The following is a 136715-nucleotide window of genomic DNA, read 5'->3' as shown; positions in this document are numbered from 1 at the left end:
TCCTCTGGATGTTTGTTTTCCTCCTGACCGCGGTGGCCCAGCGGGACACAGGAAGTGTCTGTTGCGGTGGTTACGGAATGGGTGTCGGTCCCAGAATGCCGAGCCTTGGCCAGACTTCCTGCGGGGGGGCGAGCGGGCGGCACAGGAAGTGAGGGCGTGTAGAGGCTTGTGGGCTCTGGCACCAGCATCCCTTCGCTCTTCAAACCACAGTAAACAAGACTGGGAGAGAGAGAGACTGGGAGAGAGAGAGACAGGGAGAGAGAGAGACAGGGAGATTGGGAGAGAGAGAGACTGGGATGAGAGAGACAGGGAGAGAGAGAGAGACAGGGAGAGAGAGAGACAGGGAGAGAGAGAGAGACAGGGAGAGAGAGAGACTGGGAGAGAGAGAGAAAGAGAGACTGGGTGAGAGAGAGACTGGGTGAGAGAGAGACTGGGAGAGACAGAGACAGAGGTGCACTTCCCACTGCACTGTGTCAAATATTCTGGGATTAGAGAAACATTCTTCCCCAAATTAACAAAACTAATCCCAGAATTCCCACACCTGCCAGAATCACAACAGGTCCCAATCCTACTGGAAGAGGGAGGAGATGAACTGGCAGCCCAGTATGTGGTCTCCTGTCCCAGCCTGAGGAACAGACAGTGAGCCCGTCTCTCAATAATAATAATACAGTGCGTGATCTCCTGTCCCAGCCTGAGGAACAGACTGTGAGCCTGTCTCTCAATAATAATAATACAGTGTGTGATCTCCTGTCCCAGCCTGAGTAACAGACAGTGAGCCTGCCTCTCAATAATAATAATACAGTGTGTGATCTCCTGTCCCAGCCTGAGGAACAGACAGTGAGCCTGTCTCTCAATAATAATAATACAGTGTGTGATCTCCTGTCCCAGCCTGAGGAACAGACAGTGAGCCTGTCTCTCAATAATAATAATACAGTGTGTGATCTCCTGTCCCAGCCTGAGGAACAGACAGTGAGCCTGTCTCTCAATAATAATAATACAGTGTGTGATCTCCTGTCCCAGCCTGAGGAACAGTGAGCCTGTCTCTCAATAATAATAATTCAGTGTGTGATCTCCTGTCCCAGCCTGAGGAACAGACAGTGAGCCTGTCTCTCAATAATAATAATACAGTGTGTGATCTCCTGTCCCAGCCTGAGGAACAGACAGTGAGCCTGTCTCTCAATAATAATAATACAGTGTGTGATCTCCTGTCCCAGCCTGAGGAACAGACAGTGAGCTTCTCTCAATAATAATAATACAGTGTGTGATCTCCTGTCACTGCCTGAGGAACAGTGAGCCTGTCTCTCAATAATAATAATACAGTGTGTGATCTCCTGTCCCAGCCTGAGGAACAGTGAGCCTGTCTCTCAGTAATGCTCCATATGTTCATGTGTAAATGTCTGTAGATGTGTTTATGGGAATTGTATTGGTTTTGCTGTGGGGACCCTGACTGACTCACTGGTCAGCCCAGTGGGGTGAGCTGTCAGGGCGCCTCACGGTTCCTCTCTGCCTCAGGAGGACGGGGGCCAGGGATTCCAGGAGTTTCTGTCAGTAGCGTCGAGACTGCAGACCCTGCCCTTCGCCCTCTGCAGTGAGCCAGAGGTCTGGCAGCTCTACAACATCACAGGAGACACCGTGTCCATCTTCAGACAGGTAACCGCAGGGACACACCTGTCTCACCTGTCACACCCCGTCACACAACTGTCTCACACCTGTTACACCCCAGTCACACCCGTCACACACCTGTCTCTCACCTGCAGTCAGTCTAGTAACATCCCAGAGCCCAATAACCCTTCATCATCATCATCATCATCACTCCTGAACAGACCCTCAGTCTGTAACAACACGTCTGCACCTCTGTGTCCTGTGTCAGGGGGACAGTGGGGTTACAGACAGAGACTGGACACTGGAGCTGGAGAGAGGATAGAGTCACCCAGAGCCCCACACTGACACCCTTCATCATCATCATCACTCCTGAACAGACCCTCAGTCTGTAACAACACGTCTGCACCTCTGTGTCCTGTGTCAGGGGGACAGTGGGGTTACAGACAGAGACTGGACACTGGCGCTGGAGAGAGGATAGAGTCACCCAGAGCCCCACACTGACACCCTTCATCATCATCATCACTTCTGAACAGACACTCAGTCTGTAACAACAGGTCTGCACCTCTGTGTCCTGCAGTGTACAAACACAGTAAACAGAGTGTTTCCCCGCAGACAGACAGTCATCAGGAGAACCTGCAGCTCCAGGAAAGAATGAAGATCGACTCTGATGGTCTGACCAGGTTCATCCGCACCAACGAGCTCTACTACCTCACTGAGTACAATGACATGGTACAGCAGAGCACACCTGTCTGTCTGTCTCTGGTACAGCAGAGTACACCTGTCTGTCTGTCTGTCTGTCTGTCTGTCTGTCTGTCTGTCTCTGGTACAGCAGAACACACCCGTCTGTCTGTCTCTGGTACAGCAGAGCACACCTGTCTGTCTGTCTGTCTGTCTGTCTCTGGTACAGCAGAGCACACCTGTCTGTCTGGCTGTTTCTGGTACAGCAGAACACACCCGTCTGTCTGTCTCTGGTACAGCAGAGCACACCTGTCTGTCTGTCTGTCTGTCTGTCTGTCTGTCTATGGTACAGCAGAGCACACCTGTCTGTCTGTCTGTCTGGCTGTTTCTGGTACAGCAGAGCACACCTGTCTGTCTGTCTGTCTGTCTGTCTGTCTCTGGTACAGCAGAGCACACCTGTCTGTCTCTGGTACAGCAGAGCACACCTGTCTGTCTGGCTGTTTCTGGTACAGCAGAGCACACCTGTCTGTCTCTGGTACAGCAGAGTACACCTGTCTGTCTGTTTGTCTGTCTGTCTCTGGTACAGCAGAACACACCTGTCTGTCTCTCTGTCTGTCTGCCTGTCAGTCTCTCTCTCTCTCTGCCTGCCTGTCTGTGTCTCTCTCTCTCTCTGCCTGAGCTCCAGGTCTCACACCAGCGGACTGACTCTGGCCTGTCCTGCAGACAGCAGTGGGCCTGTTCAGCTCCCCGGTCAGAGCTCACCTGCTGCTCCTGGCGGACAAGCGCAGTGCCGGGTTTGCCCAGCTGAGGGAGCTCCTGAGGGCGCTGGCACCGCAGTACAGAGGACAGGTCAGCCCTTCCTGCCGGACCGCGCCGCCCTGGCGCTGTGCTGCGCTCAGCGTGTCTGCCCAGCTCACTGGGTTTGAGCCGAGCTGGACAGCATCAATCCCGACTGGCCCGGCCAGCAGCTGGCCCACGATCTAGATGTACACTGGCTCCCAGCAGCACTGTGTGTGCTGTGCTGCAGTGTGTTATAGTGTAGTTGTACTATACTGTACTGCAGTGTGTTATAGTGTAGCTGTACTGTACTGTACTGCATTGTGTTATAGTGTAGCTGTACTGTACTGCAGTGTTTTATAGTGTAGCTGTACTGTACTGTGCTGCAGTGTGTTATAGTGTAGCTGTAGCTGTACTGTACGGCAGTGTGTTATAGTGTAGCTGTGCTGTACTGCAGTGTGTTATAGTGTAGCTGTGCTGTACTGCAGTGTGCTATAGTGTAGCTGTACTGTACTGTACTGCAGTGTGTTATAGTGTAGCTGTGGTGTACTGCAGTGTGTTGTAGTGTAGTTGTACTATACTGTACTGCAGTGTTATAGTGTAGCTGTACTGTACTGCAGTGTGTTATAGTGTAGCTGTACTGTACTGTGCTGCAGTGTGCTATAGTGTAGCTGTACTGTACTGTACTGCAGTGTGTTATAGTGTAGCTGTGGTGTACTGCAGTGTGTTATAGTGTAGTTGTACTATACTGTACTGCAGTGTTATAGTGTAGCTGTACTGTACTGCAGTGTGTTACAGTGTAGCTGTACTGTACTGCAGTGTATTATAGTGTAGCTGTAGCTGTACTGTACTGCAGTGTGTTATTGTTGCTGCGCTGTGCTGCAGTGTGTTATAGTGTAGCTGTACTGTACTGCAGTGTGTTATAGTGTAGCTGTAGCTGTACTGTACTGCAGTGTGTTATTGTTGCTGCGCTGTGCTGCAGTGTGTTATAGTGTAGCTGTACTGTACTGTACTGCAGGGTGTTATTGTTGCTGTGTTGTACTGGACTGTAATTATCTTGGTGTTGCTGTGCTGTGTTGCAGTTACTCTTCGTGCTGATAGATGGAGCTGTCAGTTCCAACAGGCGCTCACTGGAGTACTTTGGGCTGAAGTCACATGACCTCCCTGCAGTGGGCCTGTATGACACCCAGACAGACAGGAAGTGGCTCATGCAGGCACAGGAAGTCACCACTGAGCACGTGCAGGAGTTCTGTTACTCGTACCTGAGAGGGGATCTGCAGGTCAGCCACCTGTCAGCACGTCACATGATCTCAATTAGGATGACACCAATTAAACTTCTTTTCATTCTTGTTAGAGACACTGAATGTAATTAACTCTCCTGCTGTCTGAATTCTTCAAGTCCTTTCTCCCTCTCCTGCTCTCAGTCTCTTCTCCTCTCTCTGTCTCTTCTCCTCTCTCTGTACTCCTCAGACAGCTCAGTGTTGCTCAGTAATGATCCTCTCTCCCTCTGTTTGCCTGCTACACTCCCTGACCTCTCTCCGTCTCTCCTCCTTCCTCTAACAGCTGGTCTGTTAGACCTCTTCTCCCCCTCCGGTCACTGTCGGTCCCACATCAGTCACCCACACCTGGCTCTCAATCTCTCATGCTCATGTCAAGTGTCCTTTGATGCTTCTGATTTCCAATTTTGTGAAACCTTGAGAGCTAATTAATATTCATTTGACCTCTTTATCTCTGTGCATGTTTTTATCTTTACAATAATCTGTATGATTTTTCTACAGGAGCAGAATGATCCTCCAACATCCGCGGCAACCCACAGCAAATCTGAGCTGTAGTTTTGTAAAGGGGACAGAGAGCATATTCTGATCCGTTATCTATAGTCTGGGCTGTGAACTATATTCTGAGCTGTTATCTGTAATCTGAGCTGTACATTGTAGTCTGGACTGTAAACTGTAATCTGATCTGTAAACTGTTGTTTGGGCTGTAATCTGTAATCTGTAGTCTAAACTGTACACCATAGTCTGAGCTGTAACCTGCAGTCTAAACTCTACACTTTGGTCTGGGCTGTAATCTGTAGTCTGAGCTGTAACCTGCAGTCTAAACTCTACACTTTGGTCTGGGCTGTAATCTGTAGTCTGTGTGTTCAAGGTTGTAGCCTGTAGACTGAGATGTAGTCCATGCTGTGATCTGGAATCCGAGATGTAGCCTACAGGCTATTGACCGCACAACGCAGAATGGACTTCTGCCCCATTGAGAAGGTCTGATATGACAACATGAGGTAATAAATCTCACACCTGGTGAAGATGGAAAAGCTGTAAATTAATTTCGGTGAAGAGCAACTGTCTGTGTGTGGAGTGGTGACAGGCAGAGTGCAGTGTGTGAGCAGTATGCGTGTACAGTGTGTGTGTATGCAGTGTGTGTATGCAGTGTGTGTATGCAGTGTGTGTGTGCAGTGTGTGTGTATGCAGTGTGTGTGTATGCAGTGTGTGTGTGCAGTGTGTGCGTGTACAGTGTGTGTATGCAGTGTGTATGCAGTGTGTATGCAGTGTGTGTGCAGTGTGTGTGCAGTGTGTGTGCAGTGTGTGCGTGTACAGTGTGTGTATGCAGTGTGCGTGCAGTGTGTGCGTGTACAGTGTGCGTGTGTGCAGTGTGTGTGTGGGTGTGTGCGTCCAGTGTGTGTGTTGCAGATGTGCAGCATCTGTGCAGTTCTGCATGACGTGTGTGTGTAAGAGATGTGCAGTGTGTGTGGGTGTGTGCGTGCAGTCTGCGTGTGCGGTGTGTATGTATTCAATGAGTGTGTGTGTGCAGTGTGCGTGTGCAGTATGCGTGCGAAGTGTGTGTGCAGTATGCATGTGCAGTGTGTGTGTGCAGTATGTGTGTGCAGTAGGTGTGTGTGTTTGTTGCGGATATGCAGTGTGTACCGGGTGTGTGTGCAGTGTGTGCAGTACGTGTGTGTGTGCAGTGTGTGCAGTAGGTGTGTGTGTAAGAGATGTACAGAGTGTGTGTGTGTGTGTGAGACGCTCAGGCATGCCGGTGCTCCGTGCGGTTTGCTGTCTCAGCTGGGACAGTGTCCTCAAGGCAGTGGCTGGCGTGTCCTCGCGTGCCGCTGGCGCCCTGACAGCGAGCCGACGCAGCGCTGTGGTGATTACAGAGGGGAAACCACAGGGCCGGGAGAGGAGCAGACCAGGGAGCGCGAGTAAGAGTACAACAGGATCCCTCACACTGGGACACACAACACAACATGAACTGGAACACTAAACACACAACACACGCTAGCTGAATATTTGACCAAGATAAGAAACAGCAAAAAGAAACAGACTCTGACGAAGTACAGGCTCAGTGACCACAGCCTGGCCAAAGATACTGGACACAGGCAGACCTGGCTGTCCAGAGAGGACAGGCTCAGTGACCACAGCCTGGCCAAAGACACTGGACACAGGCAGACCTGGCTGTCCAGAGAGGACAGGCTCAGTGACCACAGCCTTGCCAGAGACACTGGACACAGGCAGACCTGGCTGTCCAGAGAGGACAGGCTCAGTGACCACAGCCTGGACAGAGACACTGGACACAGACAGACCTGGCTGTCCAGAGAGGACAGGCTCAGTGACCACAGCCTGGCCAGAGACACTGGACACAGGCAGACCTGTCTGCCCAGAGAGGACAGGCTGTGCTCCCACTGCCAGCGGGGAGAAATAGAGACAGAGGTGCACTTCCTACTGCACTGTGACAGATACTCTGGGATTAGAGAAACATTCTTCCCTAAATATACAAATCTAATCCCAGAATTCCCACAGTGCCAGCAGCCACGTCACCCTGCAACTCACCACTGGCAGCCCACTGGAGCTCAGCAGGTGTGAGCCTGGTCAGTACCTGGATGGGAGACTCCTGGGAAAAACTAAGGTTGCTGCTGGAAGAGGTGTGAGTGGGGCCAGCAGGGGGCGCTCACCCTGCGGTCCGTGTGGGTCCTAATGCCCCAGTATAGTGACGGGGACACTATACTGTAAAAACGAGCTCCGCCTTTCAGATGAGACGTAAAACCGAGGTCCTGACACTCTGTGGTCATTAAAAATGCCAGGGTGTTTCACCCCTCGAGTAGGGGTGTAATTTCCCATGCCTCCTAATAATCCCCCTCTATGAATTGGCTACATCACTTTGTTCTCCTCCCCCTCCGATGGCAGGCGGAGCGATGTGCCGGTTGGAGTATTTCTCGGTCCCATTTAACGGCAACGTCAGCTCAAAGATTTGGTTCAAACCACCAAATGGAGACTGGCGTGCCGACAAGCAGACCCTGCTGAAGCGGGATTAACGCTAGGATGAGAGAGAGAATCCCATAATTCCCACAACTGCCAGAATCAGAACAGCTCCCAGTCCTACTGGGAGAGGGAGGAGGGAGCTCAGTTGAATTGGCTGCCCAGTATGCGATCTCCTGTCCCAGCCTGAGGAACAGTGAGCCTGTCTCTTCTCCGGTCAGTGTGACTCTGCTGTGATCTCTCAGTGCTCTTTGCCTTTTCACAGCTGATGATTGTAACAAAAGTTATGAAAATGAAGTCTGCTGCCAGAAAAACAAAAACAAATGCATTGAAAGCTTTACTGCCAATAGTGTTTAAGTCTGTACATAAACTATACTGCACCAGAGGAAAACCATGTGTGTTTCTTGGAAAGGAAGAACTTGCTGTGTGATAGTAATATTAATGAACACTGAATTCTTTCTGTGAGTCAACAGAAGTTTACACCATGAGCAATAGACTGCAGGCCTCTGGTTTGGACCCAGTAGAGTGAAGACAGTGTGTGAGGGACGAAGAGATCTGCACACTGACCCTGAAGGGACTGCCCCTCACAGACAGCTCAGCCAAGACCCGAGAGAGTGGTGTCTACCCACACCCCTCCAGACCCAGACCCAGACCAGGACAGAGCACCAGAGAGAACAGAGAGAGAGGGAGCAGACAGAGACAGACACACACAGACACAGGCAGAGAGACAGGCAGACAGATAGGTTCCCTATGAGAGAAAGACAGACAGATAAACCAGTGCGTGGCCGGTCACTCAGCATTAGAAGGAAAGTCCAGGACTGTGATGAATCTCTAGGAGCCTGAGAAAACACGCAGGTTTCCCAGCACAGCTCTGTCGCTGGCCCTGTGCTCCTGAGAGACACGCAGCTCTGTCGCTGGCCCTGTGCTCCTGAGAGACACGCAGCTCTGTCGCTGGCCCTGTGCTCCTGAGAGACACGCAGCTCTGTCGCTGGCCCTGTGCTCCTGAGAGACACGCAGCTCTGTCGCTGGCCCTGTGCTCCTGAGAGACACGCAGCTCTGTCGCTGGCCCTGTGCTCCTGAGAGACACGCAGCTCTGTCGCTGGCCCTGTGCTCCTGAGAGACACACAGCTCTCGCTGCCAGTGCCCCAGCGAAAGGCACTGAGGTCAGTGGTTGCTGGAAATCCCTCCAAAATGTCAAGTCATTGCTAATTGGTGTAATTAGTGGGGCTCGTTAGCCAGCAGGAAACACGGGCGGATGGAAGACAATCTCTGTCTGAGCTGAAATACACTGGCGTGAAAAAAAGCTGGACATAAACACAACAAGTGACATTTATAGAAATAGGACACACAGCACTGACAGGCAGGGAGAGGGCAGAGGCAGTATTCCTGCCTGTGACGATTGTGCCTGAAGCAACTGCATACCTGTCCCTGCAGTGTGCTGTGTAGGACCTGTCTCTGCAGTGTGTTGGTATGTGTCGGTAATGTACCTACTGTATCTGCGTGTGACTGTGTGAGTGTGTGGCTCTGCAGTGCCTCTGTATGTGTGTGTGTGTGCGTGAGTGTGTAATGCATATCTGGGGTTGGGATCAGGCGTGTGTGCTGTGCTGACAGGCCAAGTGTCTGCTGTTGTTCCTGGCGCCGCTCCCAGCAAGAGAGATGAACAGACTGAGCGAGAGGGAGAGGGAGAGGAGAGAGGGAGGGAGAGAGAGGCAGAGGGAGAGGGGGAGAGAGGAAGGAAGAGAGAGAGGGGGAGGAGGGGAGCACTGAGGTGGGAGACAGAGGGGGAGCAGAAACTCTATGGAATGTACTGTGATACACAGATAATACAACACAGACTCCCTGTGTCCTGACATAACCCCAAAAACACACCCACGCACTCTAACACACACTCACACACTCTAACACACACTCACACACTCTAACACACACTCACACACTCTCACACACTCTAACACACACTCACACACTCTAACACACACTCACACACTCTCACACACTCACACACTCTAACACACACTCACACACACTCACACACTCTCAAATACTCTGACACACACTAACACACACTCACACACTCTAACACACTCTCATATGCTCTAACACACACTCACACACTCTAACACACACTCACACACTCTCAAATACTCTGACACACACTAACACACACTCACACACTCTAACACACTCTCATATGCTCTAACACATTCTCATATACTCTAACACACACTAACACACACTCACACATTCTAACACACATTCTAACACACTCTCAAATACTCTGACACACTCTCACACAATCCATCACACTGTGATACACAGATAATACTCCCTGTAACCTGACATAAACCCAGAAACACACCCACGCACTCTAACACACACACACTAACACACTCTCATATACTCTAACACACACTAACACAGACTCACACACTCACACACTCTAACACACTCTCAAATACTCTGACACACTCTCACACAATCCACCACACTGTGGTACACAGATAATACAACACAGGCTCCCTGTGTCCTGACATAACCCCAGAAACACACCCACACACACTAACACACACTCACACATGGTCACACAATCTAACACACTAATACACTGAAACACACACACTCATACAATCTAACACACACTGGTACTATACAGACACAGTGCGCAGACACACATACTACACAGACACACACACTGTACACACACACACACATACTGCACAGACACACACACTGCACAGACACACACACTGTACACACACACACACTGTACACACACACACACTGTACACACACTGTACACACACAAACTGTACACACACACACGCTGTACAGACGCTCACTCTACCCTGACTCCATCATCACAGGTAATGCTGGTGTCACCTGCCCACTGCGCTGCTGGTGTGGGTGTGTGTGATAGGGGTAGCGAGGAGCAGGATGGGTGTGGAGTGGGGCTGGGGTTTTTCCATTACTCCTCTCTCTACACTGACTCCTCTCTCTACACTGACTCCTATCTCTACACTGACTCCTCTCTACACTGACTCCTCTCTCTACACTGACTCCTATCTCTACACGGACTCCTCTCTCTACACGGACTCCTATCTCTACACGGACTCCTATCTCTACACGGACTCCTCTCTACACTGACTCCTCTCTCTACACTGACTCCTCTCTACACTGACTCCTCTCTCTACATTGACTCCTCTCTACACTGACTCCTCTCTCTATACTGACTCCTCTCTACACTGACTCCTCTCTCTACACTGACTCCTATCTCTACACTGACTCCTCTCTACACTGACTCCACTCTCTACACTGACTCCTCTCTACACTGACTCCTCTCTCTACACTGACTCCTATCTCTACACTGACTCCTCTCTACACTGACTCCACTCTCTACACTGACTCCTCTCTACACTGACTCCTCTCTCTACACTGACTCCTCTCTACACTGACTCCTCTCTACACTGACTCCTCTCTCTACATTGACTCCTCTCTACACTGACTCCTCTCTCTATACTGACTCCTCTCTACACTGACTCCTCTCTACACTGACTCCTATCTCTACACTGACTCCTCTCTACACTGACTCCTCTCTCTACACTGACTCCTCTCTACACTGACTCCTCTCTCTACACTGACTCCTCTCTACACTGACTCCTCTCTCTACACTGACTCCTCTCTCTACACTGACTCCTCTCTACACGGACTCCTCTCTCTACACGGACTCCTCTCTACACTGACTCCTATCTCTACACTGACTCCTATCTCTACACTGACTCCTCTCTACACTGACTCCTCTCTCTACACTGACTCCTCTCTACACTGACTCCACTCTCTACACTGACTCCTCTCTACACTGACTCCTATCTCTACACTGACTCCTCTCTACACTGACTCCTATCTCTACACTGACTCCAATATCTCAGTGTTTCAGTGTCTCCGAGTGTCTCAGTGTCTCTCAGTGTCTCTCATTCTGCTCCAGATACACAGGTGTAGATTATCCTCAGCAGATGGAATGTCTTCAGGCTTTCATCTTCCAAATTTGGAATTCCGGTCGGGAATCATGCCCAGTCTGTCAGCACAATCCAGACTATCTTGTAGACTCATAAGAAAAAAGACCAAACAAAATCTCCAGAGAGGACTGAGATACAACACATAGAGCCCCTGTCAGGGACTGCACAACGAGGGCAGTGGTTGTACTGAACTGCCCCTATCTACCCTGTACTTCCCCAATTTACCCTGCACTGCCCCTATCTACTCTGTACTGCCCTCAGTTACCCTGTACTGCCCCGATCTACCCTGTACTGGAGTGAATCAGACTTATTCACACCAGTATAAAACCTGGAGTGGATCACCCTGCTGCAGTTCAGTCTGTTTTCTGTTCTTGAGACATAGGGACAGAGATTAGCAATGTTTGGGTCAGTGTTTTTCCAGATCCACATACTGGAAAAACATGGACACAGCCAGAAAAAGCAGTGGAGATAAGGGGAGGCAGGGATGAAGCCTTACTAGAAAAGCAGGGCAGAGAGCTGTGGAGAGAGTGGAAAAGCACTGGGGTGGAGGAAGGTGGTGTGAGTGAGGTCAGCACCTCTCTGTTTACTTCAGTCTGTCCTGCGGGATCCTGACAGAGGAGGGAGAGAGACAGCCTGAGGAACAGACAGTGAGCCTGTCTCTCAATAATAATAATACAGTGTGTGATCTCCTGTCCCAGCCTGAGGAACAGACAGTGAGCCTGTCTCTCAATAATAATAATACAGTGTGTGATCTCCTGTCCCAGCCTGAGGAACAGACAGTGAGCCTGTCTCTCAATAATAATAATACAGTGTGTGATCTCCTGTCCCAGCCTGAGGAACAGACAGTGAGCCCGTCTCTCAATAATAATAATACAGTGTGTGATCTCCTGTCCCAGCCTGAGGAACAGACAGTGAGCCCGTCTCTCAATAATAATAATACAGTGTGTGATCTCCTGTCCCAGCCTGAGGAACAGACAGTGAGCCCGTCTCTCAATAATAATAATACAGTGTGTGATCTCCTGTCCCAGCCTGAGGAACAGACAGTGAGCCCGTCTCTCAATAATAATACAGTGTGTGACCTCCTGTCCCAGCCTGAGGAACAGACAGTGAGCCCGTCTCTCAATAATAATAATACAGTGTGTGATCTCCTGTCCCAGCCTGAGGAACAGACAGTGAGCCTGTCTCTCAATAATAATACAGTGTGTGACCTCCTGTCCCAGCCTGAGGAACAGACAGTGAGCCTGTCTCTCAATAATAATAATACAGTGTGTGATCTCCTGTCCCAGCCTGAGGAACAGACAGTGAGCCTGTCTCTCAATAATAATAATACAGTGTGTGATCTCCTGTCCCAGCCTGAGGAACAGACAGTGAGCCTGTCTCTCAATAATAATAATACAGTGTGTGATCTCCTGTCCCAGCCTGAGGAACAGTGAGCCTGTCTCTCAATAATAATAATACAGTGTGTGATCTCCTGTCCCAGCTTGAGGAACAGACAGTGAGCCTGTCTCTCAATAATAATAATACAGTGTGTGATCTCCTGTCCCAGCCTGAGGAACAGACAGTGAGCCTGTCTCTCAATAATAATAATACAGTGTGTGATCTCCTGTCCCAGCCTGAGGAACAGACAGTGAGCCCGTCTCTCAATAATAATAATACAGTGTGTGATCTCCTGTCCCAGCCTGAGGAACAGACAGTGAGCCCGTCTCTCAATAATAATAATACAGTGTGTGATCTCCTGTCCCAGCCTGAGGAACAGACAGTGAGCCCGTCTCTCAATAATAATAATACAGTGTGTGATCTCCTGTCCCAGCCTGAGGAACAGAGAGTGAGCCCGTCTCTCAATAATAATAATACAGTGTGTGATCTCCTGTCCCAGCCTGAGGAACAGACAGTGAGCCTGTCTCTCAATAATAATAATACAGTGTGTGATCACCTGTCCCAGCCTGAGGAACAGACAGTGAGCCTGTCTCTCAATAATAATAATACAGTGTGTGATCTCCTGTCCCAGCCTGAGGAACAGACAGTGAGCCTGTCTCTCAATAATAATAAAACAGTGTGTGATCTCCTGTCCCAGCCTGAGGAACAGTAAGCCTGTCTCTCATGTAACTGTATTACATAAGCCTGTTGTATGTAACTGTCCCGAGATGTGTTTGTATTGTCAACATCTGTAGATGTTGTGTTAATTGTATCTGCTTTGGCAACACTGATATCATTGGTCATGCCAATAAAGCATGAACTGCCAGAGAGAGAGACAAAGAGATAGAGAGGAGAGAAAGAAAGAGAAACAGTCAGAAGATGGTGAGAGAGATATAGAGAACGGAGAAACAGAGAAGATGGAGAGAGAGAGAGAGGGGAGAAGGGGAGATCTAGCTCAGCGATCAGTGCTTTAACACTCTCAGCCTCTGCCTTACTCTCCTCTTCCTGTTTGTGTTCCGGGCAGAAACTTAATATCAAAACCTCCATTAGGCTATTAACCGCGAACAGTGACTAAGCAGCTGTGAATCTGACCACGCAGTCTGCGGTACTGCAGCACTGCCCTCTGCATCACACTCTCATCTGTCTGTCGACATCTAGACATGCCCACATGCTTATCTACATCTCTGCATGCCACACACACAATAAGGGAACTTTATCTACAGTACATCAGTATCCACAGACACACAGCTGTGTCTCTGCACGTTCCTACACACAGTAACACAGCCACCTTGCATGAGAGACTCTACCCTAGTTCTCTTAACTGTTTGTAATACAGCACAGCTCTGTCTGTCAGGAACAGCACAGTGTCTGTGAGGGACTGGGTCTGTAAAACAGCACAGTGTCTGTGAGGGGCTGGGTCTGTAAAACAGCACAGTGTCTGTGAGGGGCTGGGTCTGTAAAACAGCACAGTGTCTGTGAGGGACTGGGTCTGTACTACGGCACAGTGTCTGTGAGGGGCTGGGTCTGTAATACAGCACAGTGTCTGTGAGGGGCTGGGTCTGTAAAACAGCACAGTGTCTGTGGGGGACTGGGTCTGTACTACGGCACAGTGTCTGTGAGGGGCTGGGTCTGTAATACAGCACAGTGTCTGTGAGGGGCTGGGTCTGTAAAACAGCACAGTGTCTGTGAGGGGCTGAGTCTGTAATACAGCACAGTGTCTGTGAGGGACTGGGTCTGTAAAACAGCACAGTGTCTGTGAGGGACTGGGTCTGTACTACGGCACAGTGTCTGTGAGGGGCTGGGTCTGTAATATAGCACAGTGTCTGTGAGGGGCTGAGTCTGTAATACAGCACAGTGTCTGTGAGGGGCTGGGTCTGTAATACAGCACAGTGTCTGTGAGGGGCTGAGTCAGTAATACAGCACAGTGTCTGTGAGGGACTGGGTCTGTAATACAGCACAGTGTCTGTGAGGGGCTGAGTCTGTAATATAGCACAGTGTCTGTGAGGGGCTGAGTCTGTAATACAGCACAGTGTCTGTGAGGGACTGGGTCTGTAATACAGCACAGTGTCTGTGAGGGACTGGGTCTGTAATACAGCACAGTGTCTGTGAGGGACTGGGTCTGTAATACAGCACAGTGTCTGTGAGGGGCTGAGTCTGTAATACAGCACAGTGTCTGTGAGGGACTGGGTCTGTAATACAGCACAGTGTCTGTGAGGGACTGGGTCTGTAATACAGCACAGTGTCTGTGAGGGACTGGGTCTGTAATACAGCACAGTGTCTGTGAGGGACTGGGTCTGTAATACAGCACAATGTCTGTGAGGGGCTGGGTCTGTAATACAGCACAGTGTCTGTGAGGGGCTGAGTCAGTAATACAGCACAGTGTCTGTGAGGGACTGGGTCTGTAATACAGCACAGTGTCTGTGAGGGGCTGGGTCTGTACTACAGCACAGTGTCTGTGAGGGACTGGGTCTGTACTACGGCACAGTGTCTGTGAGGGACTGGGTCTGTAATACAGCACAGTGTCTGTGAGGGACTGGGTCTGTAATACAGCACAGTGTCTGTGAGGGGCTGAGTCTGTAATACAGCACAGCTCTATAAGATTAATTTCATGCTGTGAAAACTGCACCTGTGAAAAGACGTCACACCCAAAGCACAACTTCTGCTCTGGTAGTGCAGTGTGTTTATACAGTCTGTATGCAGTTTGTGTGCAGTGTGTGTGTGCAGTGTGTTTATACAGTCTGTATGCAGTTTGTGTGCAGTGTGTGTGTGCAGTGTGTTTATACAGTCTGTATGCAGTTTGTGTGTAGTGTGTGTGTGCAGTGTGTTTATACAGTCTGTATGCAGTTTGTGTGCAGTGTGTGCGCAGTGTATTTATACAGTCTGTATGCAGTTTGTGTGTAGTGTGTGTGCGCAGTGTGTTTATACAGTCAGTATGCAGTTTGTGTGTAGTGTGTGTGCGCAGTGTGTTTATACAGTCTGTATGCAGTTTGTGTGTAGTGTGTGCGCAGTGTGTTTATACAGTCTGTATGCAGTGTGTGTGAGGTGTGTGTGTCTGTGCTCAGTGTGTGTGAGAGGTGTGTGTGTCTGTGCTCAGTGTGTGTGAGAGGTGTGTGTCTGTGCACAGTGTGTGTGTGAGAGGTGTGTGTGTCTGTGCTCAGTGTGTGTGAGAGGTGTGTGTGTCTGTGCACAGTGTGTGTGTGAGAGGTGTGTGTGTCTGTGCTCAGTGTGTGTGAGAGGTGTGTGTGTCTGTGCACAGTGTGTGTGAGAGGTGTGTGTGTCTGTGCTCAGTGTGTGTGAGAGGTGTGTGTGTGAGAGGTGTGTGTGTCTGTGCTCAGTGCATGTGAGAGGTGTGTGTGTCTGTGCTCAGTGTGTGAGAGGTGTGTGTGTCTGTGCACAGTGCGTGTGAGAGGTGTGTGTGTCTGTGCTCAGTGTGTGTGAGAGGTGTGTGTGTCTGTGCTCAGTGTGTGTGAGAGGTGTGTGTGTCTGTGCACAGTGCGTGTGAGAGGTGTGTGTGTCTGTGCTCAGTGTGTGTGAGAGGTGTGTGTGTCTGTGCACAGTGCGTGTCTGTCAGTTTGCGTGCGAAGCACTGGAGAAAGTGAGCTCACATTCTTGCCTGTTGAGGAGGTGGGCTGGAGGGTGAGTATAAGAGCCCAGGACACAGACAGCACACTCCCCACAGCCTGAGAGAGGAGAGAGCACAGAGACTCTGCGCCTGAGCACAGTGAGTACAGCACAGGACACACAGCGGCGTGCACAGGTGAGCAGTGTGCTGTATATGTACACCAACTATACAGAGTATTTTATATAGAACAGGTGTACAGTGTGTATGGTATATACTGTATACTCCAAGTGTACAGTGTAGTTTATATACTCCAGATGAAACTTTGTGTTTTCTTTCTTCTCTTTTCAACATGGAAAAATCCTACTGTATTACTTGTAGTTTATATACTCCAGGTGTGCAGTGTGTACAGTATACAGTATATACTCCAGGTGTACAGTGTACTGGACTCCACAGGGACTAGAAGAGTCTAGAGCCTGTGACTGGGCTGTGTCAGTGTGCTGGACTCCACAGGGACTAGAAGAGTCTAGAGCCTGTGACTGGGCTGTGTCAGTGTGCTGGACTCCACAGGGACTAGAAGAGTCTAGAGCCTGTGACTGGGCTGTGTCAGTGTACTGGACTCCACAGGGACTAGAAGAGTCTAGAGCCTGTGACTGGGCTGTGTCAGTGTGCTGGACTCCACAGGGACTAGAAGAGTCTAGAGCCCTGTGACTGGGCTGTGTCAGTGTGCTGGACTCCACAGGGACTAGAAGAGTCTAAAGCCTGTGACTGGGCTGTGTCAGTGTGCTGGACTCCACAGGGACTAGAAGAGTCTAGAGCCCTGTGACTGGGCTGTGTCAGTGTGCTGGACTCCACAGGGACTAGAAGAGTCTAGAGCCTGTGACTGGGCTGTGTCAGTGTGCTGGACTCCACAGGGACTAGAAGAGTCTAGAGCCTGTGACTGGGCTGTGTCAGTGTGCTGGACTCCACAGGGACTAGAGGAGTCTAGAGCCTGTGACTGGGCTGTGTCAGTGTGCTGGACTCTACAGGGACTAGAGGAGTCTAGAGCCTGTGACTGGGCTGTGTCAGTGTCCCGGACTCCACAGGGACTAGAAGAGTCTAGAGCCCTGTGACTGGGCTGTGTCAGTGTCCTGGACTCCACAGGGACTAGAAGAGTCTAGAGCCTGTGACTGGGCTGTGTCAGTGTACTGGACTCCACAGGGACTAGAAGAGTCTAGAGCCTGTGACTGGGCTGTGTCAGTGTGCTGGACTCCACAGGGACTAGAAGAGTCTAGAGCCTGTGACTGGGCTGTGTCAGTGTGCTGGACTCCACAGGGACTAGAAGAGTCTAGAGCCCTGTGACTGGGCTGTGTCAGTGTACTGGACTCCACAGGGACTAGAAGAGTCTAGAGCCTGTGACTGGGCTGTGTCAGTGTGCTGGACTCCACAGGGACTAGAAGAGTCTAGAGCCTGTGACTGGGCTGTGTCAGTGTGCTGGACTCCACAGGGACTAGAAGAGTCTAGAGCCCAGTGTACTCCAGAAGAGTTTTATAAACTGTTGCTCACACAAGCGTGATCCTGCTGCATGCCACCATATGGCCATGTGCTGCACATCTGGACAGATGTTATTGTACAGGCCGACCAGCTGCACACCCACGGGTGAGGAAGTCCACAGGCTCGTTAAAATACCTCTCTCATTAGCTGGAGAACACAGGCAAGTTTATTAGAAGACAGAGCACAGTTCCTAATCATGGTAATTAGCTGGAATTGGAAACTCTGCACCCTCTCTCTTTGTCTCTCTCACTGTGTCTCATGTCCTACGTGTGATGATTCTCTATGATCTCCTCTACATTCATATAAATAATCAATAAGCTTTATTGTTATGACCAATGAATCACAGTGCTACCAAGGCATTAAATATTAGCAAAAACATTTACAACAAAAACACAGTATTATTAGAGTCCCATCACACACTGTAATAATAATAATAATAATAATAATAATAATAATAATAATAATAATAATAATAATAATAATAATATTGTTGAGAGACGGGCTCACTGTTCCTCAGGCTGGGACAGGAGATCACACACTGTATTATTATTACTGAGAGACAGGCTCACTGTCTGTTCCTCAGGCTGGGACAGGAGATCACACACTGCATTATTATTATTGAGAGACGGGCTCACTGTCTGTTCCTCAGGCTGTGACAGGAGATCACACACTGTATTATTATTATTGAGAGACAGGCTCACTGTCTGTTCCTCAGGCTGGGACAGGAGATCACACACTGTATTATTATTATTGAGAGACAGGCTCACTGTCTGTTCCTCAGGCTGGGACAGGAGATCACACACTGTATTATTATTATTGAGAGACGGGCTCACTCTCTGTTCCTCAGGCTGGGACAGGAGATCACACACTGTATTATTATTATTGAGAGACAGGCTCACTGTCTGTTCCTCAGGCTGGGACAGGAGATCACACACTGTATTATTATTATTGAGAGACAGGCTCACTGTTCCTCAGGCAGTGACAGGAGATCACACACTGTATTATTATTATTGAGAGACAGGCTCACTGTTCCTCAGGCTGGGACAGGAGATCACACACTGTATTATTATTATTGAGAGACAGGCTCACTGTTCCTCAGGCTGGGACAGGAGATCACACACTGTATTATTATTGAGAGACGGGCTCACTGTCTGTTCCTCAGGCTGGGACAGGAGATCACACACTGTATTATTATTATTGAGAGACAGGCTCACTGTCTGTTCCTCAGGCTGGGACAGGAGGTCACACACTGTATTATTATTATTGAGAGACAGGCTCACTGGTCCTCAGGCAGTGACAGGAGAAGACATTATGGGCAGTAGCATCATTGATTTCCCAGTAGAATTATGACAGGTGTGAGAATTCTGAGACTCGGGTTATTGATCAGGTGATATTAGTTGATCATAGTTCAGGTGGGGAGCTGGGTCAGCATGCATAGGCTGCAAAGGAACAAGTAATAGGTTTATTCCCTGCTGAAAAAAAGAAGAAAGAAAACACAACGTTTCGGCCTTGGAGCCTTCTTGAGGTGTGAGCACCTGAAGAAGGCCTCCCACACCTGAAGAAGGCTTCCCACACCTGAAGAAGGCTCCACAGCCGAAACGTTGTGTTTTCTTTCTTCTCTTTTCAGCATGGAATAAACTTATTACTGTTTAGTTGATCATAGTCAGGTTATAACACACAGGAACTGGAGTTGTTGAGTTAGTTTATCTACAGGCTGTGCACATGATTTCATTAAAGCTTCCCAAGATAAAAATAAGTGCTGGTTTATAGGAGAAATATTTCCCCTCCTTGAGCTCCACTTCATGAGCTTAACAAGATCTGATTTCTGTGAAATCGACTCTAGACTAAACAAACTGAAACAAAGGCCAGCTTGTTACTAAGTCATGGGGAAAGAGAGCAGGGAGAGAGTCAATGTACCTTCAGTAAACCACAATAAAGCCAAAAACAATAGCATGAAATTAACTCTCCTTTCCTCAGTGCAGTTTTAATGTACTGGAGTGTCCAGTCAGTGTGTCTGTATTAACCCCTCTCTCTCAGTGCAGTGTTCATGTACTGGAGTGTCCAGTCAGTGTGTCTGTATTAACCCCTCTCTCTCAGTGCAGTGTTCATGTACTGGAGTGTCCAGTCAGTGTGTCTGTATGAACCCCTCTCTCTCTCAGTGCAGTGTTAATGTACTGGAGTGTCCAGTCAGTGTGTGTATTAACCCCTCTCTCTCTCAGTGCTGTGTTAATGTACTGGAGTGTCCAGTCAGTGTGTGTATTAACCCCTCTCTCTTCCTGTTCACAGGCCCACCGTGAATCCACAGAAAGGCAGTCAGGAAGGATGAATGCACTTTTGCAGTTGGCAGTGTTGAGTCTGTTGGCCACACTCTGTGTGTCCTATGGTGAGTTTGCTCTAATGTACTGTCTCCCTGCACCTGTCTGTGGACACGCACTCATACACACACCCCAGAGCTGCCCCGTGTGGCAGCAGCCGGACAGCAGAGAGACACTCTGACTTCAGGAGGTGTTTCTGGGAGTAAACATACTGAGGGGCTGCTCTCTGTTTCAGATTCCTACGAGAGTAACGAATCCCTGGAAGGTAAGAAGATCCCTTCTCCTCCGAGTCTTCACAGTGTGTGGAGCCCAGTGTGTCTCTCTCTTCTACCTCATAACCCCCTATCTGTCACTGTACCTGTCTCTCTCTCCTACCTCCTTAACTCCTCTCTCACTCACTGTACCTGTCTCTCTCCTACCTCATAACCCCCCTCTCTGTCACTGTACCTGTCTCTCTCTCCTACCTCATCACTCCTCTCTCTCACTGTACCTGTCTCTCTCTCCTACCTCATAACCCCCCTCTCTGTCACTGTACCTGTCTCTCTCTCCCACCTCATACCCCCCCTCTCTCTCACTGTACCTGTCTCTCTCTCGTACCTCAACCCCACTCTCTCTCACTGTACCTGTCTCTCTCTCCTACCTCCTTAACTCCTCTCTCTGTACCTCTCTCTCTCCTACCTCCTTAACTCCTCTCTCTGTACCTGTACCCCTGTCTTTCTGTTCCACTGGCACAGAAAGAAATACAGCTCTCTCAGTGTGCTCACTCTGACTCTGTACTAGATGTCAAAACAAACATGATGAACGTTTCCTCTCTGTGTCTTTAAAGACATCTTCATCGGTTCACGTCGAGCCAATTCCTACATGAGACCTGTGCAACCAGGCAGCTACTACCCCAGGAGGTAAAATTATTCCCAGTGCAGTGTAGTGTGCAGTAGTATCCAGTAGTGTACAGTAGGAGTGTGTGTATTAACCCCTCTCTCTCTAAGTGCAGTGTCAGTGTACAGTAGTGTGCAGGAGGAGTGTGTGTATTAACCCCTCTCTCTCAGTGCAGTGTCAGTGTACAGTAGTGTGCAGGAGGAGTGTGTGTATTAACCCCTCTCTCTCAGTGCAGTGTCAGTGTACAGTAGTGTGCAGGAGGAGTGTGTGTATTAACCCCTCTCTCTCTCTCAGTGCAGTGTCAGTGTACAGTAGTGTGCAGGAGGAGTGTGTGTATTAACCCCTCTCTGTCTCAGTGCAGTGTCAGTGTTCAGTAGTGTGCAGGAGGAGTGTGTGTATTAACCCCTCTCTCTCTCAGTGCAGTGTCAGTGTACAGTAGTGTGCAGGAGGAGTGTGTGTATTAACCCCCCTCTCTCTCTCAGTGCAGTGTCAGTGTACAGTAGTGTGCAGGAGGAGTGTGTGTATTAACCCCTCTGTCTCTCAGTGCAGTGTCAGTGTACAGTAGTGTGCAGGAGGAGTGTGTGTATTAACCCCTCTCTCTCTCAGTGCAGTGTCAGTAAACAGTAGTGTGCAGGAGGAGTGTGTGTATTAACCCCTCTCTCTCTCAGTGCAGTGTCAGTGTACAGTAGTGTGCAGGAGGAGTGTGTGTATTAACCCCTCTCTCTCTGTCTCAGGATTCTGAAGTCCCCTGTGGAGATACGCACAGAGATCTGTGAGGACTCTTTGCAGTGCAAGCGCTACGCTATGTACCACGGATACCAGCAGGCCTACGAGCGATACTTTGGGGGTCCGGCCCAGAGTGGGAGGCGTGGCCGGGGAGCTCAGCCCCGATAAGGCAGCGGCCCGCTGGCCGTGAGCAGCCCCTGCTCGGCACAGTGTAGTGCCCATATCACCCCTGTACCCATATAACCCTCACCTACTCACATGTATCGGCAGCGCAGGCTCACTGCGGGAAGGCTGCAGGTCCCCGGGCCCGGTGCCAGCGTCCCCAGCGGACCGGGCAGGACCAGGCTGGAGCGGGCTGGAGCGGGCTGGAGCGGGCCGCACTGCGATCCGGCTCCCGGGACCGGTTCTGACGTCCCCGCCGCCACAGCCCCCAGACAGAACCACCAGCAGCCGCGGATCCGGTCTGGCCTGCTCTGGACCTGCTGGTCGCTGGCCTCTGGCTCTGGGCCGCAGCCGGAGACCACACGCCTGTAGAAACATGCTTGAAACACGCGTGCTCTCCGTGTACACAACCTGCAGTCAATAAAGGCAAATAGAGCTGTGTCCGTCTGTGTCCGTCTGTCTCACTCAAACGCCTCCCCCAGTGCCGACTGAAGCGGTCTGACCTGCAGGGGGCGCACTAGGGCAGCTGTGGACAATAAGCAACGCGCTGCAGGAGAGGCTGGGCCGGGGCACGTTCGTCAGTAGAGCTCCTGGCTGTGTCACCCCCTCTCCCACACGACACACAGGCATCAACGTCTCACCTTATTGTGCGGAGGTGATGATCGCCCACCTTAATAGACACAAACATTCCTTCCTCCTAAACTCTGAGCTGCCCTGGTGCTCCTTCTACCAAGGCAGGTCTGTCAACACTTACAGAGACTCCCCTGAGTTTTATATTGCTTTTATTTTATTTTTTATTAGGCATTTTTAGTTTTTTAACAGTTTTTAACCAATTTTTTAATGCAGGTCAGGCTTGATGTGTTTTTTTCCCCTGTCTTGGTCCTGCTCTGTATAAAATAATCCTAGTCAGATGTACAGGAAATGTACCAATTAATATCTTAACCCAATGTTACCACAAACTCCTCCTGCACACTGACACTGCACTGAGAGAGAGAGAGGGGTTAATACACACACTCCTCCTGCACACTACTGTACACTGACACTGCACTGAGAGAGAGAGAGGGGTTAATACACACACTCCTCCTGCACACTACTGTACACTGACACTGCACTGAGAGAGAGAGGGGTTAATACACACACTCCTCCTGCACACTACTGTACACTGACACTGCACTGAGAGAGAGAGAGGGGTTAATACACACACTCCTCCTGCACACTACTGTACACTGACACTGCACTGAGAGAGAGGGGGGTTAATACACACACTCCTCCTGAACACTACTGTACACTGACACTGCACTGAGAGAGACAGGGGTTAATACACACACTCCTCCTGCACACTACTGTACACTGACACTGCACTGAGAGAGAGAGGGGTTAATACACACACTCCTCCTGAACACTACTGAACACTGACACTGCACTGAGAGAGAGAGGGGTTAATACACACACTCCTCCTGCACACTACTGTACACTGACACTGCACTGAGAGAGAGAGGGGGGTTAATACACACACTCCTCCTGCACACTACTGTACACTGACACTGCACTGAGAGAGAGAGGGGGGTTAATACACACACTCCTCCTGCACACTGACACTGCACTGAGAGAGAGGGGTTAATACACACACTCCTCCTGCACACTACTGTACACTGACACTGCACTGAGAGAGAGAGGGGTTAATACACACACTCCTCCTGCACACTACTGTACACTGACACTGCACTGAGAGAGAGAGGGGTTAATACACACACTCCTCCTGCACACTACTGTACACTGACACTGCACTGAGAGAGAGGGGGGTTAATACACACACTCCTCCTGCACACTACTGTACACTGACACTGCACTGAGAGAGAGGGGTTAATACACACACTCCTCCTGCACACTACTGTACACTGACACTGCACTGAGAGAGAGGGGTTAATACACACACTCCTCCTGCACACTACTGTACACTGACACTGCACTGAGAGAGAGAGGGGTTAATACACACACTCCTCCTGCACACTACTGTACACTGAGAGAGAGGGGTTAATACACACACTCCTCCTGCACACTACTGTACACTGACACTGCACTGAGAGAGAGAGAGGGGTTAATACACACACTCCTCCTGCACACTACTGTACACTGACACTGCACTGAGAGAGAGAGAGGGGTTAATACACACACTCCTCCTGCACACTACTGTACACTGACACTGCACTGAGAGAGAGGGGTTAATACACACACTCCTCCTGCACACTACTGTACACTGACACTGCACTGAGAGAGAAGGGGGTTAATACACACACTCCTCCTGCACACTACTGTACACTGACACTGCACTAAGAGAGAAGGGGGTTAATACACACACTCCTCCTGCACACTACTGTACACTGACACTGCACTGAGAGAGAGGGGTTAATACACACACTCCTCCTGCACACTACTGTACACTGACACTGCACTGAGAGAGAAGGGGGTTAATACACACACTTTTGTACACCGACATTGACATAAGCACCTGTTTATGTTTTTCACAGGTTAATAAGGTTCCCTGTAGCAGTGAATTATACAGTAGTGCGGATCAGAAATGTCAGGGTGTGATTTACTTTTCTAAACAGTACGGCTCTGCAGCACAGCTGGTGTCACTCAGAGAAGCTCCGTTCCTCGAGACCCACAGACACGCTGCTGAGGGCGACACGCTGGCCCGGGGAGGAGGGGGGCCGCCGCGCGCGGTCAGCGGGTTCACGAGCCGCAGACGAGTGCGCATCGCCCGCGCAGCCGGGGCACACCGCCATCTGGCGGCCGCGCCCGGAACGACAGCTGCCTTGTCCGCGGTGAGGAGGAGGGAGAGGGCGTGTCCGGGCTGTGTCCAGGGGTGTCGCAGCTGCCGGCCAATCCGCAGGCAGCGTGTCCCCCAAGGCGGGCTGGGAACAGAGCTATAAACAGGGTGGCAGGAAGAGACAACCACACTGTTCACCTCACTGAAACAGCAAGACAAGATGAAGACCCTGACCGTCCTCGTGCTGTGTGCCCTGACAGCTGTGTGTCTGTCCACTGGGGGTGAGTCTGTCTGTCTGTCTGTGTGTCTGTCCACTGGAGGTGAGTCTATCTGTATGTCTGTCTGTCTATCTGTCTGTGTGTCTGTCCACTGGAGGTGAGTCTATCTGTCTGTCTGTGTGTCTGTCTGTGTGTCTGTGTGTCTGTCCACTGGAGGTGAGTCTATCTGTCTGTCTGTGTGTCTGTCCACTGGGGGTGAGTCTATCTGTCTGTCTGTCTGTCTGTGTGTCTGTCCACTGGAGGTGAGTCTGTCTGTCTGTCTGTCTGTCTGTCTGTGTGTCTGTCCACTGGGGGTGAGTCTGTCTGTCTGTCTGTCTGTCTGTCTGTGTGTCTGTCCACTGGAGGTGAGTCTATCTGTCTGTCTGTGTGTCTGTCCACTGGGGGTGAGTCTGTCTGTCTGTCTGTCTGTGTGTCTGTCCACTGGGGGTGAGTCTGTCTGTCTGTCTGTGTGTCTGTCCACTGGATGTGAGTCTGTCTGTCTGTCTGTCTGTCTGTCCACTGGAGGTGAGTCTATCTGTCTGTCTGTCTATCTGTCCATGTGTCTGTCTGTCTGTGTCTAAATGTCTTTGTGTCTGTCCACTGGAGGTGAGTCTGTCTGTCTGTCTGTGTGTCTGTCCACTGGAGGTGAGTCTATCTGTCCATGTGTCTGTCTGTCTGTGTCTATATGTCTTTGTGTCTGTCCACTGGAGGTGAGTCTGTCTGTGTGTCTGTCCACTGGAGGTGTGTTTGTCTGTCTGTGTGTCTATCTGTCTGTGTGTCTATCCACTGGAGGTGAGTCTGTGTGTTTGTGTTTATATGTCTGTGTGTCAGTCCAGTGGAGGTGAGTCTGTCTGTGTTTCTGTGTATCTGTCGGTGTGCCTGCCTGTCTGTCTGTGAGTCTGTCCGCTGGAGGTGAGTCTGTCCACCTGTCTGTGTACCTGTCTGTGTGCTTGTTCATCTTATGTCCGTCGAGACTTTTACTGGATAAACTGCACACACACATGTACAGACTCTTGAGGCTGAACTTTCTGATCCTATCTTTAAATTCCAGACTCCGATGTCTCTGTCAGCGCCCCGGATTCTCATAGCACAGAAGGTGAGAATCCTCCTACATGCTGGGGTCCTCCTGCCTCTCCCGCCCACTGGGCTCAGCAGACATGGGAGGAGTCAGGGTGTGTCAGAGAGGGAAGGAGAGGGAGGAGTCAGGGTGTGTCAGAAGGGAGAGAGGGAGGAGTCAGGGTGTGTCAGAAGGGAGAGAGGGAGGAGTCGGGGTGTTTCAAAGGGGGAAGGGGAGGAGTCAGGGTGTGTCAGAGAGGGAGGGAGAGGGAGGAGTCAGGGTGTGTCAGTGGGAGGAGGGGAGGAGCCAGGGTGTGTCAGTGGGAGGAGGGGAGGAGCCAGGGTGTGTCAGTGGGAGCCCTGATTATATTTTAGAGGGAACAGCGCAGTGAGGCAGGTTCTGTGTGACCTGGCATGTTCTTGCCGTGTTGCAGAAGTGTTTGTGAAGAGAGACCTGGCCTCCTCCTTCGTCAAGAGACTGAAGAGGAACATCGGGGCTGCAGGGGGTGCCGCAGGGGGCGCTGGCGGCGCCGGACTGTCGCTGCAGCAGCTGGAGAGGTGAGGGGCCGTGTGCTCGCCTGAGGGGGGCAGGGGGAGGGGACAGGCCCGGGTGGGCCGAGTGTGCATCATCTACTCGTCTCCCTCTCTCTCCAGCCTGCGGGAGGTGTGTGAAGTCAACCTGGCCTGTGAGCACATGGCCGAGACCGCCGGAATCGTCGCCGCCTACACCCAGTACTACGGACCAATCCCCTACTAGACCACGCCCCCAAGAGGACGTAGCCCCGCCCAGTCCTGGTGAAGCCACGCCCATCAGTGAGAATTAACCCTTTCAAGACTGGAGCGGGGCCACACGTGAAGAACATCTGCCTATGAACCGACAAACTGTATCTGAACAAACGCGAAAGTCCTCCTGTTAAAGAGAAGAATTTATACATAAGTGCCTCTTCTTCCAGGAAAGTTTTTTTCTGGATGTATAGTATTTCTACAGTATGTTTATGTTAGTCCAGTTGGTATAAGCTGAAGCAGTTAGGAATGGGATCCGGAGTATAAGATTCCGACTCGGGTCTGCCGACTGCGTGTTGACGTCTCGTGTGACCTGCCGTGTCACGTGACCGGGCCGCGCCGCGCCGCCTGAACATCCTGCTGTGCGCCGCCGGGCTCCAAGCAAGCCGAAATAAACACTTCCAGAGCACCTCTCTCTCCCTGTGTCTGTCAGCCGTGCGTGTGTGTGTGTGTCAGGAGGTGTGTGTATCTGGGTCTATGTGTGTGTCAGGAGGTGTGCGTATCTGGGTCTATGTGTGTGTCAGGAGGTGTGTATGATTGTCAGGGTGAGTGTATGTGTGTGTCAGGAGGTGTATGTTTGTGGGTCTGTGTGTGTCAGGAGGTGTGTATCTGGGCGTGTGTGTGTCAGGAGGTGTGTATCTGGGTCTGTGTGTGTCAGGAGGTGTGTGTGTATCTGGGTCTGTGTGTGTGTCAGGAGGTGTGTATGATTGTCAGGGTGAGTGTATGTGTGTGTCAGGAGGTGTGCGTATCTGGGCGTGTGTGTGTCAGGAGGTGTGTGTATGTGGGTCTGTGTGTGTCAGGAGGTGTGTGTATCTGGGTCTGTGTGTGTCAGGAGGTGTGTGTATGTGGGTCTGTGTGTGTCAGGAGATGTGTGTATCTGGGTCTGTGTGTGTCAGGAGGTGTGTATCTGGGTCTATGTGTGTGTCAGGAGGTGTGTATCTGGGTCTGTGTGTGTCAGGAGGTGTGTATCTGGGTCTATGTGTGTGTCAGGAGGTGTGTATCTGGGTCTGTGTGTGTCAGGAGGTGTGTATGTGGGTCTGTGTGTGTCAGGAGGTGTGTGTATATATCTGGGTGTATGTGTGTGTATATGTGTGTCAGGCTGTGTGTGTGTGTGTCAGGCTGTGTGTTTATATATCTGGGTGTATGTGTGTGTATATGTGTGTCAGGCTGTGTGTGTATATATATATATCTGGGTGTATATGTGTGTCAGGGTAAGTGTGTGTGTGTATATATCTGGGTGTATATGTGTGTCAGGGTAGGTGTGTGTGTATATCTGGGTGTATATGTGTGTCAGGGTAGGTGTGTGTGTGTATATCTGGGTGTATATGTGTGTCAGGGTAGGTGTGTGTGTGTATATCTGGGTGTATATGTGTGTCAGGGTAGGTGTGTGTGTGTATATCTGGGTGTATGTGTGTGTATATGTGTGTCAGGGTAAGTTGTGTGTGTGTATATATATCTGGGTGTACATGTGTGTCAGGCTGTGTGTGTATAGATCTGGGTGTATGTGTGTGTACATGTGTGTCAGGGTAAGTTGTGTGTGAGTATATATCTGGGTAAATACATTCATAAAGCAGGTTTAACTAATTCAGGATTTCTCAAATCATCCCGGTAGACTTCACCTTACAGCTGCGTTCAGGTGAACTCAGGCTTCAGTTATCCGGTTACAGTCCAGTTAGAGGGTTCAGGCGACAGCAACAGTCTGCATGCGGGACCAGGAGCTACAGCTCCTGAAGGAAGCGCTGGGATAGAGTGGAGCTACGGCACCCTGGAGCTCTGCAGGAGCCAGAGAAGACGCCTGGCAAGGAATCGCAGATCAATCCAACCCGGAGGTGACAGGTGTCCAGATAAACGCAGGCAGGTGCTGGCAGGAGGATGGCACTGACGTGGGGCTCTGCCTGAGGCTGGAGGGCTTCACACTTGTACACTATTGTCTGGATGTGTTTCCGCTCGCTGGGCTGTTGGGGGGGGGCCGCAGGGCTCCTGTACAGTGCGGCGCCCTCCTCGGAGTGGAAGTGTGTCCTGATTTGAGCAACAGGAGAGTAAGACTGGAGCCGGAGGAATCATCACCATCATCAACTCAATAAAGGCTGTTTTCCGGTACCGGGATATTTCCTTTTCCCAACATTGTTGTGAATTAAGTAGCACAGGTGGGAGTCCCCCCCACCCGGATGCAGAAAGTCTTAAGCCAGGTAGAAATGTCTATATGTTGTAGGCTCTAATTTTATTTTCAGATGGTGTGAATTGATTTCCTATTAAAAATCAGCCTAGTTGTGCCCTGTGGAGTATTTAATGAGGTTGTCTGCACAGTCCAGAGAGTGTATTACATCAGGAAATTGCTGTAAGAAATGTTTAGATCACAGTGCAGAGCTACAGAGAACAGAACTACATTCGCAGTGGACAGAATTAGATATGAGAACATTACCAGCTAGTTCATGAAACCCCCGCTTGATGATTTGCACTAATGTACAGCCAGGAAACCTTCTGAACCGTTTCAGTGCAAACACCACTTTCCTCACTGCAGGGCACACTGTGATATACTGAAGCGCTGTGCTCAGCCCGACCAGCAGTTTGAGTTTCTGCTCACACTGAGCTGCAACAAGCAGTATTAACAGTGTGCGGGTTTAAGAGATCGTGAATGTAAGGTTTACTCTGCTGAAACGGTGAAAGGCCATCTCTAAATCTCAGCGGCAGTAATGCCCTGCAGACTGAGTAATCTGGCTTCGTGAGATCTCCCTCTGTGATGTGTGTACAGCCCACAGCCATGCATACAATACAACCCCTGTCTTCACCCCAGTCCCAATCAAATCCCAGTCAGTCGTCAATACGCTGGATTCTGAACACAGCTCTGTTTATTGCAGAGACAGCTGCAATACATAAAAACTCAGAAAAGGGGTAGAAAAGAGTCAAGGGTCTGGGGTGTGTTTATACCCACGCACACGATTATGATGGAGAATAGGGAGAGCCATCGGTTAGCATGCAATACTGATATAACAGCACAGAGCAGAGCAATGCAAGGTTGTGAGTTTGTGCCTCACCTGGAGCAGTTCTTTTGGGGTGGTGCTCTGTGGCTAAGGATCTGTGCCTGTGACCGGAAGGTTGCCGGTTCAAATCCCGCAACCGGCAGAGGAATCCTGCTCCGTTGGCCCCTGAGCAAGGCCCTTAACCCCCACTGCTCCAGGGGTGCTGTATAAATGGCTGACCCTGCGCTCTGACCCCCAGCTTCTCTCCCTGTCTGTGTGTCTCATGGAGAGCAGGCTGAGCTTTGTGAAAAGACAAATTCCTAATGCAAGAAATTATATATGGCCAATAAGGTGATCTTAATCTTAATCAAGAAAGCTGAAATTGAAAACGAGGGAGGCCCCTGTCACATGATGAGGGTACACGGCCTCAGGAAGCGCGGACGTGACGTATTTTCCGGCGATGGCGGGCGAAGATGGCGGCCGGTAGCGCTAAGGGCTCATTTGAATCCAGGCAGTAAACACAGCGCGCGAGTGTTTGATAAGGGACCCGGGGCTCAAAACCCGCTCCCGGTGATTACCGGATCTTGGCTTCACGGAACGGCCGGTGCTCTGGAAGAAGCAAGGTCTGCCTCTGGATCCGTGTTCGCGTCTGGGTCAGTGTCTCCGGTCTCTAGACCGTGCGTGTGCTTCTCCGTCCTCGGCTCTCAGTCCGGTTTATCCATCTTTTTCACAAGTGCAGGGCAGTGCTTCTCTGCATGTGTGCGCCAGTGCAGAGACGTTAAGGAAACGCCAAACGTTGAAACAGCAGCAGCAGCAGTTAAAACGTTGCAACAGCAGCAGCAACAACACACGGCAACACACGGCACAGGCAGTGTGAGGCAGTGGTAGGGGCAGAGTTCAGGAGTCTGGCAGCCTGTGGGAAGAAACTGTCTCCGGACCCGGGGATTCGTGCCTCTCTGCTCCTATAACTCTCACCAGAGGGAAGGCTGGTGTCCTTAGCATTACTCCCCGCCTTCCTGAGACCGCGAGGTGTAAACATGTCCACAGCAGTGGGGAGCTGTACCCCAGTGATGGACTGGGCTGGCCTGATCACCCCTGCTGCCAGACCACACTGATCCCGCACGAGAGCGCCTGTAGCGTGAAGCAAGGACACTGGAAGACAGGCAGGTCGTCTTGTGTCCACACACGGGCTTGAGGGGCTTTCCTGCAGCAGGTTTGGGGGTCTGTGATGGTCTGGGAGTGTCTGTGTCTGTTGGAGCGTCTCCAGGTCCTCAAGAGCTGACTGCCCTTCTCTGTGTTTCAGGGTGAGAGGGAGACAGCGCCACCATGGGGCGAAGATCGACGTCCTCCACCAAGAGTGGGAAATTCATGAACCCCACTGACCAGGCTCGTGAGTACAGCTCCTGTCCACTGTAATAACATTATACTGTCCACTGACCAGGCCCTTGAGTACAGCTGTGTCCACTGTAATAACATTATACTGTCCGCTGACCAGGCCCTTGAGTACAGCTGTGTCCACTGTAATAACGTTATACTGTCCACTGACCAGGCCCTTGAGTACAGCTGTGTCCACTGTAATAATGTTATACTGTCCACTGACCAGGCCCTTGAGTACAGCTGTGTCCACTGTAATAATGTTATACTGTCCACTGACCAGGCCCTTGAGTACAGCTGTGTCCACTGTAATAACGTTATACTGTCCACTGACCAGGCCCTTGAGTACAGCTGTGTCCACTGTAATAACGTTATACTGTCCACTGACCAGGCTCGTGAGTACAGCTGTGTCCACTGTAATAACGTTATACTGTCCACTGACCAGGCCCGTGAGTACAGCTGTGTCCACTGTAATAACGTTATACTGTCCACTGACCAGGCCCGTGAGTACAGCTGTGTCCACTGTAATAGCGTTATGCTGGCATTACACTGGTATCAATGGGGCTGGGATGCGAACTGGACACTCTGGCTTATCTGACACTGTCCCTTCCTGTCCTCTGCAGGGAAGGAGGCCCGGAAGAGGGAGCTGAAAAAGGTGAGACTGTCTGGAGTGTCTGCCATTCTCTCCTGTCTGTCTCTCTCTCTCCTTGCCTCTGTGAACCCCTCTCCTCTCCTCTCTCCAGAACAAGAAGCAGAGGATGATGGTCCGAGCAGCAGTGCTGAAAATGAAGGACCCCAGACAGATCATCAGAGACATGGAGAAACTGGATGAGATGGGTAATGATGTGTTAATTAACTAGTCCTAGTTAATCACTAACTGCCTGACAGTCTCTTGTGTCACACACTGTATTATTATTATTATTATTATTTATTACTGAGAGACAGGCTCGCTATCTGTTCCTCAGGCTGGGACAGATCACACACTGTATTATTATTATTGAGAGACAGGCTCACTGTCTGTTCCTCAGGCTGCGACATGAGATCACACACTGTATTATTATTGAGAGACAGGCTCACTGTCTGTTCCTCAGGCTGGGACAGGAGATCACACACTGTATTATTATTATTGAGAGACAGGCTCACTGTCTTTTCCTCAGGCTGGGACAGGAGATCACACACACAATTATTATTGAGAGACAGGCTCACTGTCTGTTCCTCAGGCTGTGACAGGAGATCACACACTGTATTATTATTATTGAGAGACAGACTCACTGTCTGTTCCTCAGGCTGGGACAGAAGATCACACACTGTATTATTATTATTGAGAGGCGGGCTCACTGTCTGTTCCTCAGGCTGGGACAGGAGATCACACACTGTATTATTATTATTGAGAGACAGGCTCACTGTCTGTTCCTCAGGCTGGGACAGGAGATCACAGACTGAATAGGAGTAGAAGTTTTGGTCGCTGTTTCTTAGGTGTCGCCAATACTTTAATATTCTTTTCTGTGTTTATCAATAGTGGGTACTGGCCTTATTCGGCCCTGTACCTGTTGTTAGGGGACCCCACACTTCACTGCAGTATAGGGCAATGGGCTGGGTTACCCTTTGAAATACTGGAGCCAGATTCTTGTTGTTGGGTTAATATTGAAGAGCCTTCTTATCGTGTAGAATGGCCTGAGTGCCTTCACTCTCTCTGCCTGACCTGATCTTTCTGTGTGAGAGAGAGACCCGGTCTCTGTTTCCGTGTGTGACCCGGTCCGTCTCTCTCAGAGTTTAACCCGGTCCAGGTGCCGCTGCTGAACGAGAAGGTTCTGCGGGACAAGAGGAAGAAGCTGCGCGAGACCTTTGAGCGGATCGTGCGCCTGTACGAGAAGGAGAACCCGGACACGTACCGCGAGCTGCGCCGCCTGGAGCACGAGTACGAGACCAAGCGGGGCCAGCTGTCTCTCTACTTCGACTCTGTCAAGGTCTGTGTGTCTCGGAGCAGGGCCAGCTGTCTGTACTGGACTGTGTGTGTCTCGGAGCGGGGCCAGCTGTCTGTACTGGACTGTGTGTGTCTCGGAGCGGGGCCAGCTGTCTGTACTGGACTGTGTGTGTCTCGGAGCGGGGCCAGCTGTCTGTACTGGACTGTGTGTGTCTCGGAGCGGGGCCAGCTGTCTGTACTGGACTGTGTGTGTCTCGGAGCAGGGCCAGCTGTCTGTACTGGACTGTGTGTGTCTCTCTCGGAGCGGGGCCAGCTGTCTGTACTGGCCTGTGTGTGTCTCGGAGCGGGGCCAGCTGTCTGTACTGGACTGTGTGTCTCGGAGCAGGGCCAGCTGTCTGTACTGGACTGTGTGTGTCTCGGAGCAGGGCCAGCTGCCTGTGCTGGACTGTGTGTGTCTCGGAGCGGGGCCAGCTGTCTGTACTGGCCTGTGTGTGTCTCGGAGCGGGGCCAGCTGTCTGTACTGGACTGTGTGTCTCGGAGCAGGGCCAGCTGTCTGTACTGGACTGTGTGTGTCTCGGAGCAGGGCCAGCTGTCTGTACTGGACTGTGTGTGTCTCTCTCGGAGCGGGGTCAGCTGTCTGTACTGGCCTGTGTGTGTCTCGGAGCAGGGCCAGCTGTCTGTACTGGACTGTGTGTGTCTCGGAGCAGGGCCAGCTGTCTGTACTGGACTGTGTGTGTCTCGGAGCAGGGCCAGCTGTCTGTACTGGACTGTGTGTGTCTCGGAGCAGGGCCAGCTGTCTGTACTGGACTGTGTGTGTCTCGGAGCAGGGCCAGCTGTCTGTACTGGACTGTGTGTGTCTCTCGGAGCAGGGCCAGCTGTCTGTACTGGACTGTGTGTGTCTCGGAGCGGGGCCAGCTGTCTGTACTGGACTGTGTGTGTCTCGGAGCGGGGCCAGCTGTCTGTACTGGACTGTGTGTGTCTCGGAGCGGGGCCAGCTGTCTGTACTGGACTGTGTGTCTCGGAGCGGGGCCAGCTGTCTGTACTGGACTGTGTGTGTCTCGGAGCGGGGCCAGCTGTCTGTACTGGACTGTGTGTCTCGGAGCAGGGCCAGCTGTCTGTACTGGACTGTGTGTGTCTCGGAGCAGGGCCAGCTGCCTGTGCTGGACTGTGTCCATTACTGACACTGGACAACAGGAGACACGACCACGTTCCTCACGCTCACGTCCCCTGCTGCTCCTGTCTCTGTCCCAGAATGCCGAGCTGGTGGAGGTGGACAGTATTCCTCTGCCGGACATGCCTCATGCCCCCTCCAGCATCCTGATCCAGGACATCCCGCTGCCGGGAGCCCAGCCGCCCTCCATCCTGAAGAAGACCTCGGCGTACGGGTCAGTGTGGCCGCGGGCGCGTGGGCTTGCCGCGGGGAGGCGTGCGTGCGCGTTAACCTGTCTCCTCGTCTCCTAGGAAGGGCTTTGTGTCGCTGTCGACCCCCACGTCCATACAGGGCGTCCCGCGCCTGCCTCCCGGACGCAAGCCCCCCGGCCCGCCCCCCGGGCAGCCCCCGCCCCACCTGGTGCAGCTGTACTCGCGGAGGGGAGGGGTCCTGCCCCCGGCCGCCTACAGGAGGGAGGAGGACAGCACAGCCTACGACCCCGAGACAGGTACTGTGCTACTTGCTTTGGCAACACTGATTGTACCCATCGCTCAGGCTAATAAAGCACCTTGAATTGAATTGAATTACTGTGTATTAACCCCTCTCTCTCTCTCAGTGCAGTGTCAGTGTACAGTAGTGTGCAGGAGGAGTGTGTGTATTAACCCCTCTCTCTCTCAGTGCAGTGTCAGTGTACAGTAGTGTGCAGGAGGAGTGTGTGTATTAACCCCTCTCTCTCAGTGCAGTGTCAGTGTACAGTAGTGTACAGGAGGAGTGTGTGTATTAACCCCTCTCTCTGTCAGTGCAGTGTCAGTGTACAGTAGTGTGCAGGAGGAGTGTGTGTATTAACCCCTCTCTCTCTCAGTGCAGTGTCAGTGTACAGTAGTGTGCAGGAGGAGTGTGTGTATTAACCCCTCTCTCTCTCAGTGTACAGTAGTGTGCAGGAGGAGTGTGTGTATTAACCCCTCTCTCTCAGTGCAGTGTCAGTGTACAGTAGTGTGCAGGAGGAGTGTGTGTATTAACCCCTCTCTCTCTCAGTGCAGTGTCAGTGTACAGTAGTGTGCAGGAGGAGTGTGTGTATTAACCCCTCTCTCTCTCAGTGCAGTGTCAGTGTACAGTAGTGTGCAGGAGGAGTGTGTGTATTAACCCCTCTCTCTCTCTCTGACAGTTACAGATCTGGGGGAGCTCCACTCGGAAGGTGGAGGCGCCCTGGACGTTGGTGGTCTCGGGGGCCGGGGAGGGGACAGCCAGAGCGACTCGGACGATGACGGAGACGAGGAGGAGGACAGCGAGGAGGATGAGGAGGGGGAGGAGAGGGACGAGGACATGGAGGAAGAGCACGTGATGGAGTCGCGCCCCGAGGACGAGAGGGAGCGCGAGAGGCAGAGGGAGGAGGAGCGCGAGAGACAGGGCCATGTGGAGAGACAGACAGGTGCGACCGGCTCTGCTCTGGGGGTACAGTGAGTCCCCACACCCCGTCTGTGAGCTCTGAGGGTACAGAGAGTCCTGACGCTCTGGGGGTGCAGTGTCCTGACGCCCTGTCTGTGTGCTCTGGGGGTGCAGTGTCCTGACGCCCTGTCTGTGTGCTCTGGGGGTACAGTGTCCTGACGCCCTGTCTGTGTGCTCTGGGGGTACAGTGTCCTGACGCCCTGTCTGTGTGCTCTGGGGGTGCAGTGTCCTGATGCCCCGTCTGTGAGCTCTGGGGGTACAGCGAGTCCCCACGCCCTGTCTGTGTGCTCTGGGGGTACAGTGAGTCCTGACGCCCTGTCTGTGTGCTCTGGGGGTACAGTGTCCTGACGCCCTGTCTGTGTGCTCTGGGGGTACAGTGTCCTGACGCCCTGTCTGTGTGCTCTGGGGGTACAGTGTCCTGACGCTCTGGGGGTACAGTGAGTCCTGACGCCCTGTCTGTGTGCTCTGGGGGTACAGTGAGTCCTGACGCCCTGTCTGTGTGCTCTCAGGGCGCAGTGTGCGGTTTGCAGATGAGAAGCCGCGCCGGGAGAGGGCGAGGAGGGTTGTGAAGAAGACGAAGGCCATCACTCCCTTGCAGGCCATGATGCTCAGGATGGCAGGTAAGAGCTGCGGCCCCTCCCTGTGCAGCGCCCCCCGCCGGTCCCCAGCGCCGGGACCCTCCGTCACGAGCCGCTGTCCCCTCTCTCTGTCTGCAGGCCAGTCGGTGCCGGAGGAGGAGGAGGAGGAGGAGGAAGAGGAGGAGCCCGAGTACTCGGACGATTCGGATGACTCGGAGCGCGAGGAGAGGGCGCTGTCCGAGGCGCAGGCCCTGCCCCCGCTGGCCCCGCAGCGCCCGCCTCCCCTGGCTGCTCCAATCATCTCGCAGCAGCCCCAGCAGGCCCTCCCACACATGCAGGCTCCGCCAATGACGGGGCCCCCTCCGCTGGGCCCGCCCCCGGCCCCGCCCATGCGCCCCCCGGGCCCTCCCACCGGACCCCCCCCGGGCCCGCCTCCAGGTGAGCGGCGGGGAGCTCGGCCGCTGCCAGCTCGCGGGGCATCCTTCGTCACTGACACCCCTCTCTCTGTCTCCAGGGGCGCCGCCCTTCCTGCGCCCCCCAGGCATGCCCGGCATCAGAGGGCCCATGCCCCGGCTACTGCCCCCGGGGCCGCCCCCAGGCCGCCCGCCCGGCCCGCCGCCCGGACCCCCTCCAGGCCTGCCGCCCGGCCCCCCGCCTCGGGGCCCCCCGCCCAGGCTGCCCCCGCCGGCCCCCCCGGGTGAGCCCCGAGTCTGCTGCTCTGTGTGTGTCGGTGCACACGCGTGACTGGAGGACTGATGGGACTCTCACCTCTCTGTCTCTCTCCTCGCTCTGTCCCTCGCTCTGTCCCTCGCTCTGTCCCTCGCTCTGTCCCTCTCTGTCTCTCTCTGTCTCTCGCTCTCCCTCCTCTCTCTGTCCCTCCCCCCCACTCCTCTCTCTCTCCTCTCTCCTCTCTCAATTCAATTCCAGGTGTTTTATTAGCATGAATTAGTAAAATCAGTGTTGCCAAAGCGAACGAAAGTAATGATATTTACATTAAACAAAACAAAAAATAGAAGTAAAATAAAATCTACAGACATTTACAACAAAGACATTATATAATATTGACATATTCTGTAGGCGGCTGGAGCATTACTGGGAGACAGGCTCACTGTTCCTCAGGCTGTGACAGGAGATCACATACTGGGCTGCCAGTTCAGTTGAGTTCCCTCCTCCCTCTCCCAGTAGGATTGGGACCTGTTGTGATTCTGGCAGGTGTGGGATTAGAGAAACATTCTTCCCGAAATTCAGAAATCTAATCCCAGAGTATCTGTCACAGTGCAGTAGGAAGTGCACCTCTGTCTCTATTTCTCCCCGCTGGCAGTGGGAGCACAGCCTGTCCTCTCTGGACAGCCAGGTCTGCCTTTGTCCAGTGTCTCTGGCCAGGCTGTGTCACTGAGCCTGTCCTCTCTGGGCAGCCAGGTCTGCCTGTGTCCAGTGTCTCTGGCCAGGCTGTGGTCACTGAGCCTGTCCTCTCTGGACAGCCAGGTCTGCCTGTGTCCAGTGTCTCTGGCCAGGCTGTGGTCACTGAGCCTGTCCTCTCTGGACAGCCAGGTCTGCCTGTGTCCAGTGTCTCTGGCCAGGCTGTGGTCACTGAGCCTGTCCTCTCTGGACAGCCAGGTCTGCCTGTGTCCAGTGTCTCTGGCCAGGCTGTGGTCACTGAGCCTGTACTTCGTCAGGGTCTGTTTCTGTTTGTTGTTTCTTATGTTGGTCAAATATTCGGCTAGTGTGTATTGTCTGTTTAGGGTTCTGTAGCATTCCAGTTTGTTGTGTGTGTGTGTGTGTCCCAGTGTGTGAGATGTTGCTGTTTGATCTGTGCTGTGATGTGCTTGGGTCTGAGTTGTGGTGGTAGGAATTTTAGTCGCTGTTTTTTAGGTGTAGCCAATACTTTAATTCTGTATCTCTCTCTGTCCCCCCCCCACTCCTCTCTCTCTCACAGGAATGCCGCCGCCCCCCCCTCGCCCAGGACTGGCCCGCCCGCTGGGGCCCCCCCCGGCCATGTTCCCCCCTCCCCTCAACCCCAATGTGCTCAGCGCCCCCCCCAGCCTGATCCAGCGCCAGCAGAAGCCGGGCGAGAGCGCCCCCCCCGCCGGCGCCGCCCCTCTGCCCCCCCCTCCGGCCCTGCCCCTGCCCCTGCGGCTGCCCCCCCCGCCGGGCACGCCGGGCAGCGCGCCGCCGCACCACGCCCCCACCATCGAGAAGCGGGCCAGCCTGACGGCGGCGGGCGCGGCCGGCGGGCCCGGCGGCGCCACCATCTCCGCCAAGCCGCAGATCACCAACCCCAAGGCCGAGGTCACGCGCTTCGTGCCCACCGCGCTGCGTGTGCGCCGCGCGCGGCCGGGCGCCGGGCTGGCGGGCGGCGCCGGCCGGAGGGCCGAGGAGGAGCACAAGCCGCCCGCGCCCTCCGCCACGCCCGCCGGCGCCCCGCTGCCCTCCATCCAGACGAAAGACCAGGTGTACGAGGCCTTCATGAGGGAGATGGAGGGGCTGCTGTAGGGGTACGGGGGGTACGAGGGGGGTTTCCAGACGTGTGTTTGTTTTATATTGACTAGGTGCGGCAGCGCGAGAGAGAGTTTGCCGAAAATGAAAAGTGTTGTTTAAAGCTGTAAAAGCAGTGAAATAAAATGCTCGCTGTGCAAGTCTCTGTGTGCGCCGTGTGTGTGTGTGCGCCGTGTGTGTGTGTGCGTGTGTGTGTGTGTGCGTGTGTGTGTGTGTGTGTGTGTGTGTGTGCGCGTGCCGTGTGTGCGCACGCTGTGGGGGAGTCGAACCCGGGCAGGGTGTCTGAGCTGTGGTGTGGCGAGGGAGCCCAAGAGCCCGGCAGCCTGTCCCTCGGCCCCAGGGGCAGTGTGACCCCGGAGCGGCTCGTCTGTCAGAGAAGTGGTGGCAGTGCTACCCAGGAGTCCTCAGTCCCTGCCTGCAGCCCGCTGGAGTCAGAGGACAGGGGACAGAGAGACAGACAGCTCGCTTCTCCCACAGCAGTCAGAGGACAGAGAGACAGACAGCTCGCTTCTCCCACAGCAGTCAGAGGACAGAGAGACAGACAGCTCGCTTCTCCCACAGCAGTCAGAGGACAGAGAGACAGACAGCTTGCTTCTCCCACAGCAGTCAGAGGACAGAGAGACAGACAGCTCGCTTCTCCCACAGCAGTTAGAGGACAGAGAGACAGACAGCTTGCTTCTCCCACAGCAGTCAGAGGACAGAGAGACAGACAGCTCACTTCTCCCACAGCAGTCAGAGGACAGAGAGACAGACAGCTCGTTTCTCCCACTGGAGTCAGAGGACAGGGGACAGAGAGACAGACAGCTCGCTTCTCCCACAGCAGTCAGAGGACAAAGCAGACAGCTTGTTTCTCTCACAGCAGTCAGAGGACAGGGGACAGAGAGACAGACAGCTCGCTTCTCTCACAGCAGTCAGAGGACAGAGAGACAGACAGCTTGTTTCTCCCACAGCAGTCAGAGGACAGAGAGACAGACGGGTTCCTGCAGGTTAGGGCTGCTCTGGGGTTCAGTGTGACTGACTCTCTCCTCCGCCTGCAGCCTGGTGTCTCCATTCCTCGGGGGTCGGGTCTCACAAACTCGGGGACAGTGAGGGAGAACACGCGCACCCTGAGCGTGCGTGCGCACGGCCGCTCTCCAGGCGAGCCAACCAGCATCAGGGATCAGAATCGGGGAGCTGTAGAGCTACAGGTCTGGACCCCTCTCGCATGGGGGGCACCTGGGGAAAGCCACCCCACGGGGACATGACGAAGGCCGGCCCTGCTCAGCGGTTTTGAAACATTTCGTATTTTGGGCGTTTGCGTGTATAACGGAGCTGCAACAGCTCGGCTTGTGATGAAACGCTGTCGCTGCTGGTGACGAGGCTGGACGTCTAACCGGGCGAGAGGAAACTACACTACCCAGAATCCAGCACGAGCTGGAGGTCAATGTTCAACGTGGCAGCGTGTAGGCCGGAAGTGAACTACAGCTCCCAGTGGACACAGCGGAAGCCGGGGGATATCCCATCAGCCCCTGCGCGTTCCTCCACACACTCGGCACGCTGGATGTCTAGTATGGCGGACGCACTGGAGGGAGAGAGGGCAGAGGCTACGGAAGCAGCGACGGAGAGCGGCGAGGATGGAGGAGCGGAGGAGACGGAGGCGCCGAAGAGCTTCAAGGATCTGGTGAGTATCCGCGGGAGCCCCCGGATAGCTGCCGGCCCGGTCCCGGGACAGGGTAACGGAAAGAGCTCTCTGTTTGATAGTGGGGTCCCCTCCAGGTGCCCCTGCTTAACAGACAGGCCGCACTGCCAACTGCATGTTGGTCAGTGGTGTGTACCGGCCTCAGACGGTCCTGCGTGTGTTGTTAGGAGGTGTTTTCCTCTGCACATGAGGATGTTTTGCAGAACTCTGTGCAGGTCTTCTATGGGCTGAGTCAGATGAGCTGATAGTCAGTCCGAGGTTCTGTATGTGTAGCTGGTTGTGTGCTCCAGTGTGTTGCTGTTCAGTGTGAAGTGGTACCTGTTTCCCTGAGGTCTGGCTTTTTTCTGGAAAAACAGGACTCTGGTCTTGTCCAGATGGGCTGGCAGTGCCCAGGTCTGACAGTACTGCTCCAGCAGTGCCAGGCTCTGCTGCAGGCCCGGTTCTGGGTCCAGATGGGCTGGCAGTGCCCAGGTCTGACAGTACTGCTCCAGCAGTGCCAGGCTCTGCTGTTCTGGGTCCAGATGGGCTGTCAGTGCCCGGGTCTGACAGTCCTGCTCCAGCAGTGCCAGGCTCTGTTCTGTGGGTGACAGCAGGACCAGGTCACCAGTAGAGCAGGAACTTGATCTATGTGTCTGGAGTGTGAGTCCAGGCGCTGCGGACTGTGAGATTGATCTCGGTCTCTCTCTCCAGGGGGTGACAGAGGTCCTGTGTGAGGCCTGTGCACAGCTGGGCTGGAGCAGCCCCACGAAGATCCAGGTGGAGGCTGTGCCTGTGGGCCTGCAGGGTAAGGTCAGGGTCTGGGCTTCTCTGGGCTCCTGTTAAGCTCCCCTGTCCTGTCCTGAGCTCTCCTGCCCCGCGTGACTCCAGACTGATGCCCCTCTCTCTCTGTCTCCTGCCCCGCGTGACTCCAGACTGGTGCCCCTCTCTCTCTGTCTCCTGCCCCACGTGACTCCAGACTGATGCCCCTCTCTCTCTGTCTCCTGCCCCGCGTGACTCCAGACTGATGCCCCTCTCTCTCTGTCTCCTGCCCCACGTGACTCCAGACTGGTGCCCCTCTCTCTCTGTCTCCTGCCCCACGTGACTCCAGACTGATGCCCCTCTCTCTCTGTCTCCTGCCCCGCGTGACTCCAGACTGGTGCCCCTCTCTCTCTGTCTCCTGCCCCGCGTGACTCCAGACTGGTGCCCCTCTCTCTCTGTCTCCTGCCCCGCGTGACTCCAGACTGGTGCCCCTCTCTCGCTGTCTCCTGCCCCGCGTGACTCCAGACTGGTGCCCCTCTCTCTCTGTCTCCTGCCCCGCGTGACTCCAGACTGGTGCCCCTCTCTCTCTGTCTCCTGCCCCACGTGACTCCAGACTGGTGCGCCTCTTTCTCTGTCTCCTGCCCCGCGTGACTCCAGACTGATGCCCCTCTCTCTCTGTCTCCTGCCCCACGGGGCGCTGTGACTCCAGACTGATGCCCCTCTCTCTGTCTCCTGCCCCGCGTGACTCCAGACTGATGCCCCTCTCTCTCTGTCTCCTGCCCCACGTGACTCCAGACTGGTGCCCCTCTCTCTCTGTCTCCTGCCCCACGTGACTCCAGACTGGTGCCCCTCTCTCTCTGTCTCCTGCCCCACGTGACTCCAGACTGGTGCCCCTCTCTCTCTGTCTCCTGCCCCACGGGGCGCTGTGACTCCAGACTGATGCCCCTCTCTCTCTGTGTCCTGCCCCGCGTGACTCCAGACTGGTGCCCCTCTCTCTCTGTCTCCTGCCCCGCGTGACTCCAGACTGATGCCCCTCTCTCTCTGTCTCCTGCCCCACGGGGCGCTGTGACTCCAGACTGATGCCCCTCTCTCTCTGTGTCCTGCCCCACGGGGCGCTGTGACCAGACTGATGCCCCTCTCTCTCTGTCTCCTGCCCCACGGGGCGCTGTGACCAGACTGATGCCCCTCTCTCTCTGTCTCCTGCCCCACGGGGCGCTGTGACCAGACTGATGCCCCTCTCTCTGTGTCCTGCCCCACGGGGCGCTGTGACCAGACTGATGCCCTCTGTGTCCTGTGATCCAGGCCGGGACGTGATCGGGCTGGCGGAGACGGGCTCGGGGAAGACGGGTGCCTTTGCTCTGCCCATCCTGCAGGCTCTGCTGGCCGCGCCCCAGCGGCTGCACTCCCTGGTGCTCACGCCCACACGCGAGCTGGCCTTCCAGATCGCCGAGCAGTTCGACGCCCTGGGCTCCTGCATCGGCGTCCAGACAGGTGGGGCTCCAGGGCTCACGGGGGGCAGTGGGGCTCCAGGGCTCACGGGGGGCAGTGGGGCGCCAGGGCTCACGGGGGGGCAGTGGGGCGCCAGGGCTCACGGGGGGGCAGTGGGGCGCCAGGGCTCACGGGGGGGCAGTGGGGCGCCAGGGCTCACGGGGGGCAGTGGGGCTCCAGGGCTCACGGGGGGCAGTGGGGCTCCAGGGCTCACGGAGGGGCAGTGGGGCTCCAGGGCTCACGGAGGGGCAGTGGGGCTCCAGGGCTCACGGGGGGGCAGTGGGGCTCCAGGGCTCACGGGGGGGCAGTGGGGCGCCAGGGCTCACGGGGGGGCAGTGGGGCGCCAGGGCTCACGGGGGGCAGTGGGGCTCCAGGGCTCACGGGGGGCAGTGGGGCGCCCGGCACCTGCTAACGCCAGTCTCTTTCTCCAGCGGTGGTTGTTGGGGGGATCGATATGATGTCACAGGCGATGGCACTGGCTAAGAAACCACACATCATCATCGGTGAGAATGAACTCCTTGCTACTGTCCTCCCTCTCACTCTCCTAGTGTACTGGAGTGTCCAGTCAGTGTGTGTGTGAACCCCTCTCTCTCAGTGCAGTGCTCATGTACTGGAGTGTCCAGTCAGTGTGTCTGTATGAACCCCTCTCTCTCTCAGTGCAGTGTTCATGTACTGGAGTGTCCAGTCAGTGTGTCTGTATGAACCCCTCTCTCTCAGTGCAGTGTTCATGTACTGGAGTGTCCAGTCAGTGTGTCTGTATTAACCCCCCTCTCTCTTTCTCAGCCACCCCTGGGCGTTTGATTGACCACTTGGAAAACACGAAGGGATTCTCACTCCGTGCTCTGCGCTTCCTGGTGATGGATGAGGCTGATCGCATCCTCAACATGGACTTTGAGACAGAGGTGAGAAACATCTGTACTCTATAGACAATTAACCCCTCTCTCTCTCAGTGCAGTGTCAGTGTACAGTAGTGTGCAGGAGGAGTGTGTGTATTAACCCCTCTCTCTCTCAGTGCAGTGTCAGTGTACAGTAGTGTGCAGGAGGAGTGTGTGTATTAACCCCTCTCTCTCCATGTTCAGGTTGATAAGATACTGAAAGTTATTCCTCGAGAAAGGACAACATTCCTTTTCTCAGCCACTATGACCAAGAAGGTAGGAAAATATTTCTCCTGTCCTGGAATATCTGTCCTTTGTTTTTATTACTGTGTTTGTAGAGTAAAGATCTTGCATTTGCCTGTGAAGGGCGCTGAGCTGCATCATGTAACTTCTGTGCCTGGGGGATGGGCTCTCACACTGGCCACTGGGCTCTCACACTGGCCACTGGGCTCTCACACTGGCCACTGGGCTGTGTTCCAGGTCCAGAAGCTGCAGAGGGCAGCTCTGAAAGACCCAGTGAAGTGCGCCGTGTCCAGCAAGTACCAGACCGTGGACAAACTGCAGCAGTTCTACATCTTCATCCCAGCTAAGTACAAGGTACTGGACTGGAGTGACCTTCTGTCTCACTGTCTGTCTGCCCGTCTCTGCAGGACTGTGCCCTGCTGTCTCACTGTCTGCCTGCCCGTCTCTCTGCAGGACTGCGCCCTGCTGTCTCACTGTCTGCCTGCCCGTCTCTCTGCAGGACTGCGCCCTGCTGTCTCACTGTCTGTCTGCCTGCCTGTCTGTCTGCAGGACAGTGCCCTGCTGTCTCACTGTCTGCCTGCCTGTCTCTCATCCACCCTAGGAGTGACAGTGCTGTCAGACTCCCAGTGCGCAGCAGTCTGATCCACTCCAGGTGTGACAGTGCTGTCAGTCAGACTCCCAGTGTGCAGCAGTCTGATCCACTCCAGGGTTTACAGTGCTGTCAGTCAGACTCCCAGTGTGCAGCAGTCTGATCCACTCCAGGGTTTACAGTGCTGTCAGTCAGACTCCCAGTACACAGAGTGCTGGGTTCTCACACTGCCTACCTGTCTCTCTGCAGGACTGTTACCTGGTGTCTGTTCTGAATGAGCTGGCCGGAAACTCCTTCATGATTTTCTGTGGCACCTGCAATGCCGCCCAGCGGGTGGCGCTGATGCTGCGGAACCTGGGCATGACTGCCATCCCCCTGCATGGCCAGATGAGCCAGGTAACCACAGCAACCGCGGGCGCATACTCGCTATACAGAGCAGGTCAGAATCCTGTTCCCAGCAGTCTGATCCTCTCCAGGTGTGACAGTGCTGTCAGTCAGACTCCCAGTGTGCAGCAGTCTGATCCACTCCAGGGTTTACAGTGCTGTCAGTCAGACTCCCAGTGCGCAGCAGTCTGATCCACTCCAGGGTTTACAGTGCTGTCAGTCAGACTCCCAGTGTGCAGCAGTCTGATCCACTCCAGGGTTTACAGTGCTGTCAGTCAGACTCCCAGTGTGCAGCAGTCTGATCCACTCCAGGGTTTACAGTGCTGTCAGTCAGACTCCCAGTGTGCAGCAGTCTGATCCACACCAAGGTTTACAGTGCTGTCAGTCAGACTCCCAGTGTGCAGCAGTCTGATCCACTCCAGGTGTGACAGTGCTGTCAATCAGACTCCCAGTGCGCAGCAGTCTGATCCACTCCAGGGTTTACAGTGCTGTCAGTCAGACTCCCAGTGCGCAGCAGTCTGATCCACTCCAGGGTTTACAGTGCTGTCAGTCAGACTCCCAGTGCGCAGCAGTCTGATCCACTCCAGGGTTTACAGTGCTGTCAGTCAGACTCCCAGTGTGCAGCAGTCTGATCCACTCCAGGGTTTACAGTGCTGTCAGACTCCCAGTGTGCAGCAGTCTGATCCACTCCAGGGTTTACAGTGCTGTCAGTCAGACTCCCAGTGTGCAGCAGTCTGATCCACTCCAGGGTTTACAGTGCTGTCAGTCAGACTCCCAGTGCACAGCAGTCTGATCCGCTCCAGGGTTTACAGTGCTGTCAGTCAGACTCCCAGTGTGCAGCAGTCTGATCCACTCCAGGTGTGACAGTGCTGTCAATCAGACTCCCAGTGCGCAGCAGTCTGATCCACTCCAGGGTTTACAGTGCTGTCAGTCAGACTCCCAGTGTGCAGCAGTCTGATCCACTCCAGGGTTTACAGTGCTGTCAGTCAGACTCCCAGTGTGCAGCAGTCTGATCCACTCCAGGGTTTACAGTGCTGTCAGTCAGACTCCCAGTGCGCAGCAGTCTGATCCGCTCCAGGGTTTACAGTGCTGTCAGTCAGACTCCCAGTGTGCAGCAGTCTGATCCACTCCAGGTGTGACAGTGCTGTCAGTCAGACTCCCAGTGCACAGCAGTCTGATCCGCTCCAGGGTTTACAGTGCTGTCAGTCAGACTCCCAGTGTGCAGCAGTCTGATCCACTCCAGGTGTGACAGTGCTGTCAGTCAGACTCCCAGTGCGCAGCAGTCTGATCCGCTCCAGGGTTTACAGTGCTGTCAGTCAGACTCCCAGTGCACAGCAGTCTGATCCACTCCAGGTGTGACAGTGCTGTCAGTCAGACTCCCAGTGTGCAGCAGTCTGATCCACTCCAGGGTTTACAGTGCTGTCAGTCAGACTCCCAGTGCACAGCAGTCTGATCCACTCCAGGTGTGACAGTGCTGTCAGTCAGACTCCCAGTGCACAGCAGTCTGATCCACTCCAGGTGTGACAGTGCTGTCAGTCAGACTCCCAGTGCGCAGCAGTCTGATCCACTCCAGGTGTGACAGTGCTGTCAGTCAGACTCCCAGTGTGCAGCAGTCTGATCCACTCCAGGGTTTACAGTGCTGTCAGTCAGACTCCCAGTGTGCAGCAGTCTGATCCACTCCAGGGTTTACAGTGCTGTCAGTCAGACTCCCAGTGTGCAGCAGTCTGATCCACTCCAGGGTTTACAGTGCTGTCAGTCAGACTCCCAGTGTGCAGCAGTCTGATCCGCTCCAGGTGTGACAGTGCTGTCAGTCAGACTCCCAGTGCGCAGCAGTCTGATCCACTCCAGGGTTTACAGTGCTGTCAGTCAGACTCCCAGTGTGCAGCAGTCTGATCCACTCCAGGGTTTACAGTGCTGTCAGTCAGACTCCCAGTGCGCAGCAGTCTGATCCACTCCAGGTGTGACAGTGCTGTCAGTCAGACTCCCAGTGCGCAGCAGTCTGATCCACTCCAGGTGTGACAGTGCTGTCAGTCAGACTCCCAGTGCGCAGCAGTCTGATCCACTCCAGGTGTGACAGTGCTGTCAGTCAGACTCCCAGTGCGCAGCAGTCTGATCCACTCCAGGTGTGACAGTGCTGTCAGTCAGACTCCCAGTGTGCAGCAGTCTGATCCACTCCAGGTGTGACAGTGCTGTCAGTCAGACCCCTGGTGTCTGTGTTTCAGAACAAGCGTCTCGGTGCCCTGAACAAGTTCAAGTCGAAGTCGCGCTCTATCCTGCTGGCCACAGACGTGGCGTCCCGAGGGCTAGACATCCCACACGTGGATGTTGTCATCAACTACGACATCCCCACACACTCCAAGGTACTGTCTCTGTCTCCCCCAGTACCTGCCTGTCTGTCTCTCTCCCCCCCCCACTGCCTGCCTGTCTGTCTCTCTCCCCCCCCCCCACTGCCTGCCTGTCTGTGTCTCTCTCCCCCTTCCCCCAGTACCTGCCTGTCTGTCTCTCTAATACCTCTCTGTCATCGACTACGACATCCCCGCCCACTCCAAAGTACTGTCTGTCTCGCCCCAGTACCCCTCTCTTTCTAATACGCGTCTGTCTGTCTTTCTCTGACACTCTGTGCCTGCAGGACTATATCCACAGGGTGGGCCGGACGGCCAGAGCAGGGCGTTCTGGGAAGTCCATCACTTTTGTCACACAGTGAGTGATCTCTGTTCCTGTTGCCCCTGTACCCCTGTACCCCTGTTGCGTCGTCTGGCTCTGTTGGGGTCCATCGCTCTCTCATGGCGCTGTATTAAGGCCGATGCAGTGCAGCGATTGGACCCTGTGAGTGTCAGTCGGGGTGACTGACATGCAGTCCCCGCCCCCCAGGTACGATGTGGAGCTGTTCCAGCGTATCGAGCACCTGATCGGCAAGAAGCTGCCCGCCTTCCCCACGCAGGAGGAGGAGGTGATGATGCTGGTGGAGAGAGTGAGCGAGGCGCAGAGATTCGCCCGCATTGTGAGTCACACAGGAGGAGTGTATTAACCCCTCTCTCTCTCAGTGTACAGTAGTGTGCAGGAGGAGTGTGTGTATTAACCCCTCTCTCTCTCAGTGTACAGTAGTGTGCAGGAGGAGTGTGTGTATTAACCCCTCTCTCTCTCAGTGCAGTGTCAGTGTACAGTAGTGTGCAGGAGGGGTGTGTGTATTAACCCCTCTCTCTCAGTGCAGTGTCAGTGTACAGTAGTGTGCAGGAGGAGTGTGTGTATTAACCCCTCTCTCTCTCAGTGCAGTGTCAGTGTACAGTAGTGTGCAGGAGGAGTGTGTGTATTAACCCCTCTCTCTCTCTCAGTGCAGTGTCAGTGTACAGTAGTGTGCAGGAGGAGTGTGTGTATTAACCCCTCTCTCTCTCAGTGCAGTGTCAGTGTACAGTAGTGTGCAGGAGGAGTGTGTGTATTAACCCCTCTCTCTCTCAGTGCAGTGTCAGTGTACAGTAGTGTGCAGGAGGAGTGTGTGTATTAACCCCTCTCTCTCTCAGTGCAGTGTCAGTGTACAGTAGTGTGCAGGAGGAGTGTGTGTATTAACCCCTCTCTCTCTCAGTGCAGTGTCAGTGTACAGTAGTGTGCAGGAGGAGTGTGTGTATTAACCCCTTTCTCTCTCTCAGTGCAGTGTCAGTGTACAGTAGTGTGCAGGAGGAGTGTGTGTATTAACCCCTCTCTCTCTCAGTGCAGTGTCAGTGTACAGTAGTGTGCAGGAGGAGTGTGTGTATTAACCCCTCTCTCTCAGTGCAGTGTCAGTGTACAGTAGTGTGCAGGAGGAGTGTGTGTATTAACCCCTCTCTCTCAGTGCAGTGTCAGTGTACAGTAGTGTGCAGGAGGAGTGTGTGTATTAACCCCTCTCTCTCTCAGTGCAGTGTCAGTGTACAGTAGTGTGCAGGAGGAGTGTGTGTATTAACCCCTTTCTCTCTCTCAGTGCAGTGTCAGTGTACAGTAGTGTGCAGGAGGAGTGTGTGTATTAACCCCTCTCTCTCAGTGCAGTGTCAGTGTACAGTAGTGTGCAGGAGGAGTGTGTGTATTAACCCCCCTCTCTCTCAGTGCAGTGTCAGTGTACAGTAGTGTGCAGGAGGAGTGTGTGTATTAACCCCTCTCTCTCAGTGCAGTGTCAGTGTACAGTAGTGTGCAGGAGGAGTGTGTGTATTAACCCCTCTCTCTCAGTGCAGTGTCAGTGTACAGTAGTGTGCAGGAGGAGTGTGTGTATTAACCCCTCTCTCTCTCAGTGCAGTGTCAGTGTACAGTAGTGTGCAGGAGGAGTGTGTGTATTAACCCCTTTCTCTCTCTCAGTGCAGTGTCAGTGTACAGTAGTGTGCAGGAGGAGTGTGTGTATTAACCCCTCTCTCTCAGTGCAGTGTCAGTGTACAGTAGTGTGCAGGAGGAGTGTGTGTATTAACCCCCCTCTCTCTCAGTGCAGTGTCAGTGTACAGTAGTGTGCAGGAGGAGTGTGTGTATTAACCCCTCTCTCTCAGTGCAGTGTCAGTGTACAGTAGTGTGCAGGAGGAGTGTGTGTATTAACCCCTCTCTCTCTCAGTGCAGTGTCAGTGTACAGTAGTGTGCAGGAGGAGTGTGTGTATTAACCCCTTGTCTCTCTCTCTCAGGAGATGAAGGAGCAGGGTGAGCAGAAGAAACGTCCGAGGGGGGGTGCGGAGGGGGAGGCCGAGGACTCGGAGCAATCCAGCGGATTCCGGAAGAAAGTGAGGGGGGGCCGTGGAGGCCGCAGGGGGCGCTAGAGAGCAGCGCGCCTCCTGCAGATCAACATGGACTTGTGCAGTCGCTCCCTCGGGGGGGAGTGACGCGGACTCTGCTCGCTGTCCCAGTGAGCCCGGTTCAGTGAGCGCTGGAGAGCAGCCTGTTGCTCTGGCTCCCCGGGCCCCTGGGCCCCCGGGCCCCCGGCCCGTTCCAGTGCTGGTGTGCCCCTGCGATGGGCATGGGGCCACAGCTGTAAATGATCTTGAACAAGTTAATAAACTTCCCTGTCTGGCCTCTGTGACCCTTCCCCATGTCCGCAGGGAGTCCGGTTCAGACTCTCGGCCCGGTTCGGTCCAGTCCGGTCCTCGTGAGGGTACGGGTGGGGGCTGGTGTGTGTGTGTGTGTGTGTGTGTGTGTGGCTCTGTTCTCTCTGCATGCTGGCTCTGTCTTTTTATTACGTTTGTGTGAGGCATCAGGTTGGATGTTTTGGGTCAAAATGCTGCACAGATGACAGATATTCCTGCTGTGTCACTCTGTCTGTTTTCCCTGGCTTGTACCCGAGTCTCGAAGAGTCGTATGGAAACGGATTCGCCAGACTGCAGGTGTTATTGGTCGGTCGTGCGTATCTGAACACGGGCTCAGGGGCTGTTTCCCTGCGGCCGGTCGCTCGTGTTGAGCTCAGGGGCTGTTTCCCTGCGGCCGGTCGCTCGTGTTGAGCTCAGGGGCTGTTTCCCTGCGGCCGGTCGCTCGTGTTGAGCTCAGGGGCTGTTTCCCTGCGGCCGGTCGCTCGTGTTGAGCTCAGGGGCTGTTTCCCTGCGGCCGGTCGCTCGTGTTGAGCTCAGGGGGTGTTTCCCTGCGGCCGGTCGCTCGTGTTGAGCTCAGGGGGTGTTTCCCTGCGGCCGGTCGCTCGTGTTGAGCTCAGGGGCTGTTTCCCTGCGGCCGGTCGCTCGTGTTGAGCTCAGGGGGTGTTTCCCTGCGGCCGGTCGCTCGTGTTGAGCTCAGGGGCTGTTTCCCTGCGGCCGGTCGCTCGTGTTGAGCTCAGGGGGTGTTTCCCTGGGGCCGGTCGCTCGTGTTGAGCTCAGGGGGTGTTTCCCTGGGGCCGGTCGCTCGTGTTGAGCTCAGGGGGTGTTTCCCTGGGGCCGGTCGCTCGTGTTGAGCTCAGGGGGTGTTTCTCTGGGGCCGGTCGCTCGTGTTGAGCTCAGGGGGTGTTTCTCTGGGGCCGGTCGCTCGTGTTGAGCTCAGGGGGTGTTTCCCTGCGGCCGGTCGCTCGTGTTGAGCTCAGGGGGTGTTTCCCTGGGGCCGGTCGCTCGTGTTGAGCTCAGGGGCTGTTTCCCTGCGGCCGGTCGCTCGTGTTGAGCTCAGGGGGTGTTTCCCTGGGGCCGGTCGCTCGTGTTGAGCTCAGGGGGTGTTTCCCTGGGGCCGGTCGCTCGTGTTGAGCTCAGGGGGTGTTTCCCTGCGGCCGGTCGCTCGTGTTGAGCTCAGGGGCTGTTTCCCTGCGGCCGGTCGCTCGTGTTGAGCTCAGGGGCTGTTTCCCTGCGGCCGGTCGCTCGTGTTGAGCTCAGGGGCTGTTTCCCTGCGGCCGGTCGCTCGTGTTGAGCTCAGGGGCTGTTTCCCTGCGGCCGGTCGCTCGTGTTGAGCTCAGGGGCTGTTTCCCTGCGGCCGGTCGCTCGTGTTGAGCTCAGGGGCTGTTTCCCTGCGGCCGGTCGCTCGTGTTGAGCTCAGGGGCTGTTTCCCTGCGGCCGGTCGCTCGTGTTGAGCTCAGGGGCTGTTTCCCTGCGGCCGGTCGCTCGTGTTGAGCTCAGGGGCTGTTTCCCTGCGGCCGGTCGCTCGTGTTGAGCTCAGGGGCTGTTTCCCTGCGGCCGGTCGCTCGTGTTGAGCTCAGGGGGTGTTTCCCTGCGGCCGGTCGCTCGTGTTGAGCTCAGGGGGTGTTTCCCTGCGGCCGGTCGCTCGTGTTGAGCTCAGGGGGTGTTTCTCTGGGGCCGGTCGCTCGTGTTGAGCTCAGGGGGTGTTTATTTCTCTGCCACGCTGATGGGATGGGCACAGTGGGGCTCTGCTCACAAGCACCCAGCGGGATGGAGACGGGTGACGCACGCACACACACACGCACACAAGAGCCGGAGAGCAGTTCAGTCACTTCAGCACAGCAACCTGTCCGTTTCCTGTTCTCTGCTGATCCCAGAGCAGCAGTATACTGTATAGAATATTTGTGTCCCTGTGACTGAATTCCTGTCCCTGAAATATTCCTCAGGCAGCTCTGGTGCAGCTCCGCCCGTGACCCACCACTGCTGCCCAGAGTGTCTTGTTTCCCTGCAGTGTCTCAAACCCGCGCTGACTGGGCCCTGAGCTACAGTTTTCATACAAGACGGTGCGAGTCCTGTCCCCCTGACCCGCCCGGCGCCACGGCCCAGCTCCATGGGCTCGGGCCTTGCTGCCGGTGTCTCTGTGAGCTCGTCTCCGGGCGGGCAGCCGTGAGCGGGGCTGCTGCAGGGGCGGAACCGGAGCCGAGTCCTGGACCAGCGCCAGCTCTCCTGAGCGCGCTTGGCCGGCACGCGGGTCCCTGTGCGTCTGCTCCATCCGGGATGTTCCATCCCAGAAACCTCGGAGTTTCCTCGGCGGACGAGTGGGCTGCGTGGGTCTGTGGTCTGGTCTCGTCGCGGAGCAGAGCCCTGCGGCCGGCACGGGGGGGCAGTGTGTGAGTCCAGCTCCACTAACGCACAGCGTTTGCAAGGTCGTTTTCCGTGAAATAAAAAAAGCGCAGTGTTCCGTTTCCGAGTTTCCGGCTCCGCTGCGGTGCCGGTTCGGACAGGCCCGTGTCCGGAACCCACTCGGCTGACCGGAGAGACGCGGGGAGGAAGGTTTGTCCGCTAATTCCTGAACGTTATTAATGTGTTCATTATTTACCACTGTTCATGTTATGTGTTTTATATACAGAGAGGGTCTTGTCTTAACAATTATTATTATTTTATTTTCTTAACAATTGCAATCCACATAGTCAATGAAAGACGCTCCTGTGGCCTTTTAATTACAAATCTACACACCAGCTGCGTCTTTCCCGGCTCATCACGTCAACAGTTCGCTCACGCGCACCCGTGGGTGTGAGACCCGGAACCTCGTTGGTGTTTTTTTTACCTCCTCGTATTAGTTTTGCATTTTACAGAAGTTTAGTTTGTGTATATATATAGTCATTTTAGTCTCTTTTTTTAATTCCGCCCATGGCGCACAATCAGCGACTCGCCTGTACTTCCACCCTGTGCGTCGCGGACGGTGTCGCTGTTGCTCCTGTTGCCCGCAGGGGGCGCTGGCGGGATGGACAGGCTGCAGGCTGGGGAGGAGCCGGGGCCCCTGTCTGACCCAGAGGACGAGGGGTAAGGGAGCCCCTTTCCTAAACCTGATCAAGCCCTTTCTAGACCCCAGTACCCCCTCAGGACAGACCCCCCTCTCCCCACTGCAGACTGTACCCCCTCAGGACAGACCCCCCCCCTCTCCCCACTGCAGACTGTACCCCCTCAGGACAGACCCCCTCTCCCCTGACTGATGCTGGTTCTGTTGCTCTGTTCTGTCCTGACAGCGGGCCGGTCCGGACTGACTGATGCTGGTTCTGTCCTGACACCGGGCCGGTCCGGACTGACTGATGCTGGTTCTGTTGCTCTGTTCTGTCCTGACAGCGGGCCGGTCCAGCCTGACTGATGCTGGTTCTGTCCTGACAGCGGGCCGGTCCGGACTGACTGATGCTGGTTCTGTCCTGACACTGGGCCGGTCCAGACTGACTGATGCTGGTTCTGTTGCTCTGTTCTGTCCTGACAGCAGGCCGGTCCAGCCTGACTGATGCTGGTTCTGTCCTGACAGCGGGCCGGTCCGGACTGACTGATGCTGGTTCTGTCCTGACACTGGGCCGGTCCGGACTGACTGATGCTGGTTCTGTTGCTCTGTTCTGTCCTGACAGCGGGCCGGTCCAGCCTGACTGATGCTGGTTCTGTCCTGACAGCGGGCCAGTCCGGACTGACTGATGCTGGTTCTGTCCTGACACTGGGCCGGTCCAGACTGACTGATGCTGGTTCTGTTGCTCTGTTCTGTCCTGACAGCGGGCCGGTCCAGCCTGACTGATGCTGGTTCTGTCCTGACAGCGGGCCGGTCTGGACTGACTGATGCTGGTTCTGTCCTGACACCGGGCCGGTCCGGACTGACTGATGCTGGTTCTGTTGCTCTGTTCTGTCCTGACAGCGGGCCGGTCCAGCCTGACTGATGCTGGTTCTGTCCTGACAGCGGGCCGGTCCGGACTGACTCCGGGCCTGTTGCTTCTCCTCTGGCAGGGAGCCCGAGGCGGCCTGGCGCGGGGAGGTGGAGCAGCTCCTCAGCCAGCTGAGCTCCTCCGCCACCAGCAGGGCGGCGCTGGAGAGCGACCTCCGGAAGCTGGGCCAGTTCGCACGGAGCGTGGTCCCGGTCCGGCCCGTGCTCCAGGCCCTGCCGGTGGCGGCGCTGGCCGCGGTGGGCGCCGTGTCCGCGGTGTACACGATGGGCGTGGCGCTGGCCCCCGCGGTGGGCGCGGCGGGGGGGCTGGCGCTGGCGCTGCGCTGGTACCGCCGGCGGGTGTGGCGCGTGCAGCGGAGGCTGGCGCAGGGCCTGTCCGCCGCGCTGGAGGCCGCGGGCCGGGCGGGGGAGGCCTGCGCCCGGGCGCGAGCCGGCCTGCTGGCGGAGGGGCTGACCGCCGCGGAGCTGGACGAGCGCGTGGCCGGGGACCCCGAGCTCCGCGCGCTGCGCGACGGCGCCCTGGACTGGGCGGCGGGGGTCGGGCTGGCGCTGGGGGCGGCGCGGTGTGGGCGGCTGCTGCCTCGCGGCGCCGGCGAGCTGGCCCACGCCCTCCAGGGCGTCCTGGAGGGGGGCTCGGACCGCCTGGAGACGGCGCAGCGGGTCGGGGAGTGCGCCCGGCGCGTCCAGGCCAGGATCGCCAACGTGGGGCGGCACCGCCCCCTGCTGGCCGGGCTGGGGAGGTGCGGCGGGGAAGAGACCTCGGAGTAGGGCCGGTCCCGTCTGGACTGATCCCGGCTCTGTCCTGTCCTGCCCGTTCTGGAAGGAGACTCTACCCGCCGGGGGCCTGAGGAAGAAGAGCGCTCCCTCTAGTGGCCCCACATGGAACTGCAGCCTGGCAGAGACGGGGTCTGAGCTGGACCCACGCTCACTGTCCAGCCAGCGGCGGGGAGCCCACCCTCCAACACCCAGACTCTGCACAGCTGCTGCTGGGGGGGATGCAGTGGAGCCCCACGGTCTCGCTGCCATGGCGTGTGATGGCCGTCTCCCGTTTCTGCTGTACCTGCTGTGGATGTTGTGCTGTTTCGGCACCAATCGTGCCAATAAAGGCCCGTGACTGACCAGTGACTGACCGCCTGTTGGGTCTGTCTGTTCAAGACGGAGCAGAGACTGACAGGACCCCTCCCTGCTGGACAGACGGACAGAGCGAGGTGAGGCCAGCCCTGCCCCTCGTGACGTCCATCTCACCCCGACCCCCGCGCACACACACAGAGCCCACCAGTCACACTCCCCTCTCACAGCTACACACACACACACAGCCCCCCAGTCACACTCCCCTCTCACAGCTACACACACACAGAGCCCACCAGTCACACTCCCCTCTCACAGCTACACACACACCACACAGAGCCCACCAATCACACTCCCCTCTCACAGCTACACACACACACACAGCCCCCCAGTCACACTCCCCTCTCACAGCTACACACACACAGAGCCCACCGATCACACTCCCCTCTCACAGCTACACACACAGCCCCCCAGTCACACTCCCCTCTCACAGCTACACACACACACACACAGCCCCCCAGTCACACACCCCTCTCACAGCTACACACACACACACACAGCCCCCCAGTCACACTCCCCTCTCACAGCTACACACACACACAGAGCCCACCGATCACACTCCCCTCTCACAGCTACACACACAGCCCCCCAGTCACACTCCCCTCTCACAGCTACACACACACACACAGCCCCCCAGTCACACACCCCTCTCACAGCTACACACACACACACAGCCCACCAGTCACACTCCTCACTACTATACAAACCTCTCACTGTGATCGTTCACTCATCTCACTCCTCTCTCGCAAGCACACACAGCCCACACTCACAGGAATACACACCCCTCTCCTCTCTCACTGATACACAACACGCAATCCTCTCCAACACCACTAACAGATACACACCTTTCTCTCACACACACTCCCCACCTTTAGAATAAAGCAGCCAGACACGAGCCGTCAAAACAAAACAAACTGTTTATATACAATCAGAGTAACAGAAAGGACAGGAGACAGAGACGCAGTCTGTCAGTGAGGATAATCGAAGTAACAAGAATAATGTTGCAATAATGCAGACAGCAGGGGGCGCCGGGGGTCTGGGGTCCCCAGGGCCACCCCTTCTCTCAGCTCCTCCCTCGAATCGGACCTGGGGCGCCCCCCAGTGGACGGGCGGGCTCCTCGAGGAGCTCAATTAACCAATTAGGAGCGCGTTCTGGACCGAGGGCGGCCCATCGTCGAACCCGAGCAGGAGCCTGCAGCCCTTCTTGTGCGGGACGTCAGGGGCCGAGACAGACCTCCTGCTCCCCTGGGACCCATACTGGTCGGCGAATTCGGGTTTGGACCCAGATACCCTCCGTCATGGCACATGGTTTAACCCAGGCGCCCCCTCTCACATTCAGGACACATGGTTTAGCCCACACCAGAACACACACTTTTCAAATCTCATGCCTTTTTACATACAAAGTTCTCCCCCTCCAGCATCAAACCCCATCAATCTCAAACAAGATACATTCTCTTCACGCCTTCAAAAGTCATGACAAATGGTTAAATCCACTACTTCTCTAACTGTGTGATGGCTATATATTCCATCCTCCCCCCCCACACCTTCTCAAATAGATTAGCCCAACTCACTTCCTCCCTGCAGCACAGGAAGTGGTTCACTATGGCCACAGTCTTCCCCTGCACCTGACAGATGGTTTGGTCCTTCCATCCTCATGCCTGCTCTTCCCCTGAAAAGCTTTTAATGGTTCAATCCACAACCAAACCCCTGTGCCCCACGTTGAGAAACAGCTTATCGTCTCTCCCCCCCCACACAAACACCAGCATTCAGGAAATGGCTCAGGCCACTACTCCAGCCCATGAACAGCTCTAACTCCCCCCTGTTGTGTTGATGAAATGGTTTGGTCCACTCACTCAACTTACCCACCCCGCCTCAGAACTGCCCCCTCACCTCACCGCAAGACCCAGCCTCCTGCTCCGCTGGTCACCAACGCGCCAGGACCCCCATCAAACAGCACCCCCCCGACCAGCAGAGCTAGAAGACTCTCCCTCAGTCTGGAGAGAGGTGTCCAGCTGTCCTCTGAGCTCTGGTCAGGAGGGAGATGTCCAGTGAGAGGGGGGACAGGAAGACCCCTCCAGCCGGCACGCAGAGCAAGCGGAGCCCAGCAGGGGGCTGCGAGGAGGGGCTCCGGCCCAGAGGTGGACAGAGGATTATAATGGGATACAGAAATGAGATACAATTCCCTCAGGAGTACAGCCCCCCCGCCCCCCGCCCTCCCCGCCCCCCGAAAATAAAACCGCCACGCCTGCTCCAGCCCGAGAGTCTCCCCTCGTCCCCACGCGAACACAGCCGGACCGCACTCAACACGCAGAGCACACAGCGCGACCCAGCGTGCACACTCAACACTCAACACGCAGAGCACACAGAGTGACCCAGCGTGCGCACTCAACACTCAACACGCAGAGCACACAGAGTGACCCAGCGTGCGCACTCAACATGCAGAGCACACAGCGTGACCCAGCGTGCGCACTCAACACTCAACACGCAGAGCACACAGCGTGACCCAGCGTCCGCACTCAACACTCAACACGCAGAGCACACAGCGTGACCCAGCGTCCGCACTCAACACTCAACACGCAGAGCACACAGCGTGACCCAGCGTCCGCACTCAACACTCAACACGCAGAGCACACAGCGTGACCCAGCGTGCACACTCAACATGCAGAGCACACAGCGCGATCCAGCGTGCGCACTCAACACAACACGCAGAGCACACAGCGTGACCCAGCGTCTGCACTCAACACTCAACACGCAGAGCACACAGCGTGACCCAGCGTGCACACTCAACATGCAGAGCACACAGCGCGATCCAGCGTGCGCACTCAACACTCAACACGCAGAGCACACAGCGTGACCCAGCGTCCGCACTCAACACGCAGAGCACACAGCGTGGCCCAGTGTCCGCACTCAACACTCAACACGCAGAGCACACAGCGTGACCCAGCGTGCACACTCAACACGCAGAGGTAAAGGGACAGCTGGCAGTGCACACGTGGAATAAGGGTCCCAGGAGCACAAAGGAATGTTTCCATCTCCTGAACCTGGAGCTGCTTTCACTACTGCGGGGGGCTCGGGGTTCACGCCAGGTCCTCAAAAAACAGTCCACCCCCCCTGCCCCCGCCACAGAGACATCGCCGGACCCCCAGACCCAGACACAGGATATACAAGGATATAATCAGGCATGATCCTGCAGTACTAACCACGAACATCACGAATAATTATAATAATACCAGCCATAATAATAATTATAATAAGAACAACATTAACTGTGAAGAGGAACGGAGAGCTAACAAAAACGGAAATGCAAAAAAAAGTCAACCAAAAAAAAAACAACCTAAAAATTAAAAATTCGTCCTCTTCTTCCTCCTCCTCGGATTCGGGGTCGCCGTTGCGCCCGGACTCGCGCAGACCGAGCGGAATGAGGTATCGCACATTAAAAACGGGCGGGTTCGGGCGGACCGGTCACCTGGGGTCAGCGGGGCCGCGGACGGTCCCCCCCCGCTGCCCCCCCAGCCCTCTCCCAGCGGCTCCGCTGTCGTCACCCGAGGCCTCCGGCGCCCGCCGCGGTAACGCTCCTCCAGTCCAGCAGGGGGCACTGTCCTCCAGGGAGAAGGCATGGGGGGGGCAGGGGGGAGTCGGTGGTGGGGGTGGGAGTGGGATCTTCAGTAGGGGGCAAACCTGCTGTATCCACCCCTGTACAGACTGGCCTGCAGGGGGAGCCGGAGAGAGGGAGGGGGCAGTTAGTCGAACTGCTCAGCGGGGAGGGTGAGAAGACAGACGTGCTGCAAGACAGATCGACTCTTACCACAGCGCCTACTCCATAGGCAGCGGCAGCAGCAGGGGTCAGAGCGTGGTAGGGGTCTGTAGTGTACACCCGCCCGTAACTGAGAGAGACAGAGGGGTTAATACACACACTCCTCCTGCACACTACTGTACACTGACACTGCACTGAGAGAGAGAGAGGGGTTAATACACACACTCCTCCTGCACACTACTGCTGTGTACAGTGTTTTCAAGTTGTTGTAATATTCATATCTACTGAATAAAACACTGACTGTCTCTCCTCCACTATCCCAGGGTGCACTGCACTCACCTGTCACTGTAGGCAGCTGCTGCGGCGGCGGCAGCCGTTGCCCCGGTAACGGCAGCCGCTGGCTGGGCGTAACGGTACGCGGCGTAGCCGCCCTGGAGAGGCGAGGGTTAAACGAAGAGACAGGAGTGACCGACTGCCACACAGACAAGACCAGAGACGCAGAGACTGAACGATATGGAGACAGAGCAACAGTCCAGGCAGGAACACCGCCACACAGACAGACATGCAGACACAACCAGCCCCCCCCCACCCCCCCAATCAAAGATTCAGGCAGAGAGAGAGAGAAGGACAGACAGGCATTGTCAGACAGCATGCACCCAACACAGCAAACCAAATACCACTCTGCATTCGGCCTAAAAGACTACAACTCCCAGCATTCCTGCACAGGACCTTCAGGAGGGGGAGGGGCTCCACGGGGAAGGCGAGGAGGTAGGGGCGTGGCCACGTGCAGACGTGAACGCAGGCAAGAGGCAGAATGGAGGGGACAGAGGGGGCGGTCAATACAATCAAATGTCTTTTTTATGGACTGCAGAGATGGAGATCTTCATACAACTGCAGTGTCCTGGGTCGGCCACAAGGGGGCCACAGAACTGTCAAGATCCGTCCCAGTGAAGAACTAATCCAGCTCCCAGTCCAGCCTGGAGAGTCTCGGACTGCTCTGTCACTGTCAGTGGAGTCTGATTATAATCCCAGTGAAAAACTAATCCAGCTCCCAGTCCAGCCAGTCCAGTACGGTTTGGAGCATCTCTGAGTGCTCTCTGAACTTCAAGGTTGGTCAAAAGATTTTAATGGTAAAAACGAATTCCCTTCCCCACTGCAGTGTGAGAGGCTGGGCTTGGTAAGTTAGTAGAGAAGGAAAAGGAATCAAATCAGAACCAAACCCAGACGGAACAATCATGTTATCAACGACACCAGAACCCACACAGCCTGCTGGGGACAGCTGCTCTAGAACAGTCCCTACCTGGGGCAGCCTGGAGCTAATGAAACGCTCCTGAAACACTATTCTATAACAGAGAACAGAACAGCTCTTCAATTCCCAGCGCTGTCTCGCACACACACACACACGCAGGGCCGGCGGTCAGTCTCCAGCGTCCAGCGGACTGTCCGGACCAGGGCCGGGAGTCTGGGCGCCAGCCCCCAATCACACCAGAGTCACCTGGCCAGGTGAGAGCAGCACTGTCCTTGAGCCCCCTGCCCCCCGAGATGACCCCCGACACCCCAGTGCGCCAGACCAGGTCCTCACAGAGCTCTCCCTGACCGGACCGCACCGGACTGGACAGGACCGGACCGCACAGCTCGGTCAGACGCCGCCTCCTCCTCTCCCTTCACCCGGCTCGGGGCAGCAGGTTGCCATGGGAACTAAACCACTAGGCCACTGTCAGGTCCAGCAGGTCAGCAGCCAGGCAGTGTGCCCAACAGCCCGCTGTCGAACTGACCGACTGACCGGCCACACACTGACCTACTGACCAGCCGAGCATCTGACTGGTGTCAAACCTGCAACCGACCTCATCAATCAGAGTGTCCATGTCCCTGCAGTGGCAACGGTCACTCTGTAAGGAGCTGGAGCAACTTCACATACTGACGCCAGGACACTAATCAATTTATTAATTAATCAAAGAATGAATTCCCCAGGCCTGAGAGAATGCTGCTGGCACCTGGAGGAAAGGACGGGGTTAATTCACACACATGCACAGAACACAGAGAACCAGGCAAGAGGGGCGAAAACGGAGAGGGTGAGTCTGCTCTCTGCAGCGCCCCCTGGTGAGGAGGCCTGGTATGGCACTCAGACACCCTGTGGGTGGCACAGGACCCCCGTCAGACTGGACTGCAGACAGCAAGGGGTCAGCGCTCTGCACCCAGACTGGACTGCAGACAGCGAGGGGTCAGCGCTCTGCACCCAGACTGGACTGCAGACAGCGAGGGGTCAGCGCTCTGCACCCAGACTGGACTGCAGACAGCGAGGGGTCAGCGCTCTGCACCCAGACTGGACTGCAGACAGCGAGGGGTCAGCCTGCTGCCCGGTCACCCCTGCATTCGTGTGGAAAGCAAGGAGCTCAGGAAGAGCAGACTCGCCCGAAAAACACAGACCGAGAAGCAGAGATATCTCGAGATGGAGAATGGAGAGTGTACTTACATAGAGGTCAGCGCTGTAAAAACCATCCTGATACACCACACTGAGGAAGAGGAGGGAGGGGGAGAGGAGAGGGGCGAGGAGGAGGAAGAGGAGGGAGGGGGAGAGAGGAGAGGGGCGAGGAGGAGGAAGAGGAGGGAGGGGGAGAGAGGAGAGGGGCGAGGAGGAGGAGGAGGAGGAAGAGGAGGGAGGAGGAAAGGAACAGGAAGAGAGAACGAGAGAGAGAGAGAGAGAGGAAGGCTGTTATTTCGCACTCATGCAGCATGCGGGCAGAAATACAACTCCCGACAGACAGGGGGCGATGGTGAGGCACTGCTCACCGCCCCATGGCTGATCAGTGGGCGCGACCCGGCACACACCGGCCCGCCTGAGGGTGGGGGCCGGAGGCTGTGTTTCCTGCGGTTCAATACTTGTCCACATGCCAGATCCGCTCTCTCGACGTGTTACACTCAACACCATCGCCCTGCTCCACGAAGGGCTTCACAAGCAGCGTGCAGACGGACAGGGCTCTCACAGCGGTGTGTTCACTCTTACCCTGGTACCCTGGTGTGTGCAGTACAGTGTGTGTCCAGACTGACAGGGCTCACACAGTACACAGTACAGTGTGTTCAGTCTTAGCTGGTGTGCCCAGTACAGTGTGCGTGCAGAGGGGTGTTCAGTCCAGTGTGCTCAGTCTTACCCTGGGTATGCTGGTGTGTCGAGTACAGTGTGTGTGCAGAGGGGTGTTCAGTCTTACCCTGGGTACGCTGGGATGGCCGGCTGGGGTACCGCAGCCCTCACTGCGCTGTACACCGTGCGGCCCCGCCCCCGCAGGTGAGCCCCCCGAAACGCCGCCGCTGCTGTCGAAGCTGCAGCTGCTGTAGGGTAGGGGAACCCTGGGACTGTGGAGGACAGAGAGAGGGACCCCCAGCACCCCATTAATACAGAGAAGACCCCCAGACTCCCCACTGACACAGACACAGACAAGGACCCCCAGAGAGAGTCTCACAGTGAAGTCTCGTACCTGCATACAGCTCAGGTCCATACACAGCGCCCATCACTGGGCTGAGCTTCCAGCCTGCAGACAGACAGACACAGGCGGTTAGTGACCCCTCCAGAGCCCAGAGCCCCAACTGTAACCCCCACACACACAGCCCAGAGCCCCTACTGCTCCCCCACACACACACAGCCCAGAGCCCCTACTGCTGCCCCACACACACAGCCCAGAGCCCCTACTGCTCCCCCACACACACAGCCCAGAGCCCCTACTGCTCCCCCACACACACACAGCCCAGAGCCCCTACTGCTCCCACACACACACAGCCCAGAGCCCCTACTGCTCCCACACACACACACAGCCCAGAGCCCCTACTGCTCCCACACACACACAGCCCAGAGCCTCTACTGCTCCCCCACACACACACAGCCCAGAGCCCCTACTGCTCCCACACACACACACAGCCCAGAGCCCCTACTGCTCCCACACACACACACAGCCCAGAGCCCCTACTGCTCCCCCACACACACACAGCCCAGAGCCCCTACTGCTCCCCCACACACACACAGCCCAGAGCCCCTACTGCTCCCCCACACACACACAGCCCAGAGCCCCTACTGCTCCCCCACACACACACAGCCCAGAGCCCCTACTGCTCCCACACACACACACAGCCCAGAGCCCCTACTGCTCCCACACACACACACAGCCCAGAGCCCCTACTGCTCCCCCACACACACACAGCCCAGAGCCCCTACTGCTCCCCCACACACACACAGCCCAGAGCCCCTACTGCTCCCCCACACACACACAGCCCAGAGCCCCTACTGCTGCCCCACACACACACACAGCCCAGAGCCCCTACTGCTCCCCCACACACACACAGCCCAGAGCCCCTACTGCTGCCCCACACACACAGCCCAGAGCCCCTACTGCTCCCACACACACACACAGCCCAGAGCCCCTACTGCTGCCCCACACACACAGCCCAGAGCCCCTACTGCTGCCCCACACACACAGCCCAGAGCCCCTACTGCTCCCCCACACACACAGCCCAGAGCCCCTACTGCTCCCACACACACACAGCCCAGAGCCCCTACTGCTCCCACACACACACAGCCCAGAGCCCCTACTGCTCCCCACACACACACACAGCCCAGAGCCCCTACTGCTCCCACACACACACACACAGCCCAGAGCCCCTACTGCTCCCACACACACACACAGCCCAGAGCCCCTACTGCTCCCCCACACACACACAGCCCAGAGCCCCTACTGCTCCCCCACACACACACACAGCCCAGAGCCCCTACTGCTCCCCCACACACACACACAGCCCAGAGCCCCTACTGCTCCCCCACACACACACACAGCCCAGAGCCCCTACTGCTCCCACACACACACAGCCCAGAGCCCCTACTGCTCCCACACACACACACAGCCCAGAGCCCCTACTCCTCCCACACACACACACAGCCCAGAGCCCCTACTCCTCCCACACACACACAGCCCAGAGCCCCTACTGCTCCCCCCCACACACACACAGCCCAGAGCCCCTACTGCTCCCCCACACACACACAGCCCAGAGCCCCTACTGCTCCCCCACACACACACAGCCCAGAGCCCCTACTGCTGCCCCACACACACACAGCCCAGAGCCCCTACTGCTCCCACACACACACACAGCCCAGAGCCCCTACTGCTCCCACACACACACACAGCCCAGAGCCCCTACTGCTCCCACACACACACACAGCCCAGAGCCCCTACTGCTCCCACACACACACACAGCCCAGAGCCCCTACTGCTCCCCCACACACACAGCCCAGAGCCCCTACTGCTCCCCCACACACACAGCCCAGAGCCCCTACTGCTCCCCCACACACACACAGCCCAGAGCCCCTACTGCTCCCACACACACACACAGCCCAGAGCCCCTACTGCTCCCACACACACAGCCCAGAGCCCCTACTGCTCCCCCACACACACACAGCCCAGAGCCCCTACTGCTCCCCCACACACACACAGCCCAGAGCCCCTACTGCTCCCCCACACACACACACAGCCCAGAGCCCCTACTGCTCCCCCACACACACACACAGCCCAGAGCCCCTACTGCTCCCCCACACACACACACAGCCCAGAGCCCCTACTGCTCCCCCACACACACAGCCCAGAGCCCCTACTGCTCCCACACACACACAGCCCAGAGCCCCTACTGCTCCCACACACACACACAGCCCAGAGCCCCTACTGCTCCCCCACACACAGCCCAGAGCCCCTACTGTTCCCCACACACACACAGCCCAGAGCCCCTACTGTTCCCCACACACACACAGCCCAGAGCCCCTACTGCTCCCCCACACACACACAGCCCAGAGCCCCTACTGCTCCCCCACACACAGCCCAGAGCCCCTACTGTTCCCCACACACACACAGCCCAGAGCCCCTACTGCTCCCCCACACACCACCCATTCACAGTTTAAGTCAGGGTTCAGTTTACGTGTGAGTGTCAGTGTCAGCGTGAGGATCTGTGCACATTAGTGAGTGAGCAATGAAGAGCAAGAGTGTAAATCTGTGAGCGTATCTGTGCATGTGGGCGAGTGATGAAGAGTGAGAGTTCTGTGCCTGATGAAGAGTGATGAAGAATGAGCGTATCTTTGCACATCGGCGAGTGATGAAGAGTGAGAGTACTGTGCGTGATGAAGAGTGAGAGTACTGTGCGTGATGAAGAGTGAGAGTACTGTGCCTGATGAAGAGTGAGAGTACTGTGCGTGATGAAGAGTGAGAGTACTGTGTGTGATGAAGAGTGAGAGTACTGTGTGTGATGAAGAGTGAGAGTATCGTGCCTGATGAAGAGTGAGAGTACTGTGCGTGATGAAGAGTGAGAGTACTGTGCGTGTTGGTGGCGGTAGAGGCGGGCGCGGAGGTGAGGGCAGTACCGTAGGGCAACGAGCTGAGCCCCTCACCGTTGGCGTACGGGCTGACGAGCTTCTTGTTGGTCATCACCCTGGCAGTGGCATTATTGACCTGGGCACAGAGAGGACAGAGGTCAGGGGTCACGCAGCCCTGGCACACAGTCACCATCGTGACAGAAACATCTGGTAAGAAAGTCTAGCTGCGGGTCTTTGTATCGTGGGCGCACAGCTGCAGTCGGTCTCCAGGGGCAACAGCGAAGAGTTGGACTGTGGCACTGACAGTGCGTGTGTGCGTGTCTGTGTGTACCTCAACTACTGGAACAGCTGTCTTCCGAAGTGCGTGTCCAGACAACGAGCCCCAGACCAGTCTGGTGAAGCTCATTCTTGTACAGGGCACAGCATTTAACGGGACACCTGATTGGTGGGGCTCACTATTTACCACCTGAGTAATATTTCCCAGGGTGCACCGTGAGGCAGTAGCTAGCCTGCTGTGGGCAGCGGCTCTGTACAGCTCTGTGGACACTGGCCAGTGAGGTCTAAATTCCAGAACGCAGCGAGTCTGTCGTTCTCCGTGCCTGCGTGTGGGAGCACATGGGCGAGAGGAAGAAGGAAGACAAACCTGAACACTCACCCCCCCCAAACACAACCACACGCCGACAGTTTTCACCAAAAAAACAACAGAAAAAAAATCCAACCCAGTCAATCAATTACAGATCCGTACATCTGTACATTACACGACCATTCCTGCACACACGTGCCATCGTCAAACACAGCCAAAGAGGTGCGTCACATGACCAGCAAGAGAGAGAGAGAACCAATCAGCAAGCAGCTTGATGCAGCGCAGCAGCCAATCAGCAGCAGTCCAGGGGAGGGAGGAGGGAGGAGGGAGGAGAGGGGCAGGCAGGACGGGGGGGGGGGCACAGACACAGGGCAGCACCCCGGCGCCCCGACTGAGCACACAGAGACTCGGCCGAGAGACGGGGTGCGAGCACAGCCCCACCACTAGAGTCCCGACAGGAGCAGCCCGTCAAAGCCCTGATTGTGCACGAGCACGTGAGGGAAACAGACCAAACTCCCAGGCACAGCCGCCTGAGCCCGCCTGCACTGGGCCGGGCCCAGAGTGGTCAGCCTGCGGGGCACTGGGAGCTTGCGTCCATATTAATACAGAGAGACGGACATGAAAGAAGAGCAGCAGGCATCAGTGATGGCGCAGGACGGGAAAAAACTCAAATCAAAGTACCACCGGACAAATCAAGTCAACTGATCGACCCGTCTACTGACGGAGACGTGAATATCAGCCAGGACACGGAGCAGAACGTCAGATCCTTCAGGGAGACTACAGCGCCCTCCAGTGCTTAAAAGTTACACTACAGCACCATCCGGCTATAATTATAGACTGGCCTGCCCTCTAGTTGCCACTATAGCGCCCCCAGCTGGCCTGTCTCATGACTGCAGCAGTCTCTGTTCATAGTGGAATCTGTGTGGAGGGACTCCATGTGCCACTATGTCACAGAGCCCAGACACAGGACAGTACCAGAACCAGTACCGGGCGTACTTGCAGATCATAAGCTGATCCGTTTGCTCAGTGTCTAACGGCACTCTCCCTCCCTCACCCTGCCTCTTTCTGCTCTCCTGCCCTGAACACAACACTCAAGACACGCCCGCTGCACGGGGTCAGACAGCGACGATGTCACAGGCCTGCCACTTACCGCCTCTTCTAATGGCGTAGCGCACAGATACCATGGAAACGGACAACACCGTGCGCTTGAACAGAGCGTGGGGTGGGGGGTAGGTGGGGGGAGAAACAAGAGCAAATAAATACTCAAAGCAAATAAAAAGACAAGAACAGAGAACTTCCTTCCTGGAACTGATAGGAGCAGCACCCCCTGTGGCTGAGTGCAGAGTCGCAGCTCTGAGAGGAACAGCACCTCCTGTGCCTGTAGCAATGATGTTAACAGCGCCCCCTGTGGCCAAGCGCAGAAGTGTAGAGACACAGTTCTGACAGGAACAGCGCCTCCTGTGTCTGAGCGCAGAGCTGCAGCTCTGAGAGGAACAGGATCCAGGCGCCTCCGAGACAGCACTGCCTATAACATCCTAAGGAGTGTGTGAAAGAAATCCAGCTCCTTCCTCGTGCTTCTGTGACTGAAGCATCATGGAGAACCAGAGGTCAATTTCTGTTTTAAAACGTTTAACCAGACTCTGCACTCCAGTCTCCCACAGAGCCAATCTTGGCCACAAGAGGGAGACAAACTCCATTTCTCCCTCTGTTCCTCTCTTAAACACTGCTCTTCTACACACTGACACAGCCCAGTCACAGGGCTCTAGACTCTTCTAGTCCCTGTGGAGTCCAGCACACTGACACAGCCCAGTCACAGGGCTCTAGACTCTTCTAGTCCCTGTGGAGTCCAGCACACTGACACAGCCCAGTCACAGGGCTCTAGACTCTTCTAGTCCCTGTGGAGTCCAGCACACTGACACAGCCCAGTCACAGGCTCTAGACTCTTCTAGTCCCTGTGGAGTCCAGCACACTGACACAGCTCAGTCACAGGGCTCTAGACTCTTCTAGTCCCTGTGGAGTCCAGCACACTGACACAGCCCAGTCACAGGCTCTAGACTCTTCTAGTCCCTGTGGAGTCCAGCACACTGACACAGCCCAGTCACAGGCTCTAGACTCTTCTAGTCCCTGTGGAGTCCAGCACACTGACACAGCCCAGTCACAGGCACTAGACTCTTCTACTCCCTGTGGAGTCCAGCACACTGACACAGCCCAGTCACAGGCTCTAGACACTTCTAGTCCCTGTGGAGTCCAGCACACTGACACAGCCTAGTCACAGGCTCTAGACTCTTCTAGTCCCTGTGGAGTTCAGCACACTGACACAGCCCAGTCACAGGGCTCTAGACTCTTCTAGTCCCTGTGGAGTCCAGCACACTGACACAGCCCAGTCACAGGCTCTAGACTCTTCTAGTCCCTGTGGAGTCCAGCACACTGACACAGCCCAGTCACAGGCTCTAGACTCTTCTAGTCCCTGTGGAGTCCAGCACACTGACACAGCCCAGTCACAGGCTCTAGACTCTTCTAGTCCCTGTGGAGTCCAGCACACTGACACAGCCCAGTCACAGGCTCTAGACTCTTCTAGTCCCTGTGGAGTCCGGGACACTGACACAGCCCAGTCACAGGCTCTAGACTCTTCTAGTCCCTGTGGAGTCCAGCACACTGACACAGCCCAGTCACAGGCTCTAGACTCTTCTAGTCCCTGTGGAGTCCAGCACACTGACACAGCCCAGTCACAGGCTCTAGACACCTGGGGTTCTCTCAGCACCTGTCCCATTAAAACAGCCCTTTATGTCTCTCTGAAGGGGCATGAGGATGAGGGACAGGGGTGCCCGTTTTCCTGAGAGGACACCCCAGTTCCTTTGAGAAAGTCAAGCCACACCTGTGCCTGATGGAAGCAGGGGGTCACAGCAGCACCAGGGACAGGAGCCTCAAGTGGACAGAGGGAAAGGCAGCGGACAGGAGGGCAGCACATGTCCGATAGCAGGAACCCCAACAACACAGCTCCCACAGGTGCAGACGGAGAAGAGGGGAGGAGACAGACAGGCGGACAGACAGAGGCAGAGAAAGATGGCACACGCAGCCAGAAGGGGGCACTCAGGCAGGGAGACAGAAGCAATAAAGCAATAGCAGACCTGTCTGGTGCTGATAAGAGTTGCCGTGCTGTGAGAGAAGGCGTGGGACTTGAGAGAGGGGGGGGCTGGGGCGGGGAAGAGGGGTGCAGTCGGGGGACCCCAGACAGAGCGGTCAGGAGAGGTGGGCTGTGCACCGTGTCCGTCTCTCTCTCTCGTTCCCATGGTAACAGCCCCGGAGCAGGGGACGGCGCCGCGCACTCGTGCAGCGAGGTCACCGGACCGGACCAGCCCGGTGCCGCCTGGACAGGACCCAGGCCCGTGACCCCACAGCGCGCGCGGACTGCACCACGCGCCCCCCAACGGCGAGACCCGAGGGCAGGCGGGCCGGACCATGCAGAACAGAACCAGGCACAGCCATGCAGCAGACCGGAGCCATGCAGGACTGCAGGGGCAGAACCGGAGGCTCCCAGCGCATGGCAGGCCGATCCGCTCCAGGTCTGACCCGGCTGCGGCCCCAGGACAGCAGCGACAGCAGGGGCTGGAGGAGTTGCCCTGAGGCTCCTCTGCTGCGTCAGGGCGGGGCGCAGGAAGACCTGGAGTGGATCAGACCGCCCTGCACTGTCTGTGAGGACAACGGGCGTCACGGTTCGAGAAGCAGTCGGCAGCATGTAGACAAACGGGCCCTTCAGCCACAGCTCGCAGGCAGGGAGGGGCACGGCTGACCCATGCAGTCCGGAATCACACAGGAATCCACACTGGACTCTCGCCGGAGTGCTGACTGGGCAGGAACTGAGGTCAACTCGTGCATCTTCACAGCCCAGCAGCCGGACAGACATGGGGGACCAGAACACTGTCGTGTGTGCAACCATCTCTGGAGTGCAAGACACACATGCAGGGCTACAGCAGCTCAGTCACGAGAATGTGTGCGTGTCCTGTAAACCCATGCAGGACTCGTGTGTGTGTGTGTGTGTGTGTGTGTGTGTGTGTGTGTGTGTGTCCTGTAAACCCATGCAGGACTCGTGTGTGCGTGTGCATGTGTTGGAAACCCATGCAGTACTCGTGTGTGTGCGTGTGTATGTGCATGTGTAGGAAACCCATGCAGTACTCGTGCGTGCGCGTGTGCGTGTGCGTGTTGTAAACCCATGCAGGACTCGTGTGCACTCATGCGCTACAGGACTGGACAGTCACAGTGGACAGACAGGGGAGACATGCACCTCAATTTTGCGTCCCTCCACCAGCGTTCCGTGTAAGCGCTCCCTCGCTTTCTCGGCGTCAGCGCTCGACTCAAACGTCACAAACCCGAACCCCTGCATGCCCCAACCGGAGAGGGGAGGAGTGGAGTATCGAGAGAGGGGGGAGGGGGGGAGGGAGGGAGGGGAATATTAGGAATATAGACGGAGAGCATTCAGGGAGGGAGAGGAGAGTATTAGAGTATTTGGAGAGCATTAAGGAAGGGAGGAGAGTATTAGCAGAGTATTTGGAGAATATTGAGGGGGGTAGGGAGTAGAGTAGTAGCAGAATATTTGGAGAGTATTGAGAAAGAGGGAGGAGAGTATTAGCAGGGTATTTGGAGAGCATTGAGAGAGGGAGAGGAGAGTATTAGCAGAGTATTGAGAGGGTATTGAGGTGGGCAGGGAGGAGAGTATTAGCAGAGTATTGAGAGAATATTGAGGGGGGGGTATTAGCAGAGTATTTGGAGAGCATTGAGGAAGGGAGGAGAGTATTAGCAGAGTATTTGGAGAGTATTAAGGGAGGGACAGGAGAGTATTAGCAGAGTATTTGTAGAGTATTGAGGGAGGAACAGGAGAGTATTAGAGTATTTGGAGAGTATTGAGGGAGGGAGGAGAGTATTGGGGGAGGGACGTAGGGAGAAGGAGTGGAGAGAACAACATGCACAACATTAAAAATAAAATAAATTCTTGAATTCAGAACAAATCAGAACCAAAAGCACTGCTTGAGATAATTAACTATGAAGAGGTCAATGGGTTAATCTGATTGAAAGAGCAACATGCCAAGCCACAATGACCCCGAGTGACCCCCCCAATACTCACATCCCGCCGAGCCCTGCACAACAGGACAGAGAAGACTGTGCGTTACTTCAAACTCACAAACCCCCCGCCCCCCAGAGACACCCCAGCCCTGACCGCGACAGGACCAGCACGGGGTGAGAACCCTCCCAGCATGCACCTCTCCTGAACCCCAGCCCTGACCGCGACAGGACCAGCACGGGGTGAGAACCCTCCCAGCATGCACCTCTCCTGAACCCCAGCCCTGACCGCGACAGGACCAGCACGGGGTGAGAACCCTCCCAGCATGCACCTCTCCTGAACCCCAGCCCTGACCGGGACAGGACCAGCACGGGGTGAGAACCCTCCCAGCATGCACCTCTCCTGAACCCCAGCCCTGACCGCGACAGGACCAGCACGGGGTGAGAACCCTCCCAGCATGCACCTCTCCTGAACCCCAGCCCTGACCGTGACAGGACCAGCACGGGGTGAGAAAACCCTCCCAGAATGCACCTCTCCTGAACCCCAGCCCTGACCGCGACAGGACCAGCATGGGGTGAGAAAACCCTCCCAGCATGCACCTCTCCTGAACCCCAGCCCTGACTGGGACAGGAGGGGTTCTGCTGGGAGCTCAGAGAACACTCCCAGCATGCACCTCTCCTGAACCCAGGACAGATCCTGCAGCAGTGCCACGGTGAAGACTGGCGTCCGCCTCCCAAGGGGTCACCCCAGCACCCCCAGCCAGTACTGCCGCCCCTCCTGCTGCTGTGGTCCAGGCACTGGTGCCGGTCCGAACCGCTCAGCAGCTGGCGCGAGGGAGGGGCCAAGGGCACGCCCTCCTACCTTTGAGCCTCGCTCGTTGAAGATGATCTCCACATCCAGGATCTTCCCGAATTGCTGAGAAATAGAAGCAGCGGGACGGTCAGGCACAGCCGCACCCCAAAACCCCAAAACAGCACCCCCCAAACACTGACCCCTCCCTCACTGCTCGCTCACCCCAAACATCTGGCGGAGATCCGGGTCCCGGAAACGGAAAGGGATGTTGGAGACGTGCAGCCTTTTAGGGGTCATCTTGGATTCCTGGGACTCGCCCCCCACAGACTGAGACTGGATACACTGTCCATCTGTCTGAGCCACACCATCAGTCTGCTGAGAGAGAGGGGGGTTAATACACACACTCCTGTACACTGACACTGCACTGAGAGAGAGAGAGGGGTTAATACACACACTCCTCCTGCACACTACTGTACACTGACACTGCACTGAGAGAGAGAGGGGTTAATACACACACTCCTCCTGCACACTACTGTACACTGACACTGCACTGAGAGAGAGAGGGGTTAATACACACACTCCTCCTGCACACTACTGTACACTGACCCTGCAATGAGAGAGAGGGGTTAATACACACACTTCTCCTGCACACTACTGTACACTGACACTGCACTGAGAGAGAGAGAGGGGTTAATACACACACTCCTCCTGCACACTACTGTACACTGACACTGCACTGAGAGAGAGAGAGGGGTTAATACACACACTCCTCCTGCACACTACTGTACACTGACACTGCACTGAGAGAGAGAGGGGTTAATACACACACCTACTGCACACAATGGTAAGAGAAAGAGGTTACTGAACGATCATATTGACGGAATTAGCAGAGTAACAGAGTCTGATACTCACTGCTGAGTTTGCTGTGTTATTAGCAGCACCTGTGCTGCTGGTTCCTGGTCCCTGGTCTGTGGGCCCTCCTGGACCCCCACTGCTGTACAGCCCCATCCCACCCTGTGGTGCCCCAAACTCCGAGCTCAGCCCGTTCTGGGGGGGTGGTGGTGGGGGAAATGAGGGGAAAGGAGGGGGCACCAGGCCCTCTGAACCCCCTGCTGAGTCCTGAGCTCCCTGCAGAGCAAGAGAGAGGGGTTAATCCACACACTCCTCCTGCACACTACTGTACACTGACACTGCACTGAGAGAGAGGGGTTAATACACACACTCCTCCTGCACACTACTGTACACTGACACTGCACTGAGAGAGAGAGAGGGGTTAATACACACACTCCTCCTGCACACTACTGTACACTGACACTGCACTGAGAGAGAGAGGGGTTAATACACACACTCCTCCTGCACACTACTGTACACTGACACTGCACTGAGAGAGAGGGGTTAATACACACACTCCTCCTGCACACTACTGTACACTGACACTGCACTGAGAGAGAGGGATTAATACACACACTCCTCCTGCACACTACTGTACACTGACACTGCACTGAGAGAGAGGGGTTAATCCACACACTCCTCCTGCACACTACTGTACACTGACACTGCACTGAGAGAGAGGGGTTAATACACACACTCCTCCTGCACACTACTGTACACTGACACTGCACTGAGAGAGAGAGGGGTTAATACACACACTCCTCCTGCACACTACTGTACACTGACACTGCACTGAGAGAGAGAGGGGTTAATACACACACTCCTCCTGCACACTGCTGTACACTGACACTGCACTGAGAGAGAGGGGTTAATACACACACTCCTCCTGCACACTACTGTACACTGACACTGCACTGAGAGAGAGAGGGGTTAATACACACACTCCTCCTGCACACTACTGTACACTGACACTGCACTGAGAGAGAGAGAGGGGTTAATACACACACTCCTCCTGCACACTACTGTACACTGACACTGCACTGAGAGAGAGGGGTTAATACACACACTCCTCCTGCACACTGCTGTACACTGACACTGCACTGAGAGAGAGAGGGGTTAATACACACACTCCTCCTGCACACTGCTGTACACTGACACTGCACTGGGAGAGAGGGGTTAATACACACACTTATCCTGCACACTACTGTGCACTGACACTGCACTGAGAGAGAGAGGGGTTAATACACACACTCCTCCTGCACACTACTGTACACTGACACTGCACTGAGAGAGAGAGAGGGGTTAATACACACACTCCTCCTGCACACTACTGTACACTGACACTGCCCTCAAGGGTTGAGTATTAAATTCCCTGACGTGTCTGCGAGTGGGACACAGTGGGACACCGTGGGACTCGCTCTGTGCTCGGGGGTTCGGGGTATCACCGTGACACTGTCTGCTGAGCCCATGAAATATTGAGAAGGAGCCCATGTATTATGGATGGCCAGACCGGCTCCCTGACTCACTCACACACTGACTCACACACGTACAGGCTGCCTGTCGTCTCTGGGCGTGAGTCACCCACAGGAGCTGCCGGTCCCGGGCGCGAGCTGCCAGCCTCCCACACACACCACTCCTCGGCCCTCAGCCGCTGGGGCACCGGACCCAGACCACACAGACTGGACACTCGGCCAGCCAGAACTGTCACGCCAGACAAGAGCACTGACCACCAGACCAGACCCTGTCCACTCTCTCCTTTCATCAGACTGACCACCAGACCAGACCCTGTCCACTCTCTCATCAGACTGACCAGACCAGACTCTGTCCACTCTCTCCTTTCATCAGACTGACCAGACCAGACCCTGTCCACTCTCTCATCAGACTGACCAGACCAGACCCTGTCCACTCTCTCATCAGACTGACCAGACCAGACTCTGTCCACTCTCTCCTTTCATCAGACTGACCACCAGACCAGACCCTGTCCACTCTCTCATCAGACTGACCAGACCAGACTCTGTCCACTCTCTCCTTTCATCAGACTGACCACCAGACCAGACCCTGTCCACTCTCTCATCAGACTGACCAGACCAGACTCTGTCCACTCTCTCCTTTCATCAGACTGACCACCAGACCAGACCCTGTCCACTCTCTCCTTTCATCAGACTGACCACCAGACCAGATCCTGCCCACACCCTTCTGTGGTCAGGCCGGCCAATGACCACCACGCCGGCCACTGTCCGCACGCTGCCTTCACGGGTACGCGCACGCTCGCGAAACAGGAGCAGCGGGTTCCAGTTACCTGCGAGACCATCTGTCCGTCCATGAACAGCCGGACAGGGGTCGCCACCTGCGCGCTAACTCTCGGGAGTCCGCACCGTGCCCGTGGAAACTGCAGGCCCAACGGAACTCTCCTGCCGGCTCCACCTGTCTGTCCAGCCTACATCTCCGCCCGTCTTCCTCGCCCGTCCGCCGGCGGAAACTCCGCTCCCGGCCCTGTGCCGTGCGGGCCGCAGGCCCCGCCCCGCCCGTCACTCACTCGGAAACACGCCCCCCTTCGCCGTCGTCACTGACCCTTCTCCCCGCCTCCCTGACCATATAAGGCTTTGTTTCCGCCCTGCCTGCTTCTTCCACGGACCTGATTTGTCTGCAAGGAACACGCCCAGGGAATTCTTAAAGGAGACGGCTCCTTTAAGCAATTTGACACGCTAACACTGCACACAAAGGCAGCGGGACGCTTTAAAAAGCTAATACTCCCCTTTAACACGCTTTGAACCGGGACGGTGTGGTTTCCCAAGAACGAACTCAAAACGTCTCTGTTTTCCAGATAGTCCTGTCGCTCAAATATTTAATAGTTTGCATGTTTTCACTTCAATACCACCGGAGAAGCATCCCAGCAGAAGGCTCCCCAAATTCTGTCCGCACACACCCAAAGCATTAGAAGAGGAATTCGGTTTAGAAACACGCAGCACCCCAGCCCTGTCAGCGCAGTCGAGACCAGACCAGACCCGGGCACGCTGAGATCCAACAGCCGCAGAGAAACACCCAAACCTGTCTTGTCAGTCTGTCTCTCCCGCCCTGCTGTTGCTGGGTGTGGCCCAGCAATCTCCAGGAGCACTGCTGACAAGACAGACCGCCAGAAAAACATCCCCTGGGCCTCTCTCAGAGAGGAGATGCACACAGCCCAGTCACAGGCTCTAGACTCTTCTAGTCCCTGTGGAGTCCAGCACACTGACACAGCCCAGTCACAGGCTCTAGACTCTTCTAGTTCCTGTGGAGTCCAGCACACTGACACAGCCCAGTCACAGGCTCTAGACTCTTCTAGTCCCTGTGGAGTCCAGCACACTGACACAGCCCAGTCACAGGCTCTGGACTCTTCTAGTCCCTGTGGAGTCCAGCACACTGACACACAGCCCAGTCACAGGCTCTAGACTCTTCTAGTCCCTGTGGAGTCCAGCACACTGACACAGCCCAGTCACAGGCTCTAGACTCTTCTAGTCCCTGTGGAGTCCAGCACACTGACACACAGCCCAGTCACAGGCTCTAGACTCTTCTAGTCCCTGTGGAGTCCAGCACACTGACACAGCCCAGTCACAGGCTCTAGACTCTTCTAGTCCCTGTGGAGTCCAGCACACTGACACAGCCCAGTCACAGGCTCTAGACTCTTCTAGTCCCTGTGGAGTCCAGCACACTGACACAGCCCAGTCACAGGCTCTAGACTCTTCTAGTCCCTGTGGAGTCCAGGACACTGACACAGCCCAGTCACAGGTTCTAGACTCTTCTAGTCCCTGTGGAGTCCAGCACACTGACACACAGTGCAGTGTCTGTATGAACCCCTCTCTCTCTCAGTGCAGTGTTAATGTACTGGAGTGTCCAGTCAGTGTGTCTGTATGAACCCCTCTCTCTCTCAGTGCAGTGTTCATGTACTGGAGTGTCCAGTCAGTGTGTCTGTATTAACCCCTCTCTCTCTCAGTGCAGTGTTAATGTACTGGAGTGTCCAGTCAGTGTGTCTGTATGAACCCCTCTCTCTCTCAGTGCTGTGTTAATGTACTGGAGTGTCCAGTCAGTGTGTCTGTATGAACCCCTCTCTCTCTCAGTGCAGTGTTCATGTACTGGAGTGTCCAGTCAGTGTGTCTGTATGAACCCCTCTCTCTCTCAGTGCAGTGTTCATGTACTGGAGTGTCCAGTCAGTGTGTCTGTATGAACCCCTCTCTCTCTCAGTGCAGTGTTCATGTACTGGAGTGTCCAGTCAGTGTGTCTGTATGAACCCCTCTCTCTCTCAGTGCAGTGTTAATGTACTGGAGTGTCCAGTCAGTGTGTCTGTATGAACCCCTCTCTCTCTCAGTGCAGTGTTCATGTACTGGAGTGTCCAGTCAGTGTGTCTGTATGAACCCCTCTCTCTCTCAGTGCAGTGCTCATGTACTGGAGTGTCCAGTCAGTGTGTCTGTATGAACCCCTCTCTCTCTCAGTGCAGTGTTAATGTACTGGAGTGTCCAGTCAGTGTGTGTGTATGAACCCCTCTCTCTCTCAGTGCAGTGTTCATGTACTGGAGTGTCCAGTCAGTGTGTCTGTATGAACCCCTCTCTCTCAGTGCAGTGTTCATGTACTGGAGTGTCCAGTCAGTGTGTCTGTATGAACCCCTCTCTCTCTCAGTGCAGTGTTCATGTACTGGAGTGTCCAGTCAGTGTGTCTGTATGAACCCCTCTCTCTCTCAGTGCAGTGTTCATGTACTGGAGTGTCCAGTCAGTGTGTCTGTATGAACCCCTCTCTCTCAGGGAGGGGGGTTGTCTTTCACAGCTCCTCTTCTGGCCACAGACACCCCACCCCCTCTTTCTGAATGACCAGAACAGCTGTGGGCACCTGCTGCTGCTCCTGGGGGGGGGTGAATTAACCCTTTGTCTAAGTCCTTACATCTCAGTGTGAGATTGAGGGCGTATTAACTCTGGAGACCACAGCTGCTTCAGTCACTCCTGACACAGAGGTGCAGATGTGTTGTTACAGACTGAGTGTCTGTTCAGCTGCTCTACAGGAGTGATGATGATGATGATGAAGGGTGTCCATGTGGATCTCTAGTGTCCAGGCCACAGCGATACAAGACGATGGCGAACTGAGCGACAGCAGGGGCAGCACACTCACCGACAGCAGGCTGGGGAGGTCCAGGCGGTACAGTCCCATCATGATTGCTCAGGCGTGCAGATGCCTGTCCCTGGTCTGCTTCCCCTGTCTCCCTCCTGCGGCTGGGCTGGGTGGACTGCTCCTCAGACTCCAGCCATGTGCCTCTCTACCCCCCTCCTCCCGGACCCCCGACTCTCTCCCTGTGCTCTGTCCGTCTGCACGGCTCACTCTCTCCCTGTGCTCTCACTGTCTCACTCTCTCCCTGTGCTCTGTCTGTCTGAACGGCTCACTCTCTCCCTGTGCTCTCACTGTCTCACTCTCTCCCTGTGCTCTCACTGTCTGAACGGCTCACTCTCTCCCTGTGCTCTCACTATCTGAACGGCTCACTCTCTCCCTGTGCTCTGTCTGTCTCACTCTCTCCCTGTGCTCTCACTGTCTCACTCTCTCCCTGTGCTCTGTCTGTCTGCACGGCTCCCTCTCTCCCTGTGCTCTCACTGTCTGTCTCACTCTCTCCCTGTGCTCTCACTGTCTGAACGGCTCACTCTCTCCCTGTGCTCTCACTGTCTGAAAGGCTCACTCTCTCCCTGTGCTCTCACTGTCTGAAAGGCTCACTCTTTCCCTGTGCTCTGTCTGTCTCACTCTCTCCCTGTGCTCTGTCTGTCTCACTCTCTCCCTGTGCTCTGTCTGTCTGCACGGCTCCCTCTCTCCCTGTGCTCTGTCTGTATCACTCTCTCCCTGTGCTCTCACTGTCTGCACGGCTCCCTCTCTCCCTGTGCTCTCCCTCTCTCTCCCCGTCTCTCTGCAGGCCTCTCTCCCTCTCTCTGGAGACACAGCTGCCAGGCCGGGGTGTGTTGAGCTGAGCCACACCCACCCCACCCCCGCCTCCCGAGTGGGGCCAGCCCCCCAGACCAGCCCGGGCTCACCGGCGCAGCCCGCTGGTGCGGACGGAGCGTGGCACGGTCTACTGACCCGCGAGTCGGCTTGACCATTTGTGTCCACGACAACGACAAGACAGGACACGCAAATCCCAGGACCTCAGAGCACAAACGGCATCACCTCCAACGCACAAGGCACCCAAACGACTTGACACTGTTTGTGCCGAGCAAATCACACCCAACACAGGACATGGGAGAACCCAGATGGGACAACTGTGTGTGTGCGTGTGTGTGTGTGTCAGTAGGTTCAGAAGGAGCTACTGTCCGAGTCATTGCAACAGCTGCACTTCAACAACGGGGTGAGGCAGCCCACACTATTGCACTGACACACACACACACACACACACTGATAGAGGAGTAGGCCACACTACTGCACTGACACACACACACACCGATAGAGGAGTAGCCCACACTACTGCACTGACACACACACACACACACCGATAGAGGAGTAGGCCACACTACTGCACTGACACACACACACACACCGATAGAGGAGTAGCCCACACTACTGCACTGACACACACACACACACCGATAGAGGAGTAGCCCACACTACTGCACTGACACACACACACACACACACCGATAGAGGAGTAGGCCACACTACTGCACTGACACACACACACACCGATAGAGGAGTAGCCCACACTACTGCACTGACACACACACACACACACCGATAGAGGAGTAGCCCACACTACTGCACTGACACACACACACACACACCGATAGAGGAGTAGCCCACACTACTGCACTGACACACACACACACACACCGATAGAGGAGTAGGCCACACTACTGCACTGACACACACACACACTCTCACACACACAGATAGAGGAGTAGCCCACACTACTGCACTGACACACACTCACAAGACCAGACAAGACCAGAGTCCTGTTTTTCCAGAAAAAAGCCAGACCTCAGGCAAACAGGTACCACTTCACACTGAACAGCAACACACTGGAGCACACAACCAGCTACACATACAGAACCTCGGACTGACTATCAGCTCATCTGACTCAGCCCATAGAAGCCCTGCACAGAGTTCTGCAAAACATCCTCATGTGCAGAGGAAAACACCTCCTAACAACACACGCAGGACGTCTGAGGCCGGTACACACCACTGACCAACATGCAGCAGAGAGCACTACAGCCCCGGTCACCCCTGAGAACCAGTGAGCAGGCTGTCCAGAGAGGACAGGCTCAGTGACCACACCCTGGCCAGAGACACTGGACACAGGCAGACCCGGCTGTCCAGAGAGGACAGGCTCAGTGACCACAGCCTGGCCAGAGACACTGGACACACGCAGACCTGGCTGTCCAGAGAGGACAGGCTCAGTGACCACAGCCTGGCCAGAGAAACTGGACACAGGCAGACCTGGCTGTCCAGAGAGGACAGGCTCAGTGACCACAGCCTGGACAGAGACACTGGACACAGGCAGACCTGGCTGTCCAGAGAGGACAGGCTCAGTGACCACAGCCTGGCCAGAGACACTGGACACAGGCAGACCTGGCTGTCCAGAGAGGACAGGCTCAGTGAGGGGGAGAGGGGATTGTGCAGTGAGGGGATGCAGATGAGTGGATCAGGTTTAATCTACACAGCTGTGCTGCTGCAGTGCCCGCAGGCCCTGCAGACTCGCCCAGGCCTGCTCACCCAGCACAGCTCCTGAACCCCCAGTGCAGCCGAGCGGCATTCCTGAGCAGGGAGGGGCCCCCAGGGTGCGGGGGGCGACCCACAGCTCTCCTGACAGACAGGCAGCACGCAGGGCAGAGAGAGACAGACGGGCAGGCAGCACATGGGACAGAAAGAGAGAGAGAGAGAGACAGGCAGGCAGCACACGGGGCACAGAGAGCTGATCTGAACAAGACACAAGGCCAGGGCGCCCCCTGCAGGCCAGCCCAGTGCCTGTCTGGTGGAGTTTCAGTAGGCGGCTTCTGAGCACAGATCAGCCATGTTCAGACAGTAGCTATTGACATGAACAATCAGAGCTGCATACTGCTCCCCTCATGTGTTCTCTGTGCATTACTGCAACCAACAGGAGCTAGTTCTCCTGAGACACTCAAAACAGCCAACAGCACTTCCCCACTCCTTCAGTGGGGCACAGCAAGACAAGAGAAAGACATGGCCTCCATCATCATCACTCCTGTAGAGCAGCTGAACAGACACTCAGTCTGTAACAACACGTCTGCACCTCTGTGTCCTGTGTCAGGGGGACAGTGGGGTTACAGACAGAGACTGGACACTGGAGCTGGAGAGAGGATAGAGTCACCCAGAGCCCCACACTGACACCCTTCATCATCATCATCACTCCTGAACAGACACTCAAGTCTGTAACAACACGTCTGCACCTCTGTGTCCTGTGTCAGGGGGACAGTGGGGTTACAGACAGAGACTGGACACTGGAGCTGGAGAGAGGATAGAGTCACCCAGAGCCCCTCACTGACACCCTTCATCATCATCATCACTCCTGAACAGACCCTCAGTCTGTAACAACACGTCTGCACCTCTGTGTCCTGTGTCAGGGGGACAGTGGGGTTACAGACAGAGACTGGACACTGGAGCTGGAGAGAGGATAGAGTCACCCAGAGCCCCACACTGAACCCTTCATCATCATCATCATCACTCCTGAACAGGCACTCAGTCTGTAACAACACGTCTGCACCTCTGTGTCCTGTGTCAGGGGGACAGTGGGGTTACAGACAGAGACTGGACACTGGAGCTGGAGAGAGGATAGAGTCACCCAGACCCCTCACTGACACCCTTCATCATCATCATCACTCCTGAACAGACACTCAGTCTGTAACAACACGTCTGCACCTCTGTGTCCTGTGTCAGGGGGACAGTGGGGTTACAGACGCAGGACAGAACCTGGGTCCGCCTGCCTCAGCACCTTGAACTGCTCCCCCTGTCAGTCCCAGCACACTCATACAAACAACCCAATGAAAGAGATTTCTTACCTGGCTGTGCAAGGGCTGGTATGCAAGATAACCCGAGGTCAGGGGGTCATTGCTCTGAAAGAAAGAGGGAGTGGCAGTGAGCAATGTGAAACAGTCAACACACACACACACACACACTCTCCCGCTCCAAGGACACCAGAGACACCCCTCTATCTCGTTCCAGGGGATTATCGCTCTCTCTTCAAACACTATCGACTCCCGAAAGGTTAATACTGTACACTGACACTGCACTGAGAGAGAGAGGGGTTAATACACACACTCCTCCTGCACACTACTGTACACTGACACTGCACTGAGAGAGAGAGGGGTTAATACACACACTCCTCCTGCACACTACTGTACACTGACACTGCACTGAGAGAGAGAGGGGGTTAATACACACACTCCTCCTGCACACTACTGTACACTGACACTGCACTGAGAGAGAGAGGGGTTAATCCACACACTCCTCCTGCACACTACTGTTCACTGACACTGCACTGAGAGAGAGAGGGGTTAATCCACACACTCCTCCTGCACACTACTGTACACTGACACTGCACTGAGAGAGAGAGGGGTTAATCCACACACTCCTCCTGCACACTACTGTACACTGACACTGCACTGAGAGAGAGAGGGGTTAATACACACACTCCTCCTGCACACTACTGATCACTGACACTGCACTGAGAGAGAGAGGGGTTAATACACACACTCCTCCTGCACACTACTGTACACTGACACTGCACTGAGAGAGAGAGAGAGGTTAATCCACACACTCCTCCTGCACACTACTGTACACTGACACTGCACTGAGAGAGAGAGAGGGGTTAATACACACACTCCTCCTGCACACTACTGTACACTGACACTGAACTGAGAGAGAGAGGGGTTAATACACACACTCCTCCTGCACACTACTGATCACTGACACTGCACTGAGAGAGAGAGGGGTTAATACACACACTCCTCCTGCACACTACTGTACACTGACACTGCACTGAGAGAGAGAGGGGTTAATACACACACTCCTCCTGCACACTACTGTACACTGACACTGCACTGAGAGAGAGAGGGGTTAATACACACACTCCTCCTGCACACTACTGTACACTGACACTGCACTGAGAGAGAGAGGGGTTAATCCACACACTCCTCCTGCTGTACACCACAGTCCAGTCTCTCCCCCTGCCCCCCCTCTCTGCCCAGAGGGAATCTCTATTTTGGTTCCTCCTGTTGCTGCCCAGCCAATCAGCAGCGGGCCCAGGCGGTCGCCATGGCGATGCAGTCATACGGGAGGAGCGGGAGGAGGTGGGAAGACGCAGGCCGGGGGGACGTTGGGAAGGCAGGAAGGAAGCAGGAGTGAGCTCACTCCGAGCGCGTCCAGGGCAGGGGCAGCGCCGGCCCCAGGAGCAGGCACAGGGACAGGCCGGCTCAGCTCGGACACAGGCCCCTCTTTGTTCAAGGACTTCCTGCCTCATCGGGGACGGGTTTCCACCACGCGCCTCGTTCCCCCAGGGAATTCTCCCTCGGAGCGGGAACAGGGCCAGCGCAGGAAACTGCCCCCGGCGGCAGCCATCTTGGTTCTCAGTACCCCCATAGCTGAGAACTGCCTTGGAGCCAAGATGGCCACCTGGCGTCCCCAGCCCGGCGCGCTCTCAAGACGACCCTCCCACAGACTCACCCGTGAACTGGACCACACTGCTCATTCTCATGTGGCAGGGATGCAATGATCATGGGAGTGAACGCAAGAGCTGGAGATTCTGTAATCACAGTCAAGAGGTCAGAGGGCTGACTGCTATATCACTAGAAAGCCTGGGGTCAAAGGTCAGAGGGCTGACTGCTGTATCACTGGAAAGCATGGGGTCAGAGGTCAGAGGGCTGACTGCTGTATCACTGGAGCGCCTGGGGTCAGAGGTCAGAGGGCTGACCGCTGTATCACTGGAGAGTCTGGGGTCAGCAGTCAGAGGTCAGAGGGCTGACTCTGCTCTATCACTAGAGAGCCTGGGGTCAGCGGTCAGAGGTCAGAGGGCTGACTCTGCCCTATCACTGGAGAGTCTGGGGTCAGAGGTCAGAGGGATGCCTTACTGTCCTGTGGACAGGAGACACCGAGATCAAGTTGAGACAGCCTGGGGTCAGAGGTCAGCCGCGAGCAGGGAGAGGGATGGACAGCCCCGCGACACCCCCCAGGACTGGCAGAGCTCTGCCTGCGGTCACGCCACAGTCCGCGCCAGCGCCGGGTCCGTTTAATCTCATCACTCCGCTGCCCCCCCGCCTCCCCATTATCCCCATCCTCCCAACACAAAGCCCACTAATTAACTCACACTGAGCTCGTTAGCGCTGATTATCGCAGACACGCTCGATTACAGCCAGTCCGAGACACTGGGTCACAGCCAAACACAGACACCGGATCACACCTGAACACAGGCCGCCCCAGTGAGAGAGACACCGGATCACACCTGAACACAGGCCGCCCCAGTGAGAGAGACACCGATCACACCTGAACACAGGCCGCCCCAGTGAGAGACACCGATCACACCTGAACACAGGCCGCCCCAGTGAGAGAGACACCGATCACACCTGAACACAGGCCGCCCCAGTGAGAGAGACACCGATCACACCTGAACACAGGCCGCCCCAGTGAGAGAGACACCGATCACACCTGAACACAGGCCGCCCCAGTGAGAGAGACACCGATCACACCTGAACACAGGCCGCCCCAGTGAGAGAGACACCGATCACACCTGAACACAGGCCGCCCCAGTGAGAGAGACACCGATCACACCTGAACACAGGCCCTCCCAGTGAGAGAGACACCGATCACACCTGAACACAGGCCGCCCCAGTGAGAGAGACACCGATCACACCTGAACACAGGCCGCCCCAGTGAGAGAGACACCGATCACACCTGAACACAGGCCGCCCCAGTGAGAGAGACACCGGATCACACCTGAACACAGGCCGCCCCAGTGAGAGAGACACCGGATCACACCTGAACATAGGCTGCACCACTGAGAGAGACACCGGATCACACCTGAACACAGGCCGCCCCAGTGAGAGAGACACCGATCACACCTGAACACAGGCCCTCCCAGTGAGAGAGACACCGGATCACACCTGAACACAGGCCGTCCCACTGAGAGAGACACCGGATCACACCTGAACACAGGCCGTGTCACTGAGAGAGACACCGGATCACACCTGAACACAGGCCGTGCCACTGAGAGACACCGGATCACACCTGAACACAGGCCGTGCCACTGAGAGACACCGGATCACACCTGAACATGGGCCATCCCAGTGTGAGAGACACCGGATCACACCTGAACACAGGCCGCCCCAGTGAGAGAGACAACGGATCACACCTGAACACAGGCCGCCCCAGTGAGAGAGACACCGGATCACACCTGAACACAGGCCGCCCCAGTGAGAGAGACACCGATCACACCTGAACACAGGCCGCCCCAGTGAGAGAGACACCGATCACACCTGAACACAGGCCGCCCCAGTGAGAGAGACACCGATCACACCTGAACACAGGCCCTCCCAGTGAGAGAGACACCGGATCACACCTGAACACAGGCCGTCCCAGTGTGAGAGACACCGGATCACACCTGAACACAGGCCGTCCCAGTGTGAGAGACACCGGATCACACCTGAACACAGGCCGCCCCACTGAGAGACACCGGATCACACCTGAACAAAGACCCTCCCAGTGAGAGAGACACCGATCACACATGGACACAGGCTGGCGAGAGAGACGGCGCAGCGGAGTGGTGGGGAAGGGAAAGAGGCCAGCAGGGCGGGACGGAGGGCTGGGGGAGGGGACGCTCCCAACATCTGGATTCCATCAGTCTGGGGGGGGGGGGGTGAGTCAGGCTGGGGGAATGTCGTGGCGCCTCTGCAGGGGGAGGGGAAGAGCTGGACCAGCAGGGGCCCGGGGACGAGGCAGGGAGACCCGGAGCGGATCGGCACAGAGGGACAGAGACCAGCGCCCTCGTGGCACTCATCACCCGGGGTCGAAGGTCAGGGCCTCCCCCAGCGCGCCAGGGGGCAACGTCCACAGAGCAGAGCTGACAGCTGCGTCCCACTGGGCCGCAGGTCCAAACCCAGCGTGCGCAGCCGGACCGCCCCACCCCTCCTGCACACACTGAGCCGATTCCTCCGATCGCTGGCGGGTAAAGAGGCTTTGTGCAGCACTAACGAGATCAGCTCGTTAAAGCCGCACATTATCCGATATGATCCACAACAAGCTTACAAACACAGGGGGAGAGAGAGAGAGAGATTGCTGAATAGCCTCCAGACTGCTCTGTTTCAGGTCTGCACACACACACAGGGCCCTGTGGATCTTCAAACACACACACACACGGCCCTGTGGATCTGCGCACACACGCACACACGGCCCTGTGGATCTGCGCACACACGCACGACACACACACACACAGGGCCCTGTGGATCTGCGCACACACGCACACACGGCCCTGTGGATCTGCGCACACACGCACGACACACACACACACACACACACACACACACACACGGCCCTGTGGATCTGCGCACACACGCACGCACACACACACACACAGGGCCCTGTGGATCTGCGCACACACGCACACACGGCCCTGTGGATCTGCGCACACACGCACGACACACACACACACACACACACGGCCCTGTGGATCTGCGCACACACGCACGCACACACACACAGGGCCCTGTGGATCTGCGCACGCACACAAACACACACAGGGCCTTGTGGATCTGCGCACGCGCACGCACAAACACACACAGTGGGACAGTCCCCTGGCTTGCTGCCCTGCTCAGCTGGGGATAAGGGGCACCCAGAGATTCTGGGGGCTCAGAACCCAGCCTGCTGTGACGCGGTGCAGTGGAAACGAGGTCACCCCTCCTCCACCCCCGACAATCGACTGACCTTTCACTCAGCTCTGACTCTGACCTCACAGGATCGATAACCGTCCCCAGAAAATCAATACTTCCACATCACACCCTCATCATCGTCACACAGTCACACATAGAGACTGGACACTGGAGCTGGAGAGAGGATAGAGTCACCTAGAGCCCCACACTGACACCCTTCATCATCATCATCACTCCTGAACAGACACTCAGGCTGTAACAACACGTCTGCACCTCTGTGTCCTGTGTCAGAGGGACAGTGGGGTTACAGACAGAGACTGGACACTGGAGCTGGAGAGAGGATAGAGTCACCCAGAGCCCCACACTGACACCCTTCATCATCATCATCACTCCTGAACAGAGACTCAGTCTGTAACAACACGTCTGCACCTCTGTGTCCTGTGTCAGGGGGACAGTGGGGTTACAGACAGAGACTGGACACTGGAGCTGGAGAGAGGATAGAGTCACCCAGAGCCCCACACTGACACCCTTCATCATCATCATCACTCCTGAACAGACACTCAGTCTGTAACAACACGTCTGCACCTCTGTGTCCTGTGTCAGGGGGACAGTGGGGTTACAGACAGAGACTGGACACTGGAGCTGGAGAGAGGATACAGTCACCCAGAGCCCCCCACTGACACCCTTCATCATCATCATCACTCCTGAACAGACACTCAGTCTGTAACAACACGTCTGCACCTCTGTGTCCTGTGTCAGGGGGACAGTGGGGTTACAGACAGAGACTGGACACTGGAGCTGGAGAGAGGATAGAGTCACCCAGAGCCCCCCACTGACACCCTTCATCATCATCATCACTCCTGAACAGACACTCAGTCTGTAACAACACGTCTGTACCTCTGTGTCCTGTGTCAGGGGGACAGTGGGGTTACAGACAGAGACTGGACACTGGAGCTGGAGAGAGGATAGAGTCACCCAGAGCCCCCCACTGACACCCTTCATCATCATCATCACTCCTGAACAGACACTCAGTCTGTAACAACACGTCTGCACCTCTGTGTCCTGTGTCAGGGGGACAGTGGGGTTACAGACAGAGACTGGACACTGGAGCTGGAGAGAGGATAGAGTCACCCAGAGCCCCCCACTGACACCCTTCATCATCATCATCACTCCTGAACAGACACTCAGTCTGTAACAACACGTCTGCACCTCTGTGTCCTGTGTCAGGGGGACAGTGGGGTTACAGACAGAGACTGGACACTGGAGCTGGAGAGAGGATAGAGTCACCCAGAGCCCCACACTGACACCCTTCATCATCATCATCACTCCTGAACAGACACTCAGTCTGTAACAACACGTCTGCACCTCTGTGTCCTGTGTCAGGGGGACAGTGGGGACACCAGTGAGATGATATCCAGCTCTCGTCTGGAACAAGCTGAATTTTACAGAAGCTCCAGACCCCTGCCACCCTCGGAGCACAGAAACGCCTCCTGCTCTCCAAGCTGGGGTCCGCAGGTCTGGGCCTGAGCGACCGGAGTCCCGCGGGTCAGAACCAGCCCTGGGCGACCCACTCGATCCCCGCACTGGCGTCCAGGCCGCCCTTTAAAATCAGGAGTGGGCAAGACTCTGTCAGGCCCGTGCTGGGGACCTCGCGAGGGCTCCCCCTCCTCTCGCGTGCGGCTCGCGCACAGGTCGGCTCTTTGTCTCGCCGGCAGCCTCCCCTCCCCCCCCCGGCTCGCGCCTCACCTACAGGGCAGCCCCCCACCCCTGCCCGCTCCGCCGGCCGCGAGAAACCCTCCACGCGGTGCTTTTTCCCCAGCCGCTTCACGGGACAGGCTCGGCTCACGGTCCACGGGCCGCACACGCACACCTGGGCCGCCTCACGCGCAGCTCCCTTCTTCACACGGACACACACACTCTCTCTCACACACACACACGCAGGCTCAGCGCGCAGATAAGCGCCGGTTTGACCTACAAGGCGCTCACCTCCACGGAACACGACCAGAGGCGGAACCACACGGACTCACCTGGCCCACGTCCGCGTCGATCCTGGCCCGCTTGCAGTCCGCCTCCGGGCCGCTGGCCGCCAGCTGCGGCTCCGGCTCCGGGTCGCCTCGCTTCATCCCGCGGCTGGGGTTCGGGGCCGGGTTCGGCGTGTCCAGCTCCCTGTCCCGGTCCAGAATTCCCCGGGAGACGGGCAGCAGGAGGGACACGACCTCGGCAGACATTCACGGGCGTCTCTTGCTCTTCCTCTCCTCCTCCTCCTCCCGAGCGCGACTCCGCCGATTCCCAGCTGAACGAGCGCGGCTCCGCGAGCTGTCGGGCTCTTTGTTTACTCGGAGTCACGCAGCGCCGCGGGTCCGACCGAGACCATTTCACGGCGACCGGGGCGGTGGGAGCCACGCGCGCGTGCCAGGCCAGACCCACGCAACGGGCAGCGGGGATCTCTGTGGAGCTCGGCGCGCACCCTCGCGTCTGGGATCTCGCCCCACGGGCGCGACACGCCGGGCGGATAAAGGTTTCTAATCAAAGCAGCCGCCTCGGACGCGCCCCCACGGCTGACACACGCACACGGGAGGAAACTGTATCCGACCGCCGCTGTCTGCCCCAGCCCGAGTCTCCCTGTCTTCTGGCAGGAAAAACACCTCTGTCCCCGCTCCCGTCCCGACAGAACAGCCACACGGAGGCTCCTCTATCCCGATTTTGTCATTGTCCTCAAATTATCCCTGCGGCGTGAAAGGCAGCGATTCCCTCCCTCTCTCTCCTCCCCCGTCTGTTTTTTTAAATTCCCGAACCCCTTTCTCGCTCGCTCGCCTTCCCGTGAACCAGCTCGTATCCTCGCCCCCTCTCTCTCCCTCTCTCTCTCTCTCCTCTCTCCCTCCTCCCTCTCTCTCCCTCTCTCTCTCCCGGCTCGTCCTCTGCCCGCCCGTGGCGGATGGCTAATTTTCTGTAATCGCTACCGAGTCGCTGCGCCTCTGGCTTTTACCCCACGGGACCACGCAGGCAGGGGCGCGCTCGGACCCTGGCGCCGCTGGACTGGACTGGACTGGACCGGACCGGACCGCGTCGCTCCGACTCTGTGTGCGCGCGCCTGCGCGGGTCTGTCTCTGGGTCCGACCGTCTCCTTCCCTGGGCTCGCGGGCTCGGGGGGGAATAATGAGCGCTAATTAGAGCAGGACCGGGGCAGGGAGACACGCATTCCCAACCTCGGGATTTTCCGTGAGGGATAGACCGGATCTGACGGACTGCCGTGTGTTAGCGGGCGGGGGAGGGAGGAGAAGGAGTGGGGGGGCGTGCCCGCTTTCCGTCTCGTCTTCTCTCTCCTCCGCCGGCTGCGGAGCGGGGCGCGGGCTCCGCCTAGCGGGGGAGGGTGGAAGTGCGGCCTCTCGGACGCGGGTTCAGGGAGCGACCTCGCTTCCCCAGGGGGGGGTTGATGCAGTAGGCAGAGACGCCGAAGGACTGAATTCTTCACTCTGGGCGGTGGGGTGAGACAGGGCTGCAGCCTGAGTTCACTATCTCCACCAGTGAGCTAGCAGGAGTGTGGGAACAGTCTGCAGCTCCTGGTCTCACACTACATGACACAGCTGATGACCTGGTCCTGCTGTCGCCCACAGAACAGGGGCTGCAGCTGGAGCAGTACTGTCAGACCTGGGCACTGCCAGCCCATCTGGACCCAGAACCGGGCCTGCAGCAGAGCCTGGAACTGCTGGAGCAGTACTGTCAGACCTGGGCACTGCCAGCCCATCTGGACCCAGAACCAGGGCTACAGCAGAGCCTGGCACAGCTGGAGCAGTACTGTCAGACCTGGGCACTGCCAGCCCATCTGGACAAGACCAGAGTCCTGTTTTTCCAGAAAAAAGCCAGACCTCAGGCAAACAGGTACCACTTCACACTGAACAGCAACACACTGGAGCACACAACCAGCTACACATACAGAACCTCGGACTGACTATCAGCTCATCTGACTCAGCCCATAGAAGCCCTGCACAGAGTTCTGCAAAACATCCTCATGTGCAGAGGAAAACACCTCCTAACAACACATGCAGGACCGTCTGAGGCCGGTACACACCACTGACCAACATGCAGCAGAGAGCACTACAGCCCCGGTCACCCCTGAGAACCAGTGAGCAGGCTGTCCAGAGAGGACAGGCTCAGTGACCACAGCCTGGCCAGAGACACTGGACACAGGCAGACCTGGCTATCCAGGGAGGACAGGCTCAGTGACCACAGCCTGGGCAGAGAAACTGGACACAGGCAGACCCGGCTGTCCAGGGAGGACAGGCTCAGTGACCACAGCCTGGCCATAGGAGCTGCTTAATGGAAGCCCGGACAGAAACTGACCAGTCACGACTGAGGACGTAATATACTTCTGAATCGCGGAAAAGGAGACCGGACACAGCGGCCTCGAGTCGCTGTCATCCTGCAGGACACGCGCGATGACGTCATTTGTATTTCACTGGGTTGAGTGTCAGATCCGTGTAGTAGCGGACCGTGGACACCACAGCGGCCAGACACGGAGCCCACGGGAGTTTCCAGCAATTATAAATACGCCTGGCTAAATATCGGCTCTGCCGGCCAAACACAAGCGTGGAAGCGAGTGTAGAGAACAGAAGAGGAGTAAACTTGACCCGCTTTGAAGCGCTTTAACATCCCCGAGCGTTCTCCGGCCGCTCGCGAGGGGTGGAATGGGGTGCTGTGAGCCCCTCGGACAGCGGCGCGAGCAGGGGGGTGTCAGGGCTCAGGGGTGTGGAAACCCACCCGAGATCAGCACGGAAACGCCACTGCGGCCGGACCGTGTAGCTGATGAATCAGCGAGCTCAGTTTCTCCCCTCGCGGATCTCACCTCGCGTGTTTATTATCACATGATTTCTTCCCACAGGTCCTGTCAGGTGTCAGAGCAGTGACCTGCAAGTCACGATTTACTGCGAGTGTAAATCGATGTTGTTATCGATGTTCCTATTTATTATCTTCGATGTGGAAATACGCCCTGTTCGTGTCCGTGACGTGTCTGCTGTGATCCCCGGACCCGGGTAGTGTCCTGTTTCAGTGGCTCAGTGACAGTAAAGTCACACTGAGACAGCAGCATCACCATCAGAGACCCCCGGGGGTCTGAGCCCTCACGCCCCAGGACGGGTCACGGACACGCAGCGCTGAAGTCATCCTCAGCAGAGCATCTCGTGGGTTTATACAGCAGTTAATACTACTAACAACAACACCAATACAATCTTATTATCATCATTATTATAGATTATTATTGATGATGACGATTCCGAGTCCTGTCACGGGCGTGAGACAGTCGGCCCCCGCGCGCAAGGCGAGTCTCTGCGCATCAGGCAGCAGCGGCCCACGCGTGGCCACGCTCGCGGGTGGGAGACGCGATTGGCTGGGGCGCGATGCGCCTCACGAGCGGCACCTGCTCGCGCCGTGTAAATAGAGCGCGCGGTGGGAGAGGGGATATAGCCTGCAAAGCCTTCGCGTGTTCTCGGTCCTGCAGGAGGTTGTTGTTGGTTTACCTGCTGTTTGTTTCTTCCCCACGCGTGTTCGTGTTCCTGATGCGCGGCGCGATGGCGAGGCGGCGGGCGTGGCTGCTGCTGCTGCCGTGTTTCGTGTGTGTCCTGCTGCGGCTGTGTCCCGCCGCGGGGCGGGGTCTGCCGGTGTCGCCCGCGCCGGGGGGCCCCTCGCCCGCGCCGGGCTTCGTGCTGGGGGCGGCCGCGCTGGCGCAGGCCGGCGAGCCGAGCGCCGATGTGCTGTCGCTGCTGGCGGCGGAGCAGCTGCCCGAGGAGATGCTGCAGGACGAGGGGTCCCGCCCGGAGCCCCACGGCCCCCGGAGCTCCCCGCCCCGCAAGGCCGACAAGAAGGGGCGCAAGTGCCTGAAGAAGCGTGGCCGTGGGGGTGCCCCCGCCCCCCCGGAGCCCTGGGTCGCGGACGGGGTCCCCAGGCCGACTCCTGCGCCCCGAGTCCTGGAGCCCGCCGGCGCGCCGCTGCGGAGGCAGAGGCCGCCCGTGATCTCCAGGGAGCCCCTGCCGCTGGCCGGGGAGGAGCTGCCGCAGGAGATGAGGGAGGATGGTGGGGTGACTGGCGGGGGACCCCAGGAGCCTGGCGCTGTGAGGTCGCGGGCCAGTGAGAGTGAGGCCCTGGTGCCCCCCCTGCAGGAGCTCCTCCCGGCTGAGATGATGATGCCCGCTGGACCGGTCAGCACTGAGAGACCGCGGGCTGAGCCTGCACCCCGACCCCCGGGGCTGGGGCAGGGGGCGTCTGTGAAGAGGAGGGGGCCGTTGGCTGAGTGGGCAGCCCCCCGACATGGGTTCCCTGTGAGCCCCCCGGCTCTGGACTTGGGGGAGGACCTGGACATCTCCAAACTGCCCCGGCCCCCCCTTGCCCCTGCCCAGCCCACTGAGCGCTGTCCTCTCGCCCAGCATGACCTTCTGCCACCACCACCCTCTCATCCTGCAGGTGAGGCCTTGGGGTGCCTGTACCCCCCCCATCCCTCCTGGGGTCTCTCTGGGCAGCCCTGCTGACCACAGCCTGGCCAGTGTCTCTGGCTGCGGTCAGCGGGGCCGTCCCCTCTCCCCCCCTCCCTCCCTCTCTCTCTGGCTGGCTGCGGTCAGCGGGGCTGTCCTCTCTCCCTCTCCCTCTCTCTCTGGCTGGCTGTGGTCAGTGGTCAGCGGGGCTGTCCCCTCTCCCTCTCTGTCCGGCTGCAGGCTGTGAGATCCCCTCGGAGCAGCAGGTCCGCTGTGGTCTCCCGGACACCAGCCCGGCCGCCTGCCAGGCCCGGGGCTGCTGTGTGGACAACACGACGAGCGGCTGCTACTACCCGCTGAACGGTCAGTCAGTCGGCCGCGCTGGGGGCTCCCCTGTGGGGGTGCCTGACCCCTGACCCCTGACCCCTGACCCCTGCAGTGTGCACGCGGGACGGCCACTTCATCTTCACGGTCCACCGGCACGACACGGTGCCGGACACGGACCCGCGGGGCCTGGTGGCGGGGCCCAGCGGGTGTGCGCCCGCGCTGGCCACGCCCCACTACGCCATCTTCGCCATCGGCCTGCAGCTGTGCGGCGTGCGCTCCTCGGTAGGCCCGCCCGCCGCTGACCAGCGGGGAGGGTCACGCTGACCGCGTGCTGCTGACCGCCCGCTGTGCTCCTGCAGGTGGAGGGCAACGCCACGGTGTACGCGGTGGAGGTGCGCGGCACCAGGCTGGCGACGGCGCAGGTCGCGTACGGGCAGATCAGCAGGGACGTGCCCTTCAGGTGAGCAGCGGTCTGGCTGCGGAGGGCCCCTGACCCCTGACCCCTGACCCCTGACCCCTGCCCTCTCCCCAGCATGCAGGTGCGCTGCCGGCTCGTCCCCGGCTCCTTCAGCAGCCGCGGGTTCCTGGTGAGGGACCTGCCTCCGCCTGTGGCCTCCGCTGCCGGACAGCTGCGCCTCGAGCTCCGCGTCGCCAGAGGTGCTGCGTCGGGGCTCCCCTCCTGCGCCCCAGCAAGGGGCTGGGGCTCCTGCTGGTGATCTGCCCGGGGGGGTAGGGTGCGCAGGCCTGAGACTCCTCTCTCCCTCCCTCCAGATGGCTGTTACCGCTCTTACTTCCCCCAGGCTGCCCTCCCCCTGCAGCTGCGCCTGAAGGCCCCCCTGTTCCTGGAGGTGCGGCTGGTGTTGCCCCCCGACCCCAGCCTGGTGCTGCTGGTGCACTACTGTGTGGCGTACCCCAGATCCGCGCAGGCCGCCTGGGTGCTCATCTACGACGGGTCAGTGTCTTGGCCTGGGGGGCTGGCAGGCTGCCCCTCGTTCTCAATCTGGGGTACCTGCTGCGCTCACCCCGCCTGTCCCCCTCGGTGCAGGTGCCCCAACGAGGTGGACCCCGACTCTGTGGACATCAAGGTGCAGCCAGCCGACCACCCCAGACACTACCGGCGCTTCACCGTGCACACCTTCCAGTTCGTGAACCCCAACACGGGCCGCTACCTGGGGGAGGAGGTCAGTGTGGGGCGAGGGGGTGACCCTGCTGACCGCTGGCGCCGCGCTCGGTCCTGACCTGCCCTCTCCTCCCCCAGGTGTACATCATGTGCGTGACCGAGGTCTGCTCTCCCGCTGTCCAGTCCTGTGACCCCAAGTGCTTTGACCCTAAAAGTGAGTATCCAGCTGACCCCTGACCCTGCCTGCTGGGGTGTTGGGTGGGGGGGTTGTGAGCCCCATCTTTCTGGGGAGAGGGGCTGGGAGGTAGTTACTCCAGGAGCAGGGACTCGTGGGCGCAGTTGAGAATGAGCTCTCCTCTGTGGCCAGCAGCTGCTGGCTGTGAGCTCCTCTCTCCTGCGCGTGTGAGGCTACAGGCTCTGCTCCGCTCACTCCAGCAGCCCCTGGCTGTGAGCTCCTCTCTCTCTCTCTCTCCCACAGCCATGAGGATGCAGCTTCCTGGCTCCAAGCCTGTGCCAGGGGACATTGCTGTCCAGCAGGGCCCCTTCCTCATGCCCAAGGCTTGGCCACCCAAGTGAAGGCCGGTCCAGTGGGGAGGGGTCTGCTGTTCTGGCCCTGTGTGACTATGCTGCTGCTGTGTGGTTGGTCAGTGTGGAGATACGAGTGTTGCAATAAAAAAACAAACTGAACTGATTTCTGCTTCCGGTGGTCATTCCTGGCCTCTTGGCTCCTGCTGTGAGGCTGGACAGGTGCAGAGCTCAGCTTCTGTCTGCTCTGGGAGAGAATAAGGCAGGGCCCTTAGTGGGGGAGAGGGACACCTGGAACAGCAGCAGGCAGGGTGTGATTCCTCCTCTCTCCAGCAGGGGACACTGGAGGCCCTTCAGCTCCAGTCCCTGAGGGAGGTTGGGGGGGCTCTTTCATGATGCGAGATGACAATGCACCACTGTAAACATGTGGACAACAGTCTGGATTCTGGGCTTCCAGCAGTATGATTGACCTGTTACTGGATCAGTCCTGTGATGTCCAGCTCCTGCAGGACTGGTGAGTCAAAGGTAGCCTGACAGAGCTCTGTGCTGGAGAGCAGGAAGAGAAGTGAATAGAGCCCAGGCCGCATCACCATTTTCTGACTTTATTTCAACGTGCGTAGAAAAACATTGCAGTACAGCAAGCGTGGTTACAGTGAAGGGACTGGTGCTCCTGAGCTGCACCTGACCTCCCCTCCCAGTGAGGGTGGGATGACCACAGCTGCAGTGCCCCCTGGAGGCTGGGTGAGCTCTGGCCCTGCAAGGGGAGGCAGGACAGGAGCTGGTGCTAGAGGCTTGTCACTTGCAGAAGCAGGAAGACTAATAGACCATACTGGAGCTGTAAAGAATGGGGATGGGCTGGACCTTCTTTATTGCAGAGGACAGGATAAGACTACACACCAAGGCACAGACCTGCAGGGAGAGAAGGGGATTAATACACACTACTGTACACTGACGCTGCACTGAGAGAGAGAGGGGTTAATACACACACTCCTCCTGCACACTACTGGACACTGACACTGCACTGAGAGAGAGGGGTTAATACACACACTCTTCCTGCACACTACTGGACACTGACACTGCACTGAGAGAGAGGGGTTAATACACACACTACTGTACACTGACACTGCACTGAGAGAGAGGGGTTAATACACACACTATTGTACACTGACACTGCACTGAGAGAGAGAGGGGTTAATACACACACTCCTCCTGCACACTACTGTACACTGACACTGCACTGAGAGAGAGAGGGGTTAATACACACACTCCTCCTGTACACTACTGTACACTGACACTGCACTGAGAGAGAGAGGGGTTAATACACACACTCCTCCTGTACACTACTGTACACTGACACTGCACTGAGAGAGAGGGGTTAATACACACACTTCTCCTGCACACTACTGTACACTGACACTGCACTGAGAGAGAGAGGGGTTAATACACACTCCTCCTGCACACTACTGTACACTGACACTGCACTGAGAGAGAAAGGGGTTAATACACACTCCTCCTGCACACTACTGTACACTGACACTGCACTGAGAGAGAGGGGGGTTAATACACACACTCCTCCTGCACACTGACACTGCACTGTGAGAGAGAGAGGGGTTAATACACACACTCCTCCTGCACACTCCTGTACACTGACACTGCACTGAGAAAGAGAGAGGGGTTAATACACACTCCTCCTGCACACTACTGTACACTGACACTGCACTGAGAGAGAGAGGGGTTAATACACACACTCCTCCTGTACACTACTGTACACTGACACTGCACTGAGAGAGAGAGGGGTTAATACACACACTACTACTGTACACTGACACTGCACTGAGAGAGAGGGGTTAATACACACACTTCTCCTGCACACTACTGTACACTGACACTGCACTGAGAGAGAGAGGGGTTAATACACACACTCCTCCTGCACACTACTGTACACTGACACTGCACTGAGAGAGAAAGGGGTTAATACACACACTCCTCCTGCACACTACTGTACACTGACACTGCACTGAGAGAGAGGGGGGTTAATACACACACTCCTCCTGCACACTACTGTACACTGACACTGCACTGTGAGAGAGAGAGGGGTTAATACACACACTCCTCCTGCACACTCCTGTACACTGACACTGCACTGAGAGAGAGAGAGGGGTTAATACACACTCCTCCTGCACACTACTGTACACTGACACTGCACTGAGAGAGAGAGGGGTTAATACACACACTCCTCCTGCACACTACTGGACACTGACTCTGCACTGAACTGAGAGAGAGGGGTTAATACACACACTCCTCCTGCACACTACTGTACACTGACACTGCACTGAGAGAGAGAGGGGTTAATACACACACTCCTCCTGCACACTACTGTACACTGACACTGCACTGAGAGAGAGAGAGAGGGGTTAATACACACACTCCTCCTGCACACTACTGTACACTGACACTGCACTGAGAGAGAGAGGGGTTAATACACACACTCCTCCTGCACACTACTGTACACTGACACTGCACTGAGAGAGAGGGGTTAATACACACACTCCTCCTGCACACTACTGTACACTGACACTGCACTGAGAGAGAGAGAGGGGTTAATACACACACTCCTCCTGCACACTACTGTACACTGACACTGCACTGAGAGAGAGAGAGGGGTTAATACACACACTCCTCCTGCACACTACTGTACACTAAGACTGCACTGAGAGAGAGAGGGGTTAATACACACACTCCTCCTGCACACTACTGTACACTGACACTGCACTGAGAGAGAGGGGTTAATACACACACTCCTCCTGCACACTACTGTACACTGACACTGCACTGAGAGAGAGAGGGGTTAATACACACACTCCTCCTGCACACTACTGTACACTGACACTGCACTGAGAGAGAGAGAAAGGGGTTAATACACACACTCCTCCTGCACACTACTGTACACTGACACTGCACTGAGAGAGAGAGAAAGGGGTTAATACACACACTCCTCCTGCACACTACTGTACACTGACACTGCACTGTGAGAGAGAGAGGGGTTAATACACACACTCCTCCTGCACACTCCTGTACACTGACACTGCACTGAGAGAGAGAGAGGGGTTAATACACACTCCTCCTGCACACTACTGTACACTGACACTGCACTGAGAGAGAGGGGTTAATACACACACTCCTCCTGCACACTACTGTACACTGACTCTGCACTGAACTGAGAGAGAAAGGGGTTAATACACACACTCCTCCTGCACACTACTGTACACTGACACTGCACTGTGAGAGAGAGAGGGGTTAATACAGACACTCCTCCTGCACACTACTGTACACTGACACTGCACTGAGAGAGAGAGAGGGGTTAATACACACACTCCTCCTGCACACTACTGTACACTGACACTGCACTGAGAGAGAGGGGTTAATACACACACTCCTCCTGCACACTACTGTACACTGACACTGCACTGAGAGAGAGAGAGGGGTTAATACACACACTCCTCCTGCACACTACTGTACACTAACACTGCACTGAGAGAGAGAGGGGTTAATACACACACTCCTCCTGCACACTACTGTACACTGACACTGCACTGAGAGAGAGAGGGGTTAATACACACACTCCTCCTGCACACTACTGTACACTAACACTGCACTGAGAGAGAGAGGGGTTAATACACACACTCCTCCTGCACACTACTGTACACTGACACTGCACTGAGAGAGAGGGGTTAATACACACACTCCTCCTGCACACTACTGTACACTGACACTGCACTGAGAGAGAGAGGGGTTAATACACACACTCCTCCTGCACACTACTGTACACTGACACTGCACTGAGAGAGAGAGAGGGGTTAATACACACACTCCTCCTGCACACTACTGTACACTGACACTGCACTGAGAGAGAGAGGGGTTAATACACACACTCCTCCTGCACACTACTGTACACTGACACTGCACTGAGAGAGAGAGAGGGGTTAATACACACACTCCTCCTGCACACTACTGTACACTGACACTGCACTGAGAGAGAGAGAGGGGTTAATACACATACTACTGTGTATTGAGAGAGAAGCAGCGTCAGAGATTGGGTTTCCCAGATGTGTCCTGCAGGACCCAGAGGCCTTGTCAGCACTCGTGGTGCTACCAGCTGACTTTTCACTGCACCAGAGGGACAGGTCAGAGGTCACACCTGGCTGCCACACCAGGTGACAAACCAGCTGTCCGGAGCTGTGGGCTGTAACTGTGAAGAGTCACGAGTCCCACCGGCCTCTGCAGCTCACCAAGTCCACCCGCGCGCCCGCAGACAGAGACGGGACAGGACAGGGAGCGCGCGCGTGTACCTAGCGTGCGACAGCCAGGCTAGTAGAGCAGGGCGGCCGGGCCGGGGGGGGGCGACAGGGGGGCGGGCTGCAGTGTCACAGAGCTGTTCTCTAGGATCAGGTACTGCGGACCCTGGTGAGTCCGCTTGATCTGTCTGGACAGAACCGAGCTGCACAGCAGAGCTAGAACCTGAAAACACAAATACACACACTGACTGAGGACACCACACAGAGACACAACTCTACACACACACCCTGTGGAGAGGGTGGGGACAGGATGTTGAGGGGGTGGGGAGAGGGTGGGGACAGGACGTGGAGGGGGTGGGGACAGGACGTGGAGGGGGTAGGGAGAGGGTGGGGACAGGACGTGGAGGTTGTGGGGACAGGACGTGGAGGGGGTGGGGAGAGGGTGGGGACAGGATGTGGAGGGGGTGGGGACAGGACGTGGAGGGGGTGGGGACTGTGGGGAGGGGGTGGGGACAGGACGTGGAGGGGGTGGGGACTGTGGGGAGGGGGTGGGGAGGGGTTGGGGACAGGACGTGGAGGGGGTGGGGACAGGATGTGGAGGGGGTGGGGACAGGACGTGGAGGGGGTGGGGACTGTGGGGAGGGGGTGGGGACAGGACGTGGAGGGGGTGGGGAGAGGGTGGGGACAGGACGTGGACGGGGTGGGGACAGGACGTGGAGGGGGTGGGGACTGTGTGGAGGGGGTGGGGAGGGGTCAGAGAGGCTGTGGACGGGTCAGGGGGGATGCGGCCCCCTGTCTCACCATGAGCAAGGCCAGTCCCACGAAGCAGCCCAGGACCACTGGAGCTCTGGAGTTGAACACATCAACAATGACAGCAGGGCAGGACTGCAGAGAGACAGGAAACCTGTGTCAGTGTGTCAGTGAGAACGTCATGACGCTATAACACAGAGCCACAGAGCAGCACCGAGCCACTGAGGAGCACAGCACCATCCCACAGAGCCACAGACCACAGACCCCCACACACCCACAGCACCACACACCCACAGACCCCCACAGAGCCACAGACCCCCACAGACCCCCACAGAGCACCACAGAGCACCACAGAGCCCCACAGAGCCCCACAGAGCCACAGACCCCCACAGAGCACCACAGACCCCCACAGAGCCACAGACCCCCACAGACCCACAGACCCCCACAGACCCCCACAGAGCACCACAGACCCCCACAGAGCACCACAGACCCCCACACACCCACAGCACCACACACCCACAGAGCACCACAGTGCCACAGACCCCCACAGACCCCCACAGAGCACCACAGACCCCCACACACCCACAGCACCACAGAGCCACAGAGCCCCACAGAGCACCACAGACCCCCAGCACCACACACCCACAGAGCGCCACAGACCCCCACAGACCCCCACAGAGCGCCACAGAGCGCCACAGAGCCCCACAGAGCCCCACAGAGCACCACAGAGCCACAGAGCACCACAGACCCCCACACACCCACAGCACCACACACCCACAGAGCCCCACAGAGCCCCACAGAGCCCCACAGAGCCCCACAGCACCACACACCCACAGAGCGCCACAGACCCCCACAGACCCCCACAGAGCGCCACAGAGCCCCACAGAGCGCCACAGACCCCCACAGAGCCCCACACCCACAGAGCCCCACACCCACAGAGCGCCACAGACCCCCACAGAGCCCCACACCCACAGAGTGCCACAGACCCCCACAGAGCCCCACAGACCCCCACAGAGCGCCACAGAGCCCCACACCCACAGAGCGCCACAGACCCCCACAGAGCCCCACACCCACAGAGCGCCACAGAGCCCCACAGAGCCCCACAGAGCGCCACAGAGCGCCACAGAGCGCCACAGAGCGCCACAGAGCCCCACAGAGCCCGCAGGCGGACTCACAGGCATGACCAGTGTCTGCAGCAGGCCAGCGCGGGGACAGGTCTCTCTGACGAAGGGCTCCAGGATGCCGCCCCCGATCCCACAGCAGTCCAGCTGCGCGTGAGAGGAGGACAGAGTGAGACACGACAGAGACACGACAGAGACACGACAGAGACACGACAGAGACACGAGTCGCTCAGCCCCGTGATCCCCGTGAGGAGTGGGGTTCCTACCGCGTTGTGGAAGATCTTGAGGGTGACGGCCAAGCTGGGGTCCCCCCCCTTGTTCACGTACTGGGCGTAGATGGTGGCGTAGAACTCGGCCAGCTGCTTGCCCACCTGACACACAGAAGCACAGGTGAGCCAGGGGAGCCAGGTGAGCCAGGTGAGCCGAGGACTCAGACCCTCTCTCTCACCTCGTCACTGTTCACAAAGGCCAGCACCCCCGCCGTGATCTCGGCCAAGATCAGCACTGTCAGCAGACCGGAGAACTGCAGACAGACAGGAGAGAGAGAGACGGGTCACACACACACACACAGCCAGGCGAGAGGGAGAGAGAGAGTTCAGACAGTCTCCATCCTGTCCTCGGTGACTCACCACTCCCAGTGCACAGCGAGACTCACTGCAGGCTCCACAGTCCCCGAACAGAGCTACCAGCAACATCAGAGTCCCTGTCACCATCAGCACTGTCACCCCTGAGGACAGCGGGAGAGAGCACAGCAACCTCACTGTCAGAGCACTGAACCCCAACATTGGGCACAGTGACCTCACTGACAGAGCACTGAACCCCAACACTGGGCACATGATTGTGCATGTGAGTGTGATAGAGGGTGTGGGTGTGATTATGTATGATTATGTGAGGGTGGTACCGTGTGTGAGAGTGTGTTGGCGTGTGTGTGAGTGTGACACGAGCTTGTGATTGTGTGTGTGTCAGGTCGCAGTACTGTACGTTACCAATGACGAACTGCTGTGTGTTCAGGTCGATATCGAAGAACCCGCGTGTCTCCGAGCCGAACCTCAGCCACAGGCCGAGACCCAGCATGGCGAAGCCCACGATCTGCAGAGACAGAAAGGTGAAAGGTTAAAGACACGACACGCCCTCCACTCTCTCACCCATACTCCCCAGCACCCCGACATTACTGACTACTCCCTCACACAGCCCTCAGCACAGACACAGGGCACAGACACATGGCACCACACAGCCCTCAGCACAGACACAGGGCACCAACACAGCCCTCAGTACAGACACAGGGCACCGACACAGCCCTCAGCACAGACACAGGGGACCACACAGCCCTCAGCACAGACACAGGGCACAGACACAGGGCACCACACAGCCCTCAGCACAGACGCAGGGCACCGACACAGGGCACCACAGAGCCCTCAGTACAGTCACAGGGCACCACACAGCCCTCAGCACGGGCACAGGCCACAGACACAGCCCTCAGCACAGACACAGGGCACAGACTCAGAGCACTACACAGCCCCGAGCACAAACACAGGGCACCACACAGCCCTCAGCATAGACTCAGGGCAGAGACACAGGGCACCACACAGCCCTCAGCACAAACACAGGGCACAGACACAGGGCACCGACACAGCCCTCAGTACAGACACAGGGCACCACACGGCCCTCAGCACAGACACAGGGCATCACACAGCCCTCAGCACAGACACAGGGCACAGACACAGGGCACAGACACAGGGCACAGACACAGACACAGGGCACCACAGAGCCCAGCGCGTCTGGGCCGAGCCGGGGGTCACTGGGCACCAGCGCGTCCAGTGGTGTTTGGACCGGTATCTAATGAAATCGCGGTAACCCTGGGCAAAACCGAGCCTGGCCGCGGCGGCGGCGATTTCTGAGGAAACGAAACTTTGAGGGTAAAACGAAACTTTGAGGGAAAAACGAAACTAACTCGCCGAAGCCAGCCCACAGCCCGTCCACGCCCACGCCTCGGCTGACACGGGCGGGCCGTTGCGACCAGCCGTCCCCTCGCGGGTGTCCAGCCCAGCTACGCCCGGCTGGACCCTCGGAACCAGAGCCAGGCCCCGGCCGCGTGGGGGCAAGGCTGCGGAAAGGGGCGTGGAACGGACACGCGAATCCACCGCGAGCTGGAAGAGCAGAAATCTGGGTTGTTTTTCCACGGAAAGACGGACACGAGCGGCCCGGTCCGCAGAGCGGAGCCTCCGGGTCCAGCCGCCCCCAGCGCGGACACCGCCAGCCCACCTACCGCGAAGAAGATGTTGAAGATGATGAGGATGACCTTACAGCAGTAGCCGCAGCCGTCCAGAGCCATGGCGCAGATCGCTAACTGACCAAAGACCACAAGAACGCAAAGGTGAGCGGCTGATCCCGGGGACACGGTCCGTCGCTGTCCTGAGTGGGCACACAGCACCGCGCGAGAGAAGGGCACAGGGAGCGCGGGGGCAGGTGAGCCCCGCCGCCCCGCGACAGCGCTTATAAGCGCAGCCCGGCCGCCGCCATGGCAACCGCGGCCACCAATCAGCAGCGGGCGCAGCCCCCTCTGCCTGAAACACGACGCCCCGCCCCCCGCGGCTCTTCCCAAAACACCCGCGCCTCACGGTCCCCCCTCTCTCCCAGCGCGACGCCCTCAAACTCAGGGTCCCCCAAGCACCCGCACACCCTCCAGCACCAGGAGTCGTCGCAGCTCGTTGAAGCCCCCGGGGCGCAGGGGGGGCACCGCGCTGCTGGTCGGGGGGTATAATGAACCAGCTGATCCAGAGGGCCCTGGGGCAACAGAAAAGGGGAACCCCCCGCGGAGCCTCACTAAGCCCTAGTCACCCTAACGGCCGGCTAGAGGAGCAGACCTCCTTCTTCCCCTCCGCCCCACCAGAGCCCGCAGGAGCTCGCAACCGCACTGAACTCCGGGGGGGGAGGAGAGGAGCCGACAACAGCCAGCGAGAGAAACTGCAGGTAACCACAACCAGGATGTGACTGTTTCAAGCACTACTGCACTGAGGAAACAGCTTATACACACACTGACACTGCCCTGAGAGAGAGAGGGGTTAATACACACACTCCTCCTGCACACTGACACTGCCCTGAGAGAGAGAGGGGTTAATACCCACACTCCTCCTGCACACTACTGTACACTGACACTGCACTGAGAGAGAGAGAGGGGTTAATACACACACTCCTCCTGCACACTACTGTACACTGACACTGCACTGAGAGAGAGAGGGGGTTAATACACACACTCCTCCTGCACACTACTGTACACTGACACTGCACTGAGAGAGAGGGGTTAATACACACACTCCTCCTGCACACTACTGTACACTGACACTGCACTGAGAGAGAGGGGTTAATACACACACTCCTCCTGCACACTACTGTACAGTGACACAGAGAGAGAGAGAGCTACCTTTGTGGTGTGACACTTTGTGGTGTACCTACCACCACAAAGCCCTGCTGAGCCAAGAGCTGAGCCCAAAACAGAGCCCCCTGAGCCAGCTGGTCCTGAGGCTCACCAACCTGAGCCACACCGACGCTAACCAGCCTCAGGACAGCACTGCTAGAGCACCACAACCCAGACTCAACCACATCACAGATCAAACAGCAATATCTCACACACAAACAAACACAACATAAACTGGAATGCTACAGAACCTTAAACAGACAATACACACTAGCTGAATATTTGACCAAAATAAAAAATAACAAACAGAAACAGACCCTGATGAAGTACAGGCTCAGTGACCACAGCCTGGCCAGAGACACTGGACACAGACAGACCTGACTGCCCAGAGAGGACAGGCTCAGTGACCACAGCCTGGCCATAGAAACTGGGTGACAAAGGCAGACCTGGCTGCCCAGAGAGGACAGGCTCAGTGACCACAGCCTGGCCAGAGACACTGGACACAGGCAGACCTGTCTGCCCAGAGAGGACAGGCTGTGCTCCCACACCCAGCGGGGAGAAATAGAGACAGAGGTGCACTTCCTACTGCACTGTGACAGATACTCTGGGATTAGAGAAACATTCTTCCCGAAATTCAGAAATCTAATCCCAGAGTTCCCACACCTGCCAAAACCACAACAGGTCCCAATCCTACTGGGAGAGGGAGGAGGGAACTCAGTTGATCTGGCAGCCCAGTATGTGATCTCCTGTCACAGCCTGAGGAACAGTGAGTCCGTCTCCCAATAATGCTCCAGCCGCCTACAGTATATGTCAATATTATATAATATGTCTTTGTTGTAAATGTCTGTAGATTTTATTTTACTTCTATTTTTTGTTTTGTTCTATGTTGATTTTATTATTTTTATTTGCTTTGGCAACACTGATTGTACCCATCGGTCATGCTAATAAAGCACCTTGAATTGAAAGAAAGAAAGAAAGAAAGAAAGAAAGGTTAATACACACACTCCTCCTGCACACTACTGTACACTGACACTGCACTGAGAGAGAGAGGGGTTAATACACACACTCCTCCTGCACACTACTGTACACCGATACTGCACTGAGAGAGAGAGGGGTTAATACACACACTCCTCCTGCACACTACTGTACACTGACACTGCACTGAGAGAGAGGGGTTAATACACACACTCCTCCTGCACACTACTGTACACTGACACTGCACTGAGAGAGAGGGGTTAATACACACACTCCTCCTGCACACTACTGTACACTGACACTGCACTGAGAGACAGAGGGGTTAATACACACACTCCTCCTGCACACTACTGTGGTGGAGGGGAGTCCCCATTACCTGTAAAGCGCTTTGAGTGGAGTGTCCAGAAAAGTGCTATACAAGTGTGAGCAATTATTATAATTATTACTGTACACTGACACTGCACAGAGACAGTAACTCCTGTTTCTCAAGATTCTTTATTGCAACATCATACAATCATGTTGTAGAGATTCTTGGCATCTCTTCCCAAATCAGAACTGCTGGGATCCTGTTGAACTGCAAAGAGAGAAGAGCTTGAGTGAGTGAGGATAGGAGGCACAGCAGCACAGAGAGAGGAGAGAATCACAACGGGTCCCAATCCTATTGGGAGAGGGAGGAGAGAACTCAATTGAACTGGCAGCCCAGTATGTGATCTCCTGTCCCAGCCTGAGGAACAGTGAGCCTGTCTCCCAGTAATGCTCCATATTTCTACAGTAGATGTAATACATCTTACATCTTTGTTGTAAATGTCTGTAGATTTTATTTTTGGTTTTATTTTCATGTGAATTTTTATTTGCCTTGGCAACACTGATTGTACCCATCGGTCAAGCTAATAAAGCCCCTTGAATTGAATTGCGAGAGACGACAGGAGGAGAGGAAGGCACAGTGGCTGAGAGAGATGATGAGCTGAAGACAGACCTGCCTGCACTGAGCTCTGGCCCATCGGCACCAGGTGCTGTAGAGCAGGGCACTGTGCCACAGCCTCCTCCTGCACCAGCCTGAGAGGGCCCAGGGATCTCTGAGGAGAGAGAGAGGAGGGAGAGGCTGGTATCTGTGCCCAGCGGGCAGCAGGATCTCTGAGAGGAGAGCGAGCGAGAGAGAGGCTGGTATCTGTGCCCAGCAGGATCTCTGAGTGGAGAGCGAGCGAGAGAGAGGCTGGTATCTGTGCCCAGCAGGATCTCTGAGAGGAGAGTGAGCGAAAGAGAGGCTGGTATCTGTGCCCAGCGGGCAGCAGGATCTCTGAGAGGAGAGCGAGCGAGAGAGAGGCTGGTATCTGTGCCCAGCAGGATCTCTGAGAGGAGAGTGAGCGAAAGAGAGGCTGGTATCTGTGCCCAGCGGGCAGCAGGATCTCTGAGAGGAGAGCAAGCGAGGGAGAGGCTGGTATCTGTGCCCAGCGGGCAGCAGGGCACAGCACTGGGGGGTACTCACTGTGCCTCTGGAAGCAGCCCTCCACACAGGGCCCCTGGCTGGGGGAGCAGACCTCCGTGGAGCACATGAAGTAGATCTGGGGAGAGAAGGGGGATTAGGGGAGACCCCGAAGACCAGGAGCAGAGGGGTCCCCACAGTTGCTGAAGAGAGCCGCAGCCACAGGCTCCACGAGCCCACCGGAGCTCTCGGGGGGCCAAGAGCAGGTCCACAGGCCCCTGCCCCTCCCGGGCCTGAGGGCCGAGTCCGGTGGGTCAGTGGACGTCCCAGGGCTGAGCCTGCAGCCGGGCGGGCGGTCCGAACCTCCTGGTCCTCCCCGGGCCTCAGCGCGTGGCTCGGCACAAACTGGAAGGCGCGCACCAGGAAGCGGCGCCGCTGGCGGGTCGGGTCGGCCGGGCCGGGGTGCAGCACGGAGGTCTGGCCCACGTCCAGGGGGTTGGGACAGCTGGACAGAGGGGAGCACAGGGGTCACAGGGGCCAGAGAGGTCGAGGGTCACTGCTCTGAGCGCGGGTGAGGGCAGCAGGTACCCCCATCCCCAGCTCGAGAGCGAGGGGGGGCCCGCCGGCCCCCCAGGCCGAGACACTGACCCGTCGTAGATGAGCACCCAGGCGGCCTGCGCGGAGCGGGGGTAGGCCAGGCAGTAGTGCACCAGCAGCACCAGGCTGGGGTCGGGGGGCGACACGAGCCGCACCTCCAGGAACAGGGGGCGTCCCAGCAGGAGACTGAGGGGCCGGTGATACTGAGGGTAGAACTGAGTATAGTGTTCATCTGGAGAGAGAGAGGGGTTCATACACACACTGACTGGACACTCCAGTACATGAACACTGCACTGAGAGAGAGGGGTTCATACACACACTGACTGGACACTCCAGTACATGAACACTGCACTGAGAGAGAGAGGGGTTCATACACACACTGACTGGACACTCCAGTACATGAACACTGCACTGAGAGAGAGAGGGGTTAATACAGACACACTGACTGGACACTCCAGTACATTAACACTGCACTGAGAGAGAGAGGGGTTCATACAGACACACTGACTGACACTCCAGTACATGAACACTGCACTGAGAGAGAGAGGGGTTCATACAGACACGCTGACTGGACACTCCAGTACATTAACACTGCACTGAGAGAGAGAGGGGTTCATACAGACACACTGACTGACACTCCAGTACATGAACACTGCACTGAGAGAGAGAGGGGTTAATACAAACACACTGACTGGACACTCCAGTACATTAACACTGCACTGAGAGAGAGAGGGGTTCATACAGACACACTGACTGGACACTCCAGTACATGAACACTGCACTGAGAGAGAGAGGGGTTCATACAGACACACTGACTGGACACTCCAGTACATGAACACTGCACTGAGAGAGAGAGGGGTTCATACACACACTGACTGGACACTCCAGTACATGAACACTGCACTGAGAGAGAGAGAGGTTCATACAGACACCCTGACTGGACACTCCAGTACATGAACACTGCACTGAGAGAGAGAGAGGGGTTCATACACACACACTGACTGGACACTCCAGTACATGAACACTGCACTGAGAGAGAGGGGTTCATACAGACACACTGACTGGACACTCCAGTACATGAACACTGCACTGAGAGAGAGAGGGGTTCATACAGACACACTGACTGGACACTCCAGTACATGAACACTGCACTGAGAGAGAGAGGGGTTCATACAGACACACTGACTGGACACTCCAGTACATGAACACTGCACTGAGAGAGAGAGGGGTTCATACACACACTGACTGGACACTCCAGTACATGAACACTGCACTGAGAGAGAGAGGGGTTCATACAGACACCCTGACTGGACACTCCAGTACATGAACACTGCACTGAGAGAGAGAGAGGGGTTCATACACACACACTGACTGGACACTCCAGTACATGAACACTGCACTGAGAGAGAGGGGTTCATACAGACACACTGACTGGACACTCCAGTACATGAACACTGCACTGAGAGAGAGAGGGGTTCATACAGACACACTGACTGGACACTCCAGTACATGAACACTGCACTGAGAGAGAGAGGGGTTCATACAGACACACTGACTGGACACTCCAGTACATGAACACTGCACTGAGAGAGAGGGGGGTTCATACAGACACACTGACTGGACACTCCAGTACATGAACACTGTACTGAGAGAGAGGGGGGGTTCATACAGACACACTGACTGGACACTCCAGTACATGAACACTGCAGTGAGAGAGAGAGGGGTTCATACAGACACACTGACTGGACACTCCAGTACATTAACACTGCACTGAGAGAGAGAGGGGGTTAATACAGACACACTGACTGGACACTGAGAGAGAGAAGTTTACCAGTGGCAATGAGGAGCTGCACACCAAATTTCCCCTCAGCATGAAGTATGGGGGGCAGAAAAGGCATCTTCACCAGGAGTCCCACACTGGTCAGACTACCCTGTGCATAGCGGCACTCTACAAACAGCCTGGACATAGAGGGGTTAATACACACACTCCTGCACACTACTGTACACTGACACTGCACTGAGAGAGAGAGAGGGGTTCATACACACACTCCTCCTGCACACTACTGTACACTGACACTGCACTGAGAGAGAGAGGGGTTAATACACACACTCCTCCTGCACACTACTGTACACTGACACTGCACTGAGAGAGAGAGAGGGGTTCATACACACACTCCTCCTGCACACTACTGTACACTGACACTGCACTGAGAGAGAGGGGTTAATACACACACTCCTCCTGCACACTACTGTACCCTGACACTGCACTGAGAGAGAGGGGTTAATACACACACTCCTCCTGCACACTACTGTACCCTGACACTGCACTGAGAGAGAGAGGGGTTAATACACACACTCCTCCTGCACACTACTGTACCCTGACACTGCACTGAGAGAGAGAGGGGTTAATACACACACTCCTCCTGCACACTACTGTACACTGACACTGCACTGAGAGAGAGAGAGGGGTTAATACACACACTCCTCCTGCACACTACTGTACACTGACACTGCACTGAGAGAGAGGGGTTAATACACACACTCCTCCTGCACACTACTGTACCCTGACACTGCACTGAGAGAGAGGGGTTAATACACACACTCCTCCTGCACACTACTGTACCCTGACACTGCACTGAGAGAGAGAGGGGTTAATACACACACTCCTCCTGCACACTACTGTACACTGACACTGCACTGAGAGAGAGAGGGGTTAATACACACACTCCTCCTGCACACTACTGTACACTGACACTGCACTGAGAGAGAGGGGTTAATACACACACTCCTCCTGCACACTACTGTACCCTGACACTGCACTGAGAGAGAGAGGGGTTAATACACACACTCCTCCTGCACACTACTGTACACTGACACTGCACTGAGAGAGAGAGGGGTTAATACACACACTCCTCCTGCACACTACTGTACACTGACACTGCACTGAGAGAGAGAGAGGGGTTAATACACACTCCTCCTGCACACTACTGTACACTGACACTGCACTGAGAGAGAGAGGGGTTAATACACACACTCCTCCTGCACACTACTGTACACTGACACTGCACTGAGAGAGAGAGGGGTTAATACACACACTCCTCCTGCACACTACTGTACACTGACACTGCACTGGGGGGGGGAGATGCACTTTGTACCTGAAAGGTAAGTCTCGGGTGATACGCCCATAGTTCTGACTCCTGGTCGTCATGGTGTTGGTGACCTCAGTCAGGTACACCAGTGTCTCCCCAACGACCTGCCGTCACACAGACAGACTGCTGTCACAAAACCAGGCCGCCTGCGAGAGAGAGACGGGGCGCCCTTGCTGGACCTACAAAGGAGCGTGTCCCACAGCCAGAGAGGGGGACCCTGAAGACCGCGAAGTCGGGGGTGGAGACAAGGGGGCTGCAGGAAGGGTTCCCCGCAATCACCAGGCTGGTGGGGTCCAGGGGGGGCTCAGCCAGCGAGCGGGCCACGGAGAAGACGAAGTGACCGTCAGGGGTGCACTCTGCGGAGAGGAGGGGCGCGTGAGTGAGCGCCGCTGGGCCGCGGGGGGCGCGCCTGCAGAAAGGGGGGACCCTACCGTCCATGGGGTAGTAGCACCGGCCGGAGAGGGGCTCCACGCAGCAGCCCCTCCGCAGGCAGCCGGAGGGGGAGAGGCCCCCTGCTCCACACTGCACCCGCTGGCCGGGCGGGGAACTGCAGCCCGGACTGGCAGGGGCAGGGCGGAGGGGGCAGGACAGCCGGCTGGCACCCCGCGCCCCGCTGGCAGCGACGTACAGCACCTCCAGCGTGTAGCGACCTGCCTGAGAGACAAGGGATGGGGTCACCCCCTCCCCGAGCCTGCCCTGGGGGGCAGCGGTCAGCGGTCAGCAAGCTCACCTCTCTCCGGACATGACAGGCGCTGTAAGGGACCCTCAGAGTGTTCCTGTCCCCTGCGCTGGTCACCTCGTACCCACACAGCCCTGCAGCCCCCAGTACCCCCACCTCCTCTCCAGAGGCACCTACAGCAACACAGGATAGACTGTCCAGTAGTGTGCAGGAGGAGTGTGTGTATTAACCCCTCTCTCTCTCAGTGCAGTGTCAGTGTACAGTAGTGTGCAGGAGGAGTGTGTGTATTAACCCCTCTCTCTCTCAGTGCAGTGTCAGTGTACAGTAGTGTGCAGGAGGAGTGTGTGTATTAACCCCTCTCTCTCTCTCAGTGCAGTGTCAGTGTACAGTAGTGTGCAGGAGGAGTGTGTGTATTAACCCCTCTCTCTCTCTCAGTGCAGTGTCAGTGTACAGTAGTGTGCAGGAGGAGTGTGTGTATTAACCCCTCTCTCTCTCTCAGTGCAGTGTCAGTGTACAGTAGTGTGCAGGAGGAGTGTGTGTATTAACCCCTCTCTCTCTCATTGCAGTGTCAGTGTACAGTAGTGTGCAGGAGGAGTGTGTGTATTAACCCCTCTCTCTCTCTCAGTGCAGTGTCAGTGTACAGTAGTGTGCAGGAGGAGTGTGTGTATTAACCCCTCTCTCAGTGTACAGTAGTGTGCAGGAGGAGTGTGTGTATTAACCCCTCTCTCTCTCAGTGCAGTGTCAGTGTACAGTAGTGTGCAGGAGGAGTGTGTGTATTAACCCCTCTCTCTCTCAGTGCAGTGTCAGTGTACAGTAGTGTGCAGGAGGAGTGTGTGTATTAACCCCTCTCTCTCAGTGCAGTGTCAGTGTACAGTAGTGTGCAGGAGGAGTGTGTGTATTAACCCCTCTCTCTGTCAGTGCAGTGTCAGTGTACAGTAGTGTGCAGGAGGAGTGTGTGTATTAACCCCTCTCTCTGTCAGTGCAGTGTCAGTGTACAGTAGTGTGCAGGAGGAGTGTGTGTATTAACCCCTCTCTCTGTCAGTGCAGTGTCAGTGTACAGTAGTGTGCAGGAGGAGTGTGTGTATTAACCCCTCTCTCTCAGTGCAGTGTCAGTGTACAGTAGTGTGCAGGAGGAGTGTGTGTATTAACCCCTCTCTCTCAGTGTAGTGTCAGTGTACAGTAGTGTGCAGGAGGAGTGTGTGTATTAACCCCTCTCTCTCTCAGTGCAGTGTCAGTGTACAGTAGTGTGCAGGAGGAGTGTGTGTATTAACCCCTCTCTCTCTCAGTGCAGTGTCAGTGTACAGTAGTGTGCAGGAGGAGTGTGTGTATTAACCCCTCTCTCTCTCAGTGCAGTGTCAGTGTACAGTAGTGTGCAGGAGGAGTGTGTGTATTAACCCCTCTCTCTCAGTGCAGTGTCAGTGTACAGTAGTGTGCAGGAGGAGTGTGTGTATTAACCCCTCTCTCTCTCAGTGCAGTGTCAGTGTACAGTAGTGTGCAGGAGGAGTGTGTGTATTAACCCCTCTCTCTCTCAGTGCAGTGTCAGTGTACAGTAGTGTGCAGGAGGAGTGTGTGTATTAACCCCTCTCTCTCTCGGTGCAGTGTCAGTGTACAGGAGTGTTCAGTAGTGTGCAGTAGCTGGGCTCTACTCACTCCGCACTGCGATGCCCCTGACTGGCCCGCGGGGCAGGTCCACACTCAGATGCTGCTGCCCACAGGTGACCCTGGGCTGGAGTGGGGCGTGGAGCGGGTGGGGGGAAGGGCGGGGCCCAGGGTGGTCAGTGGTCCGAGGGGGTGTGGGGGGAGTCTGACCAGGAGCCACTGGGCACCGCAGGTCCAGCGTGCGCCAGCGCAGCAGGGCATCGTCGTGGAAACGGAGCGGGAGAGAGAGCAGGGATGGGGCCTGGGAGAGGACAGGGGTTACCGGGCTGTCCCGCGCACCGGGCCGGGCCGAGCCGGAGGCGCACACTGACCAGCGTCCGGGAGTCACAGCCGGGCAAGGGGGAGGAGAAGACCACCCCCCCCTCGTCTCCCCTCTTCACCTCGTAGGCGCAGAGTGGCGCCGCGCCCCCCACTGGCCGCCACGCGCCGCTGCGGTCTGCAAGAGCAGGACGGGCTCTTGTGGGCGAGGTCCTGACCCGGCCCAGCCCGACTCCCGGCCCGGCCCGGTGCCACCCGCCTCGCGGCTCACGGGTCAGACCCGGGCGTTCAGGGACCGCAGGGGCCCCAGTGACCGCCACAGGGGCCCCGTGACCACTGCGAGCTGGCCCCAGAGGTCGGGGGGAGAGGCACCCCGCCGCCTGCGTCCACCCACCCCAGGAGATACCGGGTGCGTGGTCACCGTCCAGGGGAGACCCTGGGGAGACGCGGACTCACCTCGGACCTGCAGCGAGTCGGGCCGGGCAGACGGCAGCACCGCCCACATCCTGGTCTTCCTGCAGAGGAGCGAGGGGGGCCGCGGCGGGGGGGCAGCTGTCCCAGGGGGAGGGGGAGCAGGGGGCAGAACAGCCGGGCAGGACAGAGTGACCTCCCTCTCACCCCAGAGCAGGGTCAGGGAGTACACCCCCCCCTGAGGAGAGGAGACACCCTGACTGAACACTCCAGTACATGAACACTGCACTGAGAGAGAGAGGGGTTCATACAGACACACTGACTGGACACTCCAGTACATTAACACTGCACTGAGAGAGAGAGGGGTTCATACAGACACACTGACTGGACACTCCAGTACATTAACACTGCACTGAGAGAGAGAGGGGTTCATACAGACACTGACTGGACACTCCAGTACATTAACACTGCACTGAGAGAGAGAGGGGTTCATACAGACACACTGACTGGACACTCCAGTACATGAACACTGCACTGAGAGAGAGAGGGGTTAATACACACACACTGACTGGACACTCCAGTACATGAACACTGCACTGAGAGAGAGAGGGGTTCATACAGACACACTGACTGGACACTCCAGTACATGAACACTGCACTGAGAGAGAGAGGGGTTCATACAGACACACTGACTGGACACTCCAGTACATGAACACTGCACTGAGAGAGAGAGGGGTTCATACAGACACACTGACTGGACACTCCAGTACATTAACACTGCACTGAGAGAGAGAGAGGGGTTAATACGCACACACTGACTGGACACTCCAGACATCTCTCTACTGTACCTCTGACTTGACTCCACAGCCACTGTACGCCACAGTGAAGACCAGCCTGTCCTCACTCCTCCTCCAGCTGAACCCACAATGCACTGCAACTTCATCCACCAACACCCACTGCCCCCTCACTGGAAGAGACAGAGGGGTCAGGGTCAGGGTCAGGGTCAGTGCCTGACTGCACACGACAACACAGGATGAAGGTGGGACTCACAGTGCACCCGGAGCTCCTGAACAGACAGCGCCTCCAGCTGGACACTCATCTCCGCAGGGCTACAGGAGATTGGAGGGGGCAGCAGGGGAAACACAGGGCAGGACATCAGGACAGGGCGCCCCTGCCAAAGCACTGGCAGCACATAGCGTCCACCCTGAGAGAGAGGGGTTAATACACACACTCCTCCTGCACACTGACACTGAGAGAGAGAGGGGTTAATACACACACTCCTCCTGCACACTGACACTGCACTGAGAGAGAGAGAGGGGTTAATACACACACTCCTCCTGCACACTACTGTACACTGACACTGCACTGAGAGAGAGAGGGGTTAATACACACACTCCTCCTGCACACTACTGTACACTGACACTGCACTGAGAGAGAGAGGGGTTAATACACACACTCCTCCTGCACACTCCTGTACACTGACACTGCACTGAGAGAGAGGGGTTAATACACACACTCCTCCTGCACACTACTGTACACTGACACTGCACTGAGAGAGAGAGAGGGGTTAATACACACACTCCTCCTGCACACTCCTGTACACTGACACTGCACTGAGAGAGAGAGGGGTTAATACACACACTCCTCCTGCACACTCCTGTACACTGACACTGCACTGAGAGAGAGAGGGGTTAATACACACACTCCTCCTGCACACTACTGTACACTGACACTGCACTGAGAGAGAGAGAGGGGTTAATACACACACTCCTCCTGCACACTACTGTACACTGACACTGCACTGAGAGAGAGAGGGGTTAATACACACACTCCTCCTGCACACTACTGTACACTGACACTGCACTGAGAGAGAGAGGGGTTAATACACACACTCCTCCTGCACACTACTGTACACTGACACTGCCCTGAGAGAGAGGGGTTAATACACACACTCCTCCTGCACACTACTGTACACTGACACTGCACTGAGAGAGAGAGGGGTTAATACACACACTCCTCCTGCACACTACTGTACACTGACACTGCACTGAGAGAGAGAGAGAGAGGGGTGAATACACACACTCCTCCTGCACACTACTGTACACTGACACTGCACTGAGAGAGAGAGGGGTGAATACACACACTCCTCCTGCACACTACTGTACACTGACACTGCACTGAGAGAGAGGGGTTAATACACACACTCCTCCTGCACACTACTGTACACTGACACTGCACTGAGAGAGAGAGGGGTTAATACACACACTCCTCCTGCACACTACTGTACACTGACACTGCACTGAGAGAGAGAGGGGTTAATACACACACTCCTCCTGCACACTACTGTACACTGACACTGCACTGAGAGAGAGAGGGGTTAATACACACACTCCTCCTGCACACTCCTGTACACTGACACTGCACTGAGAGAGAGAGGGGTTAATACACACACTCCTCCTGCACACTCCTGTACACTGACACTGCACTGAGAGAGAGAGGGGTTAATACACACACTCCTCCTGCACACTCCTGTACACTGACACTGCACTGAGAGAGAGAGGGGTTAATACACACACTCCTCCTGCACACTCCTGTACACTGACACTGCACTGAGAGAGAGAGGGGTTAATACACACACTCCTCCTGCACACTACTGTACACCGACACTGCACTGAGAGAGAGAGGGGTTAATACACACACTCCTCCTGCACACTACTGTACACTGACACTGCACTGAGAGAGAGAGGGGTTAATACACACACTCCTCCTGCACACTACTGTACACTGACACTGCCCTGAGAGAGAGAGGGGTTAATACACACACTGCTCCTGCACACTACTGTACACTGACACTGCACTGAGAGGGGGGGGTTACACACACACACACTGCAGCTCAGCGCTGTACTCTGGGGACAGACCTGCTGGCTGGTGGCACAGCCAGTATACGGCACCGTGAGGACCAGCTCCCTCCAGGTTTTCCTCCAGCTCAGTCCACAGTGAGGGGGCAGCTGGGAGAGGGGGATGGGGGTGGCGCCCCCTGGGGGAGAGAGGGAGACGTTGCTGCCTTCTGCCTGCTGCACCCCCACAGCCGCCCCTCCCCTCGCTCACCGGGCGCCACGGCGATGTCGTCCGCGCGCCGCCCTCTCACGGTCAGCGTCATGCCGTCGGCCCCGCAGTGCACCCTGGGACCCCTGCGCAGCCACGAGCCCAGAGGGGGCCCCGACACCTCGCCCTGCGCCCCGCCTGCAGAGGGGACAGAACACAGGGAGACAGGGGCCACAGCCGCCCCCCGGGAGAGCAGCAGCAGGGCGCATGGGGCTCCTCTCGCCCCGGTGCGGAACATCGAGGGGTGACGTCCCAGGGGGCCCCGTGTCCCGAGACAGACGGCACCGGCGTCCTGGGACCTCAGGGGACGAGCGATTCACACAGGGGAGCGCCTGCTCTACACCAAGGGCGGTGGGAGTGTGGAACAGGTCAAGCACGTGTGCAGGCGACTTCTCTGAAGAGGCTGGATGATTTTCTCACCTCCTATAGCTCTTAATCTCCTTCATCACCAAACGAGCTGGACAATATACTATTAATATACTCTTATATATATATACTGTTAATATACAGCTCACAAACACCCCCTCTCACAGCACACAGCTCACAGACACCCCCTTCACCCCCACAGAGCCACAGACACCCGGCCCAGTCCCGGTTCGGCACTCACGCGCCCTGACCTGGGCTCGGCTCCCAGTGCGAGTCCGGCGCCGGCTGCCTGCTGCCGGACATCCAGTCCGGGTCCCGGGAGCCCAGCGGCTGGTCCATCAAGACCGAGCCCGGGCTGGGAGAGGGACGGCGCCCGGCTTCCAGAATCCGCCCGGGCTCGGTCCCGTGTGCCGGGGCGGGGACGGGTTGCCCGGGCCGGGCCGTCTCCCGCACGGAGTCCACTCGCATCAGCGTGGACGCGTCTCCCCCCGCGTCCAGCCTCTCGCCCACGCCGGGCCAGCGGGAGGCGCGGGCCCCGTACCCCGGGGGGTCCGGGGGCTCGTCGGAGCGGTCGTAGTCGGGGTCCGTTTCCCCGTAGGCCTTCAGGAAGTCGGAACCAGTGAGGCGGCCCCGCACGAGCCCCGTGCAGCTCCACGTGAGCACGATCAGAAAGCCGAGCTCGGCGCGTCTCCACACAGAAAGCATCGCCGCGCACAGCACAGCACAGCACAGTCCTCCTGCGGGCCTGCGGGCGGCCGCCATATACCCTCGGCCGCCATCGCGGGACTCGCATTCCCACGCGTGTCCGAGCCCGCCCGGCGCGCGGCTCGATGAGGATGACGACACCCGCGGCGCGCGTGGACGGGTCTCGGCCCTTGAGCGCTTTTCAAAGGCCGACAGGTGACACGGAAGAGGAGACTTATTGCCCCTCCCCTCCAGCCCAGAGAGAAGCAGCAGGCAGGACACACGTGGAAACTGACAGGGAGTGAGAGCAGCAGCTCTACTGTACACAGAGAGGGGTTGGAGGGGGGAACGGGCGTTGAAGCCGATAAACTGGCTTCTCTCCAGACACAGCTGGATGAGCTCCTGCAGTGGGGACAGGAGGCTCTACTGTACACAGAGTGGGGTGGGAGGGGGGAACAAGCTGCCCAGCCGATTCCCTGGACGCCCCTCTCTCCCCCCTTCAGCAGGGCTGCGATCTGGGGCTCGTGCAGGGAGCTGTGCAGCAGCCCCTCGGCTCAGGGGGTGAGGACCTGCCCCGGCCTCATGCACTGACGAACTCACACCCTCACTTCCAAACAACAACACACAGAGTTCACCACTGCTCTGCACCGAGCATGCCAGCGTGTGTGCGCTCGCGCAGGGCTCTGTGCTGTGTACATGAGGGCTTGTGTGTGTTCACTCAGGGCACCGTGTTGTGTGGGGTTGTGCGTGTACACTCACTCAGGGCTCTGTGCTACACGGGGTTGTGTGTGTACACTCACTCAGGGCTCTGTGCTGTGTACATGAGGGCTTGTGTGTGTTCACTCAGGGCTCCGTGTTGTGTGGAGTTGTGTGTGTGCACGCGCATGCTCTGTGCTGTGTGTGAGTGCATACCCGCTCAGGGCTCTGTGCATGTGTGTGAGTGCATACCCGCTCAGGGCTCTGTGCTACACGGGGTTGTGTGTGTACACTCACTCAGGGCTCTGTGCTGTGTACATGGGGGCTTGTTTGTGTTCACTCAGGGCACCGTGTTGTGTGGAGTTGTGTGTGTGCACGCGCACGCTCTGTGCTGTGTGTGAGTGCATACCCACTCAGGGGTCTCGGGGCTCAGGGCTTTGTGAGTGTGCGTACTCAGTCAGGGCTCGGTGTTGCGTGGGGTTGTGTGTGTACACTCACTCAGGGCTCTGTGCTGTGTACATGAGGGCTTGTGTGTGTTCACTCAGGGCTCCGTGTTGTGTGGGGTTGTGCGTGTACACTCACTCAGGGCTCTGTGCTACACGGGGTTGTGTGTGTACACTCACTCAGGGCTCTGTGCTGTGTACATGAGGGCTTGTGTGTGTTCACTCAGGGCTCCGTGTTGTGTGGGGTTGTGTGTGTGTGCACGCGCGCGCTCACTCAGGGCTCCGTGCTGTGTGTGAGTGCATACCCGCTCAGGGCTCTGTGCATGTGTGTGCACACGTGGACTCGCACAGGGCATCTGTGTGTGCACTCAGGCCTGTGCCCTGTGCGTGCGAGCGCTCGCTCGCTCAGGTCTCTGCAGCGCTGCTCAGAAGAGCTCTGCTTTGGTGTCAAGAGCCCCCCCCACTGACGAGCCAGGACACAGACTTGCTCAGCTCAGACTTTATTCCAGTCCCCATCCCCCGCCCCCCGGCCGCAGGTTCGAGTCCTTCCGTCAGACGCCGCTGTGGGCGGGAGGGGGTGTCAGATCGCAGAGCTGCTTGAGGAACACTCCGAGCCACTGGGGGCGCACCTGAGCCGCGGGGGCCACGCCAGGCTCGAACCCCGGGCAGCATGCAGCGCCCGCCTCCCCCGCCCTGAGGGAGAGAGGGGAGAGGCTGTGAGCAACCTGGTCTCCAGCCAGCCAGCGCCACCACCTCCACCCCCCGACACCCCCCGGTGTGAAGAGGAGTACCTCCACCCCACCCCCACCCCCCAACTGTGAAGGGAGGGGTATCTGCACCCTGTACCCCCCCCCCGTTACCCCAAAGCAGCAAGGGGTACTGACGGCGGGGGCCGGGGCAGCGTAGCAGGCAGGCCCTGCGGGCCGGGGAGCAGGCCTCTGTGGAGCACAGCACCCGCACCTGGGGACGAGAACACAGCCGGATCAGAACCGAACCGGGGAGCGGTACCGCCGAGAACTGGAGCCCCACAAAGCAGGAGCCTTCTGATCATCTCCGATCCAGTCCGGGTTTCACGACCCCAGTCCGGCCCAGTCTGACCTCGTCACCTCCTGGAGGCGTTAACAGGCGCCAAGGCACTGCGATGAGCTCAGAGGGGCTCATTCGTCTGGAGGCTCCTGGCCAATACAGTGCGTCCGAGTGTCACTGACAAGTAGTGCCTGGCTGGGCCACCTAGTGGACAAGACCGGGACTGCAGAGACAGTTACAAGAGATTCAGGGAGGAGGCTGTGCTGACGGGTCACTCCTACAGCCCGTCAGGAGAGAACAGACAAAACAGACTGACCTCTTCATGAATCTGTAGGGGGAGCTTCCTTACAGTGAAGCGCAGCTTGTCTCTGAACACCTGCCTCTCAAGTCGCTGTGAGCACCTGCACAGAGAGAGGGGTTAATACACACTCCTGCACGCTGCTGTACACTGACACTGCACTGAGAGAGAGAGGGGTTAATACACACACTCCTCCTGCACACTACTGTACACTGACACTGCACTGAGAGAGAGAGAGGGGTTAATACACACACTCCTCCTGCACACTACTGTACACTGACACTGCACTGAGAGAGAGAGAGAGGGGTTAATACACACACTCCTCCTGCACACTACTGTACACTGACACTGCACTGAGAGAGAGAGGGATTAATACACACACTCCTCCTCCACACTACTGTACACTGACACTGCACTGAGAGAGAGAGAGGGGTTAATACACACACTCCTCCTGCACACTACTGTACACTGACACTGCACTGAGAGAGAGAGAGGGGTTAATACACACACTCCTCCTGCACACTACTGTACACTGACACTGCACTGAGAGAGAGAGAGGGGTTAATACACACACTCCTCCTGCACACTACTGTACACTGACACTGCACTGAGAGAGAGAGAGAGAGAGAGAGAGGGGTTAATACACACACTCCTCCTGCACATTACTGTACACTGACACTGCACTGAGAGAGAGAGAGAGAGAGGGGTTAATACACACACTCCTCCTGCACACTACTGTACACTGACACTGCACTGAGAGAGAGAGGGGTTAATACACACACTCCTCCTGCACACTACTGTACACTGACACTGCACTGAGAGAGAGAGAGGGGTTAATACACACACTCCTCCTGCACACTACTGTACACTGACACTGCACTGAGAGAGAGGGGTTAATACACACACTCCTCCTGCACACTACTGTACACTGACACTGCACTGAGAGAGAGGGGTTAATACACACACTCCTCCTGCACACTACTGTACACTGACACTGCACTGAGAGAGAGAGAGAGAGGGGTTAATACACACACTCCTCCTGCACACTACTGTACACTGACACTGCACTGAGAGAGAGGGGTTAATACACACACTCCTCCTGCACACTACTGTACACTGACACTGCACTGAGAGAGAGAGAGAGAGAGGGGTTAATTAAGTTAGGGGCACACTGACCCGTCGTAGATGAGCACCCAGGCGGCCTGCGCGGATCTGGGGTACGCCACACAGTAGTGCACCAGCAGCACCAGGCTGGGGTCGGGGGGCGACACGAGCCGCACCTCCAGGAACAGGGGGGCCCTCAGGCTGAGGCGCAGGGGCAGCTGGCTGGGCCTGTAGAACTGGGCGTAGGTCGAGTCTGGGGAGGAGGGGGTGAGTGAGGCTGGGGGTCCTATCTCCCACACCACCATGCAGGTGCTCGAGAACCAGGCGGGAGGTGCACTGCCCCCTAGTGGTCTTCCACAGTGGTGCTCTGACCTCTGGCCACGCGGATCTCTACCCTGGTGCGCTGCGTTGCCTTGGAGATGGGTTGGGCATGGGGGTGCTTGAGGTAGACGCCCTGGTGCCAGGAGGGGCCCCGGCCTGTGTAGACGCACTGGACAGAGGACCTGGAGCAGAAGACACACCTGAGACACGGGTCTGGCCCCGGTGTGAAGGGCTCTCTCACCACTTTTCATCAGAGAGGTGGGCTCATTGCAGAGTAGCTGTTCCTGGTCAGCATATCAGCGCCTAGGAGCCCCTCCCACAAACCCTCTGGCCAAACCCCCTGCCAGGAACATGCAGACTCCACACAGAAGGAGCCCCTGGAGTCAGAGAGGACCAGAGCCGTGTCACTGTGCCCATGAAGTCCTGTGGCAGTGCTGTACCCAGAAAGCCCACTGCCAGCCCAGTCCTCCTGCACAGGGTCCCGCTCCGGCCCATCTCAGACCACCAGAACCCGGGCCTGGCGCACACTCACCTGTACAGGACAGCGTGCGGGATGTCCTGGTTCCAGTCAGCGCCGGTCCAAACAGTCCCCCTGACTTCAGCCACATAAACTTGCAAGTTTCTTGTCACCTGAGGAACAGGACCAGCACACCAGTAAGAGCAGCCCACACACAGACACACACCCCCAGTGCGCAGCAGTCTGATCTACTCCAGGTGTGACAGTGCTGTCAGTCAGACCCCCAGTGCGCAGCAGTCTGATCCACTCCAGGGTTTACAGTGCTGTCAGTCAGACTCCCAGTGTGCAGCAGTCTGATCCACTCCAGGGTTTACAGTGCTGTCAGTCAGACTCCCAGTGTGCAGCAGTCTGATCCACTCCAGGGTTTACAGTGCTGTCAGACCCCCAGTGCGCAGCAGTCTGATCCACTCCAGGGTTTACAGTGCTGTCAGTCAGACTCCCAGTGCACAGCAGTCTGATCCACTCCAGGGTTTACAGTGCTGTCAGTCAGACTCCCAGTGTGCAGCAGTCTGATCCACTCCAGGGTTTACAGTGCTGTCAGACCCCCAGTGCGCAGCAGTCTGATCCACTCCAGGTGTGACAGTGCTGTCAGTCAGACTCCCAGTGTGCAGCAGTCTGATCCACTCCAGGGTTTACAGTGCTGTCAGACTCCCAGTGCGCAGCAGTCTGATCCACTCCAGGTGTGACAGTGCTGTCAGTCAGACTCCCAGTGCGCAGCAGTCTGATCCACTCCAGGGTTTACAGTGCTGTCAGTCAGACTCCCAGTGCGCAGCAGTCTGATCCACTCCAGGGTTTACAGTGCTGTCAGTCAGACTCCCAGTGTGCAGCAGTCTGATCCACTCCAGGGTTTACAGTGCTGTCAGTCAGACTCCCAGTGTGCAGCAGTCTGATCCACTCCAGGGTTTACAGTGCTGTCAGTCAGACTCCCAGTGCGCAGCAGTCTGATCCACTCCAGGTGTGACAGTGCTGTCAGTCAGACTCCCAGTGCGCAGCAGTCTGATCCACTCCAGGGTTTACAGTGCTGTCAGTCAGACTCCCAGTGCGCAGCAGTCTGATCCACTCCAGGGTTTACAGTGCTGTCAGTCAGATTCCCAGTGCACAGCAGTCTGATCCACTCCAGGGTTTACAGTGCTGTCAGTCAGACTCCCAGTGCGCAGCAGTCTGATCCGCTCCAGGGTTTACAGTGCTGTCAGTCAGACTCCCAGTGTGCAGCAGTCTGATCCACTCCAGGGTTTACAGTGCTGTCAGTCAGATTCCCAGTGCGCAGCAGTCTGATCCACTCCAGGTGTGACAGTGCTGTCAGTCAGACTCCCAGTGCACAGCAGTCTGATCCACTCCAGGGTTTACAGTGCTGTCAGTCAGACTCCCAGTGCACAGCAGTCTGATCCACTCCAGGTGTGACAGTGCTGTCAGTCAGACTCCCAGTGCGCAGCAGTCTGATCCACTCCAGGGTTTACAGTGCTGTCAGTCAGACTCCCAGTGCGCAGCAGTCTTTGCTCCAGGGTTTACTGCAGACTCAGACTAATCAGGGTTTCGAATAGCTCTGCTAACGTCTCCCACTGGGAAATTCAGTCACACAAGCTGGAAGACTGCAGCTGCTGCTGCTGTTTCTGAGAGACAGAGGGGACACCCCCACACCCCCCGAGACTCACCCGCAGCTGCGTGCCACACTCCCGCCGGTGGAACTTGAAGACGGCGAAGTCCTGGGTGAGAGAGACCGGGGGGCACCCACACTCCCCCACCCTCAGACTGCCCAGGTCAACAGGGGGCGTCGCTGAGCCGCGGTGAATCGAGAAGACAAAGTGCCCGTCTTTCGTACAGGCTGAGAGAGAGAGAGAGGGGTTAATACACACACTCCTGTACACTGACACTGCACTGAGAGAGAGAGGGGTTAATACACAGACTCCTCCTGCACACTACTGTACACTGACACTGCACTGAGAGAGAGGGAGGGGTTAATACACACACTCCTCCTGCACACTACTGTACACTGACACTGCACTGAGAGAGAGAGAGAGAGAGAGGGGTTAATACACACACTCCTCCTGCACACTACTGTACACTGACACTGCACTGAGAGAGAGAGAGAGAGAGGGGTTAATACACACACTCCTCCTGCACACTACTGTACACTGACACTGCACTGAGAGAGAGAGGGGTTAATACACACACTCCTCCTGCACACTACTGTACACTGACACTGCACTGAGAGAGAGAGGGGTTAATACACACACTCCTCCTGCACACTACTGTACACTGACACTGCACTGAGAGAGAGAGAGAGGGGTTAATACACACACTCCTCCTGCACACTACTGTACACTGACACTGCACTGAGAGAGAGAGAGAGGGGTTAATACACACACTCCTCCTGCACACTACTGTACACCGACACTGCACTGAGAGAGAGAGAGAGGGGTTAATACACACACTCCTCCTGCACACTACTGTACACTGACACTGCACTGAGAGAGAGAGAGAGGGGTTAATACACACACTCCTCCTGCACACTACTGTACACTGACACTGCACTGAGAGAGAGAGAGAGGGGTTAATACACACACTCCTCCTGCACACTACTGTACACTGACACTGCACTGAGAGAGAGAGAGAGAGGGGTTAATACACACACTCCTCCTGCACACTACTGTACACCGACACTGCACTGAGAGAGAGAGAGGGGTTAATACACACACTCCTCCTGCACACTACTGTACACTGACACTGCACTGAGAGAGAGAGAGAGGGGTTAATACACACACTCCTCCTGCACACTACTGTACACTGACACTGCACTGAGAGAGAGAGGGGTTAATACACACACTCCTCCTGCACACTACTGTACACTGACACTGCACTGAGAGAGAGAGAGAGGGGTTAATACACACACTCCTCCTGCACACTACTGTACACTGACACTGCACTGAGAGAGAGAGAGAGGGGTTAATACACACACTCCTCCTGCACACTACTGTACACTGACACTGCACTGAGAGAGAGAGAGAGGGGTTAATACACACACTCCTCCTGCACACTACTGTACACTGACACTGCACTGAGAGAGAGAGAGAGGGGTTAATACACACACTCCTCCTGCACACTACTGTACACTGACACTGCACTGAGAGAGAGAGAGGGGTTAATACACACACTCCTCCTGCACACGACTGTACACTGACACTGCACTGAGAGAGAGAGGGGTTAATACACACACTCCTCCTGGACACTACTGTACACTGACACTGCACTGAGAGAGAGGGGTTAATACACACACTCCTCCTGCACACTACTGTACACTGACACTGCACTGAGAGAGAGAGGGGTTAATACACACACTCCTCCTGCACACTACTGTACACTGACACTGCACTGAGAGAGAGAGAGGGGTTAATACACACACTCCTCCTGCACACTACTGTACACTGACACTGCACTGAGAGAGAGAGAGGGGTTAATACACACACTCCTCCTGCACACTACTGTACACTGACACTGCACTGAGAGAGAGAGAGGGGTTAATACACACACTCCTCCTGCACACGACTGTACACTGACACTGCACTGAGAGAGAGAGGGGTTAATACACACACTCCTCCTGCACACGACTGTACACTGACACTGCACTGAGAGAGAGAGGGGTTAATACACACACTCCTCCTGCACACGACTGTACACTGACACTGCACTGAGAGAGAGAGGGGTTAATACACACACTCCTCCTGCACACTACTGTACACTGACACTGCACTGAGAGAGAGAGGGGTTAATACACACACTCCTCCTGCACACTACTGTACACTGACACTGCACTGAGAGAGAGGGGTTAATACACACACTCCTCCTGCACACTACTGTACACTGACACTGCACTGAGAGAGAGGGGTTAATACACACACTCCTCCTGCACACTACTGTACACTGACACTGCACTGAGAGAGAGAGGGGTTAATACACACACTCCTCCTGCACACTACTGTACACTGACACTGCACTGAGAGAGAGAGGGGTTAATACACACACTCCTCCTGCACACTACTGTACACTGACACTGCACTGAGAGAGAGAGAGGGGTTAATACACACACTCCTCCTGTACACACACACAGAAAATTTAATACACTCATACAGATCAGTACTCGGGGTCCCCCCCTACCGTTCATGGGGTAGTAGCAGCCACCGGCCTCTCCTGCCCCCACACAACAGCCTCTGGACACACAGGCTGCAGCGCCGATGGAGGGAGCGCCACACGCCACCTGCTGGTCAGCCGGGATACTGCAGCCTGCGGGAAGAGCAGAGTACAGGTGGCCATCAGCTCCTCTGATCCAGGAGGGACTCGAACCCCCAGCAGGACCGGCACCAAGCGGACCCGGTACCTGAGGGACTGCTGGGGCCGAGGGCCTGCGGGCCTGGTTCTTGATGGAACACAGCAACTGGCTCAAATTGGGGGCCACCCGGTCTGTGTGCTGGTCTGTGTGCTGGTTTCCGACCCGGTCTTGGAGCCGGCCTGCGACCCGGCTTGCGACCCGGTCTTGGAGCCGGCCTGCGACCCGGCTTGCGACCCGGTCTTGGAGCCGGCCTGCGATCCGGCCTGCGACCCGGCTTGCGACCCGGTCTTGGAGCCGGCCTGCGACCCGGTCTGTGTCCTGGTCTCCGACCCGGTCCGGGAGCCGGCCTGCGCCCCGGTCTGTGTCCTGGTCTCCGACCCGGTCCGGGAGCCGGCCTGCGCCCCGGTCTGTGTCCTGGTTTCCGACCCGGTCCGGGAGCCGGCCTGCGCCCCGGTCTGGGAGCTGGTTTCCGACCCGGTCCGGGAGCCGGCCTGCGCCCCGGTCTGGGAGCTGGTTTCCGACCCGGTCCGGGAGCCGGCCTGCGCCCCGGTCTGGGAGCTGGTTTCCGACCCGGTCCGGGAGCCGGCCTGCGCCCCGGTCTGTGTCCTGGTCTCCGACCCGGTCCGGGAGCCGGCCTGCGCCCCGGTCTGTGTCCTGGTCTCCGACCCGGTCCGGGAGCCGGCCTGCGCCCCGGTCTGTGTCCTGGTTTCCGACCCGGTCCGGGAGCCGGCCTGCGCCCCGGTCTGTGTCCTGGTTTCCGACCCGGTCCGGGAGCCGGCCTGCGCCCCGGTCTGGGAGCTGGTTTCCGACCCGGTCCGGGAGCCGGCCTGCGCCCCGGTCTGGGAGCTGGTTTCCGACCCGGTCCGGGAGCCGGCCTGCGCCCCGGTCTGTGTCCTGGTCTCCGACCCGGTCCGGGAGCCGGCCTGCGCCCCGGTCTGTGTCCTGGTCTCCGACCCGGTCCGGGAGCCGGCCTGCGCCCCGGTCTGTGTCCTGGTCTCCGACCCGGTCCGGGAGCCGGCCTGCGCCCCGGTCTGTGTCCTGGTTTCCGACCCGGTCCGGGAGCCGGCCTGCGCCCCGGTCTGTGTCCTGGTTTCCGACCCGGTCCGGGAGCCGGCCTGCGCCCCGGTCTGGGAGCTGGTTTCCGACCCGGTCCGGGAGCCGGCCTGCGCCCCGGTCTGGGAGCTGGTTTCCGACCCGGTCCGGGAGCCGGCCTGCGCCCCGGTCTGTGTCCTGGTCTCCGACTCGGTCCGGGAGCCGGCCTGCGCCCCGGTCTGTGTCCTGGTCTCTGACCCGGTCCGGGAGCCGGCCTGCGCCCTGTGGGAAGAGCAGCCCAGTGAGAGGCAGAAGGGAACAGGGCCGGAGTGTCCTGCTGAGGGGGGGGCAGACCTGTCACCAGCAGGCCGCTCGGACCCCCACCCCAGAGCCTGGGGCCGTTCCTCCTGACACCCCAGACCCCCTGAGCCTGGGCTCGGACTGCCCCCCACCAGCGGGACACTCACCTGGGGGGCGGGGCAGGTTGGGGAACCCCTCCCCTCTCCAGGGCAGCAGGAAGATGGGGGGCCACCCACACTCCCTCAGCTCTCTCTCCAGGTCCCAACAGCGTCGGGGCTTCCTTGCCACACCATCCTCTTCCTCCCTCTTGCCCGGAGAAGAGGTACCGTGGTCTTCCTCCCTCTTGCCCGGGGAATGGGTATCGTGGTCTTCCTCCCTCTTGCCCGGAGAAGAGGTACCGGGGTCTTCCTCCCTCTTGCCCGGAGAAGAGGTACCGGGGTCTTCCTCTTTGCCCCTGCTGGGTCGCCCTGGGTCTCGATCTTCCTCCCTCTTACCCGGAGAAGAGGTACCGTGGTCTTCCTCCCTCTTGCCCGGAGAAGAGGTACCGGGGTCTTCCTCTTTGCCCCTGCTGGGTCGCCCTGGGTCTCGATCTTCCTCCCTCTTGCCCGGAGAAGAGGTACCGGGGTCTTCCTCCCTCTTGCCCGGAGAAGAGGTACCGGGGTCTTCCTCTTTGCCCCTGCTGGGTCGCCCTGGGTCTCGATCTTCCTCCCTCTTGCCCGGGGAATGGGTATCGTGGTCTTCCTCCCTCTTGCCCGGAGAATGGGTACCGTGGTCTTCCTCTTTGCCCCTGCTGGGTCGCCCTGGGTCTCGATCTTCCTCCCTCTTACCCGGAGAAGAGGTACCGTGGTCTTCCTCCCTCTTGCCCGAAGAGGTACCGTGATCTTCTTCTTTGCCACTGCTGGGTCGCCCTGGGTCTCGATCTTCCTCCCTCTTGCCCGGAGAAGAGGTACCGTGGTCTTCCTCCCTCTTACCCGGAGAAGAGGTACCGTGGTCTTCCTCCCTCTTACCCGGAGAAGAGGTACCGTGGTCTTCCTCTTTGCCCCTGCTGGGTCGCCCTGGGTCTCGATCTTCCTCCCTCTTACCCGGAGAAGAGGTACCGTGGTCTTCCTCCCTCTTGCCCGGAGAAGAGGTACCGTGGTCTTCCTCTTTGCCCCTGCTGGGTCGCCCTGGGTCTCGATCTTCCTCCCTCTTGCCCGGAGAAGAGGTACCGTGGTCTTCCTCTTTGCCCCTGCTGGGTCGCCCTGGGTCTCGATCTTCCTCCCTCTTACCCGGAGAAGAGGTACCGTGGTCTTCCTCCCTCTTGCCCGGAGAAGAGGTACTGTGGTCTTCCTCTTTGCCCCTGCTGGGTCGCCCTGGGTCTCGATCTTCCTCCCTCTTGCCCGGAGAAGGGGTACCGTGGTCTTCCTCCCTCTTGCCCGGAGAAGGGGTACCGTGGTCTTCCTCTTTGCCCCTGCTGGGTCGCCCTGGGTCTCGATCTTCCTCCCTCTTGCCCGGAGAATGGGTACCGTGGTCTTCCTCCCTCTTGCCCGGAGAATGGGTACCGTGGTCTTCCTCTTTGCCCCTGCTGGGTTGCCCTGGATCTTCCTCCCTCTTGCCCGGAGAAGTATCGGGGTCTTCCTCCCTCTTGCCCGGAGAATGGGTACCGTGGTCTTCCTCCCTCTTGCCCGGAGAATGGGTACCGTGGTCTTCCTCTTTGCCCCTGCTGGGTCGCCCTGGGTCTTGATCTTCCTCCCTCTTGCCCGGGGAATGGGTATCGTGGTCTTCCTCCCTCTTGCCTGGAGAAGAGGTACCTTGGTCTTCCTCTTTGCCCCTGCTGGGTTGCCCTGGGTCTCGATCTTCCTCCCTCTTGCCCGGAGAAGAGGTACCGTGGTCTTCCTCCCTCTTGCCCGGAGAATGGGTACCGTGGTCTTCCTCCCTCTTGCCCGGAGAAGGGGTACCGTGGTCTTCCTCTTTGCCCCTGCTGGGTCGCCCTGGATCTTGATCTTCCTCCCTCTTGCCCCTGTCCAGCTCCTCTGGGCCCAGCAGGGTTCTGGAGCCGGTCCAATCCAGCTCCCCATCCAGCTCTTCCGCGAGCTCGGCTCTGGGCCCAGGTGGGGACGGGTCTGCAGGCAGCCCGATGGGGGAGGCATCAGTCCCGGTACCAGGCCCGGTGGCGCCATCGCTCTCTGCGCCCACACAGCAGCGCCTGCCGCTGCCCGGGCGGGGCCTGCAGGGCCGCCTCGCCTTCATCTTCCTCCTCCTCCTCGTCGGCCGGCGGGCAGTCTCCGGCTCGGCGCGCTCCCTGGGCAGCGGGACAGGGAGCTGGGGTCCGGGACGGTACCGCCCGCGTCGCGCCAGTGGGGTCGGAGGTCCCTCGAAGCTGCGCGGGCGCTCGGAGGAGGACCGCGGGACGCCCTGGTCGCGGCTCCGCTGTCCTGCCCCCCCTCCGAGGGCACCCGCCCCCAGCGCGGCTGCCCAGGCCACCAGGAGCAGGCGCAGCCCCGTCTCACAACTAAACGGCATCTTGAGGGGCCCCCAGACTTGTCACGCACCCTGAAAGCGGCAGGAGGCGAGGGGACGCCCCGGGCTGGGAGAAGCGGCGGAGAGGGCCGCTGGGGTCGCAGGGCGAGGAGAAGCTCGAACCGCAGCCTCGGTGCGTCTTGCACACCAACACAGACACGGAGACGGAGACAGGCACCAGCTTCCGGCCGCCGCGCGCGCGTGAGAAGCCGGGTCCCCGCCCGCGCTGCGCTTTATAGGGACGCGACTTCCGCCTCCGCGGCAGCAGCCAATCACGGCCGGGGGGCAATTACATCACCGCCGAGCTCGGGGCGTGGCCGCGGCGCGCGGCTCTTAACCTGCGCTTCCGGGGTGTTAATTAGTTGGTAATTATCGCGTGCTGGTCAGCTGTAGGGCGATAGGATCATCCGGCCGGTTGTTTTTAAACGAGAGTGTTTGTCCTCAGCTGCAGTGTGTCCTGTGTGTGTACCCGGAGTGTTGATTATCGATAAGAGTTGCAGAGTGGAGGCAGCGGCTCCGTTTCTCACGATCGGGACAGGCGGGGCTGTTGGGGCTGTAAGATCTCGGAAAGTTGCCCCACATTACAATTTGTGCAGTCACTGCGATCATCAGTCTTCTCTTACTATCGACAGCAATGAAATCAACGAATGATGTAACTGGGGCGGTGCTCTGTGGCTCAGGGTCTGTCTCTGTGGCTGGAAGGCTGCCAGTTCGTATCCAGCGGCCGGCAGAGGAGTCCCGCTCCGTGGGGCCCCTGAGCAAGGCCCTTCACCCCAGCTGCTCCAGGGGTGCTGTATAAATGGCTGACCCTGCGCTCTGACACCAAGCTTCTCTCCCTGTCAGTGTGTCTCATGGGGTTTGTGAAAAGAAATTCCTAATGCAAGTATTTGGATCTGTGATCTTATAGAAAACGGTTATTAAACAGCTCTGAAGAACACGTGGCAAATAAGTTACAGACAAGACCAGGAAGCACGGAGATGACACGTATTGTGACGTTGAAAGGAATGACGTGAAACTTGAATCTGTTCGCTTCTGTTACACCTCGCGTGGTCTCCGTGGGTCCCGCTCGCCGGTTCCACGGATCGGAGACTCGCACCGCGGCGGCATGGTGGCGCTCCGCGTCCCCCTCAGCCTTCACCAGTTGAAACTGGTGAAAGAGGTACTTGTCGGATGTAGGGAAAGATGAATAAAATCAGTACAACACCTTCGGCTACTTTCCGCAGTTAGACAGCATTCAGTGTAGCAGCGGCTGAAACCGCAGCGATAGTCACCTCACGGCGAGGAGCAATTTCCTACAGCTCAGGGGAACCACTACACTCACACCTATCCTTATCGAGAAGGAACAGACCCGAACGGGCGGGGTTACACAGCAGCAACAGAGAGCAACTAGAAGCCGAGATTCGAACGTGCTGATTAAAAATAAAATCAGCAGCTCAGGCACGGACAGCGGGTCCAGAGCCGGTCCAGACACAGACCGTGTCCCACCTGCACTGGGAGACAGTCCCTTCAGAAGAGCAGCGCAGAGTTGGCTTGCTGGCCGTCTCCCAGCTCAGGGGCGAGAGGGACACCTGGATTGTTTCAACTGCTGCTGGGGCAGCAGCACCATCTGTGTGGAGCTCGTATGTTCTGCCCAGGCCCCTGCTCCATGTCTGTCCGAGGCAGACCTGGACTCGGGGAGCTCCCTGTCCCGGGAGAATACAGTCTTACAGAGCCCGTGTAGTGGTGAGCAGCCAGCCCCACTGCAGCAGGGCCCAGTCAGAACCACGCTCTTGACAAGACCACGTTACTGGCCCTGTCCAACCTCTCACAGTAGGAATGTGTCTTTTCCATGTCTCATTGTTCTCCATGAGACACACTGACAGGGAGAGAAGCTGGGGGTCAGAGTGCAGGGTCAGCCATTTATACAGCACCCCTGGAGCAGCTGGGGTGAAGGGCCTTGCTCAGGGGCCCAACGGAGTAGGATTCCTCCGCCGGCCGCGGGATTTGAACCTGCAACCTTCCAGTCACAGAGACGGATCCACCACACCACTCCAACCCCGGAGCGGAGACATGCCCCTTCCCCTGCACCCACAAACCCAGCAGGATGACTGGCCACTGGAGAGCAAGGCAGACTCTACCCCAAGAGGGGCAGGACACCACCCTCCTCTGCCCCAGGAGCACTGGTAACCCCTGTTCTGCACCATGGGCGAGTGGAGCATATCCACTGTCACCCCAGACTCAGCCCTGGCCCTGGAGAGTCACGGACACCAGCACGACGCTCCCGAGGGGACACAGCGGGGTGGGGAACGAGACCCCCAGGGGAGACCGGGGCTCACACAGACGAGACGGACTCAGCAGCTCAAGCTCAACTCTTTATTGCAGAGGAAGGTCACACAGCCTCTCCGAGGGCAGACGAGGACCAGCAGAGAGGGGGGCCGTCGCAGCCCCTCACCGCTCCTCTTCCTCACTGGGCAGGATGAAGGGGCCGTGCCGGACGATCAGGTGGTGCTCATCCCTCCTGGCTGGAAGGGGCTTTCCCTCCCGGGCTGAGGGGACCGAGAGTCAGACCCCCACCTCCTGCGGGACCCCAACACAGCCCCAGCACCCCGATAACAGGACCCACCTGGAGGATGGGAGCAGGCCTGCTGACACCTCCCATCCCTGGGGGAGCAGATCTCCGTAGAGCACAGGATGAAGATCTGGGGGGGAGAGGGGTACAGTGAGAGAGCCCCACATCACTGCCGCTGGCCCAGCTCCCCCAGCGGGGCTCCGTCCACCCCCCTCACCTCAGCACCCCGGAAACGTGCCCCCCAGCGGAGCTGCTGGGCCTGGACAGCGAAGTGGTGGGCCTGCTTGGCGGGACGCCTGAGGCCGGGCGAGAGGCGCTGGGCACCGGAGCAGCTGCACACACAGAGGGGGTCAGGGCGCGGCCGCACAGACCGGGGTCCCCCACCCCACCCCACCCGGACACCCCCTCACCCGTCGTAGATGAGCACCCAGGCGGCCTGCGCGGATCTGGGGTACGCCACGCAGTAGTGCACCAGCAGCACCAGGCTGGGGTCGGGGGGCGACACGAGCCGCACCTCCAGGAACAGGGGGGCCCTCAGGCTGAGGCGCAGGGGCAGCTGGCAGGGGCTGTGGAAGTGGGCGTACGAGGGGTCTGCGGGGGTGCGAGAGAGGGGGTGAGCATGGCGCCGACAGACACCCTCACAGCGCCCACCCTCGCCGCTCGCACCTGTGGCCACGCGGACCTCCACGCCGGCGCGCTGCGTTGCCGCGGAGACGGGCAGCGCCTCCAGGTGCTTGAGCAGCAGGCCGGGGCGCCGGGCCCGGTACACGCACTGGGCGATGGACCTGGAACAGAGAGACGGCCAGGAGTGCCCCTCGCGCCCCCCCGCCCCCGCCCCCGCCCCCCGCCAGCCCCCCCGCTCACCGGTACGCCACCGCCAGCGGCACCGCGTGCTGGTCCCTGGAGCCCGTCCACACCGCGCCCCGGATCGCCGCCCGGTAGAACTGGGAGCGCCCCTTCACCTGCAACACCGGAGCAGCACAGCTCAGGACCCCCCGATCGCGCACCCCCAGCCCGGAGGGACCCCCCGGCACCCCGAGACTCACCCGCAGCTGCGTGCCACACTCCCGCCGGTGGAACTTGAAGACGGCGAAGTCCTGGGTGAGAGAGACCGGGGGGCACCCACACTCCCCCACCCTCAGACTGCCCAGGTCAACAGGGGGCGTCGCTGAGCCGCGGTGAATCGAGAAGACAAAGTGCCCGTCTTTCGTACAGGCTGAGAGAGAGAGAGAGAGGGGTTAATACACACACTCCTCCTGCACACTACTGTACACTGACACTGCACTGAGAGAGAGAGGGGTTAATACACACACTCCTCCTGCACACTACTGTACACTGACACTGCACTGAGAGAGAGAGGGGTTAATACACACACTCCTCCTGCACACTACTGTACACTGACACTGCACTGAGAGAGAGAGAGAGAGAGAGGGGTTAATACACACACTCCTCCTGCACACTACTGTACACTGACACTGCACTGAGAGAGAGAGGGGTTAATACACACACTCCTCCTGCACACTACTGTACACTGACACTGCACTGAGAGAGAGAGGGGTTAATACACACACTCCTCCTGCACACTACTGTACACTGACACTGCACTGAGAGAGAGAGAGAGGGGTTAATACACACACTCCTCCTGCACACTACTGTACACTGACACTGCACTGAGAGAGAGAGAGAGGGGTTAATACACACACTCCTCCTGCACACTACTGTACACTGACACTGCACTGAGAGAGAGAGAGAGGGGTTAATACACACACACTCCTCCTGCACACTACTGTACACTGACACTGCACTGAGAGAGAGAGAGAGGGGTTAATACACACACACTCCTCCTGCACACTACTGTACACTGACACTGCACTGAGAGAGAGAGAGAGAGGGGTTAATACACACACACTCCTCCTGCACACTACTGTACACTGACACTGCACTGAGAGAGAGAGAGAGGGGTTAATACACACACACTCCTCCTGCACACTACTGTACACTGACACTGCACTGAGAGAGAGAGAGAGGGGTTAATACACACACTCCTCCTGCACACTACTGTACACTGACACTGCACTGAGAGAGAGAGAGGGGTTAATACACACACTCCTCCTGCACACTACTGTACACTGACACTGCACTGAGAGAGAGAGAGGGGTTAATACACACACTCCTCCTGCACACTACTGTACACTGACACTGCACTGAGAGAGAGAGAGGGGTTAATACACACACTCCTCCTGCACACTACTGTACACTGACACTGCACTGAGAGAGAGAGAGGGGTTAATACACACACTCCTCCTGCACACTACTGTACACTAACACTGCACTGAGAGAGAGGGGTTAATACACACACTCCTCCTGCACACTACTGTACACTGACAGAGAGAGGGGTTAATACACACACTCCTCCTGCACACTACTGTACACTGACACTGCACTGAGAGAGAGGGGTTAATACACACACACAGAAAATTTAATACACTCATACAGATCAGTACTCGGGGTCCCCCCCTACCGTTCATGGGGTAGTAGCAGCCACCGGCCTCTCCTGCCCCCACACAACAGCCTCTGGACACACAGGCTGCAGCGCCGATGGAGGGAGCGCCACACGCCACCTGCTGGTCAGCCGGGATACTGCAGCCTGCGGGAAGAGCAGAGTACAGGTGGCCATCAGCTCCTCTGCTCCAGGAGGGACTTGAACCCCCAGCAGGACCGGCACCAAGCGGACCCGGTACCTGAGGGACTGCTGGGGACGAGGGCCTGCGGGCCTGGTTCTTGATGGAACACAACAACTGGCTCAAATGGGGGGCCACCCGGCCGGGGAACAGGTCTGCGTCCCGGCCTGCTTCCAGGCTTGCGACCCGGCCGGGGAACCGGTTTGCGTCCTGGCTTGCGACCCGGTCTGCATCCTGGCTTGTGTCCTGGCTTGCGACCCGGTCTGCGTCCTGGCTTGTGTCCTGGCTTGCGACCCGGTCGGGGAACTGGTTTGTGTCCTGGCTTGCGACCCGGCTTGCGACCCGGCCTGCGTCCTGGCTTGCGACCCGGCCTGCGTCCTGGCTTGCGACCCGGCCTGCGTCCTGGCTTGCGACCCGGCCTGCGTCCTGGCTTGCGACCCGGCCTGCGTCCTGGCTTGCGACCCGGCCTGCGTCCTGGCTTGCGACCCGGCCTGCGTCCTGGCTTGCGACCCGGCCTGCGACCCGGCCTGCGACCCGGCCTGCGACCCGGCCTGCGACCCGGTCGGGGAACCGGTCGGGGAACCGGTCTGCGTCCTGGCTTGCGACCCGGTCTGCGTCCTGGCTTGCGACCCGGTCTGCGTCCTGGCTTGCGACCCGGTCTGCGTCCTGGCTTGCGACCCGGTCGGGGAACTGGCTTGCGTCCTGGCTTGCGACCCGGCCCGCTTCCTGGCTTGCGACCCGGTCGGGGAACTGGTTTGCGTCCTGGCTTGCGACCCGGCCCGCTTCCTGGCTTGCGACCCGGTCGGGGAACTGGTTTGCGTCCTGGCTTGCGACCCGGTCGGGGAACCGGCTTGCGACCCGGTCGGGGAACCGGCTTGCGACCCGGTCGGGGAACCGGCTTGCGTCCTGGCTTGCGACCCGGTCGGGGAACTGGTTTGCGTCCTGGCTTGCGACCCGGCCCGCTTCCTGGCTTGCGACCCGGTCGGGGAACAGGTTTGCGTCCTGGCTTGCGACCCGGCCTGCGTCCTGGCTTGCGACCCGGCCTGCGTCCTGGCTTGCGACCCGGTCGGGGAACTGGTTTGCGTCCTGGCTTGCGACCCGGCCGGGGAACCGGCTTGCGACCCGGCCGGGGAACCGGCTTGCGTCCTGGCTTGCGACCCGGTCGGGGAACCGGCTTGCGTCCTGGCTTGCGACCCGGCCGGGGAACCGGCTTGCGACCCGGCCGGGGAACCGGCTTGCGACCCGGCCGGGGAACCGGCTTGCGACCCGGCCGGGGAACCGGCTTGCGACCCGGCCGGGGAACCGGCTTGCGACCCGGCCGGGGAACCGGCTTGCGACCCGGCCGGGGAACCGGCTTGCGACCCGGCCCGCTTCCTGGCTTGCGACCCGGCCCGGGAACCGGTTTGCGTCCTGGCTTGCGACCCGGTCGGGGAACTGGTTTGCGACCCGGTCGGGGAACTGGTTTGCGACCCGGTCGGGGAACTGGTTTGCGACCCGGTCGGGGAACTGGTTTGCGTCCTGGCTTGCGACC

At 57.0% G+C, this 136715-nt stretch overlaps 11 protein-coding genes and 1 long non-coding RNA gene across 20 annotated transcripts in view; 8 read left to right on the top strand and 4 right to left on the bottom strand.

Moving 5' to 3' along the window:
- Positions 1 to 5356, top strand: part of LOC102694498 (endoplasmic reticulum resident protein 27) — a 9652-nt gene extending 4296 nt beyond the window's left edge. The window contains exons 3-7 of the mRNA XM_069197195.1: positions 1513 to 1650; positions 2215 to 2331; positions 3004 to 3129; positions 4140 to 4337; positions 4836 to 5356. Coding sequence (XP_069053296.1) covers positions 1513 to 1650; positions 2215 to 2331; positions 3004 to 3129; positions 4140 to 4337; positions 4836 to 4889 — 633 coding nt within the window. The 3' untranslated portion in view covers positions 4890 to 5356. The remainder of the gene's footprint in view (positions 1 to 1512; positions 1651 to 2214; positions 2332 to 3003; positions 3130 to 4139; positions 4338 to 4835) is intronic.
- Positions 5357 to 16357: 11001 nt separating this feature from the next.
- Positions 16358 to 22342, top strand: mgp (matrix Gla protein). 2 transcript variants are annotated; one of them, XM_015359721.2, is made up of 5 exons: positions 16358 to 16454; positions 20112 to 20208; positions 20376 to 20405; positions 20967 to 21039; positions 21751 to 22342. In XM_015359721.2, exons 2-5 carry the CDS (start codon positions 20148 to 20150, stop codon positions 21908 to 21910), a joined length of 324 nt encoding a protein of 107 aa, XP_015215207.1. In that variant the 5' UTR covers positions 16358 to 16454; positions 20112 to 20147; the 3' UTR covers positions 21911 to 22342. The 2 variants fall into 2 exon arrangements, with proteins under 2 accessions (XP_015215207.1, XP_006637012.1); XM_006636949.3 differs by having other exon boundaries at positions 16381 to 16490.
- Positions 22343 to 24843: 2501 nt separating this feature from the next.
- bglap (bone gamma-carboxyglutamate (gla) protein) lies at positions 24844 to 27179 on the top strand. The gene is made up of 4 exons (XM_069196698.1): positions 24844 to 24955; positions 25983 to 26027; positions 26422 to 26545; positions 26642 to 27179. The coding sequence occupies exons 1-4, from the start codon at positions 24895 to 24897 to the stop codon at positions 26742 to 26744; spliced, it is 333 nt and encodes a 110-aa protein (XP_069052799.1). The 5' UTR covers positions 24844 to 24894; the 3' UTR covers positions 26745 to 27179.
- A 2988-nt stretch (positions 27180 to 30167) lies between these two features.
- wbp11 (WW domain binding protein 11) lies at positions 30168 to 38838 on the top strand. The gene is made up of 12 exons (XM_069197156.1): positions 30168 to 30383; positions 31034 to 31120; positions 31728 to 31759; positions 31848 to 31941; positions 32875 to 33071; positions 34280 to 34413; positions 34490 to 34686; positions 35344 to 35607; positions 36134 to 36244; positions 36341 to 36640; positions 36717 to 36899; positions 38139 to 38838. The coding sequence occupies exons 2-12, from the start codon at positions 31057 to 31059 to the stop codon at positions 38693 to 38695; spliced, it is 2133 nt and encodes a 710-aa protein (XP_069053257.1). The 5' UTR covers positions 30168 to 30383; positions 31034 to 31056; the 3' UTR covers positions 38696 to 38838.
- A 1208-nt stretch (positions 38839 to 40046) lies between these two features.
- On the top strand, positions 40047 to 49709 carry ddx47 (DEAD (Asp-Glu-Ala-Asp) box polypeptide 47). Its single transcript, XM_069197158.1, has 12 exons — positions 40047 to 40358; positions 41067 to 41160; positions 42417 to 42605; positions 43034 to 43105; positions 43386 to 43504; positions 43682 to 43753; positions 43958 to 44074; positions 44559 to 44705; positions 46916 to 47053; positions 47323 to 47393; positions 47565 to 47694; positions 49325 to 49709. Exons 1-12 carry the CDS (start codon positions 40122 to 40124, stop codon positions 49454 to 49456), a joined length of 1518 nt encoding a protein of 505 aa, XP_069053259.1. The 5' UTR covers positions 40047 to 40121; the 3' UTR covers positions 49457 to 49709.
- Positions 49710 to 51239: 1530 nt separating this feature from the next.
- Positions 51240 to 58952, top strand: LOC138242091 (uncharacterized). Of its 3 annotated transcripts, none has more exons than XM_069197163.1 (4): positions 51240 to 52107; positions 52643 to 52780; positions 53726 to 54871; positions 58869 to 58952. In XM_069197163.1, exons 1-3 carry the CDS (start codon positions 51995 to 51997, stop codon positions 54429 to 54431), a joined length of 957 nt encoding a protein of 318 aa, XP_069053264.1. In that variant the 5' UTR covers positions 51240 to 51994; the 3' UTR covers positions 54432 to 54871; positions 58869 to 58952. The 3 variants fall into 3 exon arrangements, with proteins under 3 accessions (XP_069053264.1, XP_069053266.1, XP_069053265.1); XM_069197165.1 differs by having other exon boundaries at positions 52020 to 52270; positions 52708 to 52780; XM_069197164.1 differs by having other exon boundaries at positions 52020 to 52270.
- On the bottom strand, positions 55691 to 89329 carry rbfox2 (RNA binding fox-1 homolog 2). 3 transcript variants are annotated; one of them, XM_069197162.1, is made up of 13 exons: positions 88103 to 89329; positions 81219 to 81272; positions 72229 to 72444; positions 71539 to 71691; positions 71386 to 71439; positions 69751 to 69843; positions 64961 to 65021; positions 62019 to 62072; positions 61752 to 61896; positions 61019 to 61058; positions 58885 to 58976; positions 58597 to 58675; positions 55691 to 58498 (listed from the first exon to the last, which is right to left on the bottom strand). In XM_069197162.1, the coding sequence occupies exons 1-13, from the start codon at positions 88301 to 88303 to the stop codon at positions 58454 to 58456; spliced, it is 1287 nt and encodes a 428-aa protein (XP_069053263.1). In that variant the 5' UTR covers positions 88304 to 89329; the 3' UTR covers positions 55691 to 58453. The 3 variants fall into 3 exon arrangements, with proteins under 3 accessions (XP_069053263.1, XP_069053262.1, XP_069053260.1); XM_069197161.1 differs by having other exon boundaries at positions 64934 to 65021; positions 71539 to 71688; XM_069197159.1 differs by having other exon boundaries at positions 64934 to 65021; positions 88103 to 89328.
- Positions 89330 to 91487: 2158 nt separating this feature from the next.
- On the top strand, positions 91488 to 94674 carry LOC107078906 (zona pellucida sperm-binding protein 4-like). The gene is made up of 9 exons (XM_069197157.1): positions 91488 to 92528; positions 92777 to 92899; positions 92976 to 93145; positions 93223 to 93323; positions 93396 to 93520; positions 93635 to 93815; positions 93909 to 94044; positions 94122 to 94197; positions 94462 to 94674. Exons 1-9 carry the CDS (start codon positions 91628 to 91630, stop codon positions 94557 to 94559), a joined length of 1911 nt encoding a protein of 636 aa, XP_069053258.1. The 5' UTR covers positions 91488 to 91627; the 3' UTR covers positions 94560 to 94674.
- A 420-nt stretch (positions 94675 to 95094) lies between these two features.
- On the bottom strand, positions 95095 to 103140 carry LOC138241969 (CD9 antigen). Of its 2 annotated transcripts, XM_069196379.1 has the most exons (9): positions 102941 to 103140; positions 101661 to 101763; positions 101304 to 101401; positions 101123 to 101197; positions 100941 to 101045; positions 100729 to 100821; positions 99605 to 99688; positions 98858 to 99026; positions 95327 to 95417 (listed from the first exon to the last, which is right to left on the bottom strand). In XM_069196379.1, the coding sequence occupies exons 1-8, from the start codon at positions 103004 to 103006 to the stop codon at positions 98877 to 98879; spliced, it is 774 nt and encodes a 257-aa protein (XP_069052480.1). In that variant the 5' UTR covers positions 103007 to 103140; the 3' UTR covers positions 95327 to 95417; positions 98858 to 98876. The 2 variants fall into 2 exon arrangements, with proteins under 2 accessions (XP_069052481.1, XP_069052480.1); XM_069196380.1 differs by lacking the exon at positions 98858 to 99026 and having other exon boundaries at positions 95095 to 95417.
- Positions 103141 to 103291: 151 nt separating this feature from the next.
- Positions 103292 to 105974, top strand: LOC138241970 (uncharacterized). Its single transcript, XR_011191237.1, has 2 exons — positions 103292 to 103644; positions 105618 to 105974. It is a non-coding gene; the product is annotated as an uncharacterized lncRNA (long non-coding RNA).
- Positions 105541 to 117637, bottom strand: LOC107078907 (uncharacterized). Of its 3 annotated transcripts, none has more exons than XM_069196378.1 (17): positions 116963 to 117636; positions 116349 to 116483; positions 116159 to 116277; positions 114291 to 114444; positions 114089 to 114207; positions 113286 to 113478; positions 112883 to 113007; positions 112563 to 112812; positions 110964 to 111085; positions 110417 to 110887; positions 110240 to 110337; positions 108916 to 109043; positions 107136 to 107316; positions 106851 to 106992; positions 106551 to 106626; positions 106041 to 106140; positions 105541 to 105638 (listed from the first exon to the last, which is right to left on the bottom strand). In XM_069196378.1, exons 1-17 carry the CDS (start codon positions 117471 to 117473, stop codon positions 105614 to 105616), a joined length of 2949 nt encoding a protein of 982 aa, XP_069052479.1. In that variant the 5' UTR covers positions 117474 to 117636; the 3' UTR covers positions 105541 to 105613. The 3 variants fall into 3 exon arrangements, with proteins under 3 accessions (XP_069052479.1, XP_069052478.1, XP_069052477.1); XM_069196377.1 differs by having other exon boundaries at positions 106551 to 106992; positions 110417 to 110589; positions 110665 to 110887; XM_069196376.1 differs by having other exon boundaries at positions 106551 to 106992; positions 116963 to 117637.
- Positions 117638 to 119027: 1390 nt separating this feature from the next.
- Positions 119028 to 130147, bottom strand: LOC138242014 (collagen alpha-1(I) chain-like). Its single transcript, XM_069196667.1, has 10 exons — positions 127624 to 130147; positions 126173 to 127438; positions 125953 to 126078; positions 123453 to 123622; positions 121816 to 121913; positions 121335 to 121465; positions 121035 to 121215; positions 119877 to 119961; positions 119419 to 119494; positions 119028 to 119227 (listed from the first exon to the last, which is right to left on the bottom strand). Exons 1-10 carry the CDS (start codon positions 129956 to 129958, stop codon positions 119115 to 119117), a joined length of 4581 nt encoding a protein of 1526 aa, XP_069052768.1. The 5' UTR covers positions 129959 to 130147; the 3' UTR covers positions 119028 to 119114.
- Positions 130148 to 136715: the final 6568 nt, after the last annotated feature.

Source organism: Lepisosteus oculatus, chromosome 12 (genome assembly GCF_040954835.1).
Source record: "Lepisosteus oculatus isolate fLepOcu1 chromosome 12, fLepOcu1.hap2, whole genome shotgun sequence".
Lineage (NCBI taxonomy): Eukaryota > Metazoa > Chordata > Actinopteri > Semionotiformes > Lepisosteidae > Lepisosteus > Lepisosteus oculatus.
This window is presented reverse-complemented; position numbering and strand designations above follow the sequence as displayed.

Excerpts from the sequence above, each read along its gene's own strand:
- LOC138242091 (XM_069197163.1), top strand. The coding sequence starts at position 51,995 with ATGTTCCATCCCAGAAACCTCGGAGTTTCCTCGGCGGACGAGTGGGCT. Across the intron at positions 52,108-52,642 it reads CCGGCACGGGGGGGCAGTGT|CGACTCGCCTGTACTTCCAC; the intron begins GTGAGTCCAGCT and ends GCGCACAATCAG. Across the intron at positions 52,781-53,725 it reads TCTGACCCAGAGGACGAGGG|GGAGCCCGAGGCGGCCTGGC; the intron begins GTAAGGGAGCCC and ends CTCCTCTGGCAG.
- LOC107078906 (XM_069197157.1), top strand. The coding sequence starts at position 91,628 with ATGCGCGGCGCGATGGCGAGGCGGCGGGCGTGGCTGCTGCTGCTGCCG. Across the intron at positions 92,900-92,975 it reads CTGCTACTACCCGCTGAACG|TGTGCACGCGGGACGGCCAC; the intron begins GTCAGTCAGTCG and ends TGACCCCTGCAG. Across the intron at positions 93,146-93,222 it reads TGTGCGGCGTGCGCTCCTCG|GTGGAGGGCAACGCCACGGT; the intron begins GTAGGCCCGCCC and ends GTGCTCCTGCAG.
- LOC107078907 (XM_069196376.1), bottom strand. The coding sequence starts at position 117,473 with ATGGCGGCCGCCCGCAGGCCCGCAGGAGGACTGTGCTGTGCTGTGCTG. Across the intron at positions 114,445-116,158 it reads GCTGTGCCACCAGCCAGCAG|GGTGGACGCTATGTGCTGCC; the intron begins GTCTGTCCCCAG and ends CCTCTCTCTCAG. Across the intron at positions 110,888-110,963 it reads CCTGTCATGTCCGGAGAGAG|GCAGGTCGCTACACGCTGGA; the intron begins GTGAGCTTGCTG and ends CTTGTCTCTCAG.
- bglap (XM_069196698.1), top strand. The coding sequence starts at position 24,895 with ATGAAGACCCTGACCGTCCTCGTGCTGTGTGCCCTGACAGCTGTGTGT. Across the intron at positions 26,028-26,421 it reads GGATTCTCATAGCACAGAAG|AAGTGTTTGTGAAGAGAGAC; the intron begins GTGAGAATCCTC and ends GCCGTGTTGCAG. Across the intron at positions 26,546-26,641 it reads TCGCTGCAGCAGCTGGAGAG|CCTGCGGGAGGTGTGTGAAG; the intron begins GTGAGGGGCCGT and ends CTCTCTCTCCAG.
- LOC138241969 (XM_069196379.1), bottom strand. The coding sequence starts at position 103,006 with ATGGCTCTGGACGGCTGCGGCTACTGCTGTAAGGTCATCCTCATCATC. Across the intron at positions 100,822-100,940 it reads TCAAGATCTTCCACAACGCG|CTGGACTGCTGTGGGATCGG; the intron begins GTAGGAACCCCA and ends TCTCACGCGCAG. Across the intron at positions 99,689-100,728 it reads TGCAGACACTGGTCATGCCT|TCCTGCCCTGCTGTCATTGT; the intron begins GTGAGTCCGCCT and ends GTCTCTCTGCAG.
- mgp (XM_015359721.2), top strand. The coding sequence starts at position 20,148 with ATGAATGCACTTTTGCAGTTGGCAGTGTTGAGTCTGTTGGCCACACTC. Across the intron at positions 20,209-20,375 it reads CACACTCTGTGTGTCCTATG|ATTCCTACGAGAGTAACGAA; the intron begins GTGAGTTTGCTC and ends TCTCTGTTTCAG. Across the intron at positions 20,406-20,966 it reads GAGTAACGAATCCCTGGAAG|ACATCTTCATCGGTTCACGT; the intron begins GTAAGAAGATCC and ends GTGTCTTTAAAG.
- rbfox2 (XM_069197159.1), bottom strand. The coding sequence starts at position 88,303 with ATGTCTGCCGAGGTCGTGTCCCTCCTGCTGCCCGTCTCCCGGGGAATT. Across the intron at positions 69,844-71,385 it reads TCAACGAGCGAGGCTCAAAG|GGGTTCGGGTTTGTGACGTT; the intron begins GTAGGAGGGCGT and ends TGGGGCATGCAG. Across the intron at positions 61,059-61,751 it reads GCCATCCCAGCGTACCCAGG|TGTGGTGTATCAGGATGGTT; the intron begins GTAAGACTGAAC and ends CCTCTTCCTCAG.
- ddx47 (XM_069197158.1), top strand. The coding sequence starts at position 40,122 with ATGTTCAACGTGGCAGCGTGTAGGCCGGAAGTGAACTACAGCTCCCAG. Across the intron at positions 43,505-43,681 it reads ACATGGACTTTGAGACAGAG|GTTGATAAGATACTGAAAGT; the intron begins GTGAGAAACATC and ends CTCCATGTTCAG. Across the intron at positions 44,706-46,915 it reads TGCATGGCCAGATGAGCCAG|AACAAGCGTCTCGGTGCCCT; the intron begins GTAACCACAGCA and ends TCTGTGTTTCAG.
- LOC138242014 (XM_069196667.1), bottom strand. The coding sequence starts at position 129,958 with ATGCCGTTTAGTTGTGAGACGGGGCTGCGCCTGCTCCTGGTGGCCTGG. Across the intron at positions 126,079-126,172 it reads CGGCCCCAGCAGTCCCTCAG|GCTGCAGTATCCCGGCTGAC; the intron begins GTACCGGGTCCG and ends CTCTTCCCGCAG. Across the intron at positions 119,228-119,418 it reads ACGCTGCCCCGGCCCCCGCC|GGCGGGGGAGGCGGGCGCTG; the intron begins GTCAGTACCCCT and ends TCTCTCCCTCAG.
- wbp11 (XM_069197156.1), top strand. The coding sequence starts at position 31,057 with ATGGGGCGAAGATCGACGTCCTCCACCAAGAGTGGGAAATTCATGAAC. Across the intron at positions 33,072-34,279 it reads TCTACTTCGACTCTGTCAAG|AATGCCGAGCTGGTGGAGGT; the intron begins GTCTGTGTGTCT and ends TCTCTGTCCCAG. Across the intron at positions 36,641-36,716 it reads CCCCCCGGGCCCGCCTCCAG|GGGCGCCGCCCTTCCTGCGC; the intron begins GTGAGCGGCGGG and ends CTCTGTCTCCAG.